This window comes from Dipodomys merriami, unplaced genomic scaffold (genome assembly GCF_024711535.1).
Source record: "Dipodomys merriami isolate MVZ:Mamm:240054 unplaced genomic scaffold, mDipMer1.0.p SCAF_4, whole genome shotgun sequence".
NCBI classification, from domain to species: domain Eukaryota; kingdom Metazoa; phylum Chordata; class Mammalia; order Rodentia; family Heteromyidae; genus Dipodomys; species Dipodomys merriami.
The window spans coordinates 23,735,568-23,879,746 of NW_027205603.1; the positions used below are offsets into that span (position 1 = coordinate 23,735,568).

The 144,179-nt window shown below is 40.7% G+C and overlaps 1 protein-coding gene, 1 long non-coding RNA gene and 1 other non-coding gene across 6 annotated transcripts; 1 reads left to right on the forward strand and 2 right to left on the reverse strand.

The window, feature by feature from the left end:
- Nucleotides 1-57,920: 57,920 nt before the first annotated feature.
- Clxn (calaxin) lies at nucleotides 57,921-73,624 on the reverse strand. 3 transcript variants are annotated; one of them, XM_069991760.1, is made up of 7 exons: nucleotides 73,465-73,624; nucleotides 70,027-70,185; nucleotides 68,292-68,396; nucleotides 67,509-67,660; nucleotides 66,714-66,818; nucleotides 62,872-62,951; nucleotides 57,921-58,284 (listed from the first exon to the last, which is right to left on the reverse strand). In XM_069991760.1, the coding sequence occupies exons 1-6, from the start codon at nucleotides 73,520-73,522 to the stop codon at nucleotides 62,886-62,888; spliced, it is 645 nt and encodes a 214-aa protein (XP_069847861.1). In that variant the 5' UTR covers nucleotides 73,523-73,624; the 3' UTR covers nucleotides 57,921-58,284; nucleotides 62,872-62,885. The 3 variants fall into 3 exon arrangements, with proteins under 3 accessions (XP_069847861.1, XP_069847860.1, XP_069847862.1); XM_069991759.1 differs by lacking the exon at nucleotides 57,921-58,284 and adding an exon at nucleotides 60,633-60,805; XM_069991761.1 differs by lacking the exon at nucleotides 57,921-58,284 and adding an exon at nucleotides 61,922-62,745.
- Trnaa-ugc (transfer RNA alanine (anticodon UGC)) lies at nucleotides 63,320-63,384 on the reverse strand. Its single transcript has one exon. It is a non-coding gene; the product is annotated as a tRNA-Ala (tRNA).
- Nucleotides 73,625-73,787: 163 nt separating the features above from the next.
- On the forward strand, nucleotides 73,788-119,133 carry LOC138806224 (uncharacterized). 2 transcript variants are annotated; one of them, XR_011365744.1, is made up of 3 exons: nucleotides 73,788-73,943; nucleotides 89,923-90,009; nucleotides 119,014-119,133. It is a non-coding gene; the product is annotated as an uncharacterized lncRNA (long non-coding RNA). The 2 variants fall into 2 exon arrangements; XR_011365743.1 differs by lacking the exon at nucleotides 119,014-119,133 and adding an exon at nucleotides 92,233-92,398.
- Nucleotides 119,134-144,179: the final 25,046 nt, after the last annotated feature.

Below are 144,179 nucleotides of genomic sequence, written 5' to 3' on the forward strand. Positions count from 1 at the left end.
CTGCTGCTGCTGCTGCTGCTGCTGCTCCTCCTCCTCCTCCTCCTCCTCCTCCTCCTCCTCCTCCTCCTCCTCCTCCTCCTCCTCCTCCTCCTCCTCCTCCTCCTCCTCCTCCTCCTCCTCCTCCTCCTCCTCCTCCTCCTCCTCCTCCTCCTCCTCCTCTTCTTCTTCTTCTTCTTCTTCTTCTTCTTCTTCTTCTTCTTCTTCTTCTTCTTCTTCTTCTTCTTCTTCTTCTTCTTCTTTCCTTAGGGAAAAAGACTATTAAATTAGCAAAGCACACAACTAGTTTCAAAAGTTGATTTTGTCATTAGAGATCAGGATGAATGTCTACATGAAATATCTAAGCAACAGGAAAAAAAGAGAAATATCTAAGCAACAGGACATTTATTTAGATGACTATTTTCTTGTTCTCTTGCCTAACCATTGGTCAAGCTCTGGAAGGAATTTGAGTAGGCAGGCACATCTTAGAGTAAGCTGAGTATATCCATGAATTGATGGTGACCTCTTGGCCAACATTGGCCCTCAGCATGCAGCTCTTATTTGCCACAGAAAAGCCCAGCTGGCTTTCATCATTTGAACAGTGTTCTTTGACACCCAGTATGACAGTTTTAGCCAGAAAATAATTAAGAGTTTTTCTAACAACAAAAGGCCAAAAGAGAGGATTCCATTGTTTCAGCAATTACTATAAATCAGGAACATTTGGTGTCATGAAGCAGGATATAAAAAAATACACAATACCCATGTTGGCTCTCTACAGGACTGTATCATGACCACAGCAATGAAAGGTGGCCTCAGACAAACCCATGACCTCATACTTAAGTTTCTTGGGAACACAACGTTTTATTTACAAATGTGAAAATGCTGATGAAGTTACTTAAGATCTGAAAGGGAGTCTGCAGTTTTGAAAAAAATTGAAAGGAAATGATTCTGAACAGCAGGTAAAAAGCCAAAGCTTTGTTTTTGTTGTTGTTGTTGACTTCTTGTTATGTATCTAGATATGGGAGATGTTACACATACTGCTGTTTCTCTAATGGGTGACTGCTCAGGCTGGGCAAGAGGGAGGCTGGGATGGAGGCACACAGTTGACTCAGGTCATTATATAGCCTCCTGACATCCATCAAGTCTATATTCTTGTCTCTTCCTGATAGGGCATTAGCCAGTTCAAATATATGCTTCCTGTTTCTTTCTTTTCCTTATGAGAGAGGTACTTTGGGAGCCCTATATAAGTTTTCTACTGAGAGGCAAATGAGTTTATTGTCTGAACACTGAAGTGTGTCTTCCTTAGTAATGCTATCATAGTCATCCAGCCACACTCATCTTGAGCAGTTTTCATCAGCTTCCTGAGGCTCTATTTGGAAGGTGAGGTGAGTTTCCATCCTCTGTGTGTCTTAGATCTGACTGAGCTAGGAGTCTATTTTCTCTCCTTTCCTTTCCTTCCCAATCCTTCATTTTGGGAACTTAAAGGCACATCCTGAATGCGATCAATGGCGACAAAGATAAAGCATATCAAGCCCAAGTTCTGAGTTATTTGTTTTAGAGAGTTGTTTTCAGCCTTCCTTTATGCAGCCACATGCTCATTGCGAGAGGCTTGGCTGTTGTTGGCTAGAGATGTGAGAGAAGAAGATGTGAAAGGGAAATACACGTCTTTAAAGTATATAAGATGGTCAGCCCTCCTATCTGTGGGCTCTACTTCCAAAGAGTCAACCAACTAGGGATCGAAAATATTCAAATAACTTTCATTCTGTATTATATATGTACAAATTTTTTTCTCACCACTATTCCCTAAACAATATAATATGTAGTAAACTATAAAACATTTACTTTTGTTAAGCATTATTAGTAATTTAGAGATGATTTTATATATATGAAAGGCTAGGTAGGTAGAGCTTCTTAACAAATACTATGCACATAGGGACTCGTCCTAGAACCAGACCTCCATGGACACCTTGCGATGACAGTGCTAAAGTTTGGATATTAACTGTCTGTGAAGGTCCCATGTATTAAAGATTGATCCACTGGGTGGGTAGTATTATTGGGAGGTGGAAGATTTTTTTGGGGGGGTCATGGGGCCTGAACTCTGGGCCTGGGCGCTGTCCCTCAGCTCTTCAGCTCAAGGCTAGCGCTCTACCACTTGAGCCACAGCACCACTTCCGGCTTTTTTCTTTTTGCTTCTGTGGTGCTGAGGAATCGAACCCAGGGCCTCAGGCATGCAAAGCAAGCGCTCTGCCACGGAGCCACCTTCCCAGCCCTGGAAGATTCTTTAAGAGGTGGGGATTAGTAGGCCATCACAGGTGCACGTCCTTGAAGGGAAGAATGGGATTTGACCAATTCCCCACCTCTTTTCTTCCTGGTCATGAAGTGAACTGTTTTGGTTTGTCATATACTCCCACCTGATGTGCTCTCTCAGCCCAGGGCTGTAGGAATGAAGCAAATGGACCAAGGATTGGACCTTGCAAAACTGTGAGCCAAAATACACAATTTCTCATTATAAAGTTATAATGAGAAATTATTTCAGGTGTTTTTCTGTAGTGACAAATGCTAACAGACCGCAATTTCTTTCTACCTTTCTACCTTCAGGATAATTGTTTCAACTTTCCAAGGAGGGATATGTATTTCCTGTGAGCTTCCTACCAGTTTTAGCACATCTCCCAGAGGCTGTAATCTGAATACTGGATTGAACAGTGTCATTCAACCAATGTGTGTGTGGTATTTGAGTCTAAGGAAATGTTTCTGCCTTATGTGATCTCCTACCAAATGCATTCAGAGGGGAAGATCTGGAACACTCAGGGTTTACATTCAGAGTTTGCATCTTAATAGAGAATTTATATTCAGAATCAAAATTGTGCAAGTACACCTTCCCCTCCCAAGAGAACCCCCCAAAACCCAACTTGGTGTAATTGTCCTGGTAGAGATTTCAGGTTAACAAGTCATTGGACAAAAATTGCTTCCAGGTTTGGTAACACAGCTGTAATCCTAGTACTCAGGAGGTGGAGGCAAGAGGATCATGAGTTCCATACCAGCTGGAGCTATCTCAAGGCCTTGTTTCAAAAAACTTGGGGTTTCTGGTTAGTGATTGCTCACATCTGTAATCTTAGTTACTCACGAGACTGAGATCTGAGGATTGTGGTTCAAAGGCAGCCTGGGCAGAAAAGTCCTCATGAAACGCTTATCTCTAATTAACCACTCAAAACTGGAAGTGGAGCTGTGGGTCAAAGTGGTAGAGCACTAGCCTTGAGTGAAATGGCTTAGGGACAGTTACCAAGCCCTGAGTTCAAGCCCCACAACTGACAAAAACCCTTTCAGTCCCTAGTTAGGGACTGAAGATGTAGCTCAGTGGTAGAACATCTAATAAGCCTGCATAATGCTATGGATTCCATGCTAGCAATGTAACAAAAAGAAAAATAATGGAAAGAAAAAAATGTTCTTAGCAAATGCCATCTTCTTGCTCTCTCTGTCTCTGTCTCTCTCTTCTGACTTCTCTCCCTCTCTTTTTGTGAACCCATAGTCTTGTGCCTTCTCTTGCTAAATAGGATCTCTACCAATTGAGCTATGTATTTGGTCTGTTTTTTTTCCAGTTATTTTTCAGATAGTACTTCCTGTTTTTTCCCAGGGCCACCCTTGGACTACAGTTCCTCTTATCTTTTCTCCCACCTAGCTTGAATTACAAGCATGAAACATATGCTCAGCTTGGTTTTGGAGATAGGGTCTTGCTAAGTTTTCCTTGAGGTGTGATCTTCTCTTTTCTGCCTCCCTTATAACTGGTATTACAAGTATGCACCTTCACAATCAGCCTGTATCATCTGCTTTTTCATGTGGGCTGTGCTCCCAAACTGTCAAAGAGAAAGTTAGGGTAATGATAACTGGTGAAATGGCATCTGAACTGGTCTGACCCTAAAATAGGGTCAGGTAAGGGGTCAGGGTCACAGGAAACTCCCAAGTTCATGGCACAGGACTGACAGGTCCAGTAACCTATTATCTGAGTCCTCTCCCCTGCCTCTAGAAATTCAGGCACTCCCATCACCTGGGAGATGGGATTTAATCTTCCTCCATCATGAAGACAAGCTGGCACCAGTTAAACCCAATTCCCTACCCACCACCTGGCTAAGATGGCACAGGTTAGATCCAGCATCCTCACTCTACTACTATGATGTGCTGACTTGTCACAGGCCCAAAAGCAATGGACTAATTGACCATGGCCTCCAGATCTGTGAGATGAAACAAACCTTTTGATTGTGTCAGTTTTGTGTTTTTTTTTTGTCACAGTGATAAAAAGCCAACTCACAGAGGTGTGCCAGATTTCCACTAGCTCTGGTGGTCAGGTGGTCAGCTTAAATTGTTTAGCTCAGGTACAAGCCATATGCGTTTGGATTTGATGCCAACAGAATTGAAACGGAAAGAATTTTATTTGATGTTTTCCTCAGTTTGCGGCTCTCCTTTGCCTCAGTTTGGCTGGGTGACACTGTGAGTTGGGGCTGTGGTATTGGGAGCTTTGGTTTTGAGAAGAGGCATACCTGTCTACTCAGAAGGCTCCATTAGCCAGGGTAAATTCCCTGCCCTTCAATACTTCTTTGTTACTTCTATGCAAAATGTATGGCAGCACTTTGTGGGAAAGGAAAGTTCTAGTATTTTAAAGTATTTTTTTCCATCTTCAGAATGATACTTACATTACCTTTAGAATCAGCCTTTGGAAGACTGTCCTTACAACTGGAATAAATAATTTTGTCAGAATGTTACCTTTTCCTTGAGGAGCTGGACCATAAAATCTTTCAATTACTTATTTGTGTAGGCAACTTTAAATACTTAATGATCCCCTACATCTGCCACAAAAATGCCGAAAAACAACAAGAAAAAATACAGTTTTAATGTTAAATTTCTGAGGCTTCTTTCCCTTATACTTAAAGAAATCTAAGATTGTTATTTTTCATGGGCCAAATAGTTCTTTAAAATTATAGCATTTGCTTCCTGTTTTCAAGGGTTATCTGAAATCTACTATTCAAACATAGACTTGGTGCAAAACATAAATGCTTAAATTAGCCTTTGAAGGACTGCAAGGTCAGCTCCCCCCACCCCTGCCCCCCCAAGCTCCTGCTCAACTTGATGTTAGCAACGCTTTGAAATCTGGAGGTCAGGATTTCCCTGAGGAGGTCTCTAGTGTTTTGAGGAAGGTGGACATTGATTTCTTCACAGTGTCGCCTTTTCCAAGTACAAACAAATAAATATAACATCAATGTTCCTTTGGCACATTTCTTTTAACATAATCTCTTTTTGTGATGAGATTTTTTTTTTTTGGTGGTAGTGGTAATGGTGTTTGAACTTGAAGCCTCACCTTTGTTGGACAGGTGTCCTACTGCTGGACCATGCCCTAGCCCTTTTGTGCATTGGGTAATTTTGAGCATGTGATCTTAATTTTTTTCCCTTGTGCACAGTTGGACTGCAATGCCCCTACTTGTGCTTCTCATTGTAGTAGCTGGGGTGAAAGGCAAATGCCACTGTGCTCAGCTGGTGGTTTAGATGGATCTGACTAACTCTTCCCCCAGTCTGGCCTCAAATAATGATCATACAGACCTCAGCCTCCCTAGTAGCTAGTATTACATGTGTGAACCACTGGTGTCTGGCTGTAAACAAACATGTTTGTTTGTTTCTGTGCACGTCCTTGGGCTTGAACTCAGGGCCTGGACACTGTCTCTGAGCTTGTTTTTTAAACTTCAGGCTAAGGCTCTACTTCTTAAGCCACAGCCTCACTTCTGGCTTTTTTGGTGCTTAATTGGAGATAAGAGTCTCACAGACTTTCCTACCCTGGCTGGCTTGGAATCAAGATCCTTAGATCTTAGCCCCTGAATAGCTAGGATTACAGCGTGAGCCACCAGAACCAAACAACAGACATCTTTCTATATATTTGACTCAACATTTTCTTTTTCTTTTTTTTTTTCAAGCAGGAAACTTGTTTATTAACACACAGCAAGCCTTTTTTAAAGCAAAAAAGAGCAGGTGGCATGGCAGGGGAGGAAGAGGAACCAATCACTGTCAAGGTCACACCCTATCATGCACCTAAGCTTCCACAGGCTGGTTATGCACTGAACGTAAAGCAAATCGGGCTCTGCCCACTCAACTCCCTCTCAGCACCATCTTTGCTGCCCATGTGCCCTACAGATTCCCCCTTTTTTGTTTTAATGGTAGACCCACCTCCCAGTTAGTTATCCTTTTCCCTCCTCTGTAAAGGTTATTTTAACAGGATTACATTGGTAAGGATAGCATTGGCCACGCAGGGTGCTGGAGGCAAGTCTGGGGGGCGAGATTTGCCAGACAAGGATAGGGAGGGCCCTTGTGCATGATCCAAGAGCCCGTCCCAGTTACCTCACATCCCCACCTAGCACAGTAATAAACATCAGTCCCACTACAGTTAGAAACGTCTGAAGCAGTTCAATTAATTCCTGGGCATATATAAAAGTCAGTATGTCATAAGGTCGTCGTCTTCAGAACATGGGAGCAGCCTGGGTATTAGGCGTTCCACACTTGCGGCACGGTGCATCCTCGTGGGCCCCCACACTCAGGCCATTCTACTATAGTCCAGAAAAACAAGGAAAATTTAAAACAAACTGCAGACATAGCAAAGCAATCCCAGGCACCTGGTATTTTTAAGTAAGCCAGTTCCTTGTACATGCCTTTAAAGGAGCACAGGGGTCAAGATGACCTTTGAGCCTTACTGTCAGCTCCCAATGGCTCCCAACATCTCCCCCGTCTTTGTTTAAAGAAGCGAATCTGCCTGTCTTAGGTTGGGTGGATAGCCTTGTCTTCCTTACTCGTCATCCGGAACTTCTTCAGAAGGCCCTGACTTAGGTTGGTCAGACTGACACCCCCTCTTACCCATCTCTGGCTGTGGTCCCTCTCAGGGGAAATTCATTCACTTGGAGCTTGATCTTATGTAACTGGCTGGCTAAACTCATAAGAGTTTTGCAGTACACATATAATGCAAGGAAGGCATAGAAAAACGATCAGCAAAAGCATTACCAGGCCAAGCAATGTCATTAGCAGTCCTTTAACATTAGTCAAGGATGGGAGAGCAGTCTTTGCCACTTCAGAGTCCAGAAGTGGGGCTTGTTTTAATCCGGCTCTTTGCCTGTGGGGTTGAAAAAGATCTAAAGACAAGTTATTTGATGATTTCTGCATTGCCAGTGCTGATCACTGCCCAGGTCACCCGTTGAGGTTGATGAAGATTTCGTAGGGCCATTGCTGGGACTAGGAGGGTCAGGCCAGCCAACAGCTGGAGTATCTCCATCTGGTCACGGTATGGGCCAGGTATTGCGCCCTGTTGGATGTCGCTTGCTCTCACTCTGCATTCCTCCAAGAGACCGCTTAGCCTTGGCCAGTATCTTTTCCTTTCGAGCCCCACATTGGGCTCCAGATGTCTGGTCTTCGTCCGTCCTATGAAAGACAGATGGGTCCGAGGAGAGGAAAGGTAAATGCGCAGCTTGCTGGTTCTCCAGCTTCCCTTAGCCCAGGAGACAATCAGACACAGCAGCAGGGAGTCAAGTCAAGCAGGAAACTAGATGACTCAACATTTTCTTTAGGAGGGCCTGAATATTACCATATTATTACTTTTCTTTTTCTATGAAAGCACATTTATAGTGAAGGCACATTTTATTCTAAGGACCCTAACATACTGTCCTAGTAATGGTTGACTGTGAAGATTAGTGGAGAAAGCAGTGGCCACATAGATTGGAGACCAGAACATGGTGATGCTGTCAACAGTAATGAATAAGTGGTTCCATTATAATGTCTAACAGCCTAATACTGAAATGCCAGCTCAGTGACTTTTCTTTATTCAACGTTATGAACACCAATGTAATATTGATAGTTTGAACTCATGTGAACACACTGGCCTGGTCACATTACTTGTTGATATCAGCCTATAGAAACCCCTTTTGAGTGACCAGCCATATTTTTCATCTCTGAGTAGATAGACGTTCATTAGTAGTGGGCATCTTACTGGCTTTTCTTCCCAAACCCTGATAATTTCTTTCTTTGTCCTTTTCTTTCCTCCTCCACTTCTGCCTCCTCTTCCTCCTCCTCTTCCTTCTCCTCTTCCTCCTCCTCCGCCACCTCCTTCCCCTCCTTCCCCTCCTCCTCCTCCTCCTCCTCCTCCTCCTCCTCCTCCTCCTCCTCCTCCTCCTCCTCCTCCTCCTCCTCCTCCTCCTCCTCCTCCTCCTCCTCTATCACCACCTCCTTCACCTCCTCTTCCTCCTCCTCTTCTTGCTCCTTCTTCTTCCATCTCCTTCTTTTCCTCCTTTTCCTTCTTCTCTCCCTTCTTCCCTTTCTTCTGCTCCTCCTTCTCTTCTTTCTCCTTCACCTCCTTCTTGTTATTAAGTAGTTGTACAAAGGGATTACACTCCATAAGTCATGTTATGAGTACAATGCTTCTTGGATAATGTCACCCCTTCCTTTGTTCTCCCCCAATTTTCCCCTCCTGTTCCTACCCATTTTTTACATAGTGTCATGCTAATTTCTTTTAAGGGCAAAGTATTCCTATGCTGTGCATACACTAATCTCTTTCTTTGCTCATGGTATCCAAGATATCAACTTCTTGTTACTAACATCAGAGACAAAGTAGTGACTAGTGATCTCCATGGTTTAGTTGTGTTTTAGTGATCTTCAGTTCTCAGCATGTCATTTGCTTGGGTACCTTGCATTGGAAGAATGTCTGTTGAATGATGTATTTGGTTTGTCTTCTTAAATGTTCCACATGAAGGTAGGCCATCAACACTGGGGTTTCTCATCTGACTTTTAGAGAAGGTGTATTCTGGGTGAATGTTACCTGTGATCATGCTATATGATGCAGTGTGACAGTATGTCATCTTGCTGCATGCCCAGTCTGGCATGAGTGTACTTAACTGTGTCCTTTGAACCAGCCTTTATCACCCAGTAGCCATGACTTTGGAGTGCTTATGGACCTGATAAGTCAGCTCAGTGGGACAACCTTCAGTTACTTCTTTTTAAGTTCTTAGAATCTAGTCTTGAAGTTGCCACATCCAATCTTCATTTCTCACTTTTGGTTCTTTTCTGATTCTGACTGAACATCCTAGGCCATGATGCCTCAGGAGATGATAGTTAACATTATGAGCACTAGGAACCCAGCTAGCTGCAGCCTGCCTGAGAGAAGGAAGCCCTCTTTCCATAACATTACTCTATAATCTGTCCAGCAGAAGTGGACATCCGGTGACCTGTGTCACTATGCCATGAAGATGCATTTCTTTTGTTCATCTCCTCACCTGCAGGCCATGCTTGTGTTTCATAGCTCAGCATTTCAGCCTGACCTTGGGTCTAGACATACAATTGTGGGTGAGAATTGCATAGGAGGACTAGGAAATCCTTGTCATTCCTCATCACTATTAAGCAATCAGTTTCCCTGGAATCCTACTTACGTTGGACCAGATAAGCTGTCAGCACTCTGAGTGGCCTTTCACTGATGTGCAGCGCCTGGTCCCCTGTTTACTTAAAGCCTGACAGGTCAGAACCTGTCAGACCTAGTGGGTTTACGGGTTGTTTGCAGCCCACTGGACAGTCCTCTTTCAGGTACACCAGAGAAGGAATTAGAAGAAAATACTGAAAGGTTCGACAATTGACTAGCTCCAGCAGCAAGGAGTACAAGAGGAAGTGTGTGTATTGTTGGGAACTGAGCAATGAGACAGGCTTCAGTGCTGGGCTCTGGGGCTGGCTTTCTTCTGACAGCTAGAGATGGAGAGCAATTAGAGTTTGGAAGTATAAGCAAGCCAATCTGTTTTGTTTATACAGAGAGTTTTCCCCAGAAGTGAGGCAGGAGCAGAGACATAAGTAATGAGCACATGTGTTTGGAAAGGGTATAAGGTACTTATAAATATTATAGTGGCGTCGCTATAGTTAAAGGTCTGGCAGCATTTCAATTATAAACTCTCATTGTAAGGGGTTTAAAACTCAGCTGTAAAAATTCCAGGCTGCAACTTGGCATCCCAGGATATGGCTTTCTTCCTTGCCCCTGTGCAGGTCTCTCTTGGGTTCCCATGCAACCCTGTTCATGTCTCTGTTCCTCTCAGCCTGTTTGTTTCAGCTAGGGTGGGGAAGCAATGAGTCTCTGATGGAGGCCTCTTCAGTTATTAGAAAGGGAAGCCAGATACGAAGCTCCCACTAATTTCATTGACTTCGTTTCCGTGGTCTGTACAAAACATGTTCTCAGGTGTATTAATATTAACTGGGAACATAACTATCAAGATATTACTGGACATATAATCAGGCTATAAAATACAATCAAAATCATCAGAATAATATCTGGATGGCAATAACTTCCATGGGAACTTTTATTAGAGTGTAACTGTCTCTAACAGAAATATCACCAAAGCTGCTGCCCACAGAGATTAGACTCTTTAAAGAAAGTGCTATGCTCTATATTTGATCTAGAACCCATATTGTGGAAAGAAAAATGGATTAGAAATTTGAAATAGGGTTGTATAAAGACCAAAGGAATAGAAATAGGCTGCAAAAATTCTTAGGCTAATAAAACAACATTTTAGAGAGAAACATTTTCCCCCTCATTGGATGACAGGTATAAGTGATCATTTTAAATTAATAAATGTTCTGTCTTGGATGAGCATTTGCCAAAACTGAAGAGCAGTTTTGGTGCTGTTCATTCCTAGTGGCAAGCCAGGCTGTGTGAGACATGCTACTTACCCTTGCTCTAGATCAAGATGATACAGGGCCTGTAATAATTGCTTATAGCCTGTCTGTCCCTTGCTGGGAGCTGAAGGTAAACTTCCCATTGCAATCATATTCCATCTTGTCCCAGACACTTAAGTCTCTTTCATGATTCAGTAATCCTTCCTTTTTGGTACATTTCTGTAGCAGCTATAAATGATTATCTTTTCCTTTCCTAAAAGATCAACAGGTGCCATATCCCCAGAGTTTTATTGATTTGTTAATGAAGCAAAGATTCTTAAGATAATATACCAGAAAGATTAAGAAAGCCTAGAGAATGGGCCAAGAAATTGCAGAGGTTAGAATTTTTGAATTAAAATAAAACAAGACAAAACATCATAGCCCGGAGCTTGTGGCTCATACCTATAATCCTCACTACTCAGGAGGCTAAGATCTGAGGATCTTAGTTCAAAGCCAACCCAGGAAAGTCCATGAGACTGGTATCTCCAATAAACCACCAGAAAACCAGAAGTAGGCCTGTGGCTCAAAGTGGTAGAGTGCTAGCTTTGCTCAAAAGACCTCAGGGAAAATGCCCAGGCCCTGAGTTCAAGCCCTAAAACTGGCAAAAAATAAAAATAAAAAAAATAAAAATCACAAATTAAAGCCATGTCAAATCTGGACATCTAGTTTATTGGGAATCTGAGAACCCTTCCTTACATTCCTCTGTTACCATCAGTGATCAAATGCTGGTCTAAAACTTTGGAAGATCATCCTTTCTCTGACCTCTGTCATACAATTATATTTAATCTGAAGCTAATGTTTCTCTCATCATTGCCAGTCATGTCCACATGGGCAGATGAACCTTTAGTAAAGGGAAGCTTAATAGTCTATCACTATTTGCCATTAATTTCATTTTGTAAGAAGTTGTACTTGAGTAATGAACAGGAGACAAATATATCCTTAAGAAATAAAATAGTCACTGTTCAGATGATGTTTAACCTTGGCTGAGCTCCAAGTGTTAAAAAGTAAGAAACAAAAAATCAGTTGCATGAGTGTACAGCATTCACTTATATTTCCAGGTTGGCCCTTACTTGTTTACCTCTTGGAGATACAAGGAAATGGATTAAGGGCTAGAGAGAAAGGCACTTTTCTCTCAGTGGCAAAATAGGGTAGGTGGGTGGAAGGTATGTAAAAAAGGCTAAATGTGAAGTCAAGAATCAAACTCAAAGTTGTCTTCTAGGCAGAGCTTGCTAAGTAAATAGCACAGAATGTATATATATGTATGTATATATTACATATGTATATGTAATATATAATGTTTATCATATATATATATATATAGTGTGTGTGTGTGTGTGTGTGTGTGTGTGTGTGTGCGTGTGTGTGTGTGTGTGTGTGTCAGTCCTAGGGCTTTAACTCGGTACCTGGGGGCTGCCTCTGAGCTTTTGTGCTCAAGGTTAGTCCTGCTTTACCACTTGAATCACACCTCTACTTCTGGCTCTTTGGTAGTTAATTGAAGATAAATGTCTTATGGATTTCCCTGCCCTCAGCCTCCTGAGTAGCTAGGATCATAGGCCTGAGCCATTGACACCCTGAAGCAATTGAATGCATTGAATGTGTTTCTCAGCCAGTCAGCACAGTGCTTTCTGGGGCTATGAGTTGTTGATTCATTTCATGGTTTAGTTTCAGACTCAGGTGAACAAATTGTGGCTAACTCAGTGTCAGTTAGCTAGTCCTTGTGCCTCTGTTCTTGCCCTTCCCTAGTTTTAGAACCGTATTTGCTCATCCTTATTGTCACTATTCTTGTACATCATCATTTAAAAATATTAAAATTATAATACAGTGATTGAACATATTCAAGGGACAGGACATCACATTTCAATACACACGTCCACTGTGTGCAGGGTAATGAGCACATCTGTCATGTCACCTGGAGCATCTATCATTCCTTTGTTTTGGGAACATTAAAGATCCTCTCCATTAGCCATTTTGAAATAGATATCTAAAGCTTGTCAACTAGTTACCCTACTGTACTATCACCAATTCATGTGTGCCTGGAAACCATGCTTTATAGCTTCTGGTGGTCCCTATTCTATATTCTGCTTCTATGAAAATAGAAAGAAAGAGGAAGAGAGAAAGAAAGAAAGATACCCCAACTTTTTGTATGTGTGTCAATTACAGAGGCTTGAACTCAGGGTCTTTTGTTCTTGCTTACCATTTTTTACTTAAGTCTTTACCACTTGAGTCACACATTCATTCCTGGCTTTTTACTGGTTAATGGGAGATGTAAGCTTCCTGATCTGGCTTTGAACCACTACCCTCAGATCACAGCTTCTAGAGTAGCTAGGATTATAGGCCTGAGCCATCAGCACCCAGTTGGTGCTGATTAAACCACTTTAGTCACCATCTGTTACTTTCTTGGGGCCTTAATCCTCAAATGCCTCAGCACCTCAGGCCAGCAAAGGGTGTCAAGCAGTATAGAAGACCTATTATGATCATTCTGTGTTTGCTTTTTGGTTTATTTCTCATAGTGAACAGCCTACTTGGAGACAAGTCTCATAGTAAAGTTGAAGTAGGCATACATCTGTGGTGCTCCTGAGTAATAGCTTTGCCCTAGGTAGAATTCTGTCTACTATAGAGGAGGGCCCTTCAGCCTTCAGGAGAACTGACTGACCCTGGAACTCAACAGTACTGTACGTGTTCTTCTGAAGAGCAGAGAGTGATGGAAGAGAGGGCTGGCAGATGATGGGGCATCACAGAGATCTACCTCCACAATTGTAATAATTGTTAGTTCCACTCCACAGTTTAGCCATGCTTTTTTTTTTTTTTTTAAAGAAATTGATCTCTACCCTCCCTCCCTCCCTCCCTCCCTCCCTCCCTTTCTCTTTCTTTCTTTCTTTCTTTCTTTCTTTCTTTCTTTCTTTCTTTCTTTCTTTCTTTCTTTCTTTCTTTCTTTCTTTCTTTCTTTCTTTCGTTCTTTCTTTTTCTTTCTTTTTTTGCCAGTCCTGGGCTTGAACTCAGAGCCTGGGTGCTATCTCTGAACTTTTCTGCTCAAAGATAGTATTCTAACACTTGAGCCACACAGTTCCACTTCTTGCTTTTTTGGTGGTTAATTGGAGGTTAAAGTCTCACAGACTTTCCTTCCTGGGCTGCCTTGGAACCTTAACCCTCAAATCTCAGTCTCCCTAGTAGCTAGGACTACAGGTGTGAGCCACTGGCACCTAGCTTGACCCATAGTTCTATGATAAAGGAAAGCACAGGCTTGTCCAACCGTTGCCCTTGCACAATGCCTGTAGGATGGTCACCAGCTTGAGGCCAGAGGCAGAGGCTCATAGAAGCAGGTCTTTTCCTAGGCCAGACTGCAGAGTGAAGTCCTTGGAACTAGATGTGTTGGGGGTTTCATATTGCTTTGAGTATTAGAATATGTGAAGACCTACAATGAGATATCTCCCAACGTGGACCCAAGTCTGAACACAGTTCACTCTGTTGCATGTACATCCATGTAGTCCACCTATGTTGTGACTGCTGCCTGGCACATGATACCAGCTGTGGGATTTTATTTTGGGACCTCATATTGGTGGTCAAAAGCATTAAGATTTTGAAGTATTTTGGATTTTAGGCACTGAAGACTAATAATAAGGCATAATAGTAAAAACGATAGTGGCTACCATTTGTTAGACCATTTTGGTGGCAAAACGTTTTTATTTATTTAGCTGGGTGTGAACTTAGGGCCTTATAACTGCTAGGCAGGTGCTCTACCACTTAAGCCACACTTCCATTCCTTTTTTGCTTTAATCATTTTTCAGGTAGAGTCTTCCTATTTTTGCCCAGGGCTGGCCTCAGACCCAAATTCTCTACCTATGCCTACTACGTGGCTGGGATGACAGTGTGTACCACCATGAGTAGGACTTAATTCCTCAGTTTTAGATGAGAAAAATGAGTCACTTGAGGAACAGAGATTGTGTTGTAATTTCTTTGCCTAGCATGGTGCTTGGTATGTAATACATACTCAATAATACTTGTTAAGTGAGAAATGCATATGAATCATTAGCCAACCCTGACATATACAGCACTTGAAATCATTTTAGTCTTAAAGCCTACCTTTTAAAAATATAGTAATTAAATGCATTTCTCCAAGTGGAAAATACCTAAACATTTTTATTATCTCTGCAAGACAGGATTCAGTTTTAATTTCTCATTTTTATAAGTTGCATATAAAAACTTGAGAAGATTATACAAGAAAATTGTAAGGTTATTTGAATATTGGAATAGTATATGAATTGAGCTGATTGTAGATACTATAATCCAAAGCAGAAAAAGCTGAATTAAAAAAAAATACAAATGACAAAATGACTTGTATTTTTCAGAAATCAGGTTAAAGCAGACAGAAGTACTGATCAAAACTTGAACTATCCACCTTTAATGTTAGCTACTTAGGAGGTACAGATTGGCAGGATCAAGGTTCAAGGCCAGTCGAAGTAAAAACTTCCTGAGGCCTTATCTAAATCTATAAAAGTAAGTCTGGATGTGGTAGGCGTACACTCCTCATCCAAGTTACAAGTGTAAATAGGATAGAAGTCCAGGCTGATCTCATGTAAAAAATAATATCCTACTAAAAAAAATAGCAAAAGTAAAAAGGCCTAGGAGTGTGGCTCAAGTGTGAGGCTCCAACACCATCACAGAAACAATACAACAACCCAACCCCCCAAAAAACAATCTCCTCAACAATTGACACAGGGACTGGAGATGTTTGCATAGCATGTGTGAAACCCTAGGTTTGATGTCCAACACCACATACATAAAAAGGAAGAAGATTATCTAAACAACCTGTGATATTTTTCATCCTTGGAAACTAAAAAGGAACCTATGTCATAGTTTGTCCTTGTAAGAAGGCCTTTTTGAGGTTTGTTCCAGTAGTAGAGTTTTAAAACTTTTTGATTAAATACTTCTTCCAGAAAAACACATATAGTTTGTGCCATTTTCCACATTTATGGTTGCACATTAGGAGTTCATAAGTTCTTAGCAGCTTGAAGACATAACCATTGTTGCATCAGTAAAAGTGGAATAACATATTTCTAACAAAAATCAGAAAACTGGAGAATTGCCAGATACCTGCTGTCTAAGGGGAGAAGTCCACCTGAATGACTCACTTCCTGCTTCTGGTATTGTATCCACAGACAGAAACAGGCTGTGAAGCTGCCCTAACCTCAGCCCTCCTCTGTCAGGGTTCTTGGCTAAGACAGAAAGAAATGAGGTTCTGTTGCTCCCTCCCTCCCTATCAAATGGTCAGTGGCCAGAGGCAGCCTTTAGCAATTAAGGGAGGAATAGGAAATGGTTTGTAGCAAATACTCCCTTCTTAACTCTTATCTGACTGTAATATTTGCCAGGTTTAAGCTAGAGATTACTTAAATGACTAGCCTGTGTGATCTAAAATGTTTTGAATTTGGCTGTGGAATACCATACAAATAAATTGGTGCTTCCTCCACTTATGGAAAATTGAGAGCAAAATTGACAGCAAAGTAACAACCTTAGAATATGAAAAGTAGACACAATGTAAACATCTCCCCACATTTTAATTTGAAAATGGCTTTGTTGCTACAGGAGGAGATCTGAAGACCACACCTTCAGGGAGATGGGTAGGTAAGGAAGGTTTAGGAGCAGGCTGAGTAGGGTCCGTATCACAGTCCATGAAACCTTCTGTGACTACAGGCTGGGATTCGGACCTGGGGTCTGTGAGAGGATTAGCTCCAAAACTGAAGGAATGAGTTCAAAAGTACACAGTCATCACCAGCAGGCTTGCATATCAGCTCAACTTCCTTTCACCCTGGTACCCATGCTCTTCCTCAGGCTGAGACCTTGCTCAGTCACGCTTGTAAACTTCCATTGAATAGTGGCTCCTGTTCGCCTGTCTTCCTCTGTCTGACATGTTCCTTCCTAGAGGAGGAAGGTAAGAGTCAGTAGCTTCTTTACTTCTCTAAACATTTGAGAGACATGCACTTGTTCAGAGTGTGTACACAAACCCGTTTTGTGCTCACAGATGCAGGGATCTGATTAGCTTTCCAAAGCTGTCCACAATACTAATTAACCACCATGATCTGCATGGGGAGAAGAGTAATTACATACTAGGCTATTACTATATTACATAAAGACGAGTTTCTTGATCTTTTTCAGAGCAGTAGAGTATATTTTCCAACTCTGAGCCTCCTGCCAACATGTTTTATAGGTCTGTGAGTAGCAAACATGAAGAAATGAAAAGCAAGTTAATGAGCTTTCATTCCTTCTGGCTGGCACACTGCCTGTATTTTTAGCTGATTCTGCAAGATTCAGTTTGATCTAACTCTGTAACTTACCTGAATGGCTGAAAGCTGGTATAAAAATCTAAGGAATCTTGTATGTGCATTTTTCTAATTTAGGGAGAGGAAGGGAAATGCTTAAAAAAGGATACAGTTTGACAGTTTGTAACAATGATAGGTACAAGACACTATGTTGAAAACTTTACAACTTGGGGGTGGGGGAGAGGAATAAAGGAGGTGGGAAAGGAAGGGTTGGTAGGGGAAAAACAAAGGAGGAGTAACAATGCTGGATAGGAAGTGTATTCATTACCCTACTCATGTAACTGTAACCCTTCTGTACAGTATCTTTACAATAAAAAATATATACGAAAAAAGAAAAAATCTTAGGAAAACAATGCTTGGTGCTGGCTCCTCACATTTGTAATCCTAGATATTCGGGTACTACCAGTTTCCATCTTTATTTGAGGATTTCTTTTTCTTTTTATATTTAGAAAGTATGGTCCCTTACCTTGAGGATCTGAGTATGAAAGCAAATTATGAGATCTAGAGAGAGGGTGAGTTTGATGTTGATTTTTCCATTACAGGAGTTAGAATTCTTCTCGTGTGAGAATCAGAATCATATGATGGAAAGATATTGCATGGAAGGCTAAGAGCAAAATAAGAATGCTCTTTAAATCCCAGAGTTAAAAAAGCTTACAAAGATTGTATTTGATTTGCATGACATTTTATACACTATAATTTATTAATGAACATAACTTCAGATCTCTCTCTCTCTCTCTCTCTCTCTCTCTCTCTCTCTCTCTCTCTCGCTCTCGCTCGCTCGCTCGCTCGCTCGCTCGCTCGCTCTCTCAATATTCAGGGCTTAGTGCTGGCTAGGCTAGTACTCTGCCATTTCCACAACACTTCCACAGCCTTTTTAACTTCAGTTTTTGTTTTCAGATAGTGTGTGAATGAGCTGGCCTCTGACTTAGATCCTCTTAACTATATGTCCATTGTAGCTGGAATTACAGACAGTTTGTTTCTTGACAGGGAGTCATTTCTTAAGATGAGATTTTTGTCTCTTGAGATGAGATTTATTAACTTTTATCCTGCTCTGGCCTTAAACTACAATCCTCCCAATCTCTGCCTCTCTAGGAGCTGGGATTATAGCCATGAACCACTGCACCTGGTTTAGATATTCTTAATGCTAAGAAAGATTACAATTCTGTTTTGTTTCAAACAGATTTTATGTTTTCCTAGTCTGAGTCATTCCATTCTATAGAGAATCTGAGTATGACGTTTCTTAAGCAAAACACATAAAATCAAATAATGCCTCAATGTACAGGATCTATGACTTGATTTCTGGGAAGCCCTGCGCTTCCATGTTCTCCAAAAGTTGAGTGCGAAGAGAGACTTGGAAAGACCCAGGCATAATCACTGTCATTTTTAACTTCTAAATTAGAAGGCCTACTGGGGAAAAATAAGTAAAGGCTCCTTTTAAACCCCCACGTACATGTCTATTCATGCTCCAGGATCAGAAAACTCCTCGTGGTCAGCACAAAGCCTTAAGGGCTCAAGCACCTGGCATGAATGTCAGAGCCACTACTACCAGGTGACAGGATTGCATATACACCATGTGAGGCCCTTCCTTCTGCTGAACATGCAAACTTCTCAGTGTTATTTGATACAACCTAGTTATTTATGGGCAATTTACATGTGTTCATTTTGACTGCTCAGTTTTTCCTGATAATTTTGTGATTCTTTTTTCATAAGATGTACAATAATCTATCCTTCATGTGATCGATCATCGACGTTCTGATTTAGTTTGTTTTAATTTTAGTTCAAAAGGTGGATATATCAATAGCCTTAAATGAATTCGTGAGAGCCCAGAACCAGATCTAGAATTCCAAGTGTTTCATAAAAGTCTGAGGCTCTGCAGTCATGCTAAGCCCCTGGATGCAGAGGAAAGCCTGTGTTTTTGTGGCATGGCAGTGAACTTACAGGCAGGTCTCTTCTGGGCTGTCTGCTAAGCCTCTTGCTATGTTAATGCAGTGCTGGAAGAAAAGGGCTAAGTTAGATTTAAGATGTCACATTCAAAACATTGAGAGTATAAGAAATAGAACCGTAGGGCTAAGAATCACCAATGAAAAAACAATTACTCTAGTTATATAACACTGCTCTTGAAGGGAAAACGTGTTCTGCTAGGGAAGGAAGGTGAGGACTTTTAGTCAAATCAAAGGAAGGAAGGGAAGTGATACAGGATTATACACTACCTAGGTATAGGATGTGACTGCTCTCTTGATTAGCCTCCAGTGTTGCTGCATGCAAATAGGTTTCTCCTTTTCTGGAGAGCTCCCCTCTGGTCTTTCTCCAGCACACTCTTTAGTTCAGCACACCTTAGTTACAAAACTATTTCCTGCAGGCCTTTCCTGACCCTTCAGTTCTGGGTCAGTCTTCACTTTTATGAGCTCCTATAACTCTTCCTTCTCTTCCTTACCACACATAGCAACTGCAAGGACATAGTCCAGAGCAAGTGAGGCCAGCTCTGGGACTACGGGGAGGAGGGAGTGGGTTTCTGTATCTGCAGCCTGAGGGTTGTTCTCCAGCCAGAGGTCTGATGATCTTGCAGCATTCTTAGGAAACCACTCATGTGAGTTCACCAAGCAAGTGGCTTAAATGGATTGAGATTCTGTATGGGAAGTGTAGACAGAATTGAATATAATCACCAGTGCTTAAATAACTTCACTTAATAAATAATATTCAAACTTGTTGAATATTGTTTGGGAAAAGAATTTCAAACTCCTTAGAGATGGGTGGCACAAAGATGCAATAGGATTGATCTCTATTTTCAGTGCTGGAGATGGAAGGCATTCTAAAAAGCAATGTATGTAGAGAAAAACTCACTTTGCAATGCAAATATATTGTCATTTAGGCTAAATTATTCTTCAAAATTATCTTCCTTGTTGAGCTCTAGGAACATACCATTCATTTCTGCTACTAATTAGTGATTTGAAGTTAAAATGAATGGATGGATTTGGTGCAAAGTGCAGCATTTCATCCTGCCTCCACTTCATGCTTCTCTAAAAGTCAAACCCTTGAGCAGATGTTACAAAGATTTTTCCCCCAAAATGTAAATAAGTGATCTCTAGAGAAAAAGAGAAAATCATAGCATGGACAGTTTTCAGGGAAAAGAAAATCACTGTTTTTCAGAAAATGATGAACAAAAGGATAATGAGGTAAATGAGAGTTAATTTAAATAATGCCATTTACTTCCTAGTAGTTAGCACTCTAATAATGCTCTCTCATTTCTCACAAATATTTCTTTTGTACTTGTGTCACCCAAAACTAAAGTTTGTGCTCCTTTTTTCTGACTTGAAATTTGCCTCTATTTCCTATTGAAAGATTAAAAATATGTCATTCCCTTATTCCCGTTTCCATGACAATGTTTTCTATTTTGGTTTTGTTAAGTATTATTATTTCTGGAGGCTGTACATTATTGTCACTTGAATACCCAGGGGGCAATTACAATGACCGCTTCTAGAGGTGGTTTGTAATATATACTTAATATTTGCCAATAGATGGTCAAATCTATTAATTCACTGAAAGATAAGAGTTTACTTTCTCAACCTCCCACATTCAATTCACACATTAGTTAAAACCTTCATGTATCATGGAACTTTCTTTGGTGGGTACCTCTGACCTGTAGGAAAACAAAAGCTTCTAGAAAAATTTCAGAGAAAGGGCAGTATATGAAGACGAGGGGCAGAAGGGAGTGAGGGAATATTTGACTCTCTTGTAACATTTGACTCAGAAGGTATGAATTAAGACACATTTGTCCCATCCAGCTACCACTGGCCACAAAGCCATAAAGAAACAAAGTTAAGGAGCATAATTAAAGACTGAAATTCAGAAACATACTAGCTTGTAAACAGGAATCATTGATTTTTGCTGCTATATCTCTCCTATTTTTTGTTCTGCATGGCAGTTATCTTCTGGGACAATTATTAAATATGTGCTGAGGAGTTGAAGCTGAAGGAATGGTGTATGAGTAAAAAAGTGACAGATATACAAGTAAGGGAGGAGTTAGGACAATTAAGAGAAACTAACTTTACAAACCTGACTTTAGATTATGCAGATTGTACTGGGTCTCATTGACCTTGGCAATACTAAGGAGGTCATATTTTATGTGGATGAACTGTCTTCAAGTTCTCCTACGTCTTTCTTTTATCCAGTATCATGACATTGTGTTCCACAAAGTGTTATGGCATTAATAGGTGAGTTTTGATGTGTTAATTTGAATATCTATTTAGATTATAGTTTCATCATTAAAGAAAAACATTTTATTGTTTTTGTTTGAACTTTTGAGCCTGTAGACTCTGGTATGATCCTGGAACTATCCTGACACATTCCTTAACCCCACTATATTTTAGAAGTAGAATAACACAATTAATTGAGCTTACGAGTCATCCTCATCAAATATCATCATTAAACATGATGGAGTGCACTTAGAGCTATTTTATTCATGGCTGTTTGGGAAGGCCATCCTGGTGAGGTTAGCCCACATCTGTACCAGGAGAGCATTTCAAGTGGTGCTAGGTTTTTACTTTACTAACATGGAGAAACACAATAAGATTGAGTTGAAGATAAAGCAAGGAGGCAGAAACATTTCTGCTTGGAACAGTCCTTAAGGATCTTGTGATAGTTGACAGCTCTTTAGCATGCTCATATGTACTTGCTGGACTGTTTCTATCACCCACTGTGAAGGCCCTCAAACTGGGTAATTTTCAATATGGGAAGGATGCTGACTGTATGTGACCACAGCCACATTGTCTTACAATTACAACATAGTTTTTTTTTTTTTTTCTGTATGTGTGCCAGTACTAAAGCTTGAACTCAGGCCTGGACACTGTCCCTTAGCTTTTTCTCTCAAACCTGGCATTCTATTACTTGAGCCACAGCTCCATTTTTGGCTTTTCAATGATTAATTGCAAATAAAAGTCTTATGGACTTTTCTGCTTGGGCGAACTTTGAATCATGAGCCTCTGATTTCAGCCTACAAGTAGGTATGATTACAGGTGTAAGCCACTGGCACGTATCTGCAACCTAAGTTTTGGATGAGCTTTAAGCCCAATTCTTAACACCTTTGGATATTCTTGACATATGCACAAAAACTAGTGAAGATTAGTTGAGTTGTAAGTAAGAGAAAATTTTAACAATAAATAAATTTATAATATCAGAAAAAAGCTAGTCCTCAAGTGATAAGCCAAGTCAGGATCAGGTAGGTTGATTTCACCTTCTGTCTTCTGTCTCATCCAGTATCATATCCAATCCAAGAATGTCCAAAGGTAAGGAGACAGCATGCCAAGCCTCTCCTGAGTATGAAAGCTTTGCTTAGAAGTTCTTCCTATACCTCAGAAGGTCTTCTTCTGTGTTAGTTGGAAGAAATGTATCACTTTTTTAGACAAAGCTCCCCTCAAGGCAAATGTCCAGTGTCATTCACTTACACTTAGACTAATGATATTGTGAGAGAAAATAGAATTATAATCACTATACTCATAATGTTAAGGAGTATTTCAAAGATATCATTTTTTAATAAAAGTATAGTATGTATTGGGTTCAATTCAGGGCCTCACACTTTGTAGGCTAACCAGATACTGCTGAGCCATGCTTCTAGTCCTGTTTTTACCTGGGGTGGGGTAAGGAGGACATTTTCCTCCTAGGTGTTCACTTGAGCCGTGAGCAGCTGATTTAGACTTCCTGAAGTTGCTGGGATCACAGGCATGTGCCACCACTTCCCTCTGTAAAGTCAGTTCTTGGGCTTGAATTCAGGGCCCGGTGTTGTCCCTGAGCCTCTTTATGCTCAAGGCTAGTGCTCTATCACTTGAGCCACAGCACCACTTCTGGTTTTTTTTTTTTTTTTCTGAGTAATTTATTGGAGATAAGAGTCTCATTGACTTTCCTGCCTGGGCTGGCTTTGAACCCCAGTCCTCAGATCTCAGCCTAGTGAGTACAGATGTGAACCACCAGCTTCTATGGACTTGTCACCCTGGTTGGCCTAAAATCATGATCCCCCAGCTCTTATCTCCCATGTACTTTGGGATGATAGGTCCATGTCATTTTGCCCAATTTGGGGTTGAGAAAGAGTCTTGTGAACTTGTCTGCCACAACTGGCTTTGAACCATGGTCTTTCCCATTCATATCTTTTTAGGTAGCTAAGACTACAGGCATTAACCACTATAGCCCAGCTAGTTTTTATTTTTGATAGAGTTTTTGCCTGGACTAGCCTTGGCCTAGGCTATAGATCTCCTCTTCCCTTCCCCCTACTGCCACCTCTCCAAAAGCTGGGATTGCAGATGTCTACCACCATGTGTAGTCCCTCAGAAAATTTTCTTCTTAAATTCAAACCACAGAAATAATTTCAGTTCAGAAATAAATATCTTGGAGATAGAAATTACCTTAGTGGTAGAGTAGAGTAGTTAGCATGCACAAAGCTGAAGGTTCAATTCCCAGCATGCTTTTATTTGTTAATGTTTAATTACCTTCTATGGTGATTGTATTTTATATATATCCATTTGGATTCTAGAATTTTCAAATATATTACTATAAAACAAATAAATGTCAATTAATAGTGAATTATCTCTGAATAGAGAAGAAGCTGAATGCTGCTCCTTTGCAAGTCAGATTTGTTTCTCACAAAGTATCTGGAATAAACAGTAGACCATTTTCCACATAGGCAAATAATGCTTAGAGAAGATGAACAAACCAGAAATTAAGATTCAATTCCTAAATATCTTGAGTGTTGATTTAAGAGTTGATGGAATCTGGGGTGAGAGTTTTCCTATACTGTGCTGTTCTCAGAACCAGATTCTGGGAGATAGGTCCCAGTGGTCTGTGTTATGTGCCAGTTAGGTTTGTAGATACCTTACTCTCCTCATGTATAACTTCTTTTTTTCTTGTGGTGTTAGGGATTGAATGTAGTGCAGTATCTCACATTTGCTAGGCAGATACTGTACTACGTGAACTATACCTCCAGCTGCTTTTTGAATTAGTTATTTTCCAAGTCTGGTCTTGCTTTATGCTTGGGCTGGCCTGGGCTGTGACTGCTTATTTACACTTCCTCATATCATTAGGGATGACAAGCATGCCCTACTGTGCACAGCCATTGTGCTTCCTTTGTAGCTGGTATCACAGGTGCATGCCAGCCAGTGGGTAGGATGGAGTGTCATGAACTTTGATGCTCAAGTTGTCCTCAAACCAGGATCCTCTGGTCTCTGCTTCCCCAGTAGCTAGGATTACAGGCCTGTCTTCTCATGGCTATCTTATTTTTTCTCCATGCAATAATGTGGGCCTATTCTTTCAATCCCTGTCTAGTTCGTACAGAGTTTGCTGAGATACAAACATATGTTTTTTCATTGAGGTTAATTCTGAAAAATGTCTATTTTTTCTGGTAAAAATGTCTTTTTTTCCCTGCCAGGGACTCATGTTTGCTGGGCTTGTGCTCTTCCACTTGAGCCATGCCTCCAGTCTGTTTTTTTGCTGTTTATTTTGGAGACAGAGTCTCATAGTCTGTTCTTCCTGGGCTGGTTTGAACCTAGAACCTCTAGATCTAAGCCTTCTGAGTAACCAGGATTGCAAGTACGAGTCACTGTAGATGCCTAGTTTATGATAAATGTCTTGTTAGGTAATTTTTCCATTGTGTGAGCATCTTTCACACACTCTGCAGCTAGGCAATCTAGCATAGCTTATTGTTCCCTGGTTATAAATCTGTTACTATGCTGATATGTAGATATATATAACACAATGATGTTTGTGTATAGAATTGTTGAGACATGGAAAAACTCCAGTGAAGATGCTAGGCTGCAGGAAGTTTTCAGCTCCATCATAATCTCAGGGGACCACGGCTACATACGGAGTCAGTCCTTGACTGAATCAATGTAGTTAAGCACTGTATAACTATCATCAGATTAATGAATGATGTCAACCTTGTGAACAAATAATAGTACTACCTAGTGTAGATCACAGTTCTGGATGCTCAGTGAACACCAGTAGATGTCAGATGAAATGAAGCTCTTTAATTAAGAGATCTATAGTAATGGCTGTACCATGTCCTGAGCCTTGGTGATTGTGATTGACTAGATTTTGACTATCCCCCTAAGGCCCACATGTTAGAGTCTTGGGTCCCAGGATAACACTATTAGGATATAGCAACAAAAACTTTTGGATAGGAGGCCCTAATGTCACCGACAGTTTGCCCTACAAAGGGATAGTGGCACCCTAGTGTTTCTGTGTATTGTATTGCTTCCTGGCCTGGCCATGAAGTAAGCAGTTTGCTCCAGCCTTTCCTCTCCTCTATGGTATCTGTCATGCTCATTATTGATATAAAGGGATGAGCTTAACTGATTTTTGATTGGAATCTCCAAAACTGTGAGCCAAAATAATATTTTTCTTTTTATGACTTAATTATCTCTGCTATTTCATTAAAATGCATAGAAAGCTGATTATATATGATGTTAGCAAAAGCTTGGTATAGAAGTTTAGTGTTTAATTCACCTCAACAAACTACTTTCATGTTCATGACAACCTCATGGAAGTTGTAGGGTGCTTAGGTTCCTAGAATAAGTGGCTTAAAATCTGGAACTGAAATATTAGCCACGTCTTCAGTATGAAGGTTTCTGTGGCCTATATTGTCAGTGGTCTTTGAAGTTTTTTGCATAGCCCTACAGAGCTAGGTAGGGGATTTTCTCTATGATCAGTGATGTCAGGCCTAGTAGGAGACAGGCAAGTGCTATAAACACAGTTGCTATACCTTTGCCAATACAGCATTAGTTAAAACACGTTCTTGATTATAGTTGGTCTGGTTCCCTTTTACTTCCATGTCCTCTTGCAAAATGGGCTTTGTTCTCATTTGATTCTCTTAGAGGTTGTATTTGCAGTGGTCACAAATAGGCACACAGATGCACACAAAGCATTCATCTTCATCAGAAGTGTAATCATATTTTATTTAAGCAGCCACTTCTCCTCTATGTAGCTTCAAGCAATGCTTAGAATTTACTCTTGTGGAATTCTTGTGGTAAGTAGTACTACCCTTCCCTTTTTATACACGATAAACAAACAGAAGAAGCATAAACACACTAAGTTCTTGACTGATGAACAATTCTCAGCCAGTGAGGAGAATGGGAACTCAAGTAGCAAGGTGTGGGTTAGGATAAGAGGAATATAAGCCATGTGCATTTACTGTCAAAGTTCTTGTTAGAGTTGAGGTTTTATTCATCTTTGTGGGGTGGCCACACGCAGGAGGGCACCACTAAACCTATGAACTAAATGCCTTACTGAAAATCTTCATGGCCAAAATAACAGGGGACTTTGTTAAAACATGAAAGGAGCAACCTCTGTAGCCAGGGCCACCCATCAGGACATCTATATAAATGGAAGTAGAGGCTACTTTTGGTAGGGAGAGTGATAGGGAATAGACATAGTCTCATGCACGGCTGCTGCTTATCTGGCATGCTGGTCTGCAGCCAGAGAAACAGGAGCAGTCAGGAGCAGAGAATGAAGCAAAAACAGACCAAGCAATCTCCTGCCTGCTGCTCACTGCTTTGCCTAACTGTACCAACTCTCTTTGTCCAGGGGCTGGGCCACAATCAACTGGCCTTCTCTCCTGATTTCTTAACATAGTGTCTGGTTGTTAGCAATCTCAATGCTATGAATCTCTTTAATCTGAATAATACACATACTGGTAGCCTGTTATATGCCAAAGCTGCTTTATAAGCATGACCTCATTGCATTATCCTTTACCTCCCTGGGAATTAGGTCTTGTTATCCCTGTGGTATAGATTAAGAGGCAGAGGTTCTAAGAGGATATGACACTTGCTCCAAGTTGAGCAATTACAAGTGATAGAGTGGAGCCTTAAAGCCTAGCCAGCATGATTCTGCCATTAAGCAAGAGGAATTCTAAATAAGGGTATAGATTTGCTCTCACAAATATGGAATTTGAGTAACTTTGAGTAGCTCTTTCTCACTTGTCAGAAGGTACAGTTCTCAACTGTCCAGGCTTCCCATGTATGAGCCCTCATCCTATCAAGGCCGACCTAGACACAAGGAAGGAGAGAGAAACCAAACCACCTAGTGAAGATAGTATCACAGATAGATAGCAGAAGGTGACTGGTCTCATTTCACACCTAAGGCCATTAGTAATGAATGCCAGGGGAAGTGAGGGATAGCAATTTGCCTTGTGAGGCCTGAGACCTCCCTTTTTGACTGGCCCGGGCCAGCAGTGAGTTCCTTCTTCAGGCTTATGACTCCATCTGGGACTAGACGCAGAACACAGGTTTATTATAAACATCTCCGTCTCTTTCTTTCCCCTTAGAACTCTTGAATAGTTTTATTCCCAATGTTATAGAGTAGGCATTCAGTAAACATTAGTTGGGCAAGTCAGTAATTCAATCTCTCCTTGATACCCTTGTGGAACCATATGAAAGAAAGAGTACCAAAAGAATTCTCCTGATTGCATTGATTCCTCTAATGCAGGGAATCTGCAAACTTTTCCTCCAAAGGGTTAGAATAAATATTTAGGCTTTTCAGGCTGCGTGGTCTCGATCACAACTGATCTCTGTGGCTGCGATAAAAGAGCAGCTTAGGACACATGAACACACAGGCATGGCTGTGTTTCAGTCCCACTGGTTTACAGAAGCAGAGAATGGGCTGAATTGAGCTGAAGCTGGGGTTTGCCCATTCCTGCCTGGAGATTTGACAGTCCTGAGTGATTCAGAACTGTCAGAAAGAATTCTTTTTATGTTCTCTCCAAACATACAGTGTTCCAGCTTTATAACTGCCACAGGAGCAGGCTGTGTAAATCTCCATTCACTCATTCTTTCACTCACTGCATGATAGCAGACATTCCTATGGCCAACCCTCTTTCTAGATGTAACACTAGAAAACAAAAATTCTAGAAAGGTCACTTTATTCTTATAGTTGTTTGTTCCTGATATAATTGTACTCTAGAAGTATTTTGCTCCTCATTTTACTTGACTCCTCTGACATTTGGTTGTTTTTTCAACAGCTTTTCAGTAGTACCTTGCTCACTAGGCATCACATATCTTATCTTTTTTAGGTACCTCCTCATCTCTGCCATTCCTCTCATGGTGGCTTTGGTTATTTTTAAGTATAATTTTATTGTTGTTATTAAGGTGTTATACAGAGGGGTTACCATTTTATAGGTGTGTGTATATTCATACATCTATACTAAACATATATTATACGTATGTTTTTCCATTATACTATCATGCTTCTGATAAATTTTATTTTATAGATCAGATACAATAAGATTAACAGCAGGGCTGGGAAGGTAGCTCAGCGGTAGAGTGCATGCCTTGCAAGCATGAGGCCCTGGGTTCGATTCCTCAGCACCACATAAACAGAAAAAGCTGGAAGTGGCGCTGTGGCTCCAGTGGTAGAGTGCTAGCCTTGAGCTGAAGAGCTGAGGGACAGTGCCCAGACCCAGAGTTCAGGCCCCATGACTGTCAAAAAAAAATAAATAAAAGATTAACAGCAATAATTAATGATAGAATTTTTTGTTTAGTGTTGGAGATTAAACCCACTAAATATAGTAGGCAGGTGCTCTCCCCGTGAGTTACATCCTCAGTCCAATTCTTAATAATGTACTATAATTTATTGTACGCAATATATAATCTCTATCTCAAATACTTTTTTGTTCTTTCATTTTTATCCAATTTAAAGGAGAACTTAATGGTTTTTCTTTGGCATCAAACATCCCGTTCTTGATATTTGGAGTCATTATTAAGTAAAATGAGGGTTTCTTGACCATAAGCATTGCAGGACAGTGGCAGTAGATCTGAAAACCAAGACAGCTACTAAATGACTAGGAGGCAGATAGCATATACAGTGTGGATACATTGGACAGGGGATGATTAATAGTCCGGGGGATGGGCCAGGAGGCTGCAAAATTTAATTATTCTACTCAGCATGCCATGCTGCTTAAAATTTGATTTCTGGAATTTTTCCATTTACTGTATTTCAAACCAAGATTGACCGTGAATAACTAAAGCTTCTGAAAGCAAAACTATGGATGGGTGTGGAGAGGATAGTGTAATTCAGATGATGTTCAGGGACAGCAATTCCCAATGATCAAGAATATTAGAATGGTGTTATCTAAGCCATTTAAAAAATACGATTTGGAGCCGGGTGCCGGTGGCTCATGCCTGTAATCCTAGCTACTCAGGAGGCTGAGATCTGAGGATCGTGGTTCAAAGCCAACCTGGGCAGCTAAGTCCGTGAGACTCTTATCTCCAATAAACTGCTAGAAAGCCGGAAGTGGTGCTGTGGCTCAAGCAGTAGAGAGCTTGCTTTGAGCTGAAGAGGGCAGGGACAGCATCCAGGCCCAGAGTTCAAGCCTCACAACCAACAAAAAAACAAAAACAAAAATGTTTTGATGAATCATCTTTTGGTAAATATTACCAAACAAACGTATGTATGTATGTATGAATGTAAGTATGTGTCTCTTTCATTTTTCTTTTTTGTAGTATTGGGGATTGAACTCAGACAGGTGTGAGCCATTGGTACATGGCAGAAATTCTTTTCTTAACTGGAACCTTTGTTTCTGAAAACACAACATACTTCACATGTGGAAAAACATTTAGGCAAATGGTTCTCATTTAGATTGACCATAACTTTCACATATATAGAAAAACTAATAATGATACTTAGAAAGTGGAATTCTGGCAAATGTTTAATCATTAGCTCTTCAGAACAAAAAAGAATTCCTGTATACACACATAGTTATTATCAATCATCTTTGTGTGAAGATATGCAGCACAAAAATTTAAAACAATTGTAAAATAAACAGCATTTGTCATAACCCCCATTTGATTGTATAGGCTGCTTTCCTTAATTTTTTGCTGAAATTATGTTTCCATATGCAATCTAGCATTGTACCTGATCTACAAATGTGATTCTGACATGAAAATCACTTGGTATTTTCACACCTGTGCCAGTGAGACAGATGAAAGATACTGAAGAAGGCATTCATTGGAACTCTCATGGTTCATTTCTCAGTGATAGGATCGAGTTTGCTGTTGGATTGGACAATAGGTTCGGAACATTTCCTCATTTTACTGTGCTATTTCACAATGAAACATGCTTACATTTAACGTGTATTCTAGACATTTTCTTCTTCACTTTCTTTAGTGTAACAAGTCAACAAAGTAATAATTCAAGCTCTGATTTTGATGTTTGCTGATACCTAGGATATAAATACTCCCACTATAGCCAATTAAAATCACATACTACTGAACATCATTTAATATAATTCCTTTGGTTATAAGTACCTATAACTTGATTTTTTCTTAATGCATAGTTTAATAAACAGTTCACAAAACCACTGAAAATTTGGTAGGTGTTTCTTGTGAGAAATTATGAGCTGGTTTCAGCTTACCATTACTCTTTGCCAAAATGAAAGATTTCATTAATATTGTTAATTACCAGTTGAGTGTGGTGCCTCAGAAATTAAAATAGAACATAAGCCAAATTTTAGAAATGGCTTTTAAGAAGTTGGAATATTTTATTTGAAGATCATATTTATAGTGGTTTCCAACAAGATCAGTTGCTTTCATTCCTTTCATGAAGCTACTCAAGCAACCCATAATGCACCTAGTGATTTCTATTGAAAAGATCAATAGAGATAAAAACATTGCCATAATGAGACAGTTCATTGACCTAAATGTTAACAGGAGGAGACTTTGTGATAGCACACTGATAGTGAACATGGAATTATAAGAAACACAATCGTAACTTTTTATAGATAAGAAGCCTGAGTTCTTCTACCTTCTTATAAAAAATGGCAATTACACAATACATATTTAATAATTTGCATAACCTATATGCCTATATAGTAAATATGCAAAATATATCACAAATGTATTTATATATGTACTTCTGTGTGTGTATAAGTATATAATATGAATTGGTAATTAATTTGCATCTAACCTTATTATACTCTATCATTATGGTAATTTGTGATCCAGATTTAAGCCACATAACACAGATAAAACCAATTATGAGGTTGATAGAAAAATGTATAGCTTAGAGAAATGTTTAGGATGTAGTGATTACTGACAAATTACCACAGATTACAGACAATTTTATCTAAGATTACAGACAATTTTTATCTAACTTTAACACCTTTGTGTCTCTAGGGTACTTAGAAAATTTCTAGGGGACTCTGTAATAACTTAAGTGAGTATAACCCAGTACAGAGTTTTAGCTTTTGTGTAATTCCTGGGTCTTGAACTTGGCTAGGGCACAGTCCCTGAGCTTTTATGCTCAAGGGTAGAGTTCTATCACTTCAGCCACAACTCTGCTTCCTGCTTTTTGCTGGCTAACTGGAGATAAGAGTCTCATGGATTTTCCTGCTGGAACAAACTTCAAACCTGAATCCTGAGATCTCAGCCTCCTGAGTATGTAGGTTACAGGCATGAGCCATTGGTGCCCAGCAGTATAGTGTTTTTGTGCCCAGCAGTATATACTGTTTTGTGTGTTCCCAATTACTTTCATTCTGCTCATTTCTAAGGCAATTGCTTTGTAATATGAGTTAGGCTGGCCATGTGCTCTTGCAGACCCACAGATGCTCAGCCCTGCAGATTCACACACATATATATTTGATATTCCAGAAAGTAGAAGTAGTTTTTTTTTAAATTCTGTTTCTTTTGTGCCAGTATTGGGGCTTGAACTCAGAGCCTTGCATTCTTACTTGGCCTTTTTGCTCAAGGCTGGCACTTTACCACTTGAACCATCTTCACTTCCAGCCTTCTTGATGGTTAATTGGAGATAACTTTCATGAACTCTTCTCTCCTAGATGGCTTTTGAACTTTGATTCTCAGATTTCAGCCTCCTAAGTAGCTAGGATTACAGGTTGAGCTATGAGTGTGCAGTTTAAATTTCTTTAACTATCTTTAAATAGTTGTACAAAGGAATTTCAATTCAGTTTATTAGCTGAATGCCTCTTGATCAATGTCACCCCTTCCATCCTTCTCCATCTGTCCCAACCTCACTCATCTCCTCAACTTTTCTGGTTCTATTTTCACATATGTACATTGAATATTATGACTGCAGTTGCCTACCCTCCTTTACTCCATTCCTCTAACCTCTTTTCCACAATATATGTTCCAGCTTCCTGATATTCATTTTTGTAAATAGTAAGTTACTTGTTCAAAGATTACACCTTTTTAATCTTCCCTGAAAGATGACTTCTTCAAACACTATGTCTCTTGGTGGTCTCCCTATACACACCATACCTGATTTTCTATTTTCTATTCCCAGGTTGGGCAGGATGTGCTGGCTGCACATATATTGTGAGCGTGGAGTATGGCTTCATCTCTGGAAGCATGTTGGGAAGTGCTGCCATTTTGGCAGAGGGGTTGCTGTCTGAACCCTTGCCACCCTGAATGCAGGAGCTATCACTCTGCAAAGGAGGCAGTGCTATTCCAGCTTAATAATCCCAGGCCTCAAAGACACAGGTAGATTGTATGTACAATAAACACAATTAGTGAACTCACAAGGAGACCGATTGGCCCTAGCTGGCATGTTTCATTGTTAAACCTGTGTCTTCAATCACTGTGAACAGCTAGCTTGTTCAGTTCCCAAGCCATGAGCCTCAGTTCAATCTCTCCCAGCCAGTCCTGTTCCTTAATTGGTCTATATACAGAGAGAATTCAACCTACAGTTATTGTTATAGGAGGTAGAACTTGGAGACATTTGTAGGAACAGGTTCTGGTTGTAGGACTTGGGCCTATTGGAGAAAAAAGAAAAACCAGCTTGATCGTTGAACTCTTCGCTCCCTCCCTGGTCTGAACAAAACCTACCACAAAAACAAACAAGAACAGTACATGCTAACATTGGCAGTGCTTTTCACAGGATGGTTGCCATGATTCAACAAATTTCATTCAATGACTGTGGTTTTTAAATGGGCTTGATAAAAAGGAAGCTAGGTTATTTAATGAAATCTTCCTCTAAAATGCAACATAAATAGATTGAAGCAAAAAACTTCAGAAAATATGCTTTTAAAGAAATGGTGCCATGCCAGGCGCCGCGCCGGTGGCTCAAGCCTGTAATCCTAGCTACTCAGGAGGCTGAGATCTGAGGATCGCGATTCAAAACCAGCCTGGGCAGGAAAGTCCATGAAACTCTTATCTCCATTAATCCACCAGAAAACTGGAAGTGGTGCTGTAGCTCAAGCACTAGAGTGCTAGCCTTGAGCTGAAGAGCTGAGGGACAGTACTCAGGCCCAGAGTTCAAGCCCCCATGACCGACAAAAAAAAAAAGAAAAGAAAAAAGAAACGAAACGGCGTCATGCTAGATGCTGGTAGCTCATGCTTGTAATCCTAGCTTCTCAGGAGGTTGAGATCTGAGGATTATGGTTCAAAGCCAGCTTGGGCAGGAAAGCTTGTGAGATTTTATCTCTCATTAATTACCAAAAAAACAAAACAAAACAAAACAAAAACCCTGAAGAATATTTGTCTCTTAAGTGGGAGAGAGCTAGCCTTGAGCAAAAAACTCAGGGAAAGTGCCCAGACCCTGCACACACACACACACACACACACACACACACACACACACACACACAAAGTGCCATTGATTAAGATGAATTGTAATCATAAAGTGACATGCTAAATTGAAGCCCTTTTGTACTACTTAAAAATAATGAAAATTGCCAAGCACTGGTGACTTGTGCCTATAATTCTAGCTATTCAAAGAGGCTGAGATTTGAGGTTTGTTGTTTGAGGCCAGATCAGGCAGGAAAGTCCATGAGACCCTTATCTCCAATTAACTACCTAAAAATCCAGCAATGAGTTGTGGTTCAACTGGTAGAGCACCGGCCTTGATCAAAAAAGCTTAGGGATAGTGCTTATTTTAACAAAAAATGAATTATATATAAGTATATATTATAGTGTAAAGTTATAATAGATGTAATACATACATGGTACAAGGTGTACTAATAATATTGAAAATGATATGAATACTATCGAACACTAGCTATTGCTCTAAGTATTTCTCATTTACTTACTCCTTAAAACAATGCTAGTGAGAGACCATCCTAAACCCACTGGGAGATCTGAGGTTCAAAGTTGTAGGAGGGCTGAGATTGTGGCTCCGTGTAGTGTGGATGGGAGATGGATCTTGGCAGAGGGAACACCTGATGACCTTGCTTTCCTCATAGTTATAGTAAGGCACAAAGGGTGCATGCACCTTGCACTTGTAGAAGAGAAGGAGGGGAAGGAGGAGGAAGAGGGGGAGGAAGAAGGGGTAGAGGAGGAGGAAGAAGGGGTAGAGGAGAAGGAAGAAGGGGTGGAGGAAGAGGAGGTGGAGGAGCAGGAAGAGAAGGAAGAAGAGGAGGAGGAGGAGGAGGAGGAGGAGGAGGAGGAGGAGGAGGAGGAGGAGGAGGAGGAGGAGGAGGAGGAGGAGGAAGAGGAGGAGGAGGAGGAATGGTTTTCTACATGGAGAGAGCTGCCTGAGCAAGGCGTGGAGTTCTGCAAGGCTGCAGAGGGAAGGGCAGGGAGCCGGCTCTCACATGCTTCAGCCTGTGTGTTTGGGAAGAAGAGGAGGCCTCCTTGCCAAAGTCTTGCAAAGTGAAGAAGATCTACCACAAATAGCTTGGAATATGTGTCTTTTAGGAGCATTGAGCCAGAGCTTTGATACACAAAAGAACATGTAAATGCCAAGTAGCCTTTGCCAAGGTCTCAGAGCTGGTGATTTATCAAGGGCTTACCTGCCACACTATTTTCAAGGAGCTGCAGGTGTCTGGGGCTCACTGCAGGTTACCTGTGTGTCCTACAGAGTAGTGTTAGGAGGTGAGTATCCACTCCAGCTCTGAGTTAGGGTGGCTTTGATCAAATGTTCCTGTGTGGTACAAAATATTTATAGGTTATTAACACTTCAGCATATTCTTAGAGTCCTTTCAATCATCATTCTTTCCTTCCTTGGAAACCCAATTTTCATGGAGATGGTGAATTTATTCTCTTGTCTTCACAAGATTGGTTTAAAAGAATATTATGTCTGGGGGCTGGGAAGGTGGCTTAGTGGTAGAGCGCTTGCCTTGCATGCCTGAGGCCCTGGGTTCAATTCTTCAGCACCACATAAGCAAAAAGAAAAAAAGCCGGAAGTGGTGCTGTAGCTCAAGTGGTAGAGCACTAGCCTTGAGCTGAAGAGCTGAGGGACAGTGCCCAGGCCCAGAGTTCAGGCCCCACGACCGGAACCCCCCCACCACCAAAAAACGAATATTATGTCTGTACCGTGCTGGTGGCTCATGCCTGTAAGCCTTGCGAACTCAGGAGACTGAGATCTGAGGATTGAGGTTCAAAGCCAGCTAGAGTAGGAAAGTCCATGAGACTCTTATTTCCAAAAAAAAAAACAAAAAAACCTCAACAAAGCTAGACGTGATGCTGTGGCTCAGGTGGTAGAGCATTAGTCTTGAGCAAAAGAAACTGAGGGATAGGACCCAGGCCCTGAGTTCAAGACCAGCAAAAATAAAAAAAAAATATTCTGTCCATTTAATAAGTCCCCAGAAAAGAAATGACATATTTTGGCATTTACACATTACTTAGACTTTATTATCTGCAGGACTTTCTCTTCCAGCATTCCTTTCTAAACACCTGAGCATATTAACCCCCATGTTGGAAAGGAACTTGAGATAGATCTTCTATGGTAGAAATCTTTGGGACATATGGGGCAGGCAGAATTCCTCAAGCTGCACCCTCCATGATGGGAGACGGCACCACCGCGTGCATGCTCTGAAGATGAGACCTTACAAGGAGGCTCTGAGCCTGCACACTGAGGAAGAAGTACTTTTTAGATAGGGAGCTCTCCTGAGCCCCAGAGGGCTGAAAGTCTTCCCTAGATGAGCTAGGAAGGAAGCCATCTGTGAGCAAAGTCTGTCTTCATGCCCTCAGAGCTGTCGTTAACCAGACTGAACACAAGGTGGGAAACAATGCCACGAACTGTGGAAGCACTCCTTCGAAGGAGTCGCTGCTAAAAAGTCATTGGATGAGATCTGCAGGTCCTTGGCTGAGAGCCACCAGTGGCCTTTTGCCAGGTCAAAGACAGCCTCCCCTCTCCCATCCCCTTCTCTGGTCTTGATATATTTGGGATGCTGGCAGTGGTCTTGTGGTCCTCAGCATGGGGAGTGTGGGCTGAGTCTGGCTCTGGGTCCTGGGCTGCACCTGTGGGCTGTGACTCAGGCCCTGGTGGGGAGGGCTGGGGTCCAAGGGCCTGACACTGATCTTGGTGTGGGTGTTGCTTGTCTCCTTGGCTCCTCCAGAGCGCCATGTGTCTGGGGCTGTGATTACAGAGGCAGCTCCCAACAGGCCAGGACTCGCTTGTGTACATAGTTGAGGGTACTGACAACAACCCCGACTTTGCAGGTGCCTGTTGGAGACACAGAGCCCTGAGGAGCAGGTGAGTGACGCTTCAGCCTGGCTAGTGTAATTCCTACTGAGTTGTGACTCGTGGCTCCATGGAAATCTTCTATAGGAACAGCCAGCACTGTGAAGATTCAAGCCAAAGTCAAAACTGAATCTTCTGCACCCTGTACATGTCTATCTCTGAAGAAGAGGTAGAGAAGTTTCTCCATGCTTTGAGCACTACATAAGAAAATACAGAATAAGTTTTATCTTTTATAATTAGATCTACTCAATACATTTACTTAAAAATATGATTCCACAAAATTGTCTTAGAAACTACTCTCTGGTTAGGTGTTAGCCTGCTCTTGTTTTGGCAGTGCAGTAGGTGTTTGGTAATGTGAATGGGCTACTCTATGGAACCAGAGGTCTTTTATCATAAATGACTTTTAAAGGGCCCTCAATGATCTTAGATTACAAACTAGATCTTACAGTGTGTTTATTTCCCACATGTACATTCTGTGCCAACATGGAGATCCCCTGTGAGCACCCTCAAGCATCCTCAACCAAAGAGGACACAACCCATAGGATCGATTGTCTCAATCCCAGTTAACTGTGTATATGCATGTGTCTTTGCATGTCTTTCTTTGTGCTGGTCCTGGGATTTGAACTCAGAACCTGATGCTTGGCCCTGAGCTTTTGTGCTCAAGTCTATAAATTTCATAGAAGTTGTCCATGTACAGGTAAGATAAGATCCTCCAAATACTCTTGGACATGCCCAGTCACTTGGAAGGGCTGCCAGGGTTTCCCTCGAATTGGTCCTAAGCTCTGTTTCCCTCGCCCAGTAGGACTGGCCTCTGACCTCTGAGAGTTAGGCATGTTCTATAACACCCTGTCCATGATAAGCTTTTCCATGGTAATACTGACAGTGAAAAATATTCCCATCTGCCAAGGGAGTCCCCTGTTTCCATTGGAATGTGAACTTGGCCTTCAGGCCTAACCAGTAGTCACATGACCACCTAGGAGTGTGCTTCTCAGTTCTTCAAGGGAGAGTGAGGGCCCAGATACGCAGCCTGAAAGCCTGTGTTGGGTGGGCTGTGTTTTCTGTAGCTTTTCCTCCATAGCCCAACTCACCCATGGTGGTTTTGCCATATGAAGATGCCAAAGCTGTCCTGATTTTGCTCTGGTATGTTCCATGTGGAAAATAAAGAGAAAGATGAATTTTGAAAAATTATCTTTAAGTAGTCGTACACAGGAGTTGCCATTCTATAAAGCAGCTTATGAACACAATGCATCTCTCTCCTAACCCACTCCTTCACTCACTTTTCTTAATTTTGTAGGCTATGCATTCAATCTTTGTTTTTACTGAATTCTCCCCCCTTTCTTGTCTTTATTTGTCTACCCTCCTCCCCTTGATCCAACTGCACTCCTTTCATGTACTCATTTCCTGGTGTTTGTTGACCTTTAATTTAGCCTTTCTAAGGAATTACACCATTTGAGTTCTCTCTTGAATCTACTGATACCTCCAAAAGTATTTACTTACATATTTATAAACTAATTCTAGCTTCCATATATAAGAGAAAACATGTAACTTTCATATCTCTGGGCCTGATCTCACTTGAGGAAAACCAAGTATTAAATGTCTTTTTTTAGGGTAGTCTTAGAGATTTGACCTGTGCTGGGGGACAGGTTATCACCAGATGTGAGAGAGGGAGGTGACTTTTCTCGGAAGTATTTGTAGATGACCCAAGACCCTCACAATTCTGTTCTTTCATCTTTATTCATCTGAGCAGAGGCCACATCTCCTAAAGTTTTGTGAAGAAGTGAACCATGCCAGACAGCATGCTTGGGTCAGGCTCTTTTGTGCTGGTTGTTAGCTGGATGGTGCTAGACCCACTACTAAACCATATCCTTATCTGAAAGGTGAGAAGGAGCAGAACCAGACTCAATTCATCCTCAGCCTTGCACTGACCAGCTAGCTCAAAGCCAGGGTGACACTGGGCCTCAGGTTCCCTGTCTCCAGAGGGAGCTTATGAGTTATGAAGTCTCAGCTCTCTTACCTTACCCTGACCTCGAAGTATGACACTTGGTGATTTCTTGATGTTCTCGTTTTGGCATTGCAATATGGATTTAAGTACTATTTCCAGGTCTTTTTCCAACCCTTGAAATCCTTCTGTTCTTAGTAAAAGATTGATCATCCTCCATTTTAACTGGTACAAAGCGAGCTGTGCAGCAAACTCATTGCTTCTACTCCTTGTTAATATTTCAAATATTCTTTGAAAAAATATTGTGCTTTCTTTTTATGTGTGTGCCGGTTTCAAAACTGACTTTCTTTCAGAGCTCTTTTGACTTCTGCAGGTTTTCCTGAAGTTTACATTTCTTTTCCTGAGCTAAGAAGCAAGCCCTGGGATTTTTATCTCTTCCAGAGTTTGTGTTTAGGTCTTCACAGGGAAGCAGCAATGCATTGAGCTGGCAGTCCTTCATGCAATCAGGTTTGGTGGCTCCTGTGTGTGTGTGTGGGGGGGGGGTGGGAAGGAAGCATACCACAGGACCTCAGCAGCTGCCTTACTTCCTTTTACTCACCACATGCAAGTCTCCATGGGTGGCAGTGCATGGCATGGTGCACGTAACTCCTGCTGCACAATTCCTTCATTAATATAACAGATCTTTTTTTTGCACAGTTTTCTTTTTGTAATGTTTGTTTTTGTTTCTTTGTGGTCCTGGGGATCAAACCCAGGGATGTGAGCGTGCTAGGTAAGCACTGTACCACCAAGCTACTTGTTCAGCTTCTTTATGCTTTTCTTTTCTTTTCTTCTACTGAGAACCCTTCCCACTGCAGTACTTATGTGACATTCCTTCTGTCACTTAGTAGATATGAGAGAAGCCAGAAGAAAAGCCATTCAAAACCAGGGGCCTGAAATCTTGGTTACGACAAGTATTTCTAGAGAGCTCTCTTCTACTTTCAGCTCTCAAATTGCCCAGGAAGTTTGTACATTAGAGACACCTGTGTGTGTGTGTGTGTGTGTGTGTGTGTGTGTGTGTGTGTGTGTGTGTGTGTGTGTGTGTGTGTGTGTGTGTGTGTGTGTGTGTGTGTGTGTGTGTGTGTGTGTGTGTGTGTGTGTGTGTGTGTGTGTGTGTGTGTGTGTGTGTGTGTGTGTGTAGAGGGGAAAAAGGAAAAAATTGAGAAAGGCTTCAGGGAACCCCTTCCAGGAAATCCCATTGCTACAGTTGGTTTGCAGAGAAAAAACCATCCTCACCAAAACTTTATTTTTTTTATTTTGTTTTGTTTTAGTTTACAAAAGCCCAGGTATTGAGCAGTTTGGTGTTAATAATGATGCAGTCACTTATTTTTTTTAATTCTTTGAACTTTTTAAAGACCTTTGTGTTTTCCTAACAGTTACTCATAGAAGGGTTGGGATAGGAAAAATGCAGGCAGGCTGGTGCCTGCTCCCAAGTGCTCAAGTTTGAGCAATAGTATACCTACAAATTCAACGAGTCACTTTTAATTTTTTTTCCTAGTGGTAGTGGCAAGAAGTTAGATGAGTGTCTGGGTACATCTTGTCCTCCAATGAAATGAATGATTTTCTTTGAGCCTTGTGTGTGTACAATGCATTCTTGACACCGTGTCTGTGTCCTGTTGGGAATTGTTTGGGTGAAAAGAGCCAGCAGGACACAGAGGGCAACAGGGAGTCAAGGTCACTCTGTTCTAACCAGGTCCTGCTGTTCCTCCTTCACATGCGAGCTGTGGAAGAAGGAATGGCTCTTATGGCTATGTAAGCCCTCTTCTTTCCAGATATTTAAGGTCACTTCTGGGCTCTAATGTCCTAGGACATGCAATGGATGCTTCTGGAAGGAGCTGCCTTTGAGTTTGAAGTGTCCTTGAGACCAAGCCTGGCAGGCAAATGGCCAAGAGATGGTATCTTTATAACATCTGCAGTCATCTCTACTGTGTGGGAACTAATGGCTGCGTTTGAATAATTAGGCCTTTGCACCATAGCACAACAAAAGCAGGATTGCTCCATGAAAGCCAACATAATTACTGAACTCACATATTCAAAGCCCCTTTCATCCCTCCACAGCCGGTAGCTCTTGGGAAGGTCTGTGTCGAGGCTCCTCCCCAGGGGTATACAGTGCAAGCCAGGGGAACCCTCCTTTTTAATCTTCTTTAGTGCTTCCCAACTCCGAAGGCAATCTGTACTCATCACACTCTACTATCTGGCCACCGGTGAATTTTGCTTCTCCTACTGAGCTGAGACTTGCTCATAATCCTTTCTCTGATGCAGACACTGGAACTGAGGTCTCCTGACCTCTCTGGACCCAGATTTATTCATCCGTTAGTCATCACATTTACCCATCTACTTCCAGGCTGGTTGTAAAGATCAAATGAAATCATGGATATAAAGGTGATCTTCAAAGTATAAAAATACCACACAAATAATAAAAGCCCTGCAGTAACCTGGTAGAATGAATAAGTATAACTTAACCAACCTTGCCGGCTGCTGGAGGCAGGAAGAGACCCTTCAATAACTCCCTTTTAGAAAACTGACTTTACGATTGCTTTCGGGTAACCCCACAGAATCACCACCATACCCTTTTCTAGAAATTCTGGCCTTCAGCCTTCTGAAAAATATTTCCTTCATGCCGGTGATCAATGAATTCTTTTCACTAATAAATCAAATAGTATATATGGAACACCTACACCAAGTAGCAGGCCATGAGCATGGGGTAGTAATCAATCAATCATACCAAGGCTCTAAGATCTGAGAAGGGTGTGTCAGATCCATGCTAAAGAGGAAGTTAACCTTAGAGATTCAAAGGTGGGAAGAGGGCATCCTTGAGCCTCCTATTCCCAAGTTTTGTTTTTATTGGGGAATTAGCACTGGGGATATACCAGTAGAATCTGATGCATGCCATCGGGTATGGAGAGGCCCTTAATCCACAGAGGAAGTAGAATGGACTCAGGAAGGAACTCACTAGGAGTGCTGATGTGAGTCATGTTTTCAGAATGTACCCTGAGATGACCAATCTCTGACTGCTTCCTTAATGACAGCTTCCTGTGAGGAGTCTGAGCCCTAGAAATCCAGATGAGATGCCCTGGTTCAGGCTGTCAGTGATAGGAAATCCAGGACCAACCTATGATGGACAGAAGTCTTTTAAGAGTGGCGGTGAAAGGGGACATGGGGTGTAAAATGATGCACATCAGCTCCTGAAGGGAGAGGCATCTTTCTGCCATTTGGAATTTTGAACCTGGGGAGAAGAGCCTGAATGGTTTGATTTTATTTAGATCATAGCACTACTCCTGAAGTGCGCATGTTCCAAGGCTTCTGGTGACATCATTTCCTTTGGCTCTCGGATCTTTACACAATGTGTAGACAGCCGATTAGGCCTTTATTGACATGGGAGGGGCAGATGAGCACATCTGTTTTGTCCCCTGAGTAGCTTATATTTTGTTGAATATAGACACACTCTACAGGAAATTGCATGTAAAGGGCTAAGTATAACATTAGGGTGACAAGAGACCAGGCCAGAAGTAAGTCTGGCACATGAAGGGGGAGTTACCCTGATAAAGAGAATAGGGAAAGCCCACACAGACAGGAAGAAGTGACATCAGTCCAAGGCGCTAAATGAAGAGAAAAATGTCAGGATCAAAGTTGTTGCCATAGTGTTTTACAGACTGAAAGAACTGTGAAATGAGCTTGCAGATTGAGAGACAGAAATCTGGGTGATAGCATTTAAGATTAAGTAGCTGAGATTAAGACAGAGAGGTATGTGATTTACCTAAAACCAGGTCCCCCAGGTGGCCTGCTTGCTGGAGTCAGGCGCTAGACACTGCGAGGCCAGAACAGAATAGGCTGTCTGCATGGACATTTGTCACAAGAGGGCAGCTGTTTGCTAGGGGTATTCAGGGACATCTCAGACATCTGTAGCGTTTGGGAGTTTGATGTAAGAACATTCCTTATTTATCTAGCCCTTTAATGAGTTTTTTTTTTTTTTTGCCAGAAAAGGACACCGAATCATGTGGACCCTCAGTGCCATCCACATTGATAAACTGTGACCAGAAAGTCCTTTGATGCTGCAAGAAACACCTAGGTGATGGAATCTGGGTTGCCTAACTTCTCAACAGAGACAGAATAGAAGAGATAAAATTTGATCTAAGATAAAGTGAGGGTTTGCCAGGCAGAAGAAGAAAGAAGGAAACCCATCCTGAAAAGGAGGTAGGGTGTGGAGGCACTGGGCACCCCTGCCGTTTGGGTATCATCAAAGAAATGATTTGACAGCACTATAGAAACCCAATGTTTTAGGCCAGGCATGGTGCTGCATAATTGTAATACCAGCTACTCAAGAGGCAGAGGTAGGAGGATTATAGTTTGAAACCAGCCAGGTAAAAGCACCAGATCTTGTCTGAAAAATAACTAAAGCAAACGGGCTGGTGGCCTGCCTGCCTGGTATTTGTGAGGCCCAAGGTGTTGTGAGGCCCCAGAGTTGGACTGGGGATGTGGCTTAGTGGTAGAGTGCTTGCCTAGCATGCATGAAGCCCTGGGTTTGATTCCTCAGTGTCACATAAATAGAAAAAGCTAGAAATGGTGCTGTGGCTCAAGTGGTAGAGTGCTAGCCTTAAGCAAAAGAAGCTCAGGGACAGTGCCCAGGCCCTGAGTTCAAGCCCCAGGACTGGAAAAAAAAGAAAAAGAATTTCCAGAAACACCTGCTCCCCTAATACCTTCTCCTTACTGACACAGACATTACCCATATTTAAGAGCTGAGAAGGAAGGTCTCCTTCTACCTGTGCTGCTTCTAGCATATCATTACATAACTTTACTCACCACATACTCACCTCCTCCTAATGATGAGTTTTTGTAATGAATAATATACTACAAAAATCTGTGACTTTAGCAATTCTAAACATTACAACTTTACCTGGGGGCTGAAGACTAATAAAATATACTTACTTGTACCTGAAGGGGTTCATTTTAAGCATAAAAAATATAGCTAAGAATTTAAAATTTTAAGTTTCAACAATGCTATTCTTTTCTTTTTAAGTCAGACCAAACTCACTGTACACTTTCAATGAATTTTGCTCATTTTCAATTTTTTTTGGTGCTGATATTGGGGCTTGAACTCAGGGCCTTGGCTCTCCCTTAACTTTTCCTATCAAGTCTGGTGCTCTACCAATTGAGCCATATCAGTACTTTTGGCTTTTTTTTTTCTGGTTAATTGGAGATGATTATCTCTGACTTTCCTGCCCAGACTAGTTTCCAACTGTGATCTTCAGATCTCAGCCTTCTGAGTAGCTAAGATCACAGGCATGCATCACTGGCAAATGTTCAGTCTGTTCCTTTTTTTTTTTTCTATTTTGTGCAGGATATACTCAGTGGGGTAGAATTCAAAAGAAGGCATTGAATCAGCTCTTATTTTTCTTTAGGAAAAGAAATGCTTATCCTAGCACATTCTTAGGTATGTGAGTGTCCCTTTTGTTTTCTACAGGGTATGTTTGATCACTAAGAAGAACAGGATAGGATTGAAGCCTTACAATGACTGGTGGAATACAGGCATTGATTCGAGTTCTTGAGTTCAAGTAATATAAAATAAGCCATCAGGGCTGTACTGGGCCTTAGAGAACAAAAACAGTAACCTGATTCATATTGTTTGCAAAGTGGTATCATACCAACTTTCTGTCAACCATCAACTGAGCACACAAACAATGCTGAGATCCAACATTGAGCTTTTTTCCTCGTGCTGTACCTTGGGACCAAGGCCTGCCCCACTCCACCAAATGCAGACTGAACACCTGTTGTGTGCTGGTTTAGGGAGGACAGCAGTAAAAGAGACTGGTGAAGCCTGTGTTTTCATAGATTTACATGTTAGTATAAGAGGAAATAAAGAGAAAAAACGGGAAAAAAGAGTAGCAGAGTTGACCAGATGAGTGTCACAGCATGGTGATGGCTTAGCTCAGCCTCCCTTGGTAGATGGAGATCGTATGCCCTTTGCTCCCTTCCATGGTATGAAAGCCTCTTGGTAGAATGAGCTACAGTGACAACATTGTCAAAGTTAACATTTATCTCCTCAAGTTCACTGGCTTCACTAAACATGATGACTTCCATTTTCTCACAAAATAGTGGAAGGAAATATTAAGTGCTGATCGAGGACCAAAGCCCTCTGGTGAGAGAAGAGATCTGGATTTGAATGTGGGTTGAAGCACCTGTCCACATTCAATTTCTCAAGGGTCAAAGCAATAGAGAGGAGCACCCTCCCTGAGAACTGGGGTCTTCCCAGGCATGGAGGGGGCTCCCCAGCATCATGCCTTCTCCAGCACTGTCTCAGCTAGCCCACACTCACCCTCAGACCCCCCCCCCAGCCCTGCCCCACCCCTCAGGCCAACCCTCACTTCTGGAACAGCCTGTGTCATCAAAGCAGCCAGAATTGGAGACTCCACCAAACCACTCCCTCCCTGCCTCCCCTCCCACTGCAAGCCATAATCTAGCAGGCAGACAATGAGGACAGGACAGCTATTCAGAAAAAAAACGCGTGGCTGGGGAGGCTCAGGGCATGTCCCAACTGCACCTGCAGGTTTTCTTTTCCTGAGGCCGCCGGGCACTGGCTGTGCTGCACCTGCCGCGGGCCAGCGCCTGCCTCTCTGCACATACCTGGGTGCTGGTGCAGGCCCTGGCCTGCTCCTACATCCTGCTGCCTGTGATTCCATCTCCTGCTGCGCCCTTCTCCACAGCCTTGGAGGCCAGCCTGTCACTCTTGAACCCTCCATCTGATGTTCACAGTCCATGTGGCCAGGAAAAGAGCAGAAAAGCAACACCCTTTGCCTCTCCCTTCCTGCCACAGGCCATGGGGAGGCCTTACTTATTCTGGTCCAAAATGTTTCAGTCAGTTCCTTTCCTGATTATGGTATTTCAAAAAGCAATCTGATCTCCTACATAGGGGTTGAAGCTGTGTTTATAGCAGCTGATCTCCAAAGAGAGATGAAACTAATTCAGCCAATGACTTGAGGAGGTGGCAATCATTTTTTCCTAGCAGAATCAACACACAAGCTTTTCATAAAACCAAAGACTATTGCCTACTGGTGCTTAATCTTTTTTTTTTAAATGACAGTACTGGGGATTGAACTCAGGATCTGAGTGCTGTCTCTTTGATTTTTATCTCAAGGCTGGTGCTCAACTACTTGAGCCACACCTCTACTTTTTTATTTTTTTATTTTTTATTTTTTTGCTGATTAACTGGAGATGAGAATCTCATGGCCCTCCCTGCATGGGTTGATTTTAACTGTGATCCTCAGATTTTTGCCTCCTGAGTAGCTAGGATTATAGGTATGAGCCAACAGTGCCCAACTGGGAGGTCCAAACCTCTCCTGTAGAACTTGAAAAAAAATATTAAAATTCTGATTTTTTTTCAAGTTCTACAGGAGAGGTTTGTTCAGAGAGCCATGGAGAATAGTAAGAACTAAGTAGCAGTGTAAACTCCTAAGTACTGCTTAGGTTGACAAAAGGGGCCAACACCTTCTCTATCCATGCATGATGGTCCCAGTCCTCTGAGCAATCAGACCACTCTGTCTGACTCATTAATGAGGCTTAAATTTGATGGTTTGCAGTAATCTTGTTCCTGTGATCTGACTCTCCCACCTCCCAACGCCCAGCAATGAGAAAGGTTTGTTATGAATGGTTAAGCAAATGCCACTAACTTTTCTGATTAAAATAGTGAAGGAATATTCTGAGTATTCCCCAGTGACAGGAATTCCACGTGCTGTTCCTGGTTTCCTGGACCTTTGCAAATGGCCAAGTGTGTTTCCTTTGAGCTCCATCTGTCCCGGGCTAGGAGAAAGCTCTGGCTACTGCACAGGTGGTTGGTGGCTGGCCATCAGGTGCCATCTGCCATGTCAGAGAACATTTGTGATGCAGGATAGCAAGGTAGTAAACGTACACCTGAGGTTTTACCCAGGTATTCCAATGGCCTTCCGCCCAACAAGCCCCTTGTTCCCACAATTCTCTCTATAAGTGGCTGAGGTCACATAATAGGCACAGTGTGAAGCAATACAGGTCAGAGGAAAATAAAATAAATAAAAGTCTGTGGGTCTTAGGGAGAAATATTTTCCTGATGGATTAAATGGCAGCATGAGGTACACAGCCAGCCACAAATTATAAGGCAGAGAGAGGCACTATGTTCTGAAACCGAAGGCCACCAGTGAAGATGTGTAGATATAATGACATGCTGAGGAGCTTTTAGGCACTGCCTGATGTGACTCCAGGAGTTTTGGTAAAGAGATTCACACATGGAAAAGTACATCAAAATGAAAGACAGGGAAGGGCCCTCTGTCCCCCTAAGGGACACATCGGAGTGAAATATCTTAAAATTGGATTTTATTGGTAGGACCTTAAGAGTATGTCCCTTTCATTCTTCCTGATCAGGAAGGTGGAGAACTCAGATTTCCCCTATCCTCCTCTTCCTTTCTGGACTTCCTGACAGAGTCCCATGAGACGAACAATGCAGCCTGCTGCTGGACTCGCAGCCACCAGGATGCCTTTCCTTTCATGACTTACCAAATTATTTCTAGCTGCAATGAAGACCATTTCCTTTTATTGAAAAGTTTCTTTGGGTACGTACAACACGAAGTTAATGAACATTCATATGGAAATAACTTTGTACTTGTTACATGGTAGTTATTCTTTGAAGATTGTGTGCAATTAAATTAATTGCAAATAGCAATTCCTCTTGTAGTCAATAACATCTTCACCATGTGCTGAGGTTATGCTTCATGGATCTTTAGGATGACCAGATCTGAGATGGGTGGCACAGATACTTGCTAGGGGATCTGATGCAATGCAGTGTCAGTTGCATTGGGACCGGAGGTGGGCAATCAAACTCTGAATTCCAACTTAGAGAGAGCAGCAAGCACCTTACAGTCCAAGGCTGACAGGTCAAAGGGATGTCAGCATTTCTACATTTTCCTTCAGAGAAAGGCTGCTTCCCTAGATGCACCCAAGTAGCCTCCACTGAAGCACTGGTCTTGGGACACTTATGGATTCCAACAAAGTGGACTTCTATCTTTTTATGCTGGTATTAGGGTTTGAACTCTAGACCTGGGAGCTTTACCTTAGATTTTTTTCACTCTACTACATGAGCCACACTCTACTTCCAGCAGTGTGGTGGTTAACTGTAGATAAGATTCTCATGGGCTTTTCTTCTAGGCTGGTTTTGAACCCTGATCATTAGATCTCATTCTCCTGAGTGGCTAGGCATTCAGGCACAAGCCATTAGTGACCACTTTGCAGCTTTCTGTGCTTTCTGTGAACTCTGCCATCCCCTCTACTCACCTCAGCCAACCATTTGTTGTTCACTTTTCTAATGAAGAGGAAGTGTGAGCCCTAAAGCAGATATTCTTTCCCAGAATCCGCCTCTCCCCATGTGTAGGGAGCTTGGCCATGTACTATGCTGAGGGGCTCCACTGGGACACTGCTGTGAACCAGGGACTCCTTCCTGCTCCTGACAGAACTTGAGGTCTGGCTTGTTTATTATCCTGGAGCCTGTGCTTAGCTGATGACTTTCCCCTGCCAGCCACCAGAAGTATGTTTTCCTTAAGGGAAGGGAGAGCACATCTCTTCTGTTTTGCTTTACCACACACCTGGCAATTCCTAGATAAGGATAGTCTATTGCTTCACACCCTTTTATTTTCCCTGTTGCATGATCCGTGTTCTGCTCTTTGCCTTCTCTATCTTCTTGTAGCTCGAAGTTGTCCATAAAAGCATTGCCCTGTGTGTCTCTACGTGGTTTCCTATAGTAATTAGCAACAGGATCTGATACCAGCTCTCTTTAAAAATATTTTTAAGAAGCCAGCTTAGTACATGCATGGAGAGTTTGTCTCCTAGTAGACTCAGGCTTACCTCTTTTGGCCCCCCAAAATCAGCACTCAGCAGTTAGTTTCTTCCCTACTGCCTCCTGGTTACACAAAAGTTAGGAAGGCTGTCTCTAAGACCTTGTTCATGAAGACTGTAATCGGAAGTCCAGAGGCTTATCTGCTGCTCCTGAATCTAAGATCAGCTCACCTGCATGTCCAGTACATCTTTATTACCTGACCTCCACATGGGGTCAAATTTCCTATTATCTACGAAATGACTGGAAAGGCCAACAAGACTAGAAGATCATATATCTAAATCTGGGAGATTCACTGGTAAGATTAGCAAGAAATTGTTATAATTGACAGAGCGGAGGATGTGGGTAAGTTGGAGAGGAGGAGGATCTACTGAATGTAAGTATGAATTCATGTGTGTATGTATGTGTATGCGCACATGCATATGTGTATACACATACACAGTTAAAATTAAAACTAGATGGTGAGGTACTGGTTGTTTATGCCTATCATCCTAGCAACTCAGGAAACTGAGATCTGAGGATCATGGTTGATTGTGCTTCAAAGCCAGGTCAGGCAGGAAAGTCTGTGAGACTCTCATCTCTAGTTAACCACTAAGAAACCAGAAGTGGAGCTGTGGCTCAAGTGGTAGAGTTATAGCCTTGAGTAAAAATGCTTCAGGACAGTGCCCTGATTTCAAGCCCTAGTATTGGTGTGCATGCACATGCACACACACACACACACACACACACACACACACACACACACACACACACTCAGTAACAAAATTCTCTAAAACACAGAATCACAGAATGGATTGCAGTTTGGTGTTTAGTAACAGGCACAGGAATAGATTTCTTCAAAGCAACCTATGTGCTCTGGGCACTATTTTCCTAAGAACACCTCAGTGCACTTAGCCCATAGGGATATGTCTTTGACCCGGAGTCAGCAGTCTATAAAAGTAGACCATTGTGTTCTTAGCTGAGCATTTTTGCAGGGAAGGTATTTGTGCATCATATAATGAGGAATCTCCTAATCACCTACTCACGGCAGCTGAACTGCACCTGCCTTGGCTCCTTCCAGGCATGCCCACTTAGGACGCCAGCCCCTGGAGGAATTCCAACTCTGCTCAGGAACTGCGGCAGGTGGGCTGGCAGCCAGCTGCACTTACTAAGCGCTGCCTGAGTGCTGTGAGAGAGAAGCAAGGCCGTGACTAAAATCATGACTAGAGACTGTTCACTGAAGAGGAAAGACAGGTCAAAACCCTGCTGTGGTTAAAGCACACAGAGCTTTACATGATAAATCTTCTACATGTAATAATTATGTGTGCTAACATCTACAGAACATCTCACATAGGCCAGGTCCCTTTGTAAGTGTTTTCAGTCTGTTCACTTCCCTACCCAGTATCGCAGGTATTGTAATGACTGTCTTGGTCTGATGACTGTTCTCCCTCTCAACAAACACGCACTGGGCACTTGCCTGGAGCTAAGACCAGAGAGTTCATGTCACTTGTCTGGGACCCTTGGGAAGACCTGGGAGCAAAGCTGGTGTCCCATCCGTCTGCAGAGCCACACCCCAAAGCTTCATGATTGTGTGTGCGCATGCATGCACTCATAGGTATTGTGTGGCCAGATGCAAGTGGAGGAAGGAACTCATTTCCTGGGACTACTGAGGAGTTTTCACTCAGCAAACCAACCAAAGGTGCATTTGTTTACTAGACCTAGTATAGGATGTAGGTTCAAAGCACAGACTAAGGTGCAAGTTTCAGAATCCCAAATGAGGAGGCAGCTTTAGTCTTGCAGAAGCAAGGAAGAAAGGGAGGGAAGGAGGCAAGGAAAAGGATCAGAGGGAGAAAAGGAAGAAGGCATGTGGTGTCCAGCCCACCTGCAGCTGAGAGCTGGTTTCATTTAACTAAGCAGCAGAGATTCCATCATTGTCTTAAAATATAGGATTCCTACTATCCCATTGTTTAGTCTCTGGTATCTTTCTGGGACCTGGAGATATGTCTTGAATTGTTTTGCATTCTGATTTTTATGCTATTAACTGTTCTCTCTCTCTCTCTCTCTCTCTCTCTCTCTCTCTCTCTCTCTCTCTCTCTCTCTCTCTCTCTCTCTGCCTCTTTCTCTGTCTTTCTCTCTCTCTGTCCAACACACCACACACACACATTACTGAAGGGGTTTCATATTCATGCATTCTTCCCCACAAGCAACAGGTCCTGACAGGGAAATCTGCAGCAGCAGCTGCCTGTATCCCTCAGATGGACTGAGGACAAGGGACCTGGGTAACTAGAACCTTGGCCTGAGAAGGGATCAACTTGCAGCAGACCCTGGCCCTCTCACCTGGTGCTGGTGTTTTCCTGCTGCTCTTCTCATCCCATCAGAACAAAAATGCCATTGGGGCTCCCCAGCCTACCTGTCAGAGGACAGGCTCTGCCAGGTGTACAGGGCCTCTCCAGCATGTCACCTTCCAGACCCTCTTCACCAACAGGCCATGAGCCAGGGACCTACTGTCTCTCGTCTCCAAAGTATCCTTTCACCATCACCTCCACGTGTCTTTCCTGTAGCCCTTTTGAACATTCGCATCCATATCTTGTCCCCCCTCTGGCCTTTCTATGGGCTACTCATCTAGGGATGTTTCCTGACACCCCACTCATGAAAGGACCCATTTGCTCTTTGCTACTTCCTCAAAACCTTCTCCAACCCCTAACACTACTCTTCTGCTTCCTTCTGCTTCTTGCCCTGAGTCAGCATCCAGCTGGAGCAAGACCTTGATGTGTGCCTTCTGTTCATTCTGTTGGTCATAGCCAATGTTCGAACTGTCATATCCTGAGGTAACTTTCTAATGATATACCCAACTTCAAGCTGGGCACCGGTGGCTCACGCCTGTAATTCTAGCTACTAGTTAGGCTGAGATCTGAGGATCACAGTTCAAAGCCAGCCTGGGCAAGAACATGGGTGAGACTCTTATCTCCAATTAATCACCAGAAAAGTGGAAGTGGTGTTGTGGCGCAAGCGATTGAGCACTCACCTTGAGCTGAAGAACTGAGGGACAGTGCTCAGGCCCAGGGTTCAAGCCCCACGACCGGCCAAAAGAAAAAGGAAATAAAAAGATACCAAGCTTCTTTCTTCCAGTCTCCACCCCTACATCTATACCTGGCTCCCCTAAATGGAAAGGTCAGGCATTCCAGGACCAAGCACTCAGAGTTGGTAAAAAGACACATGACTCCCTTTGTGTCTCCTGTGTCCAGCTCAAGACAATCACTGCTTATGTGTAAACCTGCCTAAAATTCCAAATCCTAAAGTGCTGAGATAACCTAACAAACTGTTATAGACTACTTATGTGCTAACCTGCATTGGTTCCTGGCATGCAAAGAGACTGGAGAAACCTTGAGTTCTCAAGACTGCAAGCCAATTGAGTTGAAATACTAAAAGAAGACAGACAAAATCTTCAGCGTGCTGGACAGTGGGCAAGGCCCAAATGAGAAGTAGTCATTCTTTCTGCCCTATAGCTGACAACTGCCTATGTCCACCATGGCCTGGGTGCCCCAGAGGATGATGAGCTGCCTGATTGATAGGGAGCCACGGCCTCAGAACCTCTGATAGGCTCTTCTGCTCGCTTATTAAATAATTAAGGGAAATAGTAAATGCTGGTCAAGGACTGAAGTGAGAGCAGAGGTCTGGATTTGAATGTGGAATAGAGCTCTATACCCTGTTGAAATTCTCAAGGCTCTTGACTCTTAGGAGCACCCTCCCTGAGAACTAGGGTCTTCCCAGGCATGGAGGGGGCTCCCCAGCATCATGCCTTCTCCAGCACTGTCTCAGCTAGCCCACACTCACCCTCAGACCCCCCCCCCCCAGCCCTGCCCCACCCCTCAGGCCAACCCTCACTTCTGGAACAGCCTGTGTCATCAAAGCAGCCAGAATTGGAGACTCCACCAAACCACTCCCTCCCTGCCTCCCCTCCCACTGCAAGCCATAATCTAGCAGGCAGACAATGAGGACAGGACAGCTATTCAGAAAAAAAAACGCGTGGCTGGGGAGGCTCAGGGCATGTCCCAACTGCACCTGCAGGTTTTCTTTTCCTGAGGCCGCCGGGCACTGGCTGTGCTGCACCTGCCGCGGGCCAGCGCCTGCCTCTCTGCACATACCTGGGTGCTGGTGCAGGCCCTGGCCTGCTCCTACATCCTGCTGCCTGTGATTCCATCTCCTGCTGCGCCCTTCTCCACAGCCTTGGAGGCCAGCCTGTCACTCTTGAACCCTCCATCTGATGTTCACAGTCCGTGTGGCCAGGAGTGGAAAAGCGGCTCCTTAACTCTCTTGCTTACCTCTTTCCATGTTCTTCCAAAAGGAGACAAAGGCTTGAAGATCATTTCCTCACTCAGTAAATGATTGTAGTCTTCACCACTATCTCCTACCTCTCTGTGATCCTTTTTCTTACCTCTCTCTCCTTCTTCCCCTCCTTCTTTCTCAAGAAGGCCCTGCACACTCATTTCCTGATCTGTTTGCTCTTTAAAAGCGGGTACATGTCTCCTCTCACATCATTTGTTTGTGAGTATGTAGAAGGCGGTTACTGAGGAAGGGACAGGCAAGCACCATGCAGAAATCCAGATAGGATGAGACAGGGGACCTTGGAAATGAGGAAAATGTATCCATATCTGCAGTCATGACCATCTCACCATCTCAGGTCTGCTGTGGTCTCTTCCACACTTTTGTGAATCACAATCAGCGCCAGGTCATTACAATTCAGAAAATATAGGCTGCATCACACCTAGTCAAATTTTCTGCCCCAATTAAGAACACAGAAAATAGACCACAGCATGAATTTAGCTTTTTGGTGCTCATGAAACTTGAATGCAAATTAGTGTTTATTCAATGGACTTTAGATTTTTATGCTTCCACAAAAAGCATGCATCTCCTTGACTTCTAATATTTTAACACTTTAAGGCTGGTGTTACAGACATAAAAAGGGTACTTTTTCCCCTGCTGTGGTGGAAACTGAACCCAGAGCCTTTATATTGCTAGGTAAAATCTCCACACTGAGCTACAGGCCAAGCAATATAGTAATTTTTGAGTATAGGTTCCCCAAACTAAAGTCATTAGTACTGTGGTGCCAGTTGCTTTAAGAATTAGCATTCCCATGGTAGAAGGGGACTGCTAAATGGGATAAACCATTATGTATTTCTATGTTGAGCATGTCATGAGGGATATGTGTGTATGTGTGTGTGTGTGTGTGTGTGAGAGAGAGAGACAGAGAGAGAAAGAGAGAGAAAGATGATTCATTAAGATTCTACTCATGTTTGCATCAGAATATATCCTAGTTTCATGAGATTCAATTCTCTCTTAATTCAGTTATTAAGGATATTTCAGAAATATCCTTCAAATCATTGTGCTGATTAAGAGACAGTGTCACATATATAGCACCAGGCAGGAGCCAGGAGGCAGGGATTTTGTTCACACTGCTTGGTGTTCATATTTAATCACACCTCTGAAGAGACAAGCACACTCTAAGACAGTACTCAATTCTCACCCCTAGTAATCTGAGCATTTATCTCCTACTTTACAGTTCAGAGAATGATATAGACATTATCTCATTCCCTTGTAAGAACTCTGGGAGGAAGAGAGAGCACATGGCATTCCCACTTCATAGAAAAGGTCATTTGTGAGGTAATCTCCAGCCTACAACTGGATGCTCCTCCATTTTGCTTTGCTATGAATAACACTGATCACACTATCCCGATGGAGTTATGAGCGGCTCTCTTACTCAGTAAACATCATGTCTTCCCCTTGAATCTCAAGCTCACTTTTTATTCATATCTAAAGTGCACAATGTGGTCAATAGCATGTGGATTCTGTGACCATATGAAAGAGCAGGGACTAGATATGGTGAACAGCCTGGGCTGAAGATTCAGTAGCAGCACATCCAAGCCCTAGCACATACTGCTTGTGTATCTTGGAGCAATTACTAAGTGCCACACCATCATTTCTCATGCTCTCCAGTTGATCACATGGTCTCATATTTACATCTTCTACCTCAGACAGAAAGAAATCTTGGTCTGTCACCATCGGACATCTCTTGTGTCCTTCATTTTAGGGCCACAGCTTCTTCTTTTTTTTCACAAGCCAGTGGAGACCATGGCCTCTCTTCCCTCTTTGTGGTCTTTTCTGGCTTTGGAGCTACCAAGGTTTGAAAGGCTGGTGATTACTGCATGGAGTTTATCATATTGAGACTCTTCATAAGGCAAAAACTCAGCCTTACATCTGGAATTCTATTAGAACCAAGATGAAAGCCTTCACATCTAAATTGGAGCTTCTAACCAAAAACAAAGACTCCCACAGTGTATTCAGATTAGAAATGGGCAGGGAGCAATGTCTGTGGTTCCCAAATAGATGTTCATTTCACAGTGACACCCACAGCCTCCAAGACCCCCAGGTAAATTCCCTAGAAGGCTGGGGACAATGCTCAGAAATACTGGGCTAGAACAGATGTTGCTGTAGACAAATCTTTCATGTTAGGATTAGATAAGGCCTGAAATTTGGCTTTCTCTTTACCAGTTGGGAACATATACTAAGTTTCTTGATCATTCTAAACTCAGTTTCCTCAATGTATAGGATGAAAATCACCCTGCTTATTCATGTTTACCTGTTGTAACCATGCTGAGAAACTGATGAGATAAGGAATGTGTAGTGCTTAGCATGAAAGTGCTCACTGGATTTTTGTATAATTTATTATTGAAATCATGAGGGTTATTTTGAGTCCACATTCTGACTCTGCCATTTTCTGAAGGGTTCATTAAGAAAGGCTTAACCAAATGGTTTTAATTAGTATTCCAGGCTCCTCTGTGCTTCACACTAATGGCTCCTCCTGGGTGGTACTGACTCAAGCTGCAAATGGGACTCCCAGAGAGAAGTTTGGAATTCAGCTGCCATCCGGCCTCCATCACAGTCCCGGGACTGTGTGCCTCCAACAGATTGCTCAGGATCCCTTCCAGTTCCAAGGCAGGAGACTGGAAGGTGCGTCTCAGGTTAAGGGGGAAGACAGCCTGTATTTCACCCAATTTGTTTAAATGCCCTTTAAGTTGACAAGCCCTCACCCCAGGGAGCTCTCTGTGAGCCTGGCTGGGGCCACATAATAGCTGCAGTGTGGAGCTGAGCGGGCAGGAGGAGGTAAAAATAAACAAGAGGATGTGTGTCTTAGAGGGAGGAATATTTTCTTGACGGATTAGGTAGGAGGCAAGAGGTACACAGAAAAAGCCACAAATTACCAAGGATGGAACCTTGAGCAGTTAACTGCCACCTAGGGTAATGACACCCTGATAAAGGCATGTCAAATGAAGAACTATGTGAGGCTTCCCTGAAGATACTTCACTGTTAGCTTTCCTCCCTTTGTTACTTTTCCATGAAATGGAGGTTTCCTTGGACCATAACTTATGAGAAGGTGCTTTTCCCTTAGAAGTTACTGTATTAGGCTTGGGTCTATCCTGAGTGATAACAGACTGAAATCACATTAAGAAATCATCTACTTCACTCTCACAGAGAGAGCCTCACTATACCCCAAAGCACATACCCATTACTATTGACTCTCTTGAAAATAATACCCAACTATTCTCACATTTTACATTATGACCAAACTTGTGGGTTAAATTGCTAGTTTTGTTATGCATGTGTTATAGATTATGAATAATGGATTTTCTATACCTCTGTTAGTCATACTTGGTGAGACTTGAACCATTATCTTTAGCAAGAGTTATGAGATGGATAAAGAAGTAAGACTTAGATCAAGTACAGACACAAGTGATACGGAGAAGCTAAAAACAGTTCAGAGGAGTATTGTGATCATGTTTGATTTTAATCCTACTTATCAACTGGCTTTATCATGATGTAATTGTATTTGTGTTGGGAGGAGAGGGACTGTTACTACAACACATACAGTGACAGGTGATGACATAACCTGCTCATGATGTGGAAGTGTCATTCATATTGTGACCAAGGACAGGCCAGGAGCAACTGGCTAAGGCTACAGGAACTCTCAGGATGTTGCACAGAGTGGGAAGTTAGGGAATGTTTTGGATGATTTTATGGTGCCAGCAATTGCAGGCCTGGTTTCTTACAAGTGCAGTCTTGTACACAGAGATATTTGTGGGCTAAGAATGCAGGACTACCAGTTTTCAGTGGTGGTTTTTAAATCCTGTAGTTAAAAAATAGTACTTGATTGTTTCCCAAACAGAATCTCTCTGTGCTCTTTGAGGGATGATGTGTACTTCTTCAAAAAGGAGCCCAGGTTGTTTTTCTGCTGGTCCTGGAGAGAAGGCAGGGAGGGAGAAGGCAAGTATTTGGGGAGAGAGGAAGACCAGACCCAGCCTTCCAGAGTCTCAACCCAGCTGTCCCAAGAGAGGACAGTGACTGGGCTCTAAGTTGGCTGTACTTGTAGTGCTAAGTCAAGGCAGGTTGAGCAGAGCAATAAGGGCCCAGAGTGGGCCATTGTAGAGATCATAAAGCTTCAGAAGAGATTTGTGTGCTCAGATGGGCTTACTGTCTAGGAAAGGAATTTTGTGTTAAAATCACCCTTTCTTTTTTTCCAGGAGTAGTGGAGATTGAACGCAGGACCTCTTGTTTACTAGGTTGGTGTTCTACCATTTGAATCACATTCCTAGGCTTGCTTTTTGCTGCTTATTATGAAGATGATCCCTAGTGATTTTTTTTTCTACCTAGGTTGGTCTTCAACCATGATTCTCCAGATCTCAACCTCCTAAGTAGAGATGATTACGGGTCAGGGTCACTGGCCCTAGGTTCTCAGTTTAGAGTTACCACAGTAGTGAACGTAAGGAAATCTGACAATGAAGATGTAGTAATAGAAACACATGCTCAGGTACATCATGACTATGAGCAGCAGCCATGTTTTCTATCACATGTTGAGAAGCTCTTGGACAGAGCAGTCTGATCATAGGCCAGTATCATCATAAGATGCATAGAAATGTCTTGAGTGATTTTTTATTGACTTTTTAAGGTTTATGTAATGTTAAATCATAAGAAGAATTGTTCACATAGAACAACTTTCATATAATCAAACTTCAATAAAAGTTTTATATATATATATATATATATATATATATATATATATATATTCCCCATACTGGGGATGGAACCTAAGGCCTTATATTTATGCTAAAGTAACATAGTTTTGTAAGCTTCCCCCTGTTTTAGTTTCATAGGCTGTGTCTTATATCTGTTAATAAGGTGTTCTACTTTGATTTACATTTGTAATGCATTGTTAGGGTGAATTCAGATACATTTGTAAATTTCTAGCTGGCTTAATTTTTATGCATCTTTTGTATGATTATAGTAAATATGCCATTAAAACATAACTATACATACATATTCTAAAATGGTACAATACATATCTTAAGTAAACTAGAAAAACTCATAGTCCTAAGTAAAAGAAAGGAAGCATAAAGGACTTTAGACAGAATGGCATTATGTAGCCTGACTAATTATAGCATTATTAGTTCTTGTTAACAATTTAGGAAAAGTTTGCAAAAACAGGTGTTTAAGGCTGCTACTGGCCCAATAGAACATTTTAATCCCCTTTCTTTGATTTTAAAAAATAAGAGGTGTGGGTTTGTAAAAAGAAAAAAATTATCTATATCTATATATATGTATATATAGAGAAAAAACATTTTTAAATGATTTGTGTCCTTTGGGGTTTATGTCCTTGGAAATTAATGTTTTAACCAAATTTTAGAGATTAATCATGGTAGGGAAGAACACACAACTATGCAGATTTTAGAAATGTGCAATAAAAGTATTGGTTTACAAAAAGATTTTACCTTAACATCAGTTAACATAGGGATGTATATGTATAATTTAAATTCTTTTAATGTGCATTTGCTATACTATCACATGTGCATAGGTTTGTGGGAGTCAGGAAAGATGATCTGTGAGTTGTCTTGGAACCACAGAGACATATTTCTTACACTTCAATGACTACTGAGGTCCTCTGGCCCAGGAAATGTTCCAGGAGCCGCCCTTCATGGACTAAACACAGTGGCCCAGGCTCATAGCACTCTGCAACATGCCATTTCTTTCACTCTTTTTGCTTCTACCTACACAAAGATAGAGAACCAATCAGAACACAGCATCAGTGAGGGAATGGAGAAAGTTCATAGTAGGTGAGTGGCTTGCTGTGTTTATGCTGGGAATGGCTCAACCAGGAGACCTTCATGGAGCATGGCCAGCCTGCACGTGCTGTAATGGTGGACTCTGGCCTGCTTTTGTGCTTTTCAGACTTACCTCAGGAAAGTACATCATGAGACATGTGAAAAGATTAATCCACAGAGATGCTCACTTGTGGAATTATGTGTAACACTACGAATTGTTGAAACAAACAAAATTTCCATGAGCAGAGGGCTGCTTAATGCAATCTGTTGGGATGGAAGACTAGGCAGCCATGACAACCGAGGCTGTAAACACTGAGTGACCTCAAAAATGTTCACAAGGCAGTGGTACATGTATTTATTTACTTACGTATTTACTTACTTTCTTGTGTCAGTACTGACCCTGGAACTCAGGGCCTAGTGCTCTTTCTTGGCTTTTTTTTTTAATGTCAGGTTGTTTGTTGTTGTTTTTGTGGGGGAGGGGCATTTGTTTGTTATTTTCTTTTTTAGTACTGGGTATTGAACCCCAGGATGCTGCACCTACAAAACAAACACTTTGCCACTGAGCTATATCCCAGCCCTTGCTTGTTTTTTATTTTTATTTTTTTGCTTAAGGCCAGTGCTTTACCACTTGAGTCACAACTCCACTCTTGGCTTTTTCGTGGTTAATTGGAGAAAAGAGTCTCACAGACTTTCCTTCCCAGGCTGGCTTTGAACCATGATACTCGGTTCTCAGCCTTCTAAGAAACTAGGATTATAGGTATGAGCTACCTGGGATTATAGGCATGAGCTACCAGGGCCCAGTTAGGTAATAGTTCATTTAAAAAGCAGCTTACAAAGATGTATTTACTTATAAATACCATAAACACGAGAGGATCCACTAGAATATTTTATTTTTAGTTTTAATTTCTTAAACTTCTGAAATATTTCCCAGTAAACTTCAGTGTTTTGTAATCAGAAAAATCAACTAAAATTGATTTTTTTTCTCTTTTTAAAAACCAGATTTCATGCTTGTAATCCTAGCTACTTGGGAGGATCATGGTTCAAAGCTAGCCAGGGCAGGAAAGTCTGTAAGACTCTTTTCTCCAGTTAACCATCAATAAGCCAGAAGTAGAGCTGTGGCTCAAGTGGTAGAGTGCTAGCCTTGAGCACAAAAGCTCAGGGCCAGTTCCTAGGCCCTGAGTTCAAGCCTCAAGACCAGCATCAAAACAAATAAGAAACAAACAAACAACAAAAGCAGAGGATCTAAGTGTCAGTTTTCAAAAAAATGATCATAGGAAAAAAAAGTGTTCAACATCACTATTTAAAAGCGAATACAAATCAAAACTACAAGGTGTCAGTTCACTATACTTAGAATTACCCAAAGGACAAAGAGACAAAAAGTAACACATACTGGTAAGGATACACAAAAAGAAGAGCACTTCTAAACCATGGTGGGAGTGAAAATGTATACAACTATTATGGAAAACATTATAACAAATTAAAATAGGGCTATTTCTAGTTATATATAGCCATATTTCTAGTTATAGATCCAAAGGAAATTAAACATGCATTACAGGGGGAAATCTGTGTCTTTCTCAGTAGACACAATATGCAAATCCTGTAACTTTAAGGTCTATGAATAGATAACATGTCTCTATATATTTTATATATAGTCATGTGTGTTTGTATACACACCCATGTATATACACTATGGAATGGTATTCAGCCTTAAAAATGTAAGAACTTATGTTACTTGTGACAATATAAATAAATTGGAGGGCAACAATTATAAGTGAAATAAGTCTTACTAGAAAAATGCTTCAAGGCATTATTTTTTCTCTTTCTTTTTTTTTGAGGTTTCAATTCAAGTTTATGAGTATGATGCATTTTGATCAATGTCATAATTCCTTCACACCCATGTCTCCCAATCCCATTTTTACGTGAAATCTTTGTTGTTGCTGTTGTTTTGGGTATACTATTTGGATTTGAATTGAAGACTTCATGCTTGCTGGGCAGGTGTTCTAACACTTGAACCACTTTTTACTTTGGTTATTTTTGAGGTAGGTTCTCACTTTTTGCCTGGGTCAGTCATGATACTCCTGTTTACACTTCCCACCACACCTGGGAATACAGATACATGCTACCAAGCTCATATTTTATTGACTGAGATGGGGGCCGAGCTGTTTTTTTTTCTTTGCCTGGATTGGCCTTGAATAGCGATCTTCCTTATCTCAGTCTCCTGAGAATCTAGGATTACTGGTTTGAACCAATTACACAATTTATGTGGAGTTACAAACAGAGAAACACCACTGAAGATAGTTGGATGATGGTTGCCAGTGACTGGGGGAAGGAGAAATTGGAAGATACAGGTAAAGGGTATGATTATACAATATGAGTAAGTTCTGGAGGTAGTCAATGTAACAGTAGTTATTAGAGTCTTGAAATTTGCTAAGCGCAGCAGATGACACCCAAAAAGAAAATGAAAATTCTGTAAGACAATGGATATGTTAAATTAGTGTGACAGCAGCAATTATTTCACAAGATGTATATAACAAAACATAAGTGAAACTTCAACAGGTACAAGCTTTCCAATTATCTTTGAATAAACATGGAAAAATTAAAAACTGTATTGCTTTGTTTATACCTACTTACTGTAGGCAGAACACTCATAGTAGGGCCCAACTGTAAGAAGCAGCAAAACTTGTTGGTCATGGGGGCTTGAACTCTGGGCCTGGGCGCTGTCCCTCAGCTCTTCAGCTCAAGGTGAGCGCTCTACCACTTGAGCCACAGACCCATTTCCAGCTTTTTCTGCTTATGTGGTGCTTAAGGAATTGAACCCAGGACCTCATGCATGCAAGGCAAGCACTCTACCACTGAGCCACCTTCCCAGCCCAAGCACCAAAACTTTTAAGGAAATACTTGCACTTTTTACTTTCTTAGTAACAATCTTCTTTTGTCTACAAGATAAGCTTTTGCTTAAAGTTACTGATACTCTGTGTTGAAAAAAGGGAAATTCTTTCCAAAGCAGCCTCTTAGTGCCCATGCATGTGGAGAGCAGAGTCCTTGTGTGTCCTCAATTACTCCCAGAGCCCCCTGGGAGCCCATCATTCAAAGATGGGCTCACAGAGACCTCCCTAGGCCACATATTGTCCATAGGCCCCTTCTGTGGTCTTTAGTAGGTTGCAGTTGGTGGATAATACAATTGAGTACAATACAATAGAATCCCTCACTAAGGGTACAGATGAGTGAGGTCAGGCAAGGAGACTGAAACATCGCAGTATACTCAGGTGGGGACAAGGGGATGAAGACAGGGTTTAGGGTGGACAGACTCTGTGAGTCATGGCTGAGAGTGGCTTTGTCACCTGATACAAAGCAGGGTTCAGGGGTCTAGAATAACTCCAGAGATTAACAGAAAGCTGTGACCATGTGTTATCCATCAAGCCTTAGAAACAGAGAGAGTTATCCATCAAGCCTTAGAAACAGAGAGAATATTTCCCCTTCTCTGATCACCAAGAACTTATATTTATGTTATGGCATTTTATGGTTTTTCAATCCAATCTGCTCTCATTTTTAAATAATTTTATTGCCTTTAGATAGTTATACAAAGGGGCTTCAATTCCACATGTCAGTTTATGAGTACAGTACATCTTGATCAATATCACCCCTTCCACCATTCTCCTCCACCTCTCCTGACTCTACCCATTCCCTCATTTTTCCCTGTTACATTTTTACAGGTGGACATTGAATACTATGACTGCATTCATCCATGCTTCCTTGCTTCAATTATGAACCCTATTCCCCTTGACCTTACTCAGTCCCTGACCCTCAAGTACCAACGTTTTGGTATTTATTTTATTCAACCATAGGTTAGCTGTTCAAAGGCATTATAACACTGGAATTCTCCCCTGCATATACCATACTTCCATCAATACATTTGTGTGCATGTGCAGGTTACTCTGTAGTGTGCACTATTTATTGAGCATCCACTCATAACTGCTATGGCTGATATAAAGATGTGTGTAGATAAAGTCCTTGACTTCTGCTGGTAAGGCAAAAGCCTCCACAACAGTGGAAATCAAATTGAAATAGGCTCTAATAGTATCTTCTGTCTCTATTTCCTTCAATGCCTTAGAAAAAGGTGTTTCAATGAAAAATGCCAGTGTTGTTCTGTTCATATCATCTTAAAAACTGCTGCTATGAAGGGCATAGTTTCAATGATTTTCAATATTCGCTCCATTATTTTCTGGCATGAAAACTGATTGGTGACTTTGTAATCTGTCCATTATTTTAGCGGATCCAGAGATTTGATGACAGGTTTGTGCTTCAACAGGTGGTCCCCATGGTAGTAAGGCATCCCAGACAAGCTAACTTTATTTTGCTAAACCAACATTTACCAAAATGCCTCTTGTCTCCTGTGTTACTTGTACCCTGTATCAGAGTTAAGAGATACATGTAAATGAACCCCATCTTCACCTCAAAATATACAACTCAGCATAATCCTACTAAGCTAAGGAGAAAATAAAATTCAGGGTATGTGTCTCCTCTTGCACTCACCTAAAACAACTTCTTTAGGAAGTCACATCTTGCAATTCATTTGAGTCTTTGAATACTTGGGCTTCAAATTCCATTTGGCTCTATAAAGTAGAAGTATTCAATTTACTACAAACTTCCAAACAAAATGAACAACATAAGATGCTTCATGCATTTCTGTAATGTTAATACAGTCATGATATCTGCAAAAGGACAGACATCAATAACTTTTTACTTTGATCTTCATTTTTTTTCTCTATGATGGAACCTTATGTTCTTGCTTAGCTTTTTCTCTCAAGGATGGTGTTTTACCATTTGAGACACATCTCTACTTCTGGCCTGTTTTGGGGGGGTCCAGTCATGGGGCCTGAACTCTGGGCCTGGGCGCTGTCCCTCAGCTCTTCAGCTCAAGGCTAGCGCTCTACCACTTGAGCCACAGTGCCACTTTCAGCTTTTTTTCCTTATGCTTATGTGGTGCTGGGGAATCGAACCCAGGGCCTCCTGCATGCAAGGCAAGTGCTCTACCACTGAGCCACCTTCCCAGCCCCACTTCTGGCTTTTTTTGGTTCTTAATTGTAGATAGGAATCTCATAGACTTTTCTGTGTGGCCTAGCTTGCAATCTCCATCATCAGATCTGTCTCTTGGGTAGTTAGGACTTACATACATGAGCCACTAGCACCTGGAAACTCTTCATGTGTTTTGCACTCATAGATTTGGTCAGTGCTGAGAACATTCCAAGCACAATGCTTGCTTTGGGGGCTATGACCCACTCTCCATGAGCCTCTAACCTGGCACAAAGCTCAGCAAGAAGCTATGAGCATAAATCAGGATGAAGGTCAGAGTAGGGATCAACACCAGTGCACTCTGAGTGTCCAATTGAAGCATTGGGGCATGACCAAAGGATGGAAAAGAAGTTTCCTGAAACAGAAGAAGACTGACTCAGAGCCACAGGTGAGTGAGGGATGTGGTTCAGTAAAACAAGGACTCGAGAGAATTTGCAGGATGATTTATTAACAGAGTAGATGACCTGAGCAAAGGCAGACTTGGGGTGGATGAGAAGGAATAGATGGTAGTGCAGGTCTTAAATCTATATACTTTTTCAAGAAGTTTGGCTGAGAAGGAAGATCATTGGAAATAAAAATAGAAGTGGGATAAGGCAAGTTCCCTCCCTCTTTTCCTTTCTTCCTTCTTTTCTTCCTTCTTCCTCCTTCCCTCCCTCCCCCTCCTCTTCCTTCTTCTTTCCTTTTCCCATGTTTGTTTCCTTATTGTGCCAGTTTTGCAGCTCAAATTTAGGGCCTCATGCTCTCATTTAAATTTTTCCTCAAGGCTAGAGCTCTACCACTTGAGCCATCATACCACTTTGGGTTTTTGGGCTGGTTAATTGGTGATAAGATTCTCACAGACTTTTCTGCCTGGGGTAGACAACTTTGAACCTCTATCTTCTTATCTTACCCTCTTCAGAAACTAGGATTACAGGCATGAGCCACTGATGTCCAGCTTTCCTCCTTCTTTCCTTCCTTCCTCCCTCCCTCCCTCCCTCCCTTCCTTCCTTCCTTCCTTCCTTCCTTCCTTCCTTCCTTCCTTCCTTCCTTCCTTCCTTCCTTCCTTCCTTCCTCCCTTCCTTCCTTCCTTCCTTCTTTCCTTCCTTCCTTCCTTCCTTCCTTCCTTCCTCCCTTCCTCCCTTCCTCCCTTCCTCCCTTCCTTCCTTCTGTTCTCCCTTCTTTTCTTTTCTTTTTGTCTTTTAGGGGGAATGGTTTTTGATCATTCAAATTCTAACAGGAAGGTTTTGTTAGTGAAGGAGGAGTCCGTGGATGCTGGGAAAGCCAAGCAGGTCTGGATCTCCCTATCAGTCACCTCTGAGATCATCCATGCACTCCTCCACCTCTCCACCCATCATTCACTAGGCACCTATTTAATGTCACAGGTAGAGGATGAGAAAATACACTGAGAAAAGAACAGAGTTCTAAGGGAGCTATAGAGCTAAGGGAGCTAATATCTATGTGACGGCATGGATAGTAAGTAAACAAGTAAATATCAATTAGGAAGTGAAAACATTAATGAAGAAAATGAAAGCAGGGCTGTGACAGAAAGGGTAATGCTAAAATGGCCGAGATGAGGCTCTATAAGGAAGAAGCTGGATGTCATGGGAGACTGAGGCACATGATTTGGTGAAAGTACTCTGGGCAGAGGCTATGACTAATGCAAGGCATGGAGAGAGGAGTATCAACATGGCTAGTATAGTTGTAGTGGCCTCTACAGAGAGAATCAGGGAGAGGAGGAAATGTGGTTGGAGAGAGAAGGAGACCATTGTATCCACTTCAGGGTTGGAGCCTTTGTATTTCCAAAGATAGGACATGTTGTGGAGACAAGGCACTAGATAGTCAATAGTAGAAGCAAGAAAGCTCATTATCTTTGTTGGGAGAGCAAAAGTACAGGGGAAGCAGGAATGGAGGGAGGAAGAGTGAGCAAATTCAGTCATTGTATTCAATGTATATTATGAGAAAAATGAACTACAGTGACTTGTGGGTAGAGAAGGGAGGGGGGAGATGGGGAAGAATGAAGGGAAGGTTGACATTGCCAAGAAGCATTGTACTCATAACATGACTTATTGAATTGTAACTCCTTCATACAACCACTTAATAATAGCAACAAAATAAAAGAAAGCTCTTGATCTAGTCCAAGGGACAGATACTTGTGTCATAGACATGGAGATTATAGTCAGGGCTCTTTGGTTTGTGACTGAATAACTAGGGAGATGGAGGAGGGGCAAGTTGGGGACATGTCCAACAGGCAGCTGGAGATATGAACCAGAGCATAAGGGGCTAGAGACATGGATAAAGCACATCATGTAATTAAAACACGCAATGAACTCTGGAGGTTGAAATCTGAGGATCTTGGGTTGAAAAGCTAGCCTAGGAAGAAAAACCCATGAAACTCTTATTTCCAATTAACCAGAAAAAAAATCAGAAGTGGAGCTGTGGCTCAGCCTTGAGTGAGAAAGCCAAAAGAGTCTCAAGCTGGAGTACAAAAACTAATAAAAATCCTGCAGTGAATGGTTGTCATCTTCATAACAAAGCCCAACCCTACATGGTCCTTCTAGACATCTGCTGCCATATCTCTGGTCTCCACACACCAGCTTCTCCGCTGAGACAGACTCCTTTGCATGTGTCACTTGCTCTTGTTCTCGCTCCTCCTCCCTCATTTATAAATACATCATTCCTTTGGCATAAATTAATTAGTCCTGGTTCCTTGGTCCTTTGAAACAAATCTTCCTTTGTCTCACCTGCTACTGTGGTTCCACACAAAATGGAGGTTCTGGCACAACATATCAGGGTACCCCACTCTGAGTTGAGTGAATTTGGGCAAGTTGCCTACATCATCAGAGCCTTAATTTACCCATGTATACAAGAAGGATAATAATACCACATACTTCTTAAGGCTGTTAGAGGGATTAAATGAAGTGATATACAGCACAGAGCCTATGACTTTGCCTGGCATAGCTGAAGCACCATCGAAGTAATTAAATATTATTATAATAATACTTATCACCCTCTTGTGCAATTATTTGCACGTTGGTTTTTGCCCTTAAGCATGGCCATTGAGCCTTTCATCTGTGCTTCTGATTACACATTAAGCCTTGTTAATTGTTTCTAACATGAATGAGTAAGTTCATGAATGAAAAATGAACCACTGGCTACAGTAGCACCATGAGATGAATTGTCAGGTTCTTCTTTAGTGGCTTTTCTCTGCTTAGAGCTGCAGGAAATGTGATTCCCCTGGTCTTCCACTCATCAAACCCAGAAGTTTTGGATTGTTTATCCTGGATTATATTTTGGTTATGGTTCAGCAGAACTCCTAATATTACCTTTGGGTCAGGTAGGCAAGGTCCAAAGGCTTCCAGCAAAAGAGTCTCTTCCCTTACAGCTTTCTCATAGTCTGCAAAAGACAGCTTCCCATCATGGTCATGGTCCTGAGAGGGGAGGAGACAGTAATGTTCCATTCAACATATGACATACTTACCATAGACACTCTATTCAGATCCAACTGGTAATAGAAGAAATGTGCTAGAAAAATAAGAAAATGGGTTGTGAAATTGTACAGAATTTTTGAGGGAGCTACTGAGGATCAAACCTAAGGCCTTATGGATACTAGTCAAGAGCTCTAGAGTTCTACCACTGAATGACACATCTAGCCCCAAAGATTTATTTTCTTTGTCAGTACTGTGGCTTGAACTGAGGGCCTGGGAACTATGCTTACGGGCATGTGCCACTGGCATCTAGTTAAGTTTTTTTTTGTTGTTGTTGGTCATGGGGCTTGAACTCTGTACCTGAGCACTGTCCCTTAGCTCTTTTGCTCGAAGCTAACATTCTAGCACGTTGAGTCACAGTGTCATTTCCGGTTTTCTAGTGGTTAATTGGAGATAAGAGTCTCACAGCCTTTCTGCCCAGGCTGGCTTTGAACAGTGATCCTCAGATCTCAGCCTCCTGAGTAGCTAGGATTACAGCTGTGAGTCACTAGCACCAGGCTAATATTTTTTTAAAAATATTTTAATAACAAGCATAATTCAGGGGTTTTATTTAAACAGTAAACTTTACTTATCACAATTTGAATTTTTTGATCTATTCTATATTCAATATGAAACCATGTTACTCATAATTACCATTTTCTTAAGTGTTATTTCAACCAAATCTTTAATTCCTTCATCAGGGTCTTCCTCGGATGGCTGTTTGAGAAGGCTGTTCTTCAACATGTGAAACATTTCCTCTTTTGAAATGAAGCCATCACCATTCAAATCAAACACTTCAAAGCAATCTTAAAAATATGTCAAATTATGAATTTGATACAATCGCTAAAGTAACATTTCCTAGGATTAAGTCATCAAGGTCAAGGATGATCTTGTCAGTGCTTTATCAGTCCCATGAGCCTTGTTGCAAGCTTCACAGTGTGTTAACAAACACTGTTGGATATATCTAACAACACTCCTTTCCCCCTAAAAAATCTTGTTTCCCTTACACTGAGCTTTGGAAAAGCACACCTAAGAGCAATCACTTGGACATTCTCATCTTGATATGTTGAATACTGTTAAGGTATGACTTTAGCAGGGATCATTAGAATTAAAGATCAGAACACTTGAATCAATGTTCTCTGAATTTATACTTCAAGGCAAGAAATGTAAAATGTTTAGCACATACATATATACATGCGTAACTAGAATGGAAGTGGTAATGCCTCTGCCATCTTTCTTGGTGTGAATCCTCCTCAGCATTGCTTACTATTTTTTGATCCCCTACTGATTTAAATTCACTCCATAAAACAAGCTGATGAGGATTCAGACCAATCAATCATCCAACCCCCCAACTAAGCCATTTCATTGGCTGGCTTGATTTAAGTACACAGACCCTGTTAGTCTAACATTTACAAAGAGAATAGACTTCCCACTTACATTTCATCTTTTCTTCTAATGATCCTCGAAGGAACACTGATAATCCATGAACCCATTCTGATACATTTACAGAGCCATCATTATCTTTATCAAAACCTCGGAATACTGCAGAAAAAGATAGATACTATGTAACAACTGTGCTAAATATTCTCAATAAAGTACCTATCCTGGCTTCCTTTCTTTTAGCATTCAAAGAAACCCCCAAAATTCCATGGATCAGTGTTCTTATTTGGCCAAGAAGAAAACTAAGACATCATAACATTGGAAAATACTTCTAATTACACAATCAAATTTTCCTTTCATATTTTGTGAAAATAAAAGAATGTCCTAAAATAAAAATATATGTATCACTTAGACACATTAAAGATTAATATACATAATTTTATGTTTTGTTACTTAAGTAACACTATTACACTATAGGACTTTTTGTGTGTGTGTGGCAGTCCTTGTGTTTGGACTCAGTGCCTGGGCACTGACCCTGAGCTCTTGGGTTCAGGATTAGTACTCTACTGCTTGAGCCACAGCTTCACTTCCAGCTTTTTGCTGGTTAGAGAAAAAAGTTTCACAGATTTCCTTGATAGGCTAGCTTTGAACTTCAATACTCAGCCTCCTGAGTGTAAGGTATATTAAATAGGTAGGTTTCATTAGGTAGCCGATAAAGAGATCACCAGGTGCTATTCAGGCAGGAAAAGAAGTGTTATTTACAGAGCGGCTGTCCCTTCCGTGCATGGTGGAGAAGCATGGCTGAAAAAGGAAGGGGGTGATCTACCCCTGGGCCAGGACTTATCTAGGCCAGGGACAGGAAGAGGTATGGCCAGGTGGGGGGAAGATGTGGCCACACTGGATCCTGATGTGACCTCTGGGTCTGGGACCCTCCTAAGGTCAGATGGGAGGCCTGTGACCAGAGGTGGCCTAGGATGTGACCTAGCAGGAGGGGAAGGTGACTGCTTCCAGGTGTGCCAGTTATCTAGGTAACAGATCCTGGGCAGAAACTTAGCCAAGAGGTAGGGAGGTATCCTTGTGCAGACCTTACACTGAGTAGCTACAATTATAGGCTTGAGCCACAGGCACCTGGCTATAGAATTGTTTTTAACTCTTATTAAGCTATTTTCTAGGCTAAAAGGAAATTTAGTAATACAATTAAGATGTAACAAAAATACATTTTTAATCTTTAAACTCTTAAACTTTCAATTGCCTTTTAAAAACTATGCTATTTATTACATTTCTAAGTAGAAATATAAATGTTTTGGGATTTTTGATATGAAGAAAGATAAACTTATTCTACTTTACTTTGCCCATTTCCTTCTATTTATTTATTTTTGTGTGTGTCAGAACTGCAGCTTGAACTTTTCTTCATCCGTTTTGTTCAATGAGGTTGTCACTCTGCCATTTGGGCCACACTCACATTTTTTTTTTTTTTTGGGCTTGTCAATTAGAGATAAGAGTCTAACAGATATTTGTGCCTGGGCTGGCTTCAAACCACAATCTTCATATCTCAAACTCCTGAGTAGCTTAAGATTACAGACATGAGCCATTTGTACCTGCCTGATTTTGCTCACTTTTCATATACAAAATAAAGAGAATATTATTGCCTTCTGTGTGAAATTTGGAAAATTACAATTTCAAGTGAAATTGATCATGTGAAACACAAAACATCCAAGGGTATAACCAAGCTCCAAAGTTTGTTTGCAGTAGCGGCTGGGTTTTGCTGGTTTGAATCCTACGTGTCTCTCACCTCTGTCCATGATCATGTCATCTGTCATTCCAAATGTTGTGTGCAGGATGTTCCGAAATGCATTGCGATCAAGTCCTGTGACTGAACCTGGCCGTTCTGTTGTTTCCCCCACCAAGGTATAGAAAAGGTTTATGAGTCTTTTCACTTCAAATTTGTTAACTGTAAAAGAATAAAATGAAGATGGAGCAAAAGTATGCTTTTCATCTTTAAGTTCTAACTTACATTTTGTATTAATGAGTATCTATGTGCTATGAATCTGTCTGCTTGCTTCCTATCCATAATCAATCAGTCCATCGATCTGTCTATCATCTATCTATTTATGTGACTACACCTCAAAGATAGCAGATATACATTTGTTTCTTAGAGGCGTTTTGAGATTCAGTACCCTTAAGTTAATGGAAGATGAAAGCCATTACTCAAGGAAAATGCAGCATTTGCTCCAAACCAAAGTGAGATGTTAGATAGATTCAAGTCCACTGATGTTTTGGAGATAAGAAGATAATATTAACCATGGGACATGAATAATGACTGAAGTGTCAGATTCTAAACTTTGCAAAGCTGGTAGAGGTCTGGCTCACAATAAGAATGGTAAAGTTCCCCCATCATTTCATGGGATTTACAAATAAGCTCTCTTTTGTCTAACTCAGAATAATCTTTTTCTAATAAAGAAATTTAAGCATATGTTATCACTCAACATAGTTCTTAAGGATTATATGAAAACAAGCTATTCAGTAGTACTTTGCAGGAAGGACATCTTTATTTAAAGGACGTATACACGCAGGTTCTTGCTTGCATACATAATTGCATACAGTGCGGTGTTTATAAACACTGAGTTAATTATTTGTGTTTCAACAACTACTTGAGATAAGTAGAAGGGTTACTGCCTGGCACTAGGAATACAAAAATGAGTCTAAATATGAAGAATGAGTAAAAGATAGGAACAATTTTATTTCAAAACCAGATAAAATTATGGCACAATACTTTACAAAAATAAGGATAAAACAATTCTCTGTCTGTCTGTCTGTCTGTCTGTCTGTCTGTCTGTCTGTTTGCACAAAGTGGAAAACTGTGCTTCATCCTAAAGGCTAGGAAAGGCTTGAGTATGATTTCTGGTTTTATGAACCCCATTTTAAGAGAAAACATGCAACCTTTGTATAATGAAAAGTTTAATAAATAACAAAAGAAAATAATGATTAAAAATTTAAAATGAGCTGTTAAGTTACTATGAAAACCAGTTCCTTAAAAATTAAGACACAGAATTTCCATATGATACAGAAATTCTGAGTGTGTCCATGGAAGAACTGAGAGAAGAACTAAGCAGCTGCATACCAATGTTCACGTTAGCAGTGTTCACAAGGGGGCAAACCATTTCTGGATGGTTGAATGACTAAACGAAATGTGAGATCTATATCTATATCTATATATTCTTGCAATGGCATATTATTCAGCCTTAGGAAAGGAAGCAACAGCCTATCCAATGCTAAAAGAGGCAGGAATATTTATGGACATCATGATAAGTAAAAGATCTAGAAATAAAAGAACTGTGTTATATGATTGTACTTAAGTGATGTACTTATACTAATCAAATTCATAATGACTGAATGTAGACAGGTAGTTACAAGGTATTTGAGGAAAGGAAGGAATAGGGAGTTATTATTTAGTTGATACAAGGAAAAGATGGAAAAGTTCTGGAATGTGAGTCTAGATCCCCCCCTTGATCTGAAATTTCACTTTCCTTGTGTTGTGTTCAGTTACCCACCAATGGAGTATAAAAACAGCATATAGAAGTTTTCTTTCTCAAATTTATAAATTTTAGTAACTTTCATTATAGAATATGGCTATAGTTGTTTATTTCATTATTTGTTACTGCAGTGAATCTCTTACTGTGCCCAATCTATAAATTAAAATGCATCATAGGTGTATATACATATAGGGTAAGTATGTGACTGTAGGTTTGATATGCTACAATTTTAGACATCAGCTAGGAGAGTAGAACCATTCCTCCCATGTGTAATGGGGGAACTTCTGTACTTAATGTCACATTCAGCACAAGTACATTATATGCAATATACAAAATATCTAATATATTGTATAGTGTATATTATATATTATGTCATATAATCTATTAAATATTATGTAAGTATATGTATACTAGTATGTATATATATATATTATGAATGAGCAAAAATTAAACCCACCAAACACTGTTTTAAAGGAGGAGGGAAGAGAAAAAGGAGTTAAGAAAGAACAATGTAAAACACAGTTAAGCCAGGTGTGGTGGCTCAAGCCTGTAGTCCTACCTACTTTAGAGGTGGAGATTGGGGGAATCTCGATTTGAGCCAGCCCAGGCAAAAAAGAAGTTCACAAGACTCCATTTCAACCATGACTGGGCGCAGTGGTGTACCCTTGAATCACTTTTCTTCAGAATGCTCTGTATGTGTCTTGTAGATCACATTCTGTAGCATAGTGGATTTACTTGGTGCTTACTTAAGATTCTTTTTCTCTAACAGTTTCATCCACCACATTATAATCTGACAAGTAATAAGAAATTTGACTTTAGTTAAAATTCCTCTGTTTAAAGACACTTAAAATTATTAAAATATTCCTTCTGTAATTATTTCTACAGAAAATTCTGTATCATTTACTTTTAACAGGTAACTATCATAGTTTTAGGGGAATCACTTTAAAGTGATATTTAAATATGGTAAGAGATAATATTTCTTGATATATTTTCACTTATCTTAAAAAAAATACACTTATCTTCCAATTGTCTGTACTGCAAAGTAGCCAGTGAAAAGTGGAAATTGAGTTGGGAACAGATTGTTTACCACATGTTTAACTTTGTTATGCAATTCAGTTTCCAAACAAATCTGTGCTTTCAGACATAGGTTTCTGTGCCCTGTCAATTCCTCTTCCCTAGAGATGATCAGACATTGATGAGTATTTTCCTCATCTCCTGTGAGTTTCCAACCCTTAGATTTGCCAGGTTATTTTGCTCTACAAAGATCTAGAAAGCAAACTGTGGTGCATGGTGGTGTATAGTGTCCTTAATTCTACTACTTTCTTAAGTCCAGTGCCTTTTTTTTTCTTTTCCTATTTTGGTATTCATCTGAGGCTGAGACACGTCTTGTGGGCCCCCATGATCGGATTTCTATAATACAAATTAAGTTAAGTGGGTCTAAAAAGCAGGCCGAGTGCATGCTCCAGGGTAGGCAGCACTAGATGATGAGTATAAATTCTTAAAATTCTTAGACTGAATGTCTGCCCCAAGGAGCTAGCATTTCTGTAAGGCTTTTTCAGGTGTCTTTAGGGAGTAGGCATAGAGGGATCTGTCATCACACCAGCCTAGAAGCAGGCACTGCAGGGACATCAGCCCTGTGTTGCATAGACATATGGCCCAGGAGGCCTCTGCTGGTCCAACACCCGAGTTTTACTTACAATGCTTGCTATTTTTTGTTAAGGTGTCCACCAGCTTCTGCAGCCTCTTTCGGTTCATGATGGGAACTCATGCGTTCGGGCCCCCGGCGCGTGTTTCCAGATGCGCACCTCCTAGATTCTCAGGAAATCTACCGACCAGGGCTAGGGTATCTTAGCCAGGTGTCCGGGCCAGACGTGTATGCTACTCTCACAGACCGTAGCCATGGCAACGGCTGGCTCAGCAGGCCACCGATTGGCTCTCGGGATACGCCCTCCAACACACAGAGCAGCCTGGCAACGCCTGCGCCGGCCGCGGATTGGCCCTCAGGCAGGGGTGTGTGGTATTCTGCCACGCCTCACATACAAAGTGGCCGAGGCAATGGCCAGGGAGACTTCCGATTGGCTCCTGGAGTGTCCCAGCCCAGCCTATTGCTGACTGGATGCTGATTGTCACTATCTTTTGGATTCACAGCCCCTTTGACTGCAACGTAAACCTAAAAGTATGTGCTTGCCTGTGTTAGGGATGTTTTTGGTAGTAAGCATTAGACCTCAAGAGTAGGCTTGTCTTTAGAGAGACTAGGGGAAATTGTCATCCGGACAAACGTATCGGGGCTTGTGCTGGCAGGTGAGATACTTTTCAGTGAGTCTTTCTGCTTGGACACCAGGAGGGTTTGGCCCACTATATCTTCATGGCTTTGGTGCTATTGCAGAGAGTAGTCTTTTATTTTTCTCCTCCATCCACCGTCTCACTCTTGGGAGGTGAAGGTAGGTTGTCACTCGAATTTGGAAAGAGCCACTATCAATTTTCAAACTAGTTATGGTCTCAAATGGAAACAGGCTGTAGCTTAGTTTGAGGGTACAACCCCATCTTGCTTTTCTGGAAAGTATCCCCCTTTTGCTTATTTGATAGATCTCGTGTGTCTACAAACTGCATCTGCATTGTGAGAGACACAATCACATCTGCAGTGCCAGAGACTTTCTGCTTTTCTTAAAAAAATTATTGTCAAGGTGATGTGCAGAGGGGTTACAGTTACATACGTAAGGTAGTGAGTACATTTCTTGTCTAACTTATTACCCCTTCCCTCATTTTTCTCCAACTTTCTATCCCCCAACTCTCCTCCCCCCAAGTTTTACAGTTCATTTCCAACATATTGTAAGTATTGCTGTTGGATAGGTTCCTCCATTGTCTCATCATTTTGTTGTTCCCCTTCCCTATATCAGATAAACATATATACAATATCTGGGTAACAAAATCAAATATAGTGACAACAGGGGATGAACCATAAGGAAAAATACACAAAAGAAAAAAATCACATAGTATATTAAAACAACAACAACAACAAAGAAAAACCTCTTGTTTACATGTCTTGGAGTTCATTTTGCTTAGCATCATCTTATATGGTCATATGTACATAGCTGACTTTCTGCTTTTCTTACAGCATGTGGGAGGCCCTGTTTGAATTAAGACACAAATGTCATAGGTCAACCACCAGCAGAAACCTACATGTTCTACACAGTGCCTCCTTGTTTAGCATTAAAGGGGAATTGTTCACAATCTATGCCATTGTATGGCAAATACTCTTGCCTTCAGATTGAAGGCAGAAAAAAATTTCACCAATCATGAGTAACAACCACCAAATAAAATAGTTCCAATGTTGATGTTTTTGATATCTCTTTGCTGTTGTATTGGCTAGTAGAATGAAGGATTGAATGAAGGATTGGGCTGTTTGCAACCAGAATAAAGAATGATTGGAGAAGGCAGGGACTGTATTACTATAAAGCAAATTGCTCAAGGTCTGTTAATTAACATGAAGTTATAGCCATTAATATACACAAATGTATCAACTAAAGTATGGTATACGAAGTGGAGTATTTCAATGTTGTAATTCTTTTAGATAATGAATTATAGTTTAACAAAATGAATACAAAGAAGCTGGAGTATATACTCTTTGGGGGAAGGTCGAAGGAATGAGGGTAAACAATTAGAAAGATAGGTGAATGCATTTATTAATCCTCAATGTATATATGTGAAAATATAGTTAGATAAATTGAGGGGATAGATGGTGTTGGGAGGGTTGGGGGAGAATCATGGAGAGGTTGACATTGATTAAGATGCCTGTGCTTGCAAACTGACACATTGAATTCAAACTCCCTTGTACAACTACTTAAGGGTAGTTTATTTTATAGCTTATTTTGTTATTCTTTAAATGAGTTACAAGTTAACAAACCAGTTTATGAATGTAATATATCTTGATTGATATCACCTCTTTCAACATTTTGATCCATTCTTCCCTTTCCCTCACTCTTCTTAATTTCGTAGGATATACATAGGATTCTCGACTGCATTTTCCCTTTTTTCACCTAGTTATTTGTCCACCTCTTTCCCCTTGACCCATCCCTTCCCCTTTGAGCACCTGCTTCCTAGTGCTTTATTTTACTGAACTTTGCCTTTGCCTTTCTAAGGAATTACACTATCTCAGTTCTTGCCCTGAATCTACTATATCTCAGTTAATAAATTTGTATATACTTGTTACCACCCAATGTATTTATTTAGAAGTTTATAAGCTAAATTTAGCTTCCATGTGTTCCTTCTGGGTTTACTTAACAAAATTTTTACATGGCTTTCCATTTTTTTTGCAAATAGTACAAAATCATCCTTTCTGATGGATGAATACCATTCTTTCTATTTCCATTGAGCATAATGTACCGTGTTTTCTCGATCCATTTGTTCACTGAGGAGCAACTGGGCTGATTCCATACCTTGGCTTGGTGAATAGTGCTACAATAATATGGTTGTGCTGGTGGTTTACTATATTCTCATTTGAAATCTTTTGGGTAAATGTCCAGGAGTGGAATTTCTGGATCATAGGGCAGGCTCTTCAACACACAGTGCTGGCAAAACTGAATATCCACATGCACAAAATGGAAACTAGATCCTTATATATCACCTTACACCAGCATCAATTCAAAGAGGATGAAAGATGTGAAGCCATGAAACTATAACAGAAAAGAGTAGAAGAAACATTAGGGCACCTGGGCACAGGTAGAAACTTTCTGAGTAAAGATCCAGAAACACAGTGAATCAAAGAAAAGACTTGGCAAACAGGACTGCATCAAACTAAAAAGTGTCTGCATGGCAAAGGACATAGCCAACAAGCTAAAAAGTTAGCCTGCAGAATGGAAGAAGAGTTTTTGCTAGCTACACATTAGACATTGGCCTCATATCCAGAATATACAGAGAACCTAAAAAATTAAGCCCTCAAAACTCAACAACCCAATTAATGAATGGGCTAATAGGCTAAAGAGAGTCTTTTCAGAAGAAAAAATAAAAATGACAAATAAGCAAATAAATACTCAACATCTCAGGCCATAAAGGAAATGGAAATCAAAACAACACTGAGATTCTTCCTCGCTCTAGTTAGAATGGCCATTATCAAGAAAACAAATCATAACAGATGCTAGTGAGGATGCAGCCAAAAGGGAACCCTAAATACACTGTCGGTAGGAATGTAAACTTGTTTAACTCTGGAAAGCAGTGTGGCTGTTCCTCAAAAAACTAAACATGGAAGGATAATATAAAAAATGGAGAAGAAGAAAAAAGAAATGATAGCAATTAGAAAGTTGCAACAGGACTCTGATTAAATGGTATTACTGTTTAAAGCTGAGTAAATAGAATATGGAAAAAAATGAGGACTGAGCATAGTTTAATTTTATGAAACCCTAGTGGGTTTTTGTTAAAATACAGAATTTAATAGTATTGTTAGAGATTGTTGTAGTTTTGTTTCAAAAGACAGGGAGGTGGGATGTTTTTCAGTATGTAATAGAAGAAGCAACACGTTTGTAAGTTGTGCTAGAGTCATCCTATGTGCACTCCTCCTGTGATGTGATATGCTCTGCACACTGAAGAGAAGAGCATGCCCGGGGCAGCTTAGAAGAAAGCCTATTCTAGATATGAGACCCTTGTCCATTGTATGGCTAGTGATTAAATCCCCCAACAACAAATCCTCAAAGAAACAACTGCCCGATACATAAGTGGGCTGAAGACTTACAGAGAAACTTCTCTGAAGAGGAAAGAAGGATGGCCAATAGACACATGAAGAAATGCTCAACCTCCCTAGCCATAAAAGAAATGCAAATCAAGACAGCATTGAGATTCCACCTCACCCCAGTTAAAATGGCTAGAATCAAGAACTCTAATAGCAACAGATGCTGGAGGGGTTGTTGCCAGAAGGGAACCCTACTGCATTGTTTGTGGGAGTGTAAACTTGTACAACCATAAGATTCCACATAGAGCTTCCCTATGACCCAGCAATCCCACTTTTGAGCATTTACCCAGACAATCACAAACAAGGCCATACTACGGCTACCAGCACAACTATGTTTATGGCAGCATTATTTACCATAGCTAAGATATGGAATCAACCCAGATGCCCCTCAGTAGATGAATGGATCAAGAAAATGTGATATATATATATATATATATATATATATATATATATATATATATGAATTCTATGCCTCCATTAGAAAGAATGACATTGCCCTATTTGTTAGGAAAGACTTGGCAAAAATTATATTAAGTGAAGTAAGCCAGGCCCAAAAAACATAGGTCCCATGGTTTCCCTTATTTGCAATAGCTAGTACATGTGTAGGACAAGCAGAAAAGGCCAAAAGCTATGTACATATGACCAGATAAGATGATATTAAGCAAAATGAACCCCAAGATAGGGACATAAATATCTTTTACTTTCTTACTGTTGTTTCTAATGTATTTATAATATACCATGTAATGTTTTTGTTTCTTTGTATGTTCCTCCCCCATGGAATAACCCCTATTTTTACTGTATTTGATGTCAGTGACCTGCATCTTGTAATACACTTCTCTAATTCAGGGAGGGGAAAGGAAAAAACAAAATGCTTAAATAAAGGTACAGGTTGACCCATTGTAACAATGAAATATACAAAACACTATGTTGAAAATGAACTTTACAACTTCTGTGGGGGAGGGGGGCAAGCTGTGGAGATGGGAGTGAAGGGATGGTGGGGGGGAAACAAAGGAGGAGGCAACAATGTGCAATAGGAAATGTACTCATTACCTTGCTCATATAACTGTAACCCCTTTCTACAGCATTTTTACAATAAAAAAGTACTAAAAAAAAGAGAAGAAAGTCTATTTTTGGCACCTGGGGAGCACTATAGGTGAGCTAATCACTTTGTGATTTATCAGGGCCCATCAATGACATTCCCTTTAAGTGGAAAAAGATGATGTATGTCAATATTACAGTTTGTTGGGATTAAATAGGCAAATTTGGTATATCTGGCAAAAACATTCTTAGCCTGTTGGGCAACATTTGTATGGCACCTCCTTTCTTCCTGCCTGATATTCCCATTCTTTCCTCCATACTTGTTTGTTGTTATTGATAATATGAATTGTAAGAGGCTGAAAAGTTGACCTTACTGTGAAGTCTTCAGGCAATTATTTGTCAGGAAATATACAGTATTTACTTGAGGCATGTTTTGTCCAAATATGAGTTATTATTTAGAGCTATTATTATATTCTTGTGAGGTTTTTTTGGTAGGGGGTGGTACTGGAGGTCAAACTCAGGCCCTCCAGCTTGCTAGACAGGTCCTCTACAACTTGAACCAGGCCACTAGCCTTCCTTTCCTTGTTTACTCAATAGAGTTTCACATTTCTGTCTTGGCTAGCCACAGTCAGGCTTCCTGTTTATTTCTCTTCAAGCTTCCTGTTTGTCCCTCTTCTACAGCTTGGACTACAAGTATGCACCACCATACCTGGCCCTCTTGTGAAAAATTTTAAATTGAGTAATTTTAGTCCCTTAGAAATAAGTCATGGGCGTTCTGTAGTTATCAAATCCATTTTTAAGGCAAAACTGAAGCATCTATTTGTAGTTTTTAGTTACTTATGCTGAGTAGACTCAAAATTGCTATCCCCAAGAGCTTTCTCAGAGTAGGAAAGTTAAGTGTGAATGGTTACCTCATATCAAATCAATCAAAAATGGAATAATAGGCAATTGTGCTTAATTTATATTAGACACAAATTTTACTGTGCATAAAATGATCACAGAACTATCCAAAAGCAAGCAACCTGGAGATGTTTGTTTTTGTACCTACAAAAAGTCCATGAGAGTGACTATTGATGCTAGAACATTTCCTTTCATTTTATGTGTAAAATAATCTTCCCTTTGACTCAGTATTCACTGGAATGAGGCCATGATAAATAGTTTGACCTTGACATGATGAAAATGTTTTCCTTAATATGGACCTTTTACAATGAGGGACTTTGGAGGCTGTTTAGGAAATGACATCATGGAACCGATTGCCAAGTACAGTGTATTACAAATCTATTATGAAATTGCTTTGATAAAAGGAAAAGAGAGAAGTCAGCCTTCTACATTATTCAAATTCAGTTTTACTAATTTTATTTTGTAGCAACACTAAAGAAAATTTCTGGGCTGAGGTTAGCCATCATTTTGAGTGGTTGGATAGCCACTGCCATTTCTCCTTTGCTCCAAGGCTGAGTGACAAACTTCTCTATCAGCATGTGAACCCACTAAATGCAGTATGCTTAGGACTTCTGCATATCTTTCACCCCAACCCATCCCCAGTAGCAATTCTTTAAAAAGCTCTTTCAAGATCCCTATCTAAGGAAAGTGAATCCTAGTCATTCTTTGCCTCAGTATTATTTTCTTAAAATTTTTTATTGTAAAGCTACTATACAGAGGGGTTACAGTTACATGAGTAAGGTAATGAGTACTTTTCCTATCGAGTATTGTTATTGTTACCCCTTCCTCTGTTTTTATCCTACCAACCCTTCCCTCCCCACCTTCTCAATTCCTCCCTCCCCACAAGTTATATGTTTTCAACATAGCCTCTTGTATGTCTCACGGTTACAATGGGTCAACCTGTATCCTTGTTTCAGCATTTTGTTATTTTCCTTCCCCTCCCCAACTTACAAAAATGTATATACAAGATGCAGGGCATGGGGCTGGGAAGGTGGCTCAGTGGTAGGGCACTTGCCTTGCATGCATGAGGCCCTGGGTTCGATTCCTCAGCACCACATAAGCAAAAAGAAAAAAAAGTCAGAAGTGGTGCTGTGGCTCAAGTAGTAGAGTGCTAGCCTTGAGCTCGAAGGCTGAGGGACAGCGCCCAGGCCCAGAGTTCAGGCCCCACGACTGGACCCGCCCCCCCCAAAAAAGATGCAGGGCACAGGCATCAATACAGTGACAACAGGGGCTATACTATGGTGGGGGGTGACAAGAACATAAAACAACCACCACAAAGGAAAGAAACCTCTTGTGTCCCTATCTTGGGGTTCATTTCCCTTAGCATCATCTTATATGGTCATATGTACATAGCTTTTTACCTTTTCTTTTGGTCTGGTCAGATTATCCTAGACATATCCTAGTTATTGCAAATAAGGGAAACCATGGGAATCTATGTTTCTTTGAGCATGGCTTACTTCACCTAATATAATTTTTTCCAAGTCTTTCCATTTCCTAAGAAATGGAGTGGTGTCATTCTTCCTGATACAGGCATAGAATTCCGGTGTGTGTGTGTGTGTGTGTATGTGTGTGTATGCACCACATTTTCTTGATCCATTCATCTACTGAGGGGCATCTGTGTTGGTTCCATGTCTTAGCTATGGTAAATAATGCTGTGATAAACATAGTTGTGCTGGTAGCTTTAGTATGGCTTCGTTTGTGATCGTTCGGGTAAATGCCCCAAAGTGGGATTGCTGTATCATATGAGAGTTCTATGTGTAGGAACCTCCACACTGCTTTCCAGAGTGGTTGAACAAGATTACACTCTTACCAACAATATTTTCTTCGTAGTACTTACGTCTACATGGAACAATTTTACTAGCTGTTTCTAACCTATTCCTTTTACTAAACTACAAGTTGTATAAAGGTGTGTGCTTTCTCTACTAATCACTTTATTTCTGTGCATACTTATCTGTCCTTCAGAGGCATGTCTACAAGTCCCTGACTTATGGTCTGTATTAACAGCAAATTGACAAGAGAAGCACTTGATCAGTGATGATCCCTGAGCTCCCCATCCCTGACCCCAGAGCAGGTCAAGAGGGAAACCCCATGATGCATAAGGTAGGGAACTTGCGAGGGACCCAGTACAGTAGGGCTCTTAACAAGAGGTGGGATCTAAAGTAGAAATTTCTTTTTTTTAAATTTTTATTTATTTTTTATTGTGAAAATACTGTACAGAGGGGTTACAATTACATGGGCGAGATAATGAGTACATTGCTTATCAAGCATTGTAGCCTCCTCCTTTGTTTACCTTTCCCATCCTTCCCATTCTCCCCCCACTCCCCACCGAATCCTCCCCCCCACCAAAGTTGTAAAGTTCGTTTTTGACACAATGACTTGTACATCTCATTGTTGCAACGGGTCCACCTGTATCCTTATTTAAATGACTTGTTTTTCCCCTTCCCCTCCACAAATTATACCGACATCAAATATAGTGAAAGCAGGGGGGTAGGGATATACAAAGCAACAAAGAAATCATCTTATAAATGTGTTAGAAACAATCCCATGAAAGAAAAAAAAACATTTGAATACATATCTTAGGGTTCATTTCCCTAACATCAACTTATCTGACCTTTTCTGCTTGACTCAGACATATACTAGATATTGCAAATAAGGGAAACCATGGGACCTATGTTTCTTTGGGCTTGGCTTACTTCACTTAATAGAATTTTTTCCAAGCCTTTCCATTTTCTAACAAATGGGGCAATGTCATTCTTTCTGATGGAGGCATAGAATTCCATTGTGTATATATACCACATTTTCTTGATCCATTCATCTTAAAGTAGAAATTTCTTTAACCTGACATTTTGTCAAAATGATAACTCAGTATTGACTGCTACGGCATTTGGAGACTTTTTCTTTTCCATACTCAACTGCTGAAGGTTTATTAAGAACACAATTCTTTGGGCCTGGCTTACTTCACTTAATAGAATTTTTTCCAAGCCTTTCCATTTTCTAATAAATGGGGCAATGTCATTCTTTCTAATGGAGGCATAGAATTCCATTGTACATATATATGCGACATTTTCTTGATCCATTCATCTACTGAGGGGCATCAGTGTTGGTTCCATATCTTAGCTATGGTAAATAATGCTGCCATAAACATAGTTGCTGGTAGCCTTAGTATGGCCTTGTTTGTGATCGTTTGGGTAAATGCCCAAAAGTGGGATTGCTGGGACATAGGGAAGTTCTATGTGGAGTCTTTTGAGGAACCTCCCCAATGTTTTCCAAAGTGGTTGAACAAATTTACACTCCCACCAGCAATGCAGTAGGGTTCCCTTCTGGCCACATCCCCTCCAGCATCTGTTGTTATTAGAGTTCTTGATCATAGCCATTCTAACTGGGGTGAGGTGGTATCTCAATGTTGTTTTGATTTGCATTTCTATTATGGCTAGGGAGGTTGAGCATTTCTTCATGTGTTTATTGGCCATCCTTCTTTCCTCTTCAGAGAAGTTTCTCTTTAAGTCTTCAGCCCACTTATTTATCGGGCAGTTGTTTCTTTGAGGATTTGTGGTTTAGGGATTTAATTTTTTGAGTTCTAAGTTTATTTTAGATATAAGACCCTTACCCGTTGTATGGCTAGTGAAGATTTCTCCCAATCTGTGGACTTTCTCTGATCTTGCTAGCTATGTCTTTTGCCATGCAGAAGCTCTTCAGCTTCACGCAATCCCATTTGTCCAACCTTTCTTTAATTTGTTGTGTTTCAGGGTCTGAGAAAATTTTGGCTTGTGCCAAGGAGACCTAGGGTTTCTCCTATTCCTTTAGGGTGTCTGCTTTGACTTCGAAGTCTTTGATCCATTTGGAGTTGATTCTATGCCTCTATCAGAAAGAACGACATCTCCCCATTTGTTAGAAAACGGAAAGACTTGGAAAAAATTATATTAAGTGAAGTAAGCCAGGCCCAAAGAAACATAGGTCCTATGGTTTCCCTTATTTGCAATAACTGATAGATGTCTGGGACAAGCAGAAAAGGTCAAAAGGTATGTACATATGACCAGATAAGATAATGTTAAGTGAAATGAACCCCAAGATAGGGACACAAATGGTTTTTTTTCTTTCTTGCTATTGTTTCTAACATATTTATAATGTACCATGTAATTTTTTTGTTTCTTTGTATGTTCCCCCACCACAGTATAACCCCTATTTTCACTGTATTTGATGTCAGTTCCCTGCATCTTGCATATACACTTGTCTAACTTGGGGAGGGGAAGGAAAAAACAAAATGCTTAAATAGGAATACAGGTTGACCCATTGTAACAATGAGATGTACAAGATACTATGGTTGAAAAATGAACTTTACAATTTAAGTGGTGAAGGGATAGGAGGAGAGGGGGAGTGTAGTTGTGGAGGTGGTAGGGAAGGGAGGGTAGGGGAAAAACAAAGGAGGAAGTAACAATACTTGATAGGAAATGGACTCATTACCTTACTCATGTAACTATAACCCCTCTGTATAGTATTTTTACAATAAAAAGTATTTAAAAAAAGAACACAACTCTTGTATTTTATAGGTAATTTATAAAGCATTAACTTAAGACTTGTCCAGTGATAGTGATTATTGCCTTAATGTCAGAAGAAACTAGCTTCTCTGTGCTTGGTAAAGCTCACTAAGAATCCTCATGGAATGCAGTGGGCTAGGTTCCAGGGCCATGAGTTCTCATGGGTGGCTCATGGCAGCTGTGTTGTCTGCTTAATTAGCAGAATGGAGTGCAAGCTAGAAGGGTTGTTGGGGCTCACACTGTGGACACACCTCAACAGGAATGCAAAATTTGTTTCTGCCTCACTGACAGTTGGGCGTTCTCACATACTTTCATTTATACCTAATTCTACAAGCATAGGCTATCAAATGAGGTTGAACTTACATCTATTCTGCTTGATGATCGCTGAAAACAAAACTAAAGTTGATGTCCAAGTACTCCTATGGTCTTTTCATGAGATGCGACTTTATAAAGGCATCAGCAGTTCACTCTTTTGACCAAAGGACATTACAGGTCATATTAGCAAAATGCAAAATTTCATCTTTTCATATTTGCTAAATATTTCAAATTAAGCATAATCAAAATTAGATTGACAATTATTTTAGGTAAAGTTTCCTATATATCTCAGGCTAACCTCAAATCCATGATCCTCCTGCCTTAGTCTCCTGACTGTTGGGATTACAGGATCATAGGCATGTATCACTATATCCACTATGCATGCATATATATATATATATATACATGCATATATATATACATGCATATATATAAATATACATATTTCAGGGTTGCTTATAGAACCCAGTACCTTTGTCTAGGCTAGACAAGCAGGCAAGCAAAGTACCATTGAACTATATCCCAACCCCTTATCTGAAAATTTAAAATGGTTCTATTATTCTTGAACCATTCAATTTCCCCATTATTCCCCTGCCAGACTTTTAGTATGCTGTAGGAAGGACTTTGGCATATTTTTCTTTCAACTATGCTGGTGGGGGAAACTACCTGGCTGTACTTGGCACAGGAACTGCTATGTGGCAGTTCTTTGGTCTTGGATTAAAATTGATGATGTCACCCAAACCACTCAAACATCTTCTTGCTCTGGTATAATCTATAGGGTTAAGGTACTACATTTCTTTTGTAGTACTAGAAACACTAGCGAATCAATAAAAAAATGACTTTACATTCAGAATTTTAGAAAGGATCAGGACATTATTGTTGTTGTATTTGTGGATTTATCTTCAATATGTTTCAAAGAAGACACTTTTTAAAAATGGTATGAGTCATACAATCCTTTTCCATGTGTTGGACTTGTTTCATTCATTTATTCATCCATTAATTAATTCACTGAACAGTAGTTTTAAGTTGGCTGTTATTAGTCATGTGTGTCATGGTAGGAATGGATAACTTATTCCTGGCCCTTACCTGCTGAATGTTGACCTTTATGCTAGAACCTGGCAAAGAGGTGCATATGCATGTATGGGATGTTCTACCTACTGAAGTTTCACAGGGAATTTGATCTTGGGACATGCTACTTCAGGCAATTCTTTCTAAATATGGGAGTAGGTAAGTGCTCTATTTGTTCACTCAGTCAAATAGGATGCTGAGACAGGATGTATGATGTGTTATAGAAGAATGGGATCTCTGGGAAGTAGTGCACTGAGAGTTCAGACCTTAGTGATTCTTCTGTGAGGGTGGGTCAGTATCAGAATGTCACAATTAATCCAAGGGGAGCTGGCCTGGGATGTGAGTGCTTTCAATGTGTACTGTCTCCCCATTGTTCTCTTTCATCCCTTTAATGGCAAATGTAAGGGTCTGAATTTGAGGAAGATAACAGGCAAAAACGGCATACCATGATTTTTACTCATTCAGCCAGTAACTTCCAATTGAGTCTTAAACATGAGTCCAGCATCAGGTGAGACATGGAGATTCTATGTTGCCATAGGCTGATAGGGGAGGGGGTCCTTTCAGGGCATTGTTGCTCAGTGAAAAGATACATGTTGACTAAGAAATTGGAATCATAGATAGCTGCAAGCTGTACAGAGTGCCAAGAGAGGCCAAGGTAATTTTTTTTTACTAGGATGTAATAAAGGATCAAATGACAAGAAGAGAATAGTGAGTGCAATACAACTTTAACCATTCAGTGATTTGCAATAAGGTTGATCTAGCTCTGAACATCTGCCCTGCCATTTGTTAGCCTAGTGATCCTGACAACTCCTGCAGCTCATTCTCCAGGTTTGGCAATGACCAAAGAAACAGCATGGAGTTCATGAGGCAGCTGAGGAGATTGACTGCACTGAGACTTAAAAGCCTTGAGTGCATTGTCTGGTGCCCTGGCGGTGGATGCAATAGCTGCTGGTTAACGGTTATCATTCTTCATGGTAGAAAACAGTACATGGTTTTCCTTTCTCCTAGGTTTCCCTGAGAATAACGTTATGGTCTCCAGGAAAATTCATATAGCAATTCCACAGGCTTTGAGTATGATTCTTTATATGGTCAAAGGGACATTGCAGATATTTTTTAATTTTTTTATCTTTAAATTTTACTTTTATTGTGTTGTAAAGGTGATGGTACAGAGGGGTTACAGTTACATAAGTAAGGTAATGAGTACATTTCTCATCAAACATTTTTAACCCCTTCCTCATTTTTCTTCTACTTTTACTTCCCACTGTCACCTGCCCCTGCAAGTTCATTTCCAATCTAGCATCTTGTGGGTATTGCTTTTGTATTGGTTCACCCATTGTCCCTTGTTTCTCCATTTTGTTATTCTACTTTCCTTACACAAAGCAGGTAAACATATATACAAGATAAAAGTGTACCAGAATCAAATACTACAGGGGATAAACCAAAGGGAGAAAGAAAATAAAAGAAAGAATTTCATACAGTACATTAAAAACAACAACATTATCAACAAAAAACCTCTTGATCTATATCTTGGAGTTCATTCTGATTAGCATCATTTTATATGGTCATATGTACATAGCTATTGAGCAATTGTGATCCTCTTCTAGGGCTGTCCTAGACATGCACTAATGGTTACAAATGAGGGAAACCATGGAACCTATGTTTTTTCAGATTGTTTATACAATCTTTTCCAGGTCTTTCCATTTCCTTATGAGTGGGGCAATGCCATTCTTTCTGATGGAAGCGTAGAACTCCGTTTTGTATATATATCACATTTTCTTGATCCATTCATCTACTGAGAGACATCTGGGTTGGTTCCATATCTTAGTTATGATAAATAATACTGCAGTGAACATAGTATTGCTGGTAGCTTTAGTATGGCCTTGTTTGCAATCATTTGGGTGAATGCCCAGGAATGGGATTGCTGGATCATAGGGAAGTTCTATGTTTAGTGTTCTGAGGAACCTCCATACTGCTTTCCAGAGTGGTGGAACCACCTTACATTCCCACCAATAGTGTAGTAGTGTTCCCTTTTGGCCACATCCCTGTCAGCACCTACTATTATTTGTTTTGTCTGTCTTTCTTTCTTTCTTTCTTTCTTTCTTTCTTTCTTTCTTTCTTTCTTTCTTTCTTTCTTTCTTTCTTTCTCTCTTTCTTTCTTTCTTTCTCTCTTTCTCTCTTGCTTGCTTTTTTCCCACTAGTCATGGGGCTTGAACTCAGGATCTGGGCTCTGTCCCTGAGCCTCTTTGTGCTCAAGGGTAGTGCTCTACCACTGGAGCCATAGCACCACTTCTGGCTTTTTCTGTGTGTTTTATTGGAGATAGGAGTCTCATAGACTTTTCTGCCCTAGCTGGCTTTGAACTGTGATCCTCAGATCTCAGCCTCCTGAGTAGCTAGGACTACAGGCATGAGCCACCAGTGCCTGGCAATTTGTTTGCTTGAAATAGCCATTCTAACTATGGTGAGGTGGAATCTCAATGTGGTTTTAATCTGCATTTCTTTTATGGCCAGAGATGTTGACATTTCCTCATGTGTCTATTGGCTAGTCTTATTTCCTCTCCAGAGAATTCTCTTTTCAATTCTTTAGCCCACTTGCTAATGGGTAGTTGTTTCTTTGAGAATTTTTTATTGGGGATTTTAGTTTTTTGAACTCTGTATTCTTTTTTTTTTTTATGATATAAGGCCCTTGTCTGTTGTGTAGTTAGTGAAGATCTTCTCCCAATTTTGGGCTTTCTATCTGTCTTGTTAGTTATGTCCTTTGCCATGCAGACACACTGTAGTATAATGCAATCCTATATATCCAACCATTCTTTGATTTTTTTTGTATCTGGATCTTTATATAGGAAGTTTCAACCTGTTTCAGGGAGCCCAAGCTTATCCCCTATCCCTTCCTGTAATATTTTCAGGGTATAATGAAGATGTTTTTAAAGTTGCAAAATCAGTAGACTTTATTTATCTATCTATCTATCTATCTATCTATTTATTTATTTATTTTTAGCTTTTTTTTAGAATTGTGAAAATACCATACAGAGGGGTTACAATTACATGGGCAAGATAATGAGTACATTTCTTATCAAGTATTGTTGCCTCCTCCCCTTCCCCTCGGCCAAAGTTGTAAAGTTCGTTTTTCGACATAACGACTTGTACATCTCATTGTTGCAATGGATCCACCTGTATCCCCATTTAAATGATTTGTTTTTTTCCTTTCCCTCCACAAATTATACCAATATCAAATACAGTGAAAGCAAGAAAAAAACATTTGAATCCTTATCTTGGGGTTCATTTCACCTAACATCAACTTATCTGACCTTTTCTGCTTGTCTCAGACATATACTAGTTATTGTAAATAAGGGAAACCATAGGACCTATGTTTCTTTGGGCCTGGCCTACTTCACTTAATATAATTTTTTTCCAAGGATGTCCACTCTCTCCACTTCTCTTCAATCTAGTATTAGAATGCCTAGCTACAGCAATAAGACAAGATGCAAGCATAAAAGGGATCCAAATAGGGAAAGATGAAGTAAAACTCTTCCTCTTTGCAAATGACATGATTTTTTAGTTGGGACTACATTCCCAAATTACTCAAACTGATTCAAAACTTTGGCAAAGTAGCAGGGTATAAAATTAACCCTCAAAAATCAATGGCTTAAAAAAAAATCAATGGCTTTTCTGTATGCCAACAACGAGAAAAGCATTGCTGAAACCAGGAAAGCAACTCCATTTGTATCCCATGAGTTTTTTTTTTTTTTTGGGGGGGGGGTCCAGTCGTGGGGCTTGAACTCGGCCTGGGTGCTGTCCTTCAGCTCTTCAGCTCAAAACTAGCGCTCTACCACTTGAGCCACAGCGCCACTTCCGGCTTTTTTTCTTTTTGCTTATATGGTGCTGAGGAATCGAACCCAGGGCCTCAGGCATGCAAGGCAAGCGCTCTACCACTGAGCCACCTTCCCAGCCCCGCAACTCCATTTGTAATAGCCCCACAAAAAATAACTTAACCAAAGAAGTGAAGGACCGCTATGATGAAAACTTTAAGAGCCTGAAAAAGGAAATCAAAACAGAACTTAGAAAGTGGAAAAACCTCCCATGCTCCTGGATTAGAAGGATCAACATTGTGAAAATGGCAATACTTCTCAAGGCTATTTACAAACTCAATGTGATACCTATAATATTCCAACCTCATTCTTCAAGGAAATAGAAGAGGCAATCCAAAAATTCATATGAAATAATAAAAGACCCCAAATAGCAAAAATAATCCTTAACAAAAAGAAGAGTGCTTGAGGAATATCAATACCAAATTTCAAACTCTACTACAAAGCCATAGTAATCAGTAGGCTTTAAAATAGAGAAAATGGCTGGGCTCCAGTGATTCATGCCAGACCCTGCCCATATCTCACCCTAAAATGCTTTTTTTTCTACTGGATTCCACAGTCCCTCTGAGGAAGGCAGAGCAGGAAGCTGACACTGACTTAAAGATGAGCATATTGAGTCCAAAGACACATGACTGAAACTCATCTGTTGTCTTTCTCTGTCTCTCCAAAACTAAGGGAACTCAGAATGTCTGTTGACTGGAAAGAACCCTGCCTTCTAGTTACATCAAGTCCAGCTGAAGCTACCTCCAAACTGCTTTCATGGTGAGATACTCTTCAATGGGGTTATGGTGCAGTACCTGGAATGAGAGACAAGAGAGTACAGGGAGAAAGGCTCTGGTGAGAGGATGTGGCTTAGTCTTTGTGGGTGCTGGTAGTCTTTAGCTCTCCTATGTGGAGCAGGGTCCTTAGGTAGAGAGAATACACATTAGACATGGGGCTTGGCTAGGAGGGAAAGACTTGGTCCTGTGTGGATTCTGACTGTTTGTAGCTCACAAGTCGGCAGTAGAGGCCTTATGAAAATTAGATTCTAGAGTCCAGTTTGAGGGTGTGTTTTTGTCCTTTGTGAGGCTAAAACATGCCTGTAATCCTGTCTACTCTGGAGGATGAGTTCTGAGGACTGTATTTCAAAGCCAGCCTGGGGCAGGAAAGTATGTGAGACTTTTTTTCTCCAATTAACCATCACAGGTTGGAAATGGTGCTGTAGCTCAAATGGTAGAGCACTAGTGTTGAGAATAAAAGTTCGGAGACAGTGCCCAGGCCCTAAGTTCAAGTACCAGGGCAAGCACAAAATAAATAGGAAAAATGTCTGGGTGGGTCTAATGTCATGGCATGGACCTTTGAAGGCACAGAGGAAATGGGGAGAAGAAAGCCCAAGAAGGACTTCATGTTCCCACCACATCAAAGAGAATCTCAGTTCTTTAATCATAGGAAAGTGATTGTACCAATAACTTGAATGAACCTGGAAGAAGATTCTCCACTTATTCCCAGCCCCCAGGGAAGTCACACTGATTTTAGCCTTGAGAGATCCTGGACACAAAACTTTAGAACAGATAAATTAGTATTGTTTTAAACTGCTAGTTTGTAATACACTATCAGCCTTTTCCATTTTAAAAAACATCAGCATGCATTGTAATAATGAAAGAAAGATTAAAATATCAAGAACCTTTAAGAACTGTTCAAGAGAGGTAATTTGCATAAATTGAAGACCACTGATACTAAGAATATGAATTTGAAGAGCTTTGAAATGGATGTTTCTGTAACCATCCATGGTAACCTGATAGACAATACTGTCACCCATGGTTTCTACCCCCATACTCCTATTTCTATAAACACTGACAATAGCCAGTTACATGTGGTCCCTTTGGTTTTTCAAGTGTCAATGTATGGTTTTGTGTGACTGATTTCTCTGACTTAATATTGTCTTTCTGAAGTTCATTCATGCTGTCCTGTGTGCTAGTTGTTTATTACTGAGCCAAGGTCCATTGTATGAGTGACCCATTCACCAGCTGGTGGGCATCTGCCCTGTGTACAGCTTTTGGTTATCACACTAATAAAGTTGCTGTGGGCGTTCATTGCAACTCCATTAAACCATATGCAGTTATTTCTCTCTGGTAAATATACGTAGGATTGGGTTTCTATCATGTAATAGTTATAAATTTGTTTATATGGGGAACTGCCAAGCTAGATTCTGTAAGACCCTGAGTTCAATGTAGTTAAATGTGTTTTTTTAAAAAATTTCAGCATCAATTTGGGAATTACCTTGCCAATTTTTATGTAAAATAATTGCTGGGTTATAATTGAAATAGCACCAAATGGGCTGATTAATTTTGGGAACACCACTGACAGCATGACATTGAACAGACTTTCATTTTAGTCTTTATTAATTGTTTTGGCAACATTTTGTAGTTTTAAAAAGCTTACTCTTGAATAGTTTATGTTTTTGATGCTATTATACATGTGATTCTTTTATTAATTAATTTACAATGGCTGTTGTAATATGGATCACATATTTGGCATACTAGCTAATGCCCTTCACTTAGTAGCTGTTTTGTAAATTCCAGGCACTTCTAGGAGATGATTGCAGTGTTCATAAAAATGCTGACAATTTTATTTTTTCCTTTCCAAATTTGCTTTGAGTTTTCTTCTTTCTTCTTTCTGCTAGAGAGAATGTGTTTAGTATCTCATAATACCTATGATATTAGCTGAAAGTTTACATGGAATTATTTTGAGTAGATAAAGGAGTCCGAACTCAGGTATTGAACTCTCTAGACCTGCTTGCTAAGCTGGTGCTCTGCCATCTGACTCATACCCAATGCCCAGACTTTTGCTGGTTATTTTGGAGATGACTCAGACTTTGTGCTGGCATGCTTCAGCTCTCAGTGTCCTTCATAGCTAGGAATGCCTGGCTTTTCTGAGAATTTTTATAGTTGATAGGTGTTGATGTTTTTACCTCTTATCCACTGTTAATGGATGATTATCTCTTAGACACAGGTACAGTAACAGATCTGCAATGTTTGACTCTTAGAAGAAATGATACAGAACTTCTTAAGTCTCACAGCTTTCTTAAGTGCTGTGAGGCTATGATTAGCAAACATCAATGTGGAACAAAAAAAGACCAATTACTCCCACTCTGATGATGAATTATTGTAAAGATGTCACAACAGTTTAAAGATCTTTTTTTTGAAAATAAAACATTATATCACTCACTTGTTTACTTTAAATTTAATTTCCTTACTTGAGCACTCTGCCCACAAATTATGCAATAGATTCATTAGACATGTGGGATTAGCTCTACAGTTTTACCCAGGGGCTTTAGTTTTGTTTGTTTTCATGATGATTAAGACTGCCTCATTTTTTCAGTAAAATGTTTGTGTTTACTACTTCCTTTCTTTGACATATTCTCCCATTTTTTTCCTTCTTTATTTTTTCATAGGATAAGTTTAGTCTATTTAGTTTAGACAATATATTTAATAGTATATATTTAGTTTTAATAGAATATTTTAAAATTTGAATATACTATTTGTACTTTTCATGGAATGCAGTGTTGTAATATGACGCATGTCTGCAATGTTTATTGATCAAATCAAGGTAACCAGCATTCCTATCTTTTCAAATATTATTAGTTAATTCTGTTCTTTCCACGCTTGTGAAATTTCTTCCTGAAACAGAATTGATCAAATACTAAAAAGTTAGACATGTTGGAAATAGATGGTGACCATTTGACAGGCCCAATTAATTTCCCTCCCAGTCACATGGGAAGACCATGTTTCTCAGTTCTTAGCAGCAAGATGGGCCAGGACAGCTGGGTTGTGGCCAATGGAAGCTTCCATATAGGCTATACAGTATCTCCTGATGCTCTGATTGGTTTTCTATCTTTGTATAGGTAGAAGCAAAAAGAGTAAAAGAAATGGCATATTTCAAAGTGCTATGAGCCTGGGCCACTGTGTTTAGTCCATGAAGGGCGGCTCCTGGAACATTTCCTGGGCCAGAGGACCTCAGTAGTAGGAAATATGTCTCTGTGGTTCCAAGACAACTCACAGATCATCTTTCCTGACTCCCACAAACCTATGCAAACATGATAGTATAGCAAATGCACATTAAAAGAATTTAACATATACATATACATCCCTATGTTAACTGATGTTAAGGTAAAATCTTTTTGTAAACCAATACTTTTATTGCACATTTCTAAAATCTGCATAGTTGTGTGTTCTTCCCTACCATGATTAATCTCTAAAATTTGGTTAAAACATTAATTTCCAAGGACATAAACCCCAAAGGACACAAATCATTTAAAAATGTTTTTTTCTCTATAGATACATATATATATTGATATAGATAATTTTTTTCTTTTTACAAACCCATACCCCTTATTTTTTAAAATCAAAGAAAGGGGATTAAAATGTTCTATTGGGCCAGTAGCAGCCTTAAACACCTGTTTTTGCAAACTTTTCCTAAACTGTTAACAAGAACTAATAATGCTATAATTAGTCAGGCTTCATAATGCCATTCTGTCTAAAGTCCTTTATGCTTCCTTTCTTTTACTTAGGACTATGAGTTTTTCTAGTTTATTTAAGATATGTATTGTACCATTTTAGAATATGTATGTATAGTTATGTTTTAATGGCATATTTACTATAATCATACAAAAGATGCATAAAAATTAAGCCAGCTAGAAATTTACAAATGTATCTGAATTCACCCTAGCAATGCATTACAAACGTAAATCAAAGTAGAACACCTTATTAACTGACATAAGACACAGCCTATGAAACTAAAACAGGGGGAATCTTACAAAACTATGTTATTTTAACATATTTTTAAAATTAAGCTGCTCATGTTTTTAAAGTAAGCTGCTCTCTAAGGTTTACAGATCCCTATGCATATCTGATCTGTGTAAGTGTATCAATTAATGTAATGCCTATGTTCACTTTTATAGTCATATTAAAAACAAAGAAGTAGCTGGGCACTGGTGGCTTCTCGCTGTAATCTTAGCTACTCAGGAGGATGAAATATGAGGATCATGGTTTGAAGGCAGTCTGAGAAGGAAAGCTCAAGAGACTTTCCAACAAATTCCCCCCAAAAGCTGGAGGTGGAGCTGTGGCTAGTTTTGAGCAAAAACCCAAGGACAAGTCGTGAGTTCAGTCCCAGAACCAGCATAAAACCAGAAAAAGCAAAAAAAAAAAGTGTAACACCATCTAAATGTGACCTCTCTGATATTCACAAAATTCCTCATGTTTCTTTTTTCTTCTTACCAGCAAGTAATAATAGATTTGGTAACTGTGTCAGAAGGAAATTTGCTGTGGGAGAAGATACACTTCCCCCAAGGACCAAATATGCCCTTACCAGGATGGTTGGATCCTTTCTGTGTGGATTCAGAGCCAACAATTTATACTGCCTTCTGAAACTCTTTCTGCTTTTCACATTCATCATTTCATTTCATTTTCAATGATACCTTCTGAAGGTATTATGGGATATTTTAGGAAAAGAAGCTGATGTTCAGAACAGTTAATTCATTAGTTCACAAACCAGTGAGCTGGCGTCTGGGCCTGACTTGAGACAGGAATTGTCAGTGCACATCTGCTGCACACTCCCCAGTCTCATGGTCTCCCTGTCATCCTGAGTCCTGACCTGTGCAATACCTGTGCTTGCTTTTTTCTCAACTGACTTAGTGGATCATACCAGCTAATCCATCCTGTCTCTCAGTTAAAGCAGAAGGGCTTTTGAGAAAGAGATGTTATCTATACCATTTATATATTCTCCTTAAGACTTCCAACATTAGTTCCTTTGGTACAAGTTCCATAAAAACAATTCATGGGATATCTGTTTAGGAAGTACTAGTACTATGGCCAAATCTCCTGTTGCTACTCCAGATCTTTTCTCTTCATCTCAGTCATGAACTTTTAGCTGGACACATAGCTGCCCAGCCAAACACCAAGCTTCAGCCTGCCTGTTGATAGGGATGGTCATTGTGACCCAAATGATTTGTGCCACGCTGAGTCTGTGTTGTAAGATGTCTAGGCAGGTCCACACTCCTTATTATAGTGGAGACAGTGGAGTTTCCTGCTGCCTGACTCAACCTTGCAGGGAGTAATAGAGAACTTTTATGGAGAAATTTAGGTCTCTGAGTTCTTAATAGAACCACCTATGGCCTAGAAGCTCAGCATGTATCTGATAGAAATGGCCAGCCTATATTAAGTCACTAGGTTGTCACTTGACCACTTTGTGATAGTAGCCAGGCTTTCTTAAGCTAATATAACTTTTGGTGGGAGGTGGTAGCCTAGGACAAAGACACTGAAAACTGCTCTTTCATGTGTGTGGTAGATAGAAATGAAGTGAAGAGCAAGGAAGCAGTGGCTACATAAGAATGGGAAAATTGGTATTCAAGATCAACCTGGACAGAAAAGTAAGTGACATTATTTCAATGGAAGAGTCTGGGTATGGGGACACTGTCTGTCCTTCAGCTACCAAGAAAAGCCTAACATAGGCAGATCAGTGTCCAGGAACAGGAAACGAGACCTTACTTCAAAAGTAACCAGTACAAAAAAAGGCTGGAGTTGTAGCTCAGTGGTAGAGCATCTGCCTGGCAAGTGCAAAGTCTTAAGTTCCAAACCCCATATTATTATTATTTTTTAAAGAAAAGAATACAACCAGAGAGTTGAAATTTGTATTGTCCGACAGTGACAAGTGCCTAGTAGGGAAGACCTCACTGGAAAAAGACTTTTGGGAAACACCTCAAACACATGAGAGAGCTGGCCATGCAGAAAAAAAAATTGTGGGTGGCAGGCCTTGTTGGGAGCAGGAGGAACCAGGGCCACAGCTCTGAGTCAAGACCAGGCCTGGAATTCTTGATAAAGCTTGAAGAAGCTGATGTGCCTGACACATGTTTGGACTAGTGACCAGGCTCTCTAGAACAAATTACCCTGAAATGTAGCAACTAAAAATCACAGTCAGTTATTAGCTGTTGAACCCATGGGTTGGTGGTCTGCCCTTCTTTCCTCTGGGCAACCCTGCTGGTCTCAGACTGAACAAGAGGGAAGTGGTCTGAGAAAACTCCTTGGGGCTTATGTAGACTGGAGCATGGTCTTTCTTCATTCTACTACTCAGTTAGGCTTTCTTAAGACAGAGAGAGATTGAGTTGATACTGATGGCCTCTTGAAGCCATGTTGCAAAACAAATCCCCGACATTTTGTTTTTGTTTTTTTTTTTAATTTAATTTAATTTAATTTGTGAACATACTGTACAGAGGGGTTACAATTACATGGGCAGGATAATGAGTACATTTCTTCTTACCAAGCATTGCAGCCTCCTCCTTTGTTTACCCTTCACATCCCTTCCCAGCCTCCCCCCTCCCCCCAATCCCAATCCTTCTCCTTCCCCCCTTCCCCCCCCCCCCCCCCCCGCACCAACGTTGTAAAGCTCGTTTTGGACATGACAACTTGTAATTCTCATTGTTGCAACAGGTCCACCTGTATCCTTAAACAACTGGTTTTTCCCCATCTCCTCCACTCTACAAGTTATACTGACATCAAATATAGTGAAAGCAGGGGTTATACTGTGGGGGAGGGACATACAAAGCAACAAAGAGATAATCTTATAAATGCGTTAGAAACACATGCATGAAAGAAAAAAACATTAAAATACACATCTAAGGGTTCATTTTCCTGACATCACATTATCTGACCTTTTCCACTTGATTCATACATATACTAGATATTGCAAATAAGGGAAACCATGGCATCTATGTTTCTTTGGGCCTGGCTTACTTCACTTAATATAATTTTTTCCAAGCCTTTCCATTTCCTAACAAATGGGGAAATGTCATTCTTTCTGATGGAGGCATAGAATTCCATTGTGTATATATACCACATTTTCTTGATCCATTCATCTACTGAGGGGCATCTGGGTTGGTTCCATATCTTAGCTATGGTAAATAATGCTGCAATAAACATAGTTGTGCTGGTAGCTTTAGTGTGGTCTTGTTTGTAAACATTTGGGTAAATGCCCAAAAGTGGGATTGCTGGGTCATAGGGGAGATCTATGTGAAGTCTTTTGAGGAACCTCCATACTGCTTTCCAAAGTGGTTGAACAAGTTTACATTCCCACCAACAATGAAATAAGGTTCCTTTCTATCCACATCCCCTCCAGCATCTGTTGTTGTTAGAGTTCTTGATTTTTGCCGTTCTAACTGGGGTGAGGTGATATCTCAATGTTGTTTTGATTTGCATTTCTTTTATGGCTAGGGATGTTGAACATTTCTTCATGTGACTATTGGCCATCCTTCTTTCTTCTTCAGAGAAGTTTCTCTTTAAGTCTTTCGCCCACTTATTTATTGGGCAGCTGTTTCTTTGAGGATTTGTTGTTGGGTGGTTTAATTTTTTGAGTTCCAAGTATATTTTAACTATGAGACCCTTGTCCTTTGTATGGCTAGTAAAGATCTTCTCCCAATCCGTGGGCTTTCTATTGATCTTGCTAGCTATGTCATTTGCCCTGCAGAAGCTCTGCAACTTTATGCAATCCCATTTGTCCAACCTTTCTTTGATTTGTTGTGTTTCCGGGTCTCTATTCAGAAAATTTCGGCCTGAGCCAAGGAGACCTAAGGTTTCTCCTATTCCATCCTGTAATGTTTTCAGAGTGTCTGCTTTGAGTTCAAGGTCTTTGATCCATTTGGAGTTGATTCTGGTGCAGGGTGATATATAAGGATCTAACTTTAGTTTTCTACATGTAGTTAACCAATTTTGCCAGCACCATTTACTGAAGAGGCTGTCTTTCTTCCATTCTATTGTTTTAGCTCCCTTATCGAAGATTAGATGGCTATAGGTCTGTAGGTTCATTTCTGGGTTTTCAATTCTATTCCATTGGTCCTGAGGTCTGTTCTTATGCCAATACCAAGCTGTTTTGATTACTATGGCTTTATAGTAGAGTTTGAAATTTGGTATTGATATTCCTCCAGCAGTGTTCTTTCCGTTGAGGAGCGTTTTTGCTATTCGGGGTCTTTTATTGTTCCATATGAATTTTTGGATTGCCTCTTCTATTTCCCCGACATTTTGGATGCTAAGGCAACTCACACAGTCAACCTACATATAAGAGGTGGGGAGCTGCACCCTTTGCTGGGAAGGGTGTTTTCTTTCACCATGCTAGGCAGCCCACCATGACCATCTTTTCAAACTTCTTTGTGTGTGCAAGTACTAGGGCTAGACCTCAGGACTTAGGTATGACCCATAGTTTTTTTGGTCAAAGCTGGTACTCTATCATTTGAACCACAGCTCCACTTCTGGGTTTCTGGTGATTAATTGGAGTTAAGACTCTCATAGACTTTCCTGCTAGGGTTGGCTTTGAACATCAGATCTCAGATCTCAGCCTCCTTAGTAGATAGGATTGCAGGCATTAGCCACCAACACATTACTGTTATGACAACATATTTCTATAATTGTCCAATTTATTAGTAATATAGTTGTTGGACACCTTATTATGTCTAACTTCTAAGTTAAACTTTATCATAGGTATGAATGTATAGGAGAACCAGTATACATGAATTTTGGGACTGTCTATGGATTCTAGTGTGTATATGGGGGGAAGTCTTTTGAACAGAGTGAAGGAGCTATGTGACCAGTAGCCTGACAGAAGAAACTACTGTCACTAAATATATAATGTATACTTGGCTTACTGTGCAAGCACTGGGCAAGATCTTTGGTCCACTGATTCATTTAACTTAGAGCAGCATGGCAAGTAGGGGAGAACTGAAGAGAGCACAGAGGACAGGCAATTTTCCCAAGAATGTCACATGCAGGACCTGTGTTTTTAACCCCTTTGGTACCCAAAATTTAGAGCAAGCAGTAGCATGCACCCAGGAATAGTCTCCAGAAAGAACTACCAAATCAAACCCAGGCAGGAAACAAAGAAGAGCCAAAAGGTTGTATGAAGGGCTTTTACTAATATGGACTGTCTTGGTCTCTAGGAAGTGCTTTGTTTCAAAAACAGCTGGTGCGTTTCCAGCAAGACATTTGGCACTGGGTACCACTCGGCTCATGCTTCAGATGCATAGGACTGGTGGATGGGAGGGAGGCCTCCGGAACTGTAGGACATGGTTCTTCATTCCTGCTGGTGCCCAGATCTTTATGTCTAGGGCAAAAGGACAAGGAGACCAGCAGGAAGGGGGACCACCCTCCCTTTTCCTTTCCTTAAGTTGGAATTGTTACTGTCAAGGTGGCATCTAAAAACCACAGCTCAGATAACTGGGTATGTTGATTAAGGAGAGAGATGTGCGTGAAAACAAAACTTGAGCTTGCCTCATTGGAATTTGCCAGCATTTCTAACCAGGGATTCATGTTTTAACAGGTAAAAGCTGGAGGTAGAGGGTGGCAATGAAGAGTTCACATTTTGTTGTTTTAAGAACAGGCTGCAGTTACTAAATGCTTCCTACAAGCTAGTTCCTATCGTTTGTGTGCTTACACATTAAGTATGTGAGGCTATGAAAACCTTAGCAGGTACAAGAATTTTGTCTATTCTACAGTCAAGGAAACTGAGGCTCAGAGAGGCTAAACACATTGCTGGGTTTTACAAACTAGGAAAGGGTCAACATCAGAGGGTCTTCGGCTTCCTTTCTAAAGAAAAGGTGGTACACAAATATGTTTTATGTATACACACAGACACATGTGTGAGTGAGTGTGTGTGTGTGTGTGTGTGTGTGTGTGTGTGTGTGTGTGTGTGATGCTTTGGGAAGGCATGCATTTGCCTGCATAACTCCCATCAAAAATTTCCTGGCTTTCCCAGTCTCAAAGGGCCATTTGTCCTATGACGCCACTGCTTCATTTATCACTTGACATTTCTTATCAGCCTGTAGTCCCTAGAAAGCTATTTCCCTTGGAAGATGAATGTGGACAGAGATTTTTGGGTATAGAGAATTCTGTTTCCACATGCCTTGCTGCTTTCATGTATACAATGCCATTTGAGCACAGGGCCCTGATCAAGTCTGGTTTGTAGAAGGCTTTTATTTCTTGGCTTAAGTGCAGACTTGGTTTTATTGTTAAATGCATTAGAAAGCTGATGTCTTCCTGCTAAAAGCTCTTAAAGATATCTGTGCACAGGAGGGTAGTTGACCATGTTTGTTCACTGCATATGCCTTACCACATTTGCTATTTTCTTCTAGACTTGACCTCACTTGGTACATGGTATAATCTTGCCTTAAATGCCACATATATTTATAGCAAACTTCTTTGGTGGCAGCTATGCATCACAGGACATTAATGGGAACTCATTTTACCCTTATTGACTCATTAACAACTATTTTCAAATATAGTCATATTTGTACTTATTACTTCAATTTACTGTTCTTCTCATTAATAATATTAGTCATAATTATTATTATTTGACACAGGCTGTTGATATATAGCACAGTCTGGCCTGTAACTTACAATGTAGTCCAGGCTGACCTTGAACTTATGTTTTTCATGTCTTCACTTCTTGAGTGCTGAGATTATAGGTGTGCACCACCATAGTTGGCTTCAAGCTCTGAATTTGTATATGTATACGTGTGTGCACATGTATGCATGAACTCAGAGCATGAGCACTGTTCTGAGCTTTTGTGCTCAAGGTTGGCACCCTACCAACTCTACCACTTGAGCCACATCCCTACTTCAAGATTTTTGTTGGTTTATTGGGGATAAGAGTCTCATGAAAGCCAGGCACTGGTGCCTCACGCCTATAATACTTGGTACTCAGGAGGCTGAGATCTAAGGATCAAGGTTCAAAGCCAGCCCGGGCAGGAAAGTCCATGAGACTCTTATCTCCAATAAACTACCAGAAAACCAGAAGTAGCACTGTGGCTCAAGTGGTAGAGCACTGACCTTGAGCTGAAGAGCTGAAGGACAGTGCCCAGGCTCTGAGTTCAAGCCCCAAGACTGACAAAAAAAAAAAAAAAAAAAAAAGAGTCTTATGAACTTTTCTGCTCAGGTTGCTTCCAATTATGATTCTCAGGTCTCAGCCTATTGGCCCTTGACAAAGGGGCCAGTGTGTTTGTGTGTGTGTGTGTGTGTGTGTGTGTGTGTGTGTGTGTGTGTGTATATCAGTATTGGAGACTGGACTCAGGACCTGGATTCTGTTTGTTAGCTTTCTTGCTCAAAGCTGGTGCTCTACCACTTGTGTCACAACTCCACTTCAAACCTTTTTGCTGGTTAATTGGAGATAAGAATTTTATGGACTTCCCTGTCCAGACTAGCTTCTAGCTTCAATCCTTAGATTTTAGTCTCTTGAGTAGCTAGGATTACAGAAGTGGCCACTTGTGCCTTGCAAAGTTACACATTTTTAGGGATACAACTTGACAAGAAGCAGAGGCTCACTAACAGAGGTAGACAGTCTGCTGGGTGTCCCTAGAGGGTTAGGCTGAGCCTCAGAAAAGATCCAAGCTAGAAAGGCCCTTTCCTCTCATTTTGTTCAACCTCCTCCGTAAACAAATGAAGGTATTTTATATTCCACAAGAGGGACTGTGACCATGGGAAGTGTCTCCTCACACACTCAGATGCTTTCCAGTGTCTCATTGTTTATTGCTGTAAGGCAACTCATGTGTTCACAGATACATTTCATAATTCTTAGAATGATAGATAGGGTTTTTCCCTGCTTCTTGAAGGAAAGTGATTCTTATATTTTAATGAAATAGAACACAAATGATTCACTGTAGCAGATCCTTTTGTTAAGCATTAATGTGTCCTGAGAAAAGTGCATTTTTCTTTGTGTTTTACAGTTAATATATCATATTCATGTAGACTTAGTAATTGAATTTTCTTTGACCTTGAAAACCCATGTAAAACAAAGCTCCCAGTGTAAACAACTTTCTTTTTTCCCTCCCTTTTGTCCCCTCCCAAGATATTCACATTTTCTACTGGACTTTAAAAAACTTAGTGAAGCCTTTAAGCAGAGAAGAAATTAGCAGCTTATAAAAACCTCCTCCCAAACATATTTAGCAAATGCATTCTTATTTTAATCTTTCATTTTGATTTATTGAGTATTCAAATTCAGTCCCAGCAACCCATCCCTGAAAATTTAGCTTGTGGAGATAAATAGCTTTAAATATCGCCCGTCTCTGACTCTTAGCTGCATTTGGCAATGTATCTGTGGCCAGGTTTTTACTGCACCCCTAAGGAAATAAGAGTGCTGTGTATTCTAGGGAAAAAAAACACTCCTTTCAAACATGTCTTTCCTCGGCTGTGTGTGCTCTGTGCTGCGATCCTTGGTGGCCAGGAACAGTGGCTTTCTGTGGAGCTGGCGCTCCTGTCTCCGGCAGCCGACTCAGTGTCTGTGTGGGGAATTCCTGCTCCTGGCCCAAACCCACAGCCCTCACTCAGGAAGGCCACAGCACATACTCTCTTTCCCTTGCTTGGCTAAGCATCTGTTCCCTGGAGAGATTGGGGGGAGGGGGGAGAAAAGGGGCTGGACAGAAAAAGAGAGAGACAGAGAGAGCAAGAGTGAAAGACAAAGAGACAAAGAGAGACAGAGAGTCAGAAGGACAGTGAGACAGAGACAGAGAAACAGAAAGAGACACATGCATACAGAGAAACATACAGAGAGATAGAGAGACAGGGAGAGACACAGAGAGAGAGACACACACAAAGGAGACAGAGACAGAGAAACAGAGAGACAGAGGCAGAGACAGAAACATAGAGGCTGAGATAGAGACAGAGACAAGGAAAAACAGAGAGAGAGGTTTTCACTTATATTCCTGCCTGGAAAATTAAACTTCAGTCTTTCTAAAGCAGACTTCCCTGGAAGTTTCTACTGGGCAGCAGACACAAGATTCAAAAGCATGTCCTGTGATGAATGGAGAGAGGAAGAGTGGCTGACAACAGTCATAGTATTCAATGTACATATGAGGAAATGGCAAGCAACTTGAGGGGTGGATAGGGTTGGGAGATGGGTAAAAACAACAGAAGGAGTGACACTGATCAAAATGCATTGTACTTATAAATCGGTATGTTGAATTGAAGCCCCTTTATACAACGAATTAAAGATAATGAAACAAGGAAGTAGAGCTGTGGCTTAAGTGGACATCCTCGTTATTCCCTGGTGAAGGACTAGAGAGGCCAGCTCTCATCTGCTCTCATCTTGTCTGTTCCCCGGGCTCACATCTGAATAACAGGGATTACTCTGCTGGCTCACTGTCAGATTCTGTCTGGAAGGATTGTGTATTTCAGAGTTAAGTAGATTCATTCAGCAAACTTTGTATGGTTTCCAGAGTGAGACACTCGTGTCACTGAATTAAAAGCTTTGGCAGCAAGTTGTGGGCTTTGGACAGAGCTGTGTCCTGTGACCCCTACACCTTCCCTCCATCATTTGGAGTGTCTGCAGGAGCTTTTGAAGAATAACGACTCCCATGTCCTGCCCTTGTCAGGTTCCTAAACTTCTAAGGAGCATGTGATGCTGACTTCAGCAAGATTTGGGAACCAATTAATTTGATGAATTCTGATGTCCTGTGGCTTTAAGAAGCCATGGACTGGGACTGAAACATCTGGAAGAAGAATCCTTCTGAATCCAGCTTCTCTCTGTTTGGTGAACTACTGGCAGCAGCTTCCAGCATGAGACCTTGAGTGGCTGTGGAGCTGACCCTTCCCACATAACACTTTAGACCTGCTGGGCGAGGGCCCAAGGACAAGGGCAAGAGGCTCCTCTTCCAAGGTGAACTTGTACATCCCTTGGCATAAGGAGTCTGAGGATGGTTCTGTTCTTCCACTTCACACCCTGATGATTCAGAGACGTAAGCTTTTACATTATAAACTTTTTCCTTTGATAACTTAGTAACTGAAACTCTTTGTCAAATTGACTTCTTTACTAAATCTTGGTCATATATACTTTGGAGATGAAAACCTATCCTTCCATGCCATAATGAAGTCCATGTTAGCGAAATTTTTTCCCCATTGTAAATCATTGCACGAAATCTTTACTGGTAATATATTAGTACAAAAAGTAGAGCACTTTCATAGAAACACTAAGAGCCCAGCTAGAAATACTGGAGACAGGGGAGAAGCATTAACTTTGAGACTGGTGAAGATGCATTGATGGATGGTATGGGTTGAGGTTTTTACTTATTTATTTTCTCTCTAACTTATTTGTTAAGGATTGGTAAAGTGTATTATTAATCAGCCATGCTCATTTATTTAGGATACATTGGTTGAGCTAATTTAACGATGGATTCTCTGCTTCCTTCAGATTGGGAATTCACTCTAAGGGTAGAGCAAGATTGAGTAACGGTGTAAAAACAATTCATCTGAATAAGCAATCAATAGGAAAGTGAGCTAGAAATGTGGGTTCTCATGCCTGGGTAGGGCTTGGGTGGTCTTGTAAGAACTGTGCAAGGCAGTTTCAGGGCCCTACTGTAACTCTAGGTTCAGGAAGAATATGTTTCCTCTGTTAAGAGCTTCTGTGGCTAAAGAGGGGTTGACACTAAGGTGTACTTCTGTATCCTGGGGAATGATTACATGTACTTTTCCTTATTCCCCTCTCTAGAGAATTTAAACATAACAGACATTGTACATCAAATAAGCATAAGAAGACTGACAGAAAGACTTAGAACTCCAAAGTCTGAGGGAACTGTATAAGTTCCCTGGTGTTATACTCAGAAGGTTATGTGCCCCCAATTCATATACTGGAATAACCTTCCAAGTCAATGGAAAGTTGAGGCCTCGGGGAGGTGATTAGGTCACAATACAGAACTCTTTTATGCAGATTAGTGCCTACATAAAAGAGACAGAAGAGAGAGTTCCCTCCACCATGTAAGTACACACAAGAAGACAGCTGCCTAATAAGGGCACAGTCCCTGTTCAGACCCTGAGTCTGACAGCACCTTGGTCTTAGACTTCAGAACCTCTAGCAAAGTGGGAAATAAATCCTGTTGTCTATAAATCCACAGTGGATTTCTATAGCAGCCTGAATAAGACAAAAATTACTACCAAGACGTGGAGTAATACTGTAACAAATACTCTAAAATGGTCCCCTATGGAGCCTTATAACTCTTAAGGTAACTCAATTTTTAATTCTTAATGCCAAATGTCCCTCAAAGGAAATTCCCAGGCACAGATGCTTTGCATGGAGGTCCCCACCAAATCTGTAAAGAAGAATTAACATGATTTCTGTACTATTTGTGACAAGTTTGTATATCAATGGCAACACACTTAGACTTAATAGTTTCACTTAGTTTGTTTAAGCACTTCAAATACCATCCATACCAATGACTAACTCCTAGACCTAATTCTACCTGCCCCACACCCAGGGGAGCTCACGTGTCACGTCACTTGGTCTGGAGTTCGAGGGGTGTCCATTGAGGATGTCCTCCGGGCTGCTCAGAGTCGCTGGAGGGAGAAGCGGCCACCTCTCTGGGCAGCTCCAGTGGAGGGTCAGTCTGACGTGGTGTCACCTCGCTAGGGGAGGTCGTCTTGCTGGGTCTCTGCTACCCTGGGTTCTTACATGGTTTAGGCTGGCCCTTCATTTCTGGCTATGTCTGATTACCCGGGTTGTCTTGGTGACAGCTTTGCTTCTGGTCAGGTCTGGGTATTGATGAGGGCTGGTTGCCTTGTGACGGCTCTGCAGGCTCCCTGGGTGTGTTCTTTTTTTTTTTTTTTTTTTTAATTGTATTTTATTTTATTTGAGAACATACTGTACAGAGGGGCTACAATTACATGGGCAGGATAATGCATACATTTCTTACCAAGCATTGCAGCCTCCTCCTTTGTTTACCCTTCACTTCCCTTCCCCGCCTCCCCCCTCCCCCCACCCAATTTTACCCCCCTCCCCCCACCCAATTATACCCCCCTCCCCCCCCACACCGACATTGTAAAGCTGGTTTTGACATGACATTTTGTACTTCTCATTGTTGCAACAGGTCCACCTGAATCCTTAAACGACTTGTTTGTCCCCATCTCCTCCACATGTTATACTGACATCAAATATAGTGAAAGCGGGGGTTACACTGTGGGGGAGGGACATACAAAGCAACAAAGAAATAATCTTATAAATGCGTTAGAAACACATGCATGAAAGAAACGAAAACATTAAAATACATATTTAAGGGTTCATTTTCCTAACATCACATTATCTGACCTTTTCCGCTTGACTCATACCTATACTAGATATTGCAAATAAGGGAAACCATGGGACCTATGCTTCTTTGGGCCTGGCTTACTTCACTTAATATAATTTTTTCCAAACCTTTCCATTTCCTAACAAATGGGGAAATGTCCTGGGTGTGTTCTTATCTACCCATTCCATAGTTCTAACTTCTAACTCCTAACTCCTCATTTTACAGCTTAACATTTCATATTGTTTCACAGCACACATGCATTCAGTATATTTCTATTTAATAGCCTACCATATCAATTCAATAACACATTATGTCTGTGTTTAATAGCACACTATGTCAGTACACATTATATTTAACAGCACAATATGCCAGCACACACTATGTCAGAATTTAATAGCACACTATGCCAGTACACACTATGTTAATATTCAATAACACACTATGCCAGTATATACTATGTTAATTCAATAATGCATTATGTCAGTATTCAATTGTATTTACTACACTATTCTAGACAATGAAAGAAAAAAATGACCTTGCCAATTTACTGTAATGAAAGCAAAACTAGACAAGAGAAAACAATGGACAGATATGCCTTATGAAAACTGACTCAAAAATTCTCAACAAAATATTACTAAAGAGAAGGAATAAATATATAAAACATTATATACCATAAATTTGTGTGGTGACAAAGCTGGTCCAATATTCGAAAATTGATCAAGGTTACTTGACAAGGTTACTTGTTAAAATAACAAGAAAACTCATGATTGTATCAATAGATGCCAAGAAAACAGTTGATAAAATTTAACACCTCCTTATAATAAAAACTCTCAGGCTAAGAATACAAAGAAACTTCACTAATTTCATAAAAAAGTTGATATATTTTGATACTTCCTTATGATAAAAACTCCCAGAATAAGAATAAAAAGAAACTCTAAGTTCATAAAAAGTATCTGTAAAATCCTCCAGTCGACACATACTAATAATGGTGCAATACAACTTGCTTTTCCTTAAGACTAGGAACAAAGCCGGGCGCTGGTGGCTCACGCCTGTAATCCTAGCTACTCAGGAGGCTGAGATCTGAGGATCACGGTTCAAAGCCAGCCCGGGCAGGAAAGACTGTGAGACTCCTATCTCCAATAAACCACCAGAAAACTGGAAGTGGCGCTGTAGCTCAAGTGGCAGAGCGCTAGCCTTGAGCTGAAGAGCTGAAGGACAGTGCCCAGGCCCAGAGTTCAAGCCCCATGACTGACAAAAAAAAAAAAAAAAAAGACTAGGAACAAGTTAGAATGTCTACTGTCACTAACACAGCACTGGTAGATATTTTCACTGAAATAAGGAGAACAAATAGAAAAAATAAATGACTCCCTTTTTATGGATACCATATCACCTACTTAGAAAATACCAAGGAATCTACCAAAACCTCTTGAGTCAATTCAACAAGTTCACAAAACATGAGACTGGCATACATTAATTGTATATTCTAATATTAACAATAGCCACATGAGCAATAAAAGGAGAAATACAAAAGCACTTACAAACAAAGCAGGTACTACCTCCTGAAGACAACAAAATGCTAACAAAAGAAATCAAAGAAACAAGTAAGGTGAGAGACATACCATGTTAATGAATCAGAACATAGTAAATCTTCCCAAAATGGTACCCACATGTAACTAAGTTCTGATAAAAATTCCAATAAAAATTCTTATAATAGTAATAGAGATTATTCTAAAATGTACAGAGAAAGACAAATGAATATCATGGCAGCATCTTTACAATAAAATAATTCTTAAAAATTATAATTCTCTCTGAAGAGGAAATAAGAATATCTAATAGACATACGAAGAAATGTTCAACCTCTCTAGCCATAAAATAAATGCAAATCAAGACAACATTGAGATACCACCTCACCCCAGTTAGAATGGCTATAAACAAGAAATTTAATAACAACAGATGCTGGAGGGGATATGGCCAGAAGGGAGCCCTACTGCATTGCTGGTGGGAATGTAAACTTGTTCAACCACTTTGGAAAGTATATGGAGTTTCCTCAAAAGACTCCACATAGAGCTTCCCTATGACCCAGCAATCCCACTTTTGGGCATTTACTCAAATGATCACAAACAAGACTATACTAAAGCTACCAGTACAACTATGTTTATGTCAGCATTATTTATGTAGCTAAGATATGGAACCAACCCAGATGCCCCTCAGGAGATGAATGGATCAAGAAAATGTGATATATATATATATATACATATATATATATATATATATATATATATATATATATACACAATGGAATTCTATGCTTTCCATCAGAAAGAATGACATTACCCCATTTGTTAAGAAATGGAAAGACTTGGAAAAAATTATATTAAGTGAAGTAAGCCAGCCAGGCTCAAAGAAACATAGGTCCCATGGTTTCCCTTATTTGCAATAACTAGTACATGTGTAGGACAAGCAGAAAAGGCCAAAAGCTATGTACATATGACCATATAAGATGAAGTTAAGCGAAATGAACCCCAAGATAGGGACACAAGTGGTTTATTCTTTCTTGTTATTGTTTCTAACATATTTATAATGTACCATGTGATTTTTTTTGTTTCTTTGTATGTTCCTTGCCTATGGCATAACCCCTGTTTTCACTGTATTTGATGTCAGTTCCCTGAATCTTGTATATACACTTCTCTAGCTTGGGGAGGGGAAGGCAAAAAACAAAATGTTTAAATAAGGATACAGGTTGACCCATTGTAACAATGAGATGTACAAGACACTATGTTGAAAACAAACTTTACAGTTTAGGTGGGGGAGAAGTGTAGTTGTGGAGATGGGAGGGAAGGGATGGTAGGGAAAAAACAAAGGAGGAGGTAATAACACTTGATAGGAAATGTACCCATTACCTTGCTCATGTAACTGTAACCCCTCTGTATGGTATTTTTGCAATAAAAATATATTTTAAAAAATTAAAAATTATAATTCTGTAAACTTAACAACAAAAAATTTCCAGAGTGTTAGAAAATGGTCCAAGGGCATGGATAAAAATTTCAACGATAGCAAGGCACCAGTAGCTCACGCCTGTAATCCTAGCTACACAGGAGACCGAGATTTGAGGATCGTGGTTCAAAGCCAGCCGAGGCAGGGAAGTCCAGAGACTCGTATCTCTAATAAACCACTCAGAAAAACCAGAAGTGGTGCTATGGCCTAGGTTGTAGACTGCTCACCTTGAGCTGAAAAGCTAAGGGACAGTGCCCAGGCCCAGAGTTCAAACTCCATGACTGACAAAACAAACAACAAACAAACAAATAAATCATTGACCTGGGCATTGATGGCTCATGTCTGTAGTCCGAGCTACTGAGGAGGCTTGAGGTTCAAAAGCAGCCCAGCCAGGAAAGTCTGTGAACCTCTTGTTTCCAGCAAAAATCCAGAAGTGGAGCTGTGATTCAAGTGGTGGAGCACTAAACTTGCGCAAAACAGCTCAGGAACAGTGCCCAGGTCTTCGGTTCAAGTTCTACAAAAAATTCATTGGACGTAGGTAGGTGACAAGCCCATAAAAAGCTGTTCTAAACATCAGCCATTGAGGAGTTCAAGTTACAACCACAGGAGATATATCAATATTGTCTATCTGAATAGTTAAGATAATGAATAGTGAGTACAAGTGCTAATGTTGAAAAGAAACCAAGTCAACTACATTTCAAGGAGGAACCCAAAATGATACAACTACTCTAGCCAACAGTTAGACAGGTTCTTTAAAACTAAACAAGAATAAAACATATCAAGAATAAATTGCAATCCTTGTTATTTTTTTGCACAGAAATGGAAGCTTATGCTCCACAGAATGTACTGGAATATTAACTGCAGACTTATTGATAATAGCTCCAAAATGGAAACAACTAAGATGACTTTCAGTGGATGGATGATTAAACAAATTGTGGTAATCCACAGTATAGAATGCTACTTAGCAACAAAAAATAATGAAGAATTAATATAAGCAACAATTAGCATAAATGTCCCAGTTTCTCAAGGTCATACACTGTATGATTCCACTAACTCAGCATTATTTAGGTCCTGCTAGTTATAGTAGGAGGGTTGTGGTGATGGAAATGTTTACAGCCTTGAGTGCACCAATGCAAAAGAGGGCTTGTGCACCCTTCCCTTCTGTCTTTAGTTTACAGAAATTGAGCCTTAGCAAACTTTCTCTGATCACCTCTTTGTTCCAAACTGTCACCTTTTATTTGCATCCTTCCCTGCCCTGCTCTGCCCTGCTTTTCCTTTCCCCTTCCCTCTCTCTCTCTCTTTCACCCTTTCTTCTTTCCTTCCTTCCTTTCTCTTTCTTCTTTCTCTTTCCTTCCTTCTTTTCTCTCTCTCTTTCCTTCCTTCCTTCCTTCCTTCCTTCCTTCCTTCCTTCCTTCCTTCCCTCTTTTCTCTCTCCCTGCCTTCCTGCATGCCTGCCTTCCTTCTTTCCTTCCTTCCTTCTTTCTTTCTTTTCTTTTTTCTCTTTCTTTCTTTCTCTTTCTTCCTTCCATCCTCCTTCCCTCCCTCCCTCCCTCCCTTCTTTCCTTCCTCCCTTCCCTCCCTCCCTCCCTTCTTTCCTTCCTTCCTTCCCTTCCCTTCCCTCCCTCCCTCCCTCCCTCCCTCCCTCCCTTCCTTCCTTCCTTCCTTCCTTCCTTCCTTCCTTCCTTCCTTCCTTCCTTCCTTCCTTCCTTCCTCTCTCCTTCCCTTTCTCCCTCCCTCCCTCTCTCCCTCCCTTCCTTCCTTCCCTCCTTCCTTCCCTCCCTCCCTCCCTCCCTCCCTCCCTTCCTTCCTTCCCTTCCCTTCCCCTCCCTCCCTCCCTCCCTCGCTCCCTCCCTCCCTCCCCCCTCCCTCGCTCCCTCCCTCCCTCCCTCCCTTCCTTCCTTCCTCCCTCCCTTCCTTCCTTTTTTCCTTCCTTCCTTCCCTTCCCTTCCCCTCCCTCCCTCTCTCCCTCCCTCCCTCCCTCCTTCCCTTCCTTCCTTCCTTCCTTCCTCCCTCCTTCCCTCTCTTCCTCCCTCTCTTCCTCCTTCCCTTCCTCCCCTCCCTTTCTTCCTTCCTTCCTCCCTCCCTCCCTTTCTCCCTCCCTCCTTCTCTCCCTCTCTTCCTTCATTTGTTCCTTCCTTCCTTCCTTCCTTCTCTTTACCTCACTCCCTCCTTCCCTCCCTCTCTCCCTCCCTCTCTCCCTCCCTCTCTCCCATCCATCCTTCCTTCCTTCCTTCCTTCCTTCCTTCCTTCTTTCCTTCCTTCCTTCCTTCCTTCCTTCCTTCCTTCCTTCCTTCCTTTTCTCTTTCTTCTTTTCTTTATCTTTTGTAGTGTTCCTGAAGCTTGAACTCAGGACTCAGGTGCTGTCCTAGAGCTTTTGTGCTCAAGATTAGTGTTCTACCACTTGATCCCCAACTCCATTTCTGGCCCATTTGGTGCTTAATTAGAGATAAGAGTTTCAGGGCCTTTCCTAACCCAGCTAGCTTTAAATTGAAATTCTGAGATTTCAGCCTCTCTGAGTAGCTAGGATTACAAATGTGAGCAACTGACACCTGGCTCACCTGCCATTGCTAACTAGCCTGATATCCCTGAGGTGGGTGGACATCTGTAGTATGTCCTGTGAGGTAGGCCAAGCAGCTTCTTGCAGAGGACATGTGCACCAGACATGTATTTAGGCCTTTACATTGGTGCCACAATGACTTTACAAACTAAGCAAACAAGAAGTCCAGTTTGTGGCGTAGAGTGACTTTCACAGGGCTTAACTCCCACATCACTAAGTCAGAGAGGGTCAAGAGTGGGACCTATGGGAGGGGAATTACAAGTGTATACACCCACCTTCTGCTCCCAGCTGAAAGCTCCACTCTTGATATTTGTGTAGATTCACATGGTCTGAGCTACCTTTCAAATTATATTCTTTAAGTTACCTTCTCAGTGTCTACAGCTCTGGCTTTGCATGGGTGGGATTCAAATATGGACAGCATTCTGGGACTATTCAATCCCTCTCAGCTCTGGGCTTTTGATTGTTCAGGATTACCACAGAGTTCAAAGGAGTATGGGCATGGACACTGCGAGAGCAATCAGCACGTCGACTTTCTATGTCTCTTCTGGGTGACAGACAAGCCTGTTTTTCAGTTCTATCTTTCTGTGAGGTTTATGCATGAGAACAGTGAATATCTGCACTACATATCCCTGGTGGGCAAATAAGGAATTATAATGGTGATCACAGATTGCTGAAGGAAGTAGCCAATCTATAGGACTGCTTTCTGTGAGAGAGGAGAAAGTTAGGAAGCATGGAAAAAAGCTATTTCTTATCCTGTCATTGTTCATGTAAGCAGAACATTTTGTTTTATTGCAGCTAAGATTTTAGGCATCGTCTTGTTGAGAGACCCTCACTGGACTGATTCACTGGTTTGTTAGGACACCCACTGTATAAGCTAGGTACTCAGTGAGTGTTTCCTAACTAGGAACTTTTGCTAGGCCTAGCATTTTTTGAGCTTATTATAAGGATTCAGAAGTGCAGATATTGCAGATTGGATGATAATTTCAAAGCAGCAAACCCCAAAGTTAACCCAGTTCTTTCTTACTACACTCTTCAAAGCAGTTTTGGTTTGGCTTCCACATCTGTTATGGGAAAGGGTTTGGAGCAAATCATATTTTATCTGCAATACCTCCTCATCTCTGGTTTACAGTCCTCGCCTCCAATCCCCCTGGGTAGCTCTGCCAGCCTAGACTAAATAGTGCCGATTGTATATTTACAACATGCATCACAGCCTGGAAAACAAGAGAGGTAGGACAGACATTAAAAAAAACTCATCAATGCCTAGATGCATTTAAAATTTTAAAGTAAATATGCTGCGTGTCAAAAATCCACAAAGTGAAGTCAGGGTGGGAATGCTGAGCCTGAGCATAAGGAAATGCTGCAGAAAGTGGCCTTGGAGACTTTGTAATTGAATTCAGTTATTATTCTGTTTAATTGGTCATTAAAATACCCATAGCACTACCCAAAGGATGGATACTTACATTAATGTCATAGTAGTTCCTTTCTGGAAAAAAAAAACTGCATACAAGGAAAAGTTGTCCTAGGATAAGACAGGTTGCTCAGTAATATCATGTGCTTATTTAATATTATTTATTTTTTATATTTTACAGCTTTCAGGGCCCTAGGCATTAAGTACTAAATCACAAGAAGGCTTACTGTGCTTGTCCTATGTTTATTTTATAGCAGGAGAATATTTATTTTCAATAATTTATGCAGACTCTGAAATGTACATGTTGTTTGTGGGCATCAGATTACATCTGTGCTATCATTGGACAGTTCTTAGATGAAAATTTGCTTCTCATTTCAGAACTTCCTTTCAGGCAATCTGACATTCTCTTTTTCTGACCACTTATGTTAGGAGTGGTTGCCTTATTACTCTTTGCTGTATTTGTTCTTACAAATGTCCTAATTATTTAAATAAAATGACTAGAATTTTCAGAAAGGGGCTTCTTGGAAGATAATTACTAATGCATACCAAAGAGAAGACAAAACCAACCTTTTGGATAAGAGGCCTAAAACTATTTTTTTTTAAAAAAATTGGCAGCACTAGGATTCAAACTCATGACCTTATGCTTTCCAGCTTAGCACTGTAATACTAGAGTCATGCCTGTAGCCCAGCTTTTTGCTGGTTATGTTGGAGACAAAGTTTTACAGTCTTTTCTGCCAGAGCTGGCTTCAAATCATGATCTTCCAAATCTCAACCTCCTAAATAGTAAGGATTATAAGCATTAGCCTCCAGTGCCTAGTTATTCATTGAAATGGGGATCTTGTGAACTTTTTGCCCAGGCTGGTCCTAAACTATAATCTCCTGATTTCAGCTTCCTCAATAAGTAGGATAATATGTGGCAGCTACTATTGCCTACCCAAATCTATGATTACTTCGTAAATATTTTTCAGATGTGAAAAAAGTAAACTTTTTGTTCACCTAAGAATGGGGGCTGTTCTATTTTACAAATAGAAATGTGCGAACTGTCTACTGCATTAGTGGTTTAAGGTTAAGCATGACCTTAGATATAGAGCATCTCTCTGTCCTGAATTTGTTTCCAGGTTCCTTTTTTGGACCATAAGTTCTTAATGCTTGCTATCTGTCCAGTAAAACAGTTGTTTATTTCATCCTAAAGGACATATCATGTGCCATTTCTTTTGCATGAATGTATTGTATCTGCCTAGGAAAGAACACATCTGAGTAATCAGATTTGGAGCTGGTTATATTCTATCTGCTAGATTTCTGAAAATTCATGAGATGGGAGCTCACCTGTCCCTGTCCACCCTCTGTGGCATTGTGTTGGTCATTAGACACAGTCCAGCCAGGAGTTTTCATCTTTTCTGCCTGAGCATTTGTGTACTCTGTTTTGCTGTGTTCACATAGACAAGTACATGGAATTTACATGTTTTACATGTGAGTCACTCCTGTAGACCAGTCTGGTTATCCAGGCAGTGTGCTAGGCTGCAACCTTTCTTTTTGCTCAAGGAAACACTGGAACAGGTGAGAGGAAAGTGGCTTTGTTGCAGGGAGAATTGTATTCTTTCTAATTCATGATTTATTTCTAGTTAACAAATAATGTATGAGCTGGGCCCTGGTAGCTCATACCTGTACTCTGAGCTACTGAGGAGGCTAAGATCTCAGCATCGAGGTTTAAAGTGAGAAAAGTCTATGAGACTCTTACCTACAATTAACTACCAAAAAGCCAGAAGTAAAGCTGTGGCTCAAGTAATGAAGTACCATCCCTGAGCAAAAATGATAAAGGAAAGTGTCATGCCTTCAGTTCAAGTCCCAATCCTGGCACAAAAACAAGCATTTGACACTCTAGCTAAATGAGGCAATATAAAGTAATACCTATGCTCATGTCCCCACCCTGGGAACACAGAATCAGAGCCCCTGGGGATGCTAGAAGTGACCCTGGGAGCAGAGTTCACAGGAGGCTCATACTGAACCCTCTCCCTTGCTTCTGACTTGATCTCATGGAGATGTTTACTGAAGCCATTGGCTTCTTTATTTCTTTATCCATAAAGTGAGGAAGCATTATCATTATTAGGCAGGAGTTATTATCTCCAATAATCAGACTTGGAATTATTTGATGAAGTCACAGCACAAAATAAGTACGTATCTGGTAGAGAATAAATGTCCCCTCCACACCAACTCTTTTACTATTATTTACATCTCTGTCTTTTGCTTACCTATGCCTAAAAGCCTTCTAGCAAGTGAAAGTTTATCACAGACACCATAAAAGTTAAAGTTTTAAATGCTTTCAAGCTTCCTAGCAGAAGGACCCTCTTTACTGACAAACAGAATCATTACTAAATGAAAAGTATGAAATTTAAATACCAGGTAATAAAAATGACAATGTGTATGTCATTATTTAATAGTGTTTTGAAAGATGCCCTCACTTTAATACCCAGGGTCCTAAATGTTCTTTTACTTACTGTGAGACGTCAATTTCTCTGGCAGATTTTATAGTACTTACAACTACTGTTTCTCTTTTTCTCCTGCTATAGCTTTTTAATCAGTACATGACAAATTACTGATGATGTTTTTAAAATTTTGTGTAAATCCTTAAAAAGTTTGTCTGCTATGGTGCATATGTCAAAAGTTTAGCAAAATGATGTAATTCCGTGTTTGTCTGCATTTACATAAAGATGCCAAATATCTTGTTTCAAACTAGCAATTTGTTACTAGTTTTGAAAGCAAGTATTTTGCCATATTCAAAATGCAGTTATAGAATTCAATGCGTATCTACAAAATTAAGGAAATTGAAGGAAAAGGGCTGGAGTTGGGAGGATGAGGGAGAACGATGAAAGGGTGACATGGATCAAGATGCAATATAGTCATAAACTGGTTGGTTGAATGGTAACTTCTTCATACAACTGCTTGAAGATAATAATGATAATAATAATAATAATAATAATAATAATAATCAATGAAAAGAGTGTCAAAAATAACTAGGCAAGAAGCACTCCAAACATATAATAAGTTTTATGACACAGTATAATCAAGGTACAGAGCTTAGATTAAGCTCTGAAATTACCTTTTAATGCAATCTCACTTTACCTCAGCATTCAGCATTGCGCATACAGATGTCTGGGGGGTGAGGGCAGCCTAGCTGAGCTCCCACAGAGAATCTTTATACAGGAACACAATGTAGGATGCAGTTCCTAGTGCCTAGAGGGTCCCTGTGTTGGGAGAATGAGGACTGGAGGTCCGCACTCTGGGTGGAGTTCTAGGGTAATGCACTAGAGAAAATGCAGTGTGAAAATGGTAAGTTTAGTTGAGTAGATTGGTTTGTTGTAACACATCAGCTGAGAAAGACAACTGGTTTTATAGGAAGCAGCAAGAGCTGCGCCAAGCTCACATCCTGGCTCTGCCACTCTTAATATAAGGATGCGCTGTTGGTGGCATTGTAGTGCAGTTTTGGTTGGTGCTTAACCAACCTGTCCTCAAGTACAGAGTCTGTAATATTAAATGAAGACCAGCTGTTAAAGTCAGAGCTTGAGATTTTATTAGATAGCATGAAGTATCTAAACACAATGATTTTTGTAGGTACTTGTAAACCAGCACTTGAGTGGCTTACATTTTGGGGATTATTTCCATTTTCAAACTTGAGCTGAAACATGAGAAAGGGAAACAATACTGGGCCTTTAGAAGAGGTGCTTTTCTCAGAGAAATCAACACTTGAAAAAATAGTTTGAAAAATCTGGCCTCTCACTTATCAAAGTGAAAACAACACAAAACACAAATAAACAAACAAAAGCCAAATCAAGGCTACAACAACCCACTCCTACCCCAACCCCCCCTCCCCCATATTCTTGCCAGGTGGTTCACATCTGTAGTCCTAGCTATTCAGGAGGTTGAGATTTGAATAATTGTGGTTTCAGGCAAGCCTGGGCAGCAAAATCCATGAGGCTCATCCTGCAAAATAACAAAAGAGCAGGGCTTGATGTGTGATTCAAATGGTGAAGCACTAGCCATGCTGAGAAAGCAAGCTGAAAAAGTACAAGACCCTAAGTTCAAACTCTAGTAAACAAAACAAAACAAAACTCCATCACATCTTCATGATATTTCTTCTTCTTTGGAAGCTTTTCCTCTTTGGACAGGAAAAGGCAAAGAATAGCATGACTAGAACAAGGCACATCAGCACTGGAATTGCAGGACCATGTACCGAGTTCCACATGAAAAAAATTTTGTCTCCTTTCTATTCCTTCCATTCTCTTTTGTTTTGGTGGCTGTTTGTTAAGCATGAAAGAAAGAGTATAAAGTAAAAGAACATATATGAATATGTTAACAATAATATACTGTGATTTTTATCACTTAGACTGTAGAAAAACCTAACTAAAGTTAATAAAAGCATTACCAAACCTAGTTCTCAAGCTCTGAACTAAGTACATTTGCTCTTGTTCTATCTTCCTCAATCCAAGCTCCCACAATTTAAAACCACCTATACTTTGTCTCAGCTGACCTTTGTGTCTAGGACTCTGTACCTAATGTAGGACAGAGCAGGAGGAACTCTGAGAGTTGTTTTGACAGACTGCTTTTACTTATAAACAGCCCAACAGCTCAAAACATATTCTACTCCATTGCTTACCTTAAACATTTGTCTTATGAAAGAATCAGTGGGTAGAATTGGATAGATAAACATTTAGTTAATAAAGTGCCATGGTGGTAACCATGGTTTGGGGAAGGTTGCTAGAGGCAATGGCCAGTTTCTCTTTAAAATGCTGTTTGATGTGCTTTTCTATTTGTAATAGCCAAATAGTTACAACCAGACATAGAATCCTTGGTCATGTTTAAATGCCTGGCACTGAAATATACATTTTCTATTCAGCAGAAGAAGAAATGTTGGAAAATTCACATTTTGTTTTTTGTGTGTGTGAGGGGATATCTAACCCTCCTCTGATTCAACCACAGAGGGTGTGAATTACTATGTTATAACTGTCTGTTTGTTGGGTCCCAAACCCAGCTTTCTGTAAGGGAGGCATGAGATCAAAGCATTTGGGCATAACCATAGAACTAATGGCTTTATTTTTGTGTAAGGCAGTTCCACAAAATATTAAACCTTTATGTGAAATGTGTTCATTACTTCCTCACTCAAAGTCTTAACTTCTGAGATTATTTCATAGCCAACTGCTGGTTTCAGGCACTGAAAGTCTTGGTGAATTGTTATGTCTTCCTTCAAAAGCTCTCCATTTTTGCTCAGACATTATTTATTTATTGTGTGTGTGTGTGTGTGTGTGTGTGTGTGTGCTCGTACTGAGACTTGAATTTAGGGTTTAGATACTGCTTCTTAGCTTTTTCACTCTAGGCTAGCTCTCTACCATGTGAGCCACAGCTCCACTTCTGGATTTTAGTGGTTAATTGAAGATATGAATCTCACACATTTCATTCAGAAGGCAGGTAAGAATTCATTGTATTATACCACAGAACTGACAAATAGGGAAGGGGTGGCAGAAAGGGAGAGAGAAAATGTTGAAATAGTAACACAGATCAAGAAGAATTGTACACTTAAACTGCTTTGTTACATGGCAAAATTCAATACATAACATAAATTAGGATGGGTAAAGTAAATGGTAGAGTGTGGGGGGGGTAAGAATGTTGCAGGGAGTGACATTGATCAAGATGCACTATATTCATAAACTGTTTTTTTGCTTGGCAATTCTTTTGTACAACTACTTAAAGATAATAAAAATAGAAAGGAGAAAAGAAGAAGGAGAAGAAGAAGAGGAAGAAGGAGGAGGAGGAGAATGATGATGATGACAAGGAGGAGGAAGACGAAGAGGAAGAGGAAGGAAGAGAAGGAGAAGGAGGAAGAGGAGGAGGAGGAGGAGGAAGAGGAGGAGGAGGAGGAGGAAGAGGAGGAGGAAGAAGAAGAGTCTCAGAGACTTTTCTGCCCGGGCTGGCTTTGGTCTATGAGCCTCAGATCTCAGCCTCTCAGTGGCATAAGCTACCAGCGCCCCACTCATTCAGACCTTTGACTGACTGACGTATTTATGCAAGTGTCCTGGATGTGGTGGTTTCCTAAGTGTCCTAGGGCAGGGTGAGGCTGCAATGAGGGGGCGGTGTGGAGGCCTTTTTCTCCTGTAGCTTCATCTCACTCACAGGTATTGCTCTGCTCTGGGGAGAATTTTCTAGGCAGCTTCTGGATCCTGTACTAAGTTCTGGGCTTTGTGAACATGAGGCATTTCTGGTTGCTTGTGTTTACCAACTCTGTGGTCTGACATGACCAGCTCATGTCCCCAGATTCTCTGGTGCCCAGGCCCACAGTCGGCTGGCCATTGTCCAGAATATCTCATGGCCCTGTGGACAAGCCTGCTCAGACCAAGTCTGTCAGTCTGGACTCACTGGTGAGGCTACTGACTGATCAGAGGCCCCAGCTTTTACAGGGGACAAGGACAGACTCCAGACAGCCCAAGCTTGCAATTCTTGGTTGAGTGTTCTATTTTTTTCCTTCCTTAAAATGCAAATACCCCTTAGACATGATCACCCAGGGCAAGTGATCCCTGCTGGGATTAGATCCAGTGGAGTGAGAGGTCTCAGCAGACCATTTTGATTTTTTAGGGTGGGATGATAAAGTATAGCAGCTGCAGAGCCTCATCAGTCTGGGAGGAGACAGACACAGTGGGCAACCATGAGGGTAGACTGTCACTGCCTATAGGTTCCAGGGAATGTGCTGGGTTCCCCTGGCTTCCTGTGACACAGGAAAAGCCAGCAGCCGGTTAGTTAGGTGCGGTATTTCTGAAGATGAAGAGATATCTTTGAGATTAACTTCTATAACTTGATGGTGAAACTCTCAGGGTCTTGGGATTGATTTGCAAGCTCAACCACCACTCCAGGACACCTCTTCCTGAAAATATAGTTCATGTATTACAGTAAGAGCTCAGTTAACATTTACCATTGTAGATGGAATTGAAGTTGTCTCTTCTTCCTTCCTTCCTTTCTTCCTTTCTTCCTTTCTTCCTTCCTTCCTTCCTTCCTTCCTTCCTTTTTTCCTTCCTTCCTTTCTTCTTTCTTTCTTTCTTTCTTTCTTTCTTTCTTTCTTTCTTTCTTTCTTTCTTTCTTTCTTTCTTTCTTTCTTTCTTTCTCTTTCTTTCTTTCTTTCTTTCCTCCTTCCTTCCTTCCTTTCTTTTTTTTGGGGGGGAGGGCTTGAACTAGGGCATTTTCCCTTAGCATTTTTTTTAACCTAAGGCTGGTGCTTTACCATTTGAGCCATAGATCCACTTCTGGCTTTGTGGTGGTTAATTAGAGATGAGAATCTCACAGCTTCAAATGGTGATTCCCAGATCTCAGCCTCCTGAGGAAGCTAGGATTGTAGATGTGAGCCTCCAGTGCCTGGCCTACTTAAGTCTTTCTTAAGTCGTGATATTTGTCCCTCAAATGTGAACTCACAATGGGAACCTGTGGTGTGAAGAGAAACTCGCCCTACTCTGTAGACACTGTGGAATCCAAAAGATTTGCCACATAAAGGGGGAAATGTTTAGCTAAACAGAAAATGTGGTCAAAAATTTGCCTATTCTATGACAGTGCACAATCAAATTTATTTCATATTTATTTCTTTCAGTTTTCCTTTTCCATAGTGAGATGACATCACTATAGTGCTATTTTCCTAGTATATCAGTGTCTGGAGTGTAATTGTGTATGCTATCACACATTGACTTGTGCTCTGAGTTCCAGATTTCTCATTTGACAAACTTCCACTTATCTCCTTTGCCCAAAAGGCTGGCATACTATTCTTTACTCTGAGGCACATTCATTCTTAGGAGGACACTAGAGAAACAGCAAAGTATTTACCAGCTCGAATAGCATGTGTACAGCCAGTTGCTCTGTGTAAGTCCCAGGGCTTGGCAGTGTTGTAGATTTCCTCTCTGGGTAGTTCTGTGTGTTCCTATGTTTGAATTTCTGTCCTATTTTTAAAGGAACATCACCTTTGAAAATATGGACTTGAATGTTTTAGAGGCACAGACAATTTACAAAAGTAAAAGTAACTGTTAAGTGTAGGCTTTTTGGGTAAAACAGTATACTCTGAAGAGTGAATGTAACATGGCAGAGGCCCAGGCTGGGGACTACAGATTAAAGTACATAAGCAATCTCTGTAGCTTAGACCTATAATCCTACCTACTCATGAGGCTGAGATTTGGGGATTGCAGTTTGAAACTAGCTGGGGAAGGAAAGTTTGTGAGACTCTTATTTCCTACTAACCACCAAAAAGCCAAACATAGAGCCACAGGTTAAGAAATAGAGTGCCAAACTTGAGCAAAAAAGCTAAGGGACAGTGTCTAGGCCTCTATTTCAAGTAGCAGTACACTCTCCACCCCTCCAAAAAGAAAGTACAAAGTCAGGTGCTGAGTAATCAAGTGTGGTGAGACACTGGGCTTGACATGCTGCAACACACACACACACACACACACACACACACACACACACACACACACACACACACACACACATTAAAACTCACACTTCATCTAAGTTTGGTATTGCTGATATGTTAGCCTGCAGTTGAAAAGACAGATGTATGTGCATTGTTCTCATGTATCCTCCCTTCCAGTTGCTTTTCTTTTAGATGGGGATTTAAACTCAGAAGAGGCACATTGTATTTCCTTGTCACAGAAAAAAAAAATCCCAACATGAGCATTTCAGAGTCTGGGAGAATTGACAGATAAAAATAAATGTCACCGTAAGATGATGCTAGCCTGTTTTTACCACCTGAGTAATGAAGATGTTTTCCATAAAGTAATCAATAAGTATGCAGTCTCTTCACAGAAGCCATGCACTGACAGGGTGGTAGGACTGTGGGAGAGGAAATGCACTACAGTTTTGGTCTTTCCTTAATATATCTCTCTTCTTTTTTCTTTCAAAGTCATCTTCAGGCTGATCGTAGCCCTGTCTGACTATCCTCCAGCTCCATAGCTCTTCAGTGCCTGTGACTCTTTTCCAAATGCAATACATTATAATTTTCTCTCTGGCTCAATTTTCCAAATATTTTGGCAGTCTTAGACTGTTGTCTCTGACCTTCTTAGTACATTACAGATGAACTTTCAGAAGTCTGCCTGTAAACAACCTAGCAACATTTGCTCAGATCCAACTCAGAAGGGAGCTCTCCCAACTTGGTTCTATTTCCTGTCTGCCCAGAAAATCTGCAAACCTGTAGATCTGGATAAAACAGCTGAGGAAACACAGGTCCCAGCATTTAAGCAAGAGTCTTCAGCACAAAAAAAATACTGCTGTGAGTAGCCTCTAGAAGTCCTTTATAACTTGTTGATTCATTTCTCAAAGTCACTGAGGCCGACTCTATTCAAAGCTCCTCATAATTTCTCTACACAAGTAAATCACCTGAATAGTAAGGGAAGAAGATTTTTGTCTAGATTCTGATGGAGAAAGCATCAATGATGGACTTTTCCTGCATAGATCTAAGACTCAGCTATGTGGGGTGATCCAACAGGGAAGCCTGATTTATTTCATTTATTCCTGGGCTTGTAGAAACTCTGTGTGTGTGTATGTGTGTGTGTGTGTGTGTGTGTGTGTGTGTGTGTGTGTGTGTGTGTGTGTGCGCACGCACACGCGCGCGCGCACATGTGCCAGTAATGGGGCTTGAACTCAAGGTCTAGGTACTGTCCCATAGCTTTTTTGCTCAAGGCTAGACCTCTGCCACTTGAGTCACAACCTTACACCCAGGTTTTAATTTTTTGGGGGGAATTAATTGGAGATAAGAGTCTCATGGACTTTCCTGTTCAGGCTGTCTTCAAACCATAATCCTCAGATCTCAACCTCCCTAAGTAGCTAAAATTACAATTGTGTACCACTGACACCCAGCTTTCACTTCTGGCTTTTTGCTGGTTAATCAGAGGTAAGATGTAAGAGTCTCATAGATTTTCCTGCCTGGGTTGATTTTTAACTATGACCCTCAGACCTCAGCCTCCTGAATAGCTAAGATTATAGATATGAGCCACTGGTACTGGGCTTAAACAATTTTTTGTGGGATAATATCTTTCATGATTTCACATTTCCTTAGAAAGGCCTTAACATCTATGTGTTAGAGAAGATACAAAGATCCCAGTAAGCTGGCTGTTTTTGCCCACTTATATTAACACTGCTTCTTGGTTCTTTCTGGCCTGGACTCTTGGCTATATCCATAAAAAGGACACATACATAATGAGCCAGCAATGCTGACTTAAAAGCCAAGACCCACCCTGGCACCCTTAGCATCATGGGAGAAATGAACTACAAGTTGACTCTTAGACCAGTGACTGTTTCTCATGTATAGAACCACTGAGCACAGGCTACAAGCAAAGTGTAGATAGATGTTTACTTTGCTTTTCCCCAACAGGTTGTCTTCTCTGGTAACATTTAGATTTCATTCACAGTTCATGTTTCATGAGGTAATTTATTACCTAATTGCCAAATGGATAGTACATTTTTTCTTGTTAAAGCTCTTGAATCTCTTATTTGAACATCTACTGAAAACTTTATGCCCTATTATTGCACTTTACTATGCACTTGTAAGTATGTGGTCATGTGAATGTATAGATGTCTGCATGTGCAGTAAGCACTTGTGGTGACATGCGTGCTATGCACATATAATTACAACAAAGAAAACATTCTAATAACACTTGTAATTTAAATATGTGCACTAAGTTAAGATATAGAAAAGGTACTGGTTTACAATTCAAAGGCCACTTAAAAAGTATTTATTGAATGGATAAATACAATCATTGGTTGAAATGAAATGAAGCAGAAGCATTTCTGTTCTCAATTGAAAGTATTTTGTGGTGTTTATTTGATAAAGCAGGAAACTGTTTATTCTAGAATAAACATCTAAGGGATACATTTGAAGAAAGTTAAAAAATCCACTTATTAAAGTGATTTTCAAGGGTCTGGAATGTCATAGCATTTCTCACAGAATGGAGAGACTATGAATGACTCAAGAAATACGCACAGTTACACATCTGCCATCCAGCTTCTTTTTGATGTTAAAACAAAGCAGAAAGCACAAACACTCCAACAAAAGGAAGCTGAAAAGTGAGCAAACAGAAAATGACTCTGATTCAGTGTTCTCAGTTTGTGAAAAGTGACATAAAGCTAGAGACAGTTTACCTTGTGAGTGTGTGTGTGTGTGTGTGTGTGTGTGTGCGTGCGTGTGCACATACACACATGCATGCCCCTACCAGAACTGGGGGTACTAGGGCTTGAACTCTGGGCTTCATGCCCTTCCTTGTTTTCTTTCCCCCCTTAAGTTGTGCTCAACAACTGAAGCCATACCTTCCACTTCTGGTTGTTTTGTTGTTTTGTTTTTTTGTTTTTGTTTTTTTTGCTATTAACTACATTCATTGCAGCTTTATTTGCCATAGCTAAGATATGGAACCAACCCAGATGCCCCTAAGTAGATGTGTGGATCAAGAAAATGTGGTATGTATACACAATGGAATTCTATGCTTCCATCAGAAAGAATGACATTCATAAGGAAATGGAAAGAGTTGGAAACAATCCTATTAAGTGAAGTAAGCCAGAACCAAAGAAACATAGACTCCATGGTTTCCTGGTTTCCCTCATTTGTAATAATTAATATATGTCTAGGATAGTCCTAGCAGAGGATCACAATAGTTCATAGCTATATACATATGACCATATAAAATGATGATAATCGAAATGAATCCCACTGGAAACAAGAGATTTTTTTGTGTGTCTTTTTTTTGTTTTTTAATGTACTGTGTGAGGTTTTTTCTTCTTTCTGTTGTTTTTATATTTTTTTTCCTTTGGGTTTATTCCCTGTTGTCATTGTTTTTGATTTGGGTACACCCTGTCATATATATATATATATATATATATATATATATATATATATATATATATATATTATACACACACACACACACACACATATGTTTGTCTGATTTGGGGAAGGGAAGTGGAATAACAAAATGGTGAGACAAAGGACAAAGGGTGAACTAATGAGACAGTGATACTCACAAGACACTATGTTGGAAATGAAGTTTACAACTTGGTGGGGAGTGGTGTTGGGGGGAGGGAAAGTGGGAGAAAACAAGGGATGGAGTAACAATGTTCAACAAAAAATGTGCTCATTTCCTTACTCATGTTACTGTAATCCCTCTGACATCATCCTTACAATAAAATTAAATTAAAGAATAAAAATAAGCGTGTATTGGACTTTTCTGCCAGAGTCGGCTTTAAGCTGAGAACCTCAGATCTCAGCCCCCTGAGCAGCTAGGGCCATGGGTGTGATCCAGCGACACCCAACTTACCTGCCTTCTTGCTGCAGTTTTTACAAATGGGTTACTTTTATCAGACTCTAACAATTTTGTGTCAACATGTAATAAATACAAGTTTGATGTTGGAAGCATTTGATGGCAGAGTGCTTAGTTCTTTCATGCATGAATCACATATTTCCATGTGACTAAATGAAGAATTGGCCACTCTCATTAGATTGCATTCTACATGTAAGCTCTCTTGGCCTTGGCTAGTCCATTGAGTCTCAACATACACCAACATTCATCCACTATGCATTCAGAAACTGCCTCACATGGCTCCTTATACCTTCTACCCAATCCTTCCTTTTCTTGTTTTATCTTTCTTTTCCTTTCTTCCATTTATATTTCCTCTTCTTTTCCCCTTTCTTCTCTTGTGTCTTCTCTTATTTTCTTCCCTCTCTCCCTCCCTTCCTTCCTCCCTCCCTTCCTCCCTCCCTCCCTCCCTCCCTCCCTTCCTTCCTTCCTTCCTCCCTGTCTTCTTCTTCTTTTTTTTTCTATTACTGGGTTTGATCTTTGTTTGTCAGTCAGGCATTCCACAGATTTAGCCATACCCAATCTGTTTTACTTTGGTTATTTTCTGGATAAGTCCGGTGTTTTTGCTTGGAGCTGGGCAATGACCGTGATTCTCCCACATAGCTGGGATTATATTTGTATATTGCCATGGCTAGGGAATCAGGCAACACAACTCAGTGAAGAGTGGGCAAGTGCAGAAGAGTGAAGTGCTGCTGTGTTTGCTGGGGTGACAGCTGTCAAGGTGTGTGCTTATCAAAACCTCAACCAATTAGAAATGCAGTATTAGAAATCTCCATTTGCTGGTTTGTTCTAGAGGATATATTCAGAGCTGGAGAAAGTGAAGAGGTTTCAAAGCTTTGGGGATGGTGAATGGTCCAAGTAAACAAGTCCCAAGGGGACACATGGGTGTGGGTGACATGGGTGGGGGCCTCTCCCAAAGGCCATTTCTAGCATGTTTATTTCTGCTCGGGAAGATTCAGGTTAGAGGCAAACTGAAGCACCTGCTAGAGCTCCTTCACTGGCTCCTGCCTAGTTTTGTGACACCTCTGGAAATGCTGATAGTGATTATCTTATCAAAAGCAGAGACAGGGACATGTTAAAACTTTCACTGTCATTTTTTTTTAATTCTTTAGACTACGAACCGACTTGACTTGGTAGCTTTCTTAGGACACGTGTACAGTCCCTGGGTTTCAAGGCCCCCATGCTGTCCCTGCTGCTCAGGATGCCCTACCCTGCCTTGCCTTTACTAGGCCAAGTGCAGGGACTTCCTGTAAACCTGGCTACTCCAGAGGCAGACAGCGGGTATTGAGGATTGAGGATAGCCTAGGCAAATTGTTCACCAGATCCGCATCTCAGGCGATAAGTTAAGCATGGCGGTTCATGCCTGTCATTTCAGCTACAAAGGAGGCTTCAGTAGGAATATCTCAGCCTGAAGCCAGCCTTTGGCAAAAATGTGAGACTTTATGTTAAGAATGATTAAATCTGCAAAAGGGTGAGAACATGGATCAAGTGGTAAGGTACCTGTCTAGCACGTATGATGCTCTGATTTCAAACTTCAGTCTCACCAAGAAATAATCATTGTACTTTTTTCTCCCAGATATGATTCCCAGTATTCTCTGTCAACCCCCCTGAACTCAGGCAGAGACATGTGTTTTATGAACTCCTTTATCCCCAGCATCTAGAACAGCACTGACTCACAGAGTGTGCTCAATCCCTTTCCTCTCCCCCTCCACAACCATTCACTCACTTTTCTCAGTGGGTCTTTATTATGCTTACACTCCCTCTGCAGCTGGGGAATATGGATGTACAAACAGACCTACCCCACTTTCCAGACAGATTTAATGGTCCTCTTTTGTATTGACACTGCTCAGGAGTTATGGTTGCCTAAGTTGTGCGTCTTCATCCTCCCTATTCTAACAGGCTGAGAGAGCAGCCTTGGGCCTCACTCTGTGCAAATGTTCCACTGAGAGAAAGCTGAAAGGAAGGTGGGGGAGCAGGGAGGAGGGGAGAGAGCTGGAAGGAGAGGGGAAAGGTATACAGAAGGGAGGGAAGAAATGCAGGAGGGGAGGAAGGAAAGAAGGAATAATAAGAGAAAGAAAGCCGGAGGAAGAGCAGTAAGATGGGAAGAAGGAAGGGAGGAAGGAAAGAAGATAAATTGCAGCCAGGAAAAAAAATAAAACAGAAGTTATTTGGTTATTGTTGCTGTGTTTGAGGCATGGTGTCCTTATGCAACTCAAGCTGGCCGCAAACGCATGACCTTCCAGCCTCAGCCTTCTGAGTGCTTGGGTTAGAGGTTTCACAAGAGCATTGTTATGTCTTGGTACATGCACCAAGGTATGTGTGTAAGGGCAGATCTCTCCTACCTTTAGAGACAGTGCTTCACTATCTCAGAGGACAATTGCCTTACACAGCCACTTCTTCTTCTTCCTTTTTTTTTTTTTTTTTCTGGTCCTGGGGCCTGAACTCTGGGCCTGGGGGCTGTCCCTCAGCTCTTCAGCTCAAGGCTAGCACTCTACCACTTGAGCCTCAGTCCCACTTCCGGCTTTTTCTGCTTATGTGGTGCTGAGGAATCGAACCCAGGGCCTCATGCATGCAAGGCAAGCACTCTACCACTGAGCCACCTTCCCAGACCCCAGCCATTTCTTCTTGAGAGAATCGCTAGCACTCAAGTTGGACTCCCATTTTCCAGCTCAGGTGCTCAGGAAGTGACTGGCTGGACTTAGCTGGACGGTGGTCCACTTTTTTCAAAGCCTGTCAGCAGAGCTGGAGTGGCTTGGCCTCTCTCCTGAGATGTGGGGCCAGTTCCTGAGCACCTCTGGTGTTATAGTAGTGGCAGCCCTTAACCATCCCACAGGCAGGTCTGGCTGGTGGACTTTGTCCAGAGGTCCACATCAACATCACTGCAGCAGTGGGGTAGGCACAGTATGTTGTATGTGCAGAGAAAGCTGAGATGACCACATCCTCCTCTGGACACTGCAGGGAGCCACAGATCAGGATGCTGTGCCTGTGATCCTGAGATGCTGATAGAACCTTGATGCAAAACAACTGAGCAAATTTTGAAGCTGCTTTGGCTATGCTTTCATAGAATTTGCTAGATTGGACTATGTGAAATGAAGATATTTACCATTACCAAAATTGCATATGTTTCAACCTAATTTTTCTCTTTCAGGGTTAAAATAGATCAGGAGGCCTGTTGTGGTGGTTTATGCCTATCATCCCAGCAACTTGAGAGGTAGAGATCAGGAGGAATACAGGTCAAGGTCAACCTGGACAAAAGTTAGCAAGATCCCTATCAACCAACAAGCAGGATACAGTGCTATGCATCTGTAACTCCACCTACTGGGAGGCACTGATGGGAAGATTGAGACTGGCCCTGGGCAAATTATGAGACCCTATGGAAAAAACAAGTATACAAAAAGAGAAGGAAGGAAGGAAGGAAGGAAGGAAGGAAGGAAGGAAGGAAGGAAGGAAGGAAGGAAGGAAGGAAGAAAGGAAGGAAGGAAGGAAGGAAGGAAGGAAGGAAGGAAGGAAGGAAGTCAAGAAGAAAAGGAGAGAGAAAGAAGCTGGAAAAGCCAAAGCACAGTTCTTTTCTTTTATGGCATGTAATCGAGAGCAGAGTGTGGAACAGGAAATACTTACTGTGGCTAAGTTGAAACATAGACTCTAAATTCCCAGTGCATGAGCTTCTCCCTCCCCTTAGCTCACTGTCCTTCCTGCACTAGACTGTCCTGTCTGTATGCGTTTCTTTGCCTTTCAGGCTTCTGGATGCCTGCTGCTATGGATCATAGGAGGCTCTGGGCCTGGGAGTGAAGGGAGGGTGAGGCTCAGCCTGGAAATGGCTCTGAGTCACTGTGGTGGGTGAGGCCTGGAGTGTGCCCTGCATGTCTACTTGACTCCTGTCCAATGGAGCAGGTAGACAGCTGCCGGGCAGATGGGCCTGGTCCTAACAGGCTACAATTGAACTTGTATCAATCCTGCACACCAGGCAGTTTCCTTTTTGAGTCAGTTTTCAGCTAGAATGAATCATACTGCATGCATACTCTTTTCAGCCATTCATGCTGGCTGGCTCTGTGATAGCACAAGGGCAGCAAGAGATGCTTTGTCCCCTGTCACATGACTTGTAATGAAGAAGGGGTGGAAAACCCTGGAGCTGGAGGGTGGACATTATGCCTGGAAATTCGGGTGGAGCCAGGTCACATTTAGATCTGGACCACCCTTTCCTTTCCTCTGACTTTAGAAAGTCACAGTCTGTCCTCTGCACCTTGGTGAGTATTAAGATTTGGGTATGACTGTGTTCCTTACATCCTTGGGTTATTTCTTGGCCCTCTGTCACCAGAGTTACTGTGCTTTCTTCACTCACTAACAGAGCTAGCCACAGGAATTGTTTAAGCCATTTTATATGTTCTTAAGTTTTTGGAAACTAGATGTTGATTGAAAAGTTGGGCTCTGAGTTGTGGTCAGTTATAACTTTCCTTCATTTTTTTTTAACCTGTAGATGCTGGTCAAAAATCAGATGACTATATACCATGTAATTGATGACAAGTTTGAGCCACAAGCTGGACAAAGAGGGCCTTTGTGTGGATCTGGAAGGAAGGAAGGAGAGGAGGAGACATGAGCAGGGTGTGGTGAGGTGAGGGTAGCCAGTCCTTTACTGGGTTACTGTCTGGTGCCAGAGAGGTGCAAATGCAAGAAAGAGGAGGGGTTATGTGGCTGGCTAAGCAGCCTAAGACCTCCAGCACTGAAGCTGGGAAGAAGATTGGACTAATCAGAGAATTGGAAAGCTGGTGTCTGGACTTTGTTTTGAGATTTCTTCATTCCAGCCCAGGGAAGAAGGAACACCAGGAAGCATCTTCTTGTGCTCCCTCCAAGTACTGTAGACCCCTTTGAATCAGGCCTGGATAGAAGCCATCCACCACAGCAGTTCCTGATGAGGACATCTGCCTCTGGAGAAATGATTTCTCAGTCTTCTTCCTTTAAAATGAGTGTCTTCAGAAAAGGTTAACATCTGCTGCGCATTGGTTAATCAGGAGACTGAGACAGAGACCTAAGGATTATGGTTTGAAACCAGCCCACGTGGACCAATCTGTGAAACAGTAAATCAGCAAAAAGCCAGAAGTAGTCATGGCTCAAGTGGCAGAGCACCAGGCTTGAACAAAAAAGCTAAGCAAGAGTGAGAGGCCCGGAATTCAATTCTCAGTACCAGCAAAAAAAGAAAATAATAAGAAAAGGTTAACATCTTACTTTACAAAGGAGTTTGTGGGTGAAAGGGGACTGAAAAGAATTCAGAAGTAGAGCAAGTGGGCCACAAGAACAGGTGAAGTACTCCCGATTCTGTGCCCCTGCATAGTCTTCTCTATCACTTCCTCACACCCCTTGGGAAGTTCTTAGGACTGCACTTTTTTACTGTCCCTCTATCATTCTCCACTGCTGTGCCACCTTGTCTCTAAGCACGCTTCTTAAAAAAATAAAATTAGTATGAAGTACTTATACAGAGGGGTTACAATTTCATAAATCAGGTTATGTGTACAATGCCTCTTGATCAGTGTCACCCCTCTTATTTTCATAAATCAGGTTATGTGTACAATGCATCTTGATCAGTGTCACTCCTTTTATCTTTCTCCCACATATTTTCCTAGTCCACTTTATTAACCTACTTTGGGCTGAATCCAAAAGAAAACTTTGCTGAGTTTTTTTCTTTTAACCTATGGCTTTCTTTCTAGTCCTTTCCCTGCTACACTTTTCCCAATTATTTTTTTTTTGAGTTTAACAATGCTTTATGTTTTATTTACTACTCCAGTCTCTACTTTGGTTAGCATTTTACGAGTCTGCATATATCCCTGAGTCATTTTCCAAGCCTTACAGATAGTTTTTTTTTTATTGTGAAACTACCATATAGAGGGGTTACAACTACATGAGCAAGGTAATGAGTACATTTCTTATCAAGCATTGCAGCCTCCTCCTTTGTTTCCCCTTCCCATCCCAATTATTGAAATCATTTTTTGAAGATCATCAATCTGTTCCCCAATATGTCCTGCATTCGTTTATTCTCTGGGCCACCAGGTTTTGTCATGATAACAACTTCTACTTGTTGCATTACTGGAGTGATTTGAGAGATGAAGGCCATGTACTTGTTCAGTTGTCCTGAATCCATCGACTGGAGCATGAGACAGAATTCAGTCAATGAAGGTTGAGTGGAATTGTTGGTTTAGGTTTAAGTCTCCCAAGGGACTGATTCCAAGAAGACAGACTGAAATTGTGGCCCAGCAGCTCAGGGGCAAAGGAACTCTGCTCTATACAAGATGTAGAGTTATTGTTCATATGAATCCGGGGCACCAAATAATGGAGAAACCCTTGCTTGGCGCTCCTTGCATGGTTTGATCTTCCCACCCAGAAATTACTTGGTTTACAACGATAAGTCTTAGAGTGTCTGTGGTGGCGAATGCCACTGCCACAACATTGGAATGTGAAGAGCTGGTTCCTGAAGGGTCCTGAAAGGGTTCAGTGCTTCTCTGCCAGATGACTTTCATAAAGGGGCAACTTACTGGAGAGTTTGGTCAGCTCCTCACCATTCTGTGTCCATTGGCTTTAGAAAACTTACATATCTATCAGACACAGCTTACATATTAGAGATGATAATATTATGCTTAGCCTTTAAAACCCAAAATGAGCTTCGAGCTGGTGGCAGCTAATTCCTATAATCCTAGCTACTCAGGAAGCTGAGTTCTGAGGAGTACCATTTTGAAACTAGCCTGGGCAGGAAAGTCCATGAGACTCTGATTTCCAGTTCACTAGCAAAATCCAGAAGTAGAGCTGTAGCTCAAGTGGCAGAGCATCAGCCTTGCACAAAAAAATCTAAGGGATAGTACATAAGCACTGAGGTCGTGCCCCAGTCCTGGCACAAAAACAAAACAAAACAAACAAAACGCCATAAAAATCAAAACAACCCCCCAACCCAAAGCTAGAATGATATTCTAAGTACATAAGTCACATATAAATTGAGTATACAATGTGGATGAAGTTCTCAGAAAATCTTTTCCCATCTTCTTGCCCCAGGAATCCTAAACCCAATTTTAACTCCTTCAGTGAGAGAAAGAAATTTGTGTGATGCCCTTTAGGACTATGACCTTTTTCTTCTCTCTCCTGGATGCAGACATTTGGCATCTGTGACTCCTTGCAGAGTCCTCTGTTAGAGCCATTGCACTGGGTGATTAATTGTCACCTCAGTCAGGATGCCAAAACTCTCAGGATAAGGCTTAAGATAAATAACAGACATCAAAGTGAAGCACAGCACACATGCATGCACGCGTGCATGCGCGCACACACAGAGAGAGGCTTCTCAGCCTTCTCTTCCACTTACCACTTGGTGGTGGTGAGAGGTGTGAGTGTTGGGGAGGCCCAAATGTTTGGCTCAGCAGCACCTGCTGGCCTTGTAATCTGGCTCTTTGTCTTGAAAGGGCCAGGGAGACAGAGGCCTGAGTCCTTGAACCTGTGGAGAACCCCTGTCAGCAGGGACTCCCTGGAGGAACAAAGGGCCTGGACATATGGGAAAGATACTTTTTGTCAACGAGGTATCACATTTTGGCCACAGCATGACAGACAAATGCCAGGCCAGATGAAGAGATACAATCTGCTTCACCCCATGTGTCTGTACCTGGATCGGGTGTTGGGAGCAGATGCTGTGTCAATGAGGACGCAGGTGTGGGAAAAAGTAGAGAAAAGCATAGACGCAAGGCACTGTGCTGTGAGAGCCCAGAGGCTCTGAGGGAGGCTCACTTGTCCAAGTTATTCATTCATCCCAGCATTTTCCCCCTATACTGTAAAATAAACTCAGGGCTTTGCTCTACTCCCTGAGCTATGGCCCCAGACTTATTTTTTGGATAGGGTTTTGTGCTTATACCAGAGTACTCCTTAGCCCACAATCCTCCTTTTTTAGCCTACATAGTTGGGATTATAGGTATCTGGAGTCATGGCACTTGGCCCTGAACGGAACTTCCATGTGACAGAAATCTTGTCTATGAAATAGACAAGTTTTCTGGCCAAGGAAGCTTGAAGGGAGTTTGGAAACCAAGAAGTCCACTATCAGAGCACAGGTTTCCCATCTCCTCCCCATAACGATGCCCATTCCTTTGTGTCTACCTGATGGTTTGACTAGATTTTTTTTCATTTGGTGTTCTATTTATTTTTATTAGCATATATTAGTTGCACAAGGTGAGTTTCATTGTGACATTTTCACACAAATATATATCTCCACAATATATCTGAGTTAGCTTTCCTGACTCTAGCACATTCCTGCATCTCCTCCTCCTACCTAAATCAATGTCACAAATTCATTGCTCTGTTTGAATATGTGTAAACAACTGCTTCAATCATATCCATCCTCATTCACCCATTCCTTAGTTCTCCCCACTCCTATCATTTATTACTTTTTAGTGTTTATTAATTGTACCAAAGGGTTTCACCGGGTAGTTCAGATATGCATAAATTATGTTTTAATCACAATACTCCTTCTATTTCTTTCTCTCTGCCTCCCTAGTCCCTTACTGATCAAAAGCTTTCTGTAAGACTCCTTATCTGGCCAGGTTATCTTACAGACAGTTCAGGTTCACTTAGGTAGATCCCACCCAAAACAACTAGAGAAATTAATGGGACATTTCTGAACTCTGATATCAAAGGTTATTCTGTAGCAAAGACACAGGACACCTTCAAGGTTGTGAGCTGGCCATTGAAATTCCTTTCCCTTAATAAGCACATGAAGTTTTCATGCCATTAAGACAGCCAAGGAGCAACAGTCTCTCTAGCCCTAGCTCCTGGGAGAAAGTTTTGGAGCACCACGAGTTTTTTCTCCTTCTTGTCCTCCTCCTCCTCCTCCTTTCTCCTTCTCCTTCTCTCCTTCCTTCTCCCTCCCTCTTCTATATTTCTTCTTCTAATCACTACAGTTGCTATTACTTCCTCTTAAAGCTTTCTTTATTTAGCCTTTCTACTTTCAATGCTCCTTGATTCACAAAAACCCCTGAGTTCCCAGGCATGAAACTGTTTCTGACCCCAGTCATAGTCAGAAAGACACAAAACTGGCAATTATCAGTCCTTAAGACCTAGCCATCAAAATCACAGCAATGTATTTCCGATATGTTGCCAAGTTGATCCTAAGTTTACATGGAGAGGTAAAAGGCTTCCAATAGCCAACACATAGCAGAGAGAACTAAGTGCATGATTGACACTACCCAACTTACTATAAAGTCACATCCATTGAAATATAATGGTATAAGTGAAACAAAGAGTTGATAAATTGATAGGATAGAATATGGATAGCAGAAATCAACTCACATTAGGCAGTCAGTAATCTCTGACAAAGATGCAAAGGCAAGGCAGTTGAACAGAATGACTGTATGGTACTGGAACAACTAGATATTCACATGTAAAAGAAAAAATAGAGAAATTTAGACAGAGTACTTGCTCTTTTTATTTTTTAATTTTCTTGTGGTGCTTGAGATTGAGGCCTGGGGATGCTAAGCAAGCATTTTACCATTGAGTCTGTAGCTTAGCTCTTTAGATTCTTTGCTTTTTAATACTTGTGAAATTTGTGGAAAGTACAGCATCAAGGGATGGTAGGGGAAAAAACAAAGGAGGGGATAACAATGCTCAATAGGAAATGTACTCATTACTTTACTCATGTAACTGTAACCCCTCTGAACAGTATCTTTACAATAAAAACATTTAATAAAAGAATTAGGAAAAAAAAGAATGAATGCTAGTGCAAAAATGTAAATTATGGATTTTGGATGATGATGTATCAGTTTAGGCTCATTCAATGTAAGGAATGTATCACTCTGTGGGGATGTGAGGGAGACTACTTTATGCCCTTTTTTTTTTTATAACAAGCCCTAGTGTAATGGGATGATCTAGGTAATGCTACCCAGTGAGTTATTCTAGCTCTTTGGAGAGCTCCAGCAGAAGGGACACATGATTTACAGAGACACCATCTTTTACCCTTGGTCTATTCTGAACCATTACACAATTCTGTGCCAAAGGAAATGCTAGGTGTATGCAGTATCCACTGTTTTGCCCATTCAAGTATAAAAGGGTACGGAAAATTTTTCCTTCATATGAAATAATTTAAATGGAAATTGTATTATGTTTCACTTGCCTGCCTACTTTCCAGCCAAAAGAAAGCAACTGGGTTCCAATGGCTCACACCTGTAATTTTAGCTACTCAGTAGGCTGAGATCTGAGGCTCACAGGCTCAGGATCTGTGGCTCAACTGATAGAATGCCAACCAAGAAAGCAAGCTGAACAGGCTTGAAGTTCTGAGTTCAAATCCTGATACCAACACAAAACAAACACATAAAAAGCATTTGGAAGCATTTCTCAATAGCTGGGTATAACTTAGACATGTCCAAAGAGGGGAACAGGGCTAAGTTTATAAATATTTAATTCCCATTAGCCACTTACATATTTTAAACTGGGAGCTGAAATTCCCATTAACATAATTGTGAAATGATTTGCTATTAGTTTCATTTTAAACAAAAATCAAATATTGTATGATGATTATTAAGCTTTAATTGTTAAGTGAATACTTGATACTTGAAGTACTTTGCTATCTTTGTCTATCTCCTTCCAGCTTCTAGTCTTCCAGCAATAGAATCTGTTTTCTTTCTAGTACTTTTTCTAGGTTAAGGAAAAGGGTGGCCAAGACAGATCTGGGAACAGCCCTGAGTGCAACTCTGGAAACTGCCCTGCTCCGTGACCTTCGTCTCATTCATCACTCTTTGGCTCCCACATTCTTCAACTCACATAACACCATCTTTCCAAAAAGATAACATGAGGTCCCTGGTCACATGCCTCATTAAAACCCAGACCTGTTTGCTATGTATCCCTGATTTACAAGCTGGCAATGATAGCAGAAAAGGAAACCAGACTTGCCTGTCTACCAGCGTGTTCTTGGTGAAGCCATGCTGACTTGGGGTGTCATTCTTTCTTCATCATCATTTACAGGCTTTTGTAAACTCTTGTTATTTTTTCTTCAGGCTGTCCTAGCTTTATTTAGGCAGGAAATGTCCTCTTTACATTTCTGCCCTCAGAATGACTTCCTTGCCCTTTCTTATTCCCCAGACTTCAGTAGTGGCCAGCAGTGAATCTTAGGTCCTGTCACCCATGCTTTCAGTACCCAGGGGACAGATTATCACTTGGGTATGCAATCCATTTCAGCCAAGAGACACAAATTCCTACTTTAAAAAGGGCAGACATGGTCAGGTACAATGAGCCAGGATTCATACCTGTAATCCTAGGAAACTGAGGTTTGAAGATCGCAGTTCAAAAGCATCCTGGGCAGGGTAGTCCTGTGAGACCAACTAAATAGACAAACTGAGGGGGGGATGGGAGGGCAGGGATGGTAAGAGGAAACAAAGGAGGAGGCAACAATGCTTGATAAGAAATGTACTCATTACTTTGCCCATGTAATTGTAACCCCTTTGTTTGGTATTTTCACAATAAAAAAACTTATTAATAAAAAAAAGAAAAACTGGAAGTACAAGTGTGGCTCTAGTGGTGGAGCGCCAGCCTTGGGTGGAAAAGCTAAACAAGAACACAGGGCCATGTGTTCAAGCTCAGTAACAGCACATAAAAATGAATAAGTAAATTAAAAAATAAATAGTGCAAGAACAATTTAAAATTTTCACTTAGGAGATCCCTGAACTTTGGTTTCTTCTAAACAATATTTCTCCCTTTCTGTCCTAAATGATTTGATGTGGTGTGGAAGACTGAATGAACACAAGAATTGTACTTGGTTTCTGTTTGTCATTTGCTGCCTTTTACCATTGACTGTTGGCAGCAGGACTGTTCTTTTCACAGGCCTTGAGTCCTGGAGGACAGTGTTCTAACAGTCAAGTGGATAAGAATCTGACTTTGAAATGTGCACCTAGGTTGGATGACCACTGACCTTGAGCAATGGACCTGCCCTCTACATCCCTCCCATCCTCTGCCATAAAATATCCAACAATGATGTCATCCTGTGAGGTCACTAGGACCAGAGGAAACAGTCTGTCACCAGAAAGTGCTTTTTAAGTGGTGATTCATAAGAGGGTTGATTTTCATGCAGTCACAGTTTAAGTCTTACTAGCTTTTTTCTTTGGTGTTTCCACATTAACTCAATTATACATACTAACATTTTCTATCCATCCTTGCTCAGCTCTGGTCTTTCTCCTGGTGAGCATGCCCATTTAATGTCTGAGCTAAATTTATAACATCAGTGAAAGCAACCTAGGCACATGGGAGAGTGTTTAGTTAAAAAAGACCAATGACCTGGGCAGAGATCAGAGGACTGAGGTTCAAAGCCAGTCTGGACAAGAAAGCCCAATCAACTACCAAAAACCCCTGTCAATCTGGAAGTGGATCTGTAGCTCAAGTGACAGACTGCTAGCCTTGAGAAAAAATGGCCTTGAGTTCAATCACCAGGACCAGCACACACACACACACACACACACACACACACACACACACACACACACACACACACACACACACACACACACACACACACACACACACACCAACAAACACATATTGTAGGGCTTCATTTATATGAGAAATTCACAAATGAGCTAAATAAAGTTGAACATTTAAAGGTATTCTTAAGGGTGAGAGTTATTCAGTTATTCAGGTTTACCCTCACCACTCCCAAGGAGCTCGATTGGGACAGGGAGAGTGGAATGGGGAAGAGCACAGGGTCCTCTGGTGCTGTCAGGCCTGTGGTGGAGAGGACTAAATCATGACGTGGCTCCTCATGCATGTATTAACAGTGTATGGTTGTGTGTGTTACATGTCACAGGATTTATTATTATTTATTCGTTGTTAAGATTTATTTTAAATCAATTTAAATTATATTAACATTTTCATACACATATATCATTCATTCAGTTTGATAAGACTTTACTATGAGGTTAAACTGTAAAGAATCAAGAAATGTACTCATGACCTTACTCATATAACTGTAACCCTTCTGCACAGCAGCTTTACAATAAAATACATTAAAAAAAATCAAACCAAATATTCAGACTTCGGGTCTTCTCTTATTTCTTCAATGTTTCATCTCACAATTTCTGTCTGATTTCATATATGGAGTTACCCAATGTCTTGGTTCATTCCTGGGTGCTCTATGGATTCCATGTTGGAGACATTCTTGGACTCTCACTGTTGCCTAGTTTACCTTATTCATTCCACTCAAATCTCTCAAGTCTCCCACACTCCACACAAAGTAGCCTTGGAGTCAAACAAAGCAGCAAAATAGTCTGATACTATTTTGGACAAGAGATATAACCTAATGTACTTCCCTAAACCATCAGCATTTCTCCTCCACTTCATCTTTCAGATTTCATAGGTGAGTAAAATCCAGTAGGGATCAAGATCTAGAATAATGAAGGAAATGAGTACATACTTTTTTTCAAGTAGTGTATTCTAAAAAGTGTATCAGAGCTGTGCACTGGTAGCTCATGCCTGTAATCCTAGCTACTCAGGAAGTTGAATTCTGAGGATCACAATTTGAAGCCAACAAGCAAAGAAAAGGTATGTGAGATTCTTTTCACCAATTAACCAGTAAAAACCAGAAGTGAGTAGAGTATAGCCTTAAGTAAAAAAGCCAAGTGTCAAGGCTGGGAAGGTGGCTCAGTGGTAGAGTGCTTGCCTTGCATGCCTGAGGCCCTGGGTTCGATTCCTCAGCACCACATAAGAAAAAAGAAAAAAGCCGGAAGTGGCGCTGTGGCTCAAGTGGTAGAGTGCTAGCCTTGAGCTGAGGAGCTGAGGGACAGCGCCCAGGCCCAGAGTTCAGGCCCCACAACCAGACCCCCCCCAAAAAAAAGCCAAGTGTCAGTGTGAAGCCCTAAGTTCAAGCCCCAATACCCTCAGGAAAAGAAAAGAAAAGAAAAAAAGAAAAGAAAAGAAAAGGAAAGAGAAAGAAACCCTAAGGAATTGCTAGTCATACAAAGAGAATTTCTCTATCATGTATGTTGTGCCTATGTAATCAAAACCTAAATAAACTTCTGGTCCCAGTAGGATAGAGTAGAACTGTTGCTTTCTGTTCTTTCTTGTTAAGCACAAGTTTAAAATCCAGAATAACAAGGAATAAACAGAGAAAAAGGTGAATAGGTGTAGAACCACTAAACTTGGAGAAAAACACTTGGTGAGTAGCAGAGAAAAAGGAGAGAAAACATTACTTAGTACTAATATTTATTTCTGAAAACAAAACAGATGCTAATATAATACTAAAGACCATACAGTTATCAAAAGAATAGTAGAGAAATAACTGAAGAACTCAGCACACATAAATTTGGCAATGCAGATGAATTTTACCAATTCCTTAAATACTCAACAAAAATCTGATACTTTGGTTAGTCCTATGACCATCAAAGAAATTCAGTTTATAGTTAAATACCTTTCCCGAGAAATCCCTAAGTCCAGTTGATTTAACTTGAACATTCTATAAAATGCTGCCACAAGAAGATACATCAGTCCTGCGTGCTCTTTTCCTGACAATAAAGGAATGAAAAATGTCCAATACCTTTATGAAGGTTATATTGCCTTGAAATCAAACACAGACAAAGACTGTACAAAGAAAATTATAGATTGCTATCCTAGAGAAAATATTATTTTGTATATTTTAAAGAGAATTTGTTTGTTTTCTGCCCAATTCTGGATATAGCCAGAATTCATCCCTGTTTTATAATCTCCTAACCCCATGTCTTCTCCCTTTCTCAAATAGTGTTTAGTGGGCTTTATTGTGCAATCTTTATGTTTATATATGTTTAAAATTGTTTATCCCCATCACAACTCTTTTCTTCCTTCTGTTTCACAGTTTGCTTCTACTATATAGTGCCCTTTTTATACTCATGACTCATAATACTAATACTACTACTAACAATAATTATTGTTGTTGATGCTATTATTATTGTTATCATTAACATTTGGATCTGAATTCTACATATGGGAGAAAACATGCTATTTGGCTTTTTGAGCTGGCTTGTCACTCAATTTGACAGGAGGTACAGGCAGAAGGATTATGGCCTAAGGCTAGCCTGAACAAAAAACATGAGACTCTATCTAAAAAATAACTAAAACCAAAAGAGTGAGAGGCATGGCTCAAGTGGTGGAGTGCTTTCTCAGCAAATGTTCAAATCCTAATGTTATTTACCACCCAAATAATGAAATAAAATAAAATGAAGATCTACAAGAGGTCAACATTTCTCCAAAGAGATGATGCTTAAAGAGATAAAAATTCTAATCACCCTGATTCCATAACATTATTTACATGTATTGAATTATCACATTATACTTTTAAATTTAGAAGTATTAAATTTAAAAAAGAAACTATTTTTTTACAACTTTGGCCAGGGGAGGGGTGGGGGTGCAGGGGTGGGGGGGTGTGGGAGATGGGAAGGTATAGGAAGGGGAAACAAAGGAGGAGGCAACAATGCTTGATAAGAAATGTACTCATTATCTTGCCCATGTAATTGTAACTCCTCTGTACGGTATTTTCACAATTTAAAAAATGGAGAAAAAAGAGAAAAAATAAATAAAAAATCAATATAAAATAGATAAATAGAGTGTCAAGGAATTCACTTTCAAGAGGACTTGATCTTTTATTTTGGTTCAGGGATGAGAACTTGAATTCAGGGCCTCTTACCTCACTAGTCTTATTCTCTCATGGCTGGTGTTCTACCATTTGGGGCCATACTTTCACTCCAGCTTTTTTGCTGGTTAATTAAAGATGACGTCTTGCAAACTTTTCTTCCAAGGATAACTTCAAATTATAATTCTCCAGATCTCATCCTTCTGAGTAGATAGAATTACAGGTGTGAAGGACTGGCTCCTGGCAGAGTACTTGTTTTTACCTCTAAATTGTGTTGACTAGTAGCCACCTTCTCTCACCTGCAGCCAGTATGGATTTTCTTTATATGAGTGTGAGCTTTGTTTGCATTGTGAGTTTTCTTATTGTAATCTTTTATAATCCCAAAACTATCCTGTTCATTGACTATGAATCCTGCATCACTGCTGATGAGATAAGCTTGGGAAAGTTCTTTTCAGAACTTCAGATGAAATATATAAACACTTGAAAAGGTGATCAGCAAAGTATCTGAAGATTATGCTGGCCATTTACCATCAGCACCTTTTTAAAAATTAACTATACTCAGCTGACATTTGTGGAAAGTTACTTTGCTGTTTATGGTTAAATGTGTATACTCAAAGTAATTCCTTCATAGTATCGGAAAGTTTGTGACTTAGGTAGATTTTGTTTGTGGTGGAAAGGAAAACATTCCAGATCACAAATAGAGCTGTGGCCTAGAGAATCTATCCAGTGCTTTGGGATTTCATGAATTAACAAGGCCTGGGGGTACATTTTTGTATTACTGGGCTGGAGCCAATTTGTCTATAAGGTATTCTCTTGGAACCTAGCTTTTAAACATTTTACTGGCCTAGCCTTAATGTGGTATGTGGAAAAGAAAGAAGAACAAGAAAGGAGGAGAGGAAAGATTGGAGGCAAAAGGAAAAGGAAGTGGGAGGCAAGGGTGTATGCAAAAACCTCAGGGAGAGTTCATGCAATTTGGGATGAAATCCAGACATCAGATAACATTGTAGAGACCTAAAATACAAATTAGAGCTTGAATTCCAGCCATGGAAGAAAAACGCAAGCAAAAAGGCATTTGTTGATTGCAATAAAATGAAGTTGAACTGTTGGATAGAATCAATTTGGCTCTCTTGAGCTTTATGGTCAGTAAATGGGTCTGCCTTTGCTTTGAATGTTTTAACATTCCTTAATCTCATTGGTTATAAAATCTACCAAATCATGATTCCTGAGGCAAATGTCTGGGGCTTAATTGAGTTGCATTATTTCAACTGTTTCACTCTCTTTGATAATATCAGATGGAATATTTTCTCAGTTTTGCTTTAGAGAGAAGCAGGAAATGTAAGTGATGATGGTTTATAGTTTGGTGAGCTGATGCATTCCAGGGCGTTGGTTGGTGTGGCTCATTGGAAGGATCACTGGGTTGTGTAGCTCCATGTTCTTGGGGACCTGAGATGATCTGCAGACCCTTGAACACTCAGCTATGAAATAGGGATGGTGGCTGATGCTCTGCCTAGACCCCAAATCTCGTGTTGTGTAGATGATATTAAATGAGATGAACATGTGAAAATGCTTTGGCGATTACTTATCAATTAATTGTATTTCTGTTTTTTTGATGCAGACAATGTCAAACAGTAAGGAAACAAATAGATTTTGCCATTTGGTTTCTAAAAATCTTGTGTGACTAATACTTTTGTTGTTGTTAAATGGATCTGAAGCCATATTTTCTTATATGTATGTATATATGTGTGTGTGTATGTGTATATGTGTCCAAAGATCAATCTATTTTTTTTCTCTTTTTTTAAAACAAAGAAATTAGAAGCAAGGTGCTGGTGGCTAAAGCTTGCAATCCTAGCTACTCACAATGTCAAGAAAAAATTACATACATTTTTACCCTTCTAACAATGTTTCATATGCATTAAATAATTTTTTTTACAAAATAACCCATCTCTCACACTTCACAACTGTTTGTGTATACTAGCTGTGGTGGGTTGAATTCTTGCAACAGGTTGACGATTCTGGTAGGGCTGAGTCAAGATAGCTTGATGAAGAATTGAAATCTGATTCTATGTTCTACATTATAGTCAGTAAAGGCACCCATGTCAGAAAGGTTGATGCTCATTGTCATTGCAGTTCTAGATAACTTTTTTCCTATAGTGTCATGGTAACTTTATAAAGTATGATGTGCTATGTAACAACAATAGCATTCTTATTCTTATTAGAAACACTTTAGTATTGTGATGATATTGGCACCTACTATTATTTTTGTCAATTATTTAAATGAGAAGAGAAACAAACCCAGAAAAATGTATTTTTTTCATTGGAATTATAGTATAACTCTAATGTTGGAGTTGAAAGAACAATATCCAAAAAATTATTTTCTTAATACCAGCCATGTGAAACATTTGGACTGTGTGGTCCTCATAGCACCTAGAATGCAAGATAAGATGGCTGTAAGGATGTATAGGCATGTCCTATCATGTTTGTTATTACTATTATTATCATATAAAGTATGCAGCTATTTGTTTTTTTTGGGGGGGGGTCATGAGGCTTGAACTCTGGGCTTGGGCACTGTCCCTTAGCTCTTCAGCTCAAGGCTAGCACTCTACCACTTGAGCTGCAGCGCCACTTCCAGTGTTCTGGTGGTTTATTGCAGATAAGAGTCTCACGAACTTTCCTGCCCAGGCTGGCTTTGAACCTCGATCCTCAGATCTCAGCCTCCTGAGTAGCTAGGATTACAGGTGTAAGCCACCAGCACCTGGCTAAAGTATACAGCTATTTTTACCAAAGTAACTAATGCCACCAAAAATCATATTTCATGTGTTTCTTTCATTGATAGTATAGACCACAATATTTCAGCACTTGTACCTAATTCATGGGTGGTTTAATCTGATTTCACTCCAGCTCTTAGTAGATTTATACTTTGCATCTTAGGCACAGATCTTGTATTTTTTAAACCT

Excerpts from the sequence above, each read along its gene's own strand:
- Clxn (XM_069991760.1), bottom strand. The coding sequence starts at position 73,522 with ATGAACCGAAAGAGGCTGCAGAAGCTGGTGGACACCTTAACAAAAAAT. Across the intron at positions 70,186-73,464 it reads AACAAAAAATAGCAAGCATT|TTAACAAATTTGAAGTGAAA; the intron begins GTAAGTAAAACT and ends ATTCTTTTACAG. Across the intron at positions 68,397-70,026 it reads TGACATGATCATGGACAGAG|TATTCCGAGGTTTTGATAAA; the intron begins GTGAGAGACACG and ends CTTTTTCTGCAG.